Source organism: Pan troglodytes, chromosome 15, assembly GCF_028858775.2.
Source record: "Pan troglodytes isolate AG18354 chromosome 15, NHGRI_mPanTro3-v2.0_pri, whole genome shotgun sequence".
Lineage (NCBI taxonomy): Eukaryota > Metazoa > Chordata > Mammalia > Primates > Hominidae > Pan > Pan troglodytes.
Genome location: NC_072413.2, coordinates 50,247,358 through 50,391,536, shown reverse-complemented (window position 1 = coordinate 50,391,536; position 144,179 = coordinate 50,247,358). Strand labels below are relative to the sequence as shown.

General features: G+C 40.3%; 2 protein-coding genes, 1 long non-coding RNA gene and 1 pseudogene across 3 annotated transcripts; all 4 read right to left on the bottom strand.

The window, feature by feature from the left end:
- Positions 1–36,900: 36,900 nt before the first annotated feature.
- On the bottom strand, positions 36,901–37,622 carry LOC107968312 (uncharacterized). Its single transcript, XR_001709409.4, has 2 exons — positions 37,548–37,622; positions 36,901–37,122 (listed from the first exon to the last, which is right to left on the bottom strand). It is a non-coding gene; the product is annotated as an uncharacterized LOC107968312 (long non-coding RNA).
- Positions 37,623–60,345: 22,723 nt separating this feature from the next.
- PTGER2 (prostaglandin E receptor 2) lies at positions 60,346–74,980 on the bottom strand. Its single transcript, XM_016926089.4, has 2 exons — positions 73,552–74,980; positions 60,346–61,723 (listed from the first exon to the last, which is right to left on the bottom strand). The coding sequence occupies exons 1-2, from the start codon at positions 74,392–74,394 to the stop codon at positions 61,490–61,492; spliced, it is 1,077 nt and encodes a 358-aa protein (XP_016781578.1). The 5' UTR covers positions 74,395–74,980; the 3' UTR covers positions 60,346–61,489.
- Positions 74,981–99,113: 24,133 nt separating this feature from the next.
- LOC742991 (pumilio homolog 3-like) lies at positions 99,114–102,913 on the bottom strand (annotated as a pseudogene).
- An 8,929-nt stretch (positions 102,914–111,842) lies between these two features.
- PTGDR (prostaglandin D2 receptor) lies at positions 111,843–120,958 on the bottom strand. The gene is made up of 2 exons (XM_509948.8): positions 119,918–120,958; positions 111,843–113,836 (listed from the first exon to the last, which is right to left on the bottom strand). Exons 1-2 carry the CDS (start codon positions 120,761–120,763, stop codon positions 113,603–113,605), a joined length of 1,080 nt encoding a protein of 359 aa, XP_509948.4. The 5' UTR covers positions 120,764–120,958; the 3' UTR covers positions 111,843–113,602.
- Positions 120,959–144,179: the final 23,221 nt, after the last annotated feature.

The window sequence follows — 144,179 nt, the reverse complement described above, 5'->3', positions numbered from 1 at the left end:
CTCTTTTTTGGTTCCATATGAACTTTAAAGTAGTTTTTTCCAATTCTGTAGAGAAAGTCATTGGTAGCTTGATGGGGATGGTTTTGAATCTATAAATTACCTTGGGCAGTTTGGCCATTTTCACAATATTGATTCTTCCTACCCATGAGCATGGAATGTTCTTCCATTTGTTTGTATCCTCTTTTATTTCATTGAGTGGTGGTTTGTAGTTCTCCTTGAAGAGGTCCTTCACATCCCTTGTAAGTTGGATTCCTAGGTATTTTATTCTCTTTGAAGCAATTGTGAATGTGAGTTCACTCAAGATTTGGCTCTCTGTCTGTTCTTGGTGTATAAGAATGCTTTTGATTTTTGCACATTGATTTTGTATCCTGAGACTTTGCTGAAGTTGCTTATCAGCTTAAGGAGATTTTGGGCTGAGACAAGGGGGTTTTCTAGATATACAATCATGTCATCTGCAAACAGGGACAATTTGACTTCCTTTTTTCCTAATTGAATACCCTTTATTTCCTTCTCCTGCCTGATTGCCCTGGCCAGAACTTCCAACACTATGTTGAATAGGAGTGGTGAGAGAGGGCATCCCTGTCTTGTGCCAGTTTTCAAAGGGAATGCTTCCAGTTTTTGTCCATTCAGTATGATATTGGCTATGGGTTTGTCATAGATAGCTCTTATTATTTTGAGATACGTCCCATCAATACCTAATTTTTTGAGAGTTTTTAGCATGAAGGGTTGTTGAATTTTGTCAAAGGCCTTTTCTGCATCTATTGAGATAATCATGTGGTTTTTGTCTTTGGTTTTGTTTATATGCTGGATTACGTTTATTGATTTTCATATGTTGTACCAGCCTTGCATCCAAGGGATGAAGCCCACTTGATCATGGTGGATAAGCTTTTTGATGTGCTGCTGGATTCGGTTTGCCAGTATTTTATTGAGGATTTTTGCATCAATGTTCATCAAGGATATTGGTCTAAAATTCTCTTTTTTTGTTGTGTCTCTGCCAGGCTTTGGTGTCAGGATGATGCTGGCCTCATAAAATGAGTTAGGGAGGATTCCCTCTTTTCCTATTGATTGGAATAGTTTCAGAAGGAATGGTACCAACTCCTCCTTGTACCTCTGGTAGAATTGGACTGTTAATCTGTCTGGTCCTGGACTTTTTTTGGTTGGTAAGCTATTAATTATTGCCTCAATTTCAGAGCCTGTTATTGGTCTATTCAGAGATTCAACTTCTTCATGGTTTAGTCTTGGGACAGTGTATGTTTTGAGGAATTTATCCATTTCTTCTAGATTTTCTAGTTTATTTGCATAGAGGTGTTTATAGTATTCTCTGATGGTAGTTTGTGTTTCTGTGGGATCGGTGGTGATATCCCCTTTATCATTTTTTATTGCATCTATTTGATTCTTCTCTCTTTTCTTCTTTATTAGTCTTGCTAGTGGTCTATCAATTTTGTTGATCTTTTCAAAAAACCAGCTCCTGGATTCATTGATTTTTTGAAGGGTTTTTTGTGTCTCTATCTCCTTCAGTTCTGCTCTGATCTTAGTTATTTCTTGCCTTCTGCTAGCTTTTGGATGTGTTTGCTCTTGCTTCTCTAGCTCTTTTAATTGTGATGTTAGGGTGTCAATTTTAGATCTTTCCTGCTTTCTCTTGTGGCCATTTAGTGCTATAAATTTCCCTCTACACACTGCTTTGAATGTGTCCCAGAGATTCTGGTATGTCGTGTCTTTGTTCTCCTTGGTTTCACAGAACATCTTTATTTCTGCCTTCATTTCGTTGTGTACCCAGTAGTCATTCAGGAGCAGGTTGTTCACTTTCCATGTATTTGAGCGGTTTTGAGTGAGTTTCTGATTCCTGAGTTCTAGTTTGATTGCACTGTGGTCTGAGAGACAGTTTGTTATAATTTCTGTTCTTTTACATTTGCTGAGGAGTGCTTTACTTCCAACTATGTGGTCAATTTTGGAGTAGGTGTGGTGTGGTGCAGAAAAGAATGTATATTCTGTTGATTTGGGGTGGAGAGTTCTGTAGATGTCTATTAGGTCTGCTTGGTGCAGAGCTGAGTTCAATTCCTGGATATCCTTGTTAACTTTCTGTCTCGTTGATCTGTCTAATGTTGACAGTGGGGTGTTAAAGTCTTGCATTGTTATTGTGTGGGAGTCTAAATCTCTTTGTAGGTCACTAAGGACTTGCTTTATGAATCTGGATGCTCCTGTATTGGGTGTATATATATTTAGGATAGTTAGCTCTTCTTTTTGAATTGATCCCTTTACCATTATGTAATGGCCTTCTTTGTCTCTTTTGATCTTTGTTGGTTTAAAGTCTGTTTTATCTGAGACTAGGATTGCAACCCCTGCCTTTTTTTGTTTTCCATTTGCTTGGTAGATCTTCCTCCATCCCTTTATTTTGAGTCTATGTGTGTCTCTGCACGTGAGATGGGTTTCCTGAATACAGCACACTGATGGGTCTTGACTCTATCTAATTTGCCAGTCTGTGTGTTTTAATTGGAGCATTTAGCCCATTTACATTTAAGGCTAATATTGTTATGTGTGAATTTGATCCTGTCATTATGATGTTAGCTGGTTATTTTGCTCGTTAGTTCATGCAGTTTCTTCCTAGCCTTGAGGGTCTTTACAATTTGGAATGTTTTTGCAGTGGCTGGTACCGGTTGTTCCTTTCCATGTTTAGTGCTTCCTTCAGGAGTTCTTTTAGGGTAGGCCTGGTGGTGACAAAATCTCTCAGCATTTGTTTGTCTGTAAAGTATTTTATTTCTCCTTCACTTATGAAGCTTAGTTTGGCTGGATATGAAATTCTGGGTTGAAAATTCTTTTCTTTAAGAATGTTGAATATTGGCCCCCACTCTCTTCTGGCTTGTAGAGTTTCTGCTGAGAGATCAGCTGTTAGTCTGATGGGCTTCCCTTTGTGGGTAACCCGACCTTTCTCTCTGGCTGCCCTTAATATTTTTTCCTTCATTTCAACTTTGGTGAATCTGACAATTATGTGTCTTGGAGTTGCTCTTCTCGAGGAGTATCTTTGTGGTGTTCTCTGTATTTCCTGAATTTGAATGTTGGCCTGCCTTGCTAGATTGGGGAAGTTCTCCTGGATAATATCCTGCAGAGTGTTTTCCAACTTGGTTCCATTCTCCCCATCACTTTCAGGTACACCAATGAGACATAGATTTGGTCTTTTCACATAGTCCCATATTTCTTGGAGGCTTTGGTCGTTTCTTTTTATTCTTTTTTCTCTAAACTTCTCTTCTCTCTTCATTTCATTCTTTTCATCTTCCATCGCTGATACCCTTTCTTCCAGTTGATCGCATCGGCTACTGAGGCTTGTGCATTCATCACGTAGTTCTTCTGCCGTGGTTTTCAGCTCCATCAGGTCCTTTAAGGACTTCTCTGCATTGGTTATTCTAGTTAGCCATTCATCTAATTTTTTTTCCAGGTTTTTAACTTCTTTGCCGTTGGTTTGAACTTCCTCCTTTAGCTCGGAGTAGTTTGATCTTCTGAAGCCTTCTTCTCTCAACTCGTCAAAGTCATTCTCCACCCAGCTTTGTTCCATTGCTGGTGAGGAGCTGCGTTCCTTTGGAGGAGGAGAGGCGCTCTGATTTTCAGAGTTTCCGGTTTTTCTGCTCTGTTTTTTCCCCATCTTTGTGGTTTTATTTACCTTTGGTCTTTGATGATGGTGATGTACAGATGGGTTTTTGGTGTGGATGTCCTTTCTGTTTGTTAGTTTTCCTTCTAACAGTCAGGACCCTCAGCTGCAGGTCTGTTGGAGTTTGCTGGAGGTCCACTCCAGACCCTGTTTGCCTGGGTATCAGCAGCGGTAGCTGCAGAACAGCGGGTATTGGTGAACCACAAATGCTGCTGCCTGATTGTTCCTCTGAAAGTTTTGTCTCAGAGGAGTACCTGGCTGTGTGAGGTGTCAGTTCGCCCCTACTGGGGGGTGCCTCCCAGTTAGGCTACTTGGGGGTCAGGGACCCTCTTGAGAAGGCAGTCTGCCCGTTCTCAGATCTCAAACTGCGTGCTGGGAGAACCACTTCTCTCTTCAAAGCTGTCAGACAGGGACATTTAAGTCTGCAGAGGTTACTGCTGCCTTTTGTTTGTCTGTGCCCTGCCCCCAGAGGTGGAGTCTACAGAGGCAGGCAGGCCTCCTTGAGCTGTGGTGGGCTCCACCCAGTTCGAGCTTCCCGGCCGCTTTGTTTACCTACTCAAGCCTAGGCAATGGCGGGTGCCCCTCCCCAAGCCTCGCTGCCACCTTGCAGTTTGATCTCAGACTGCTGTGCTAGCAATGAGCAAGGCTGCGTGGGTGTAGGACCCTTGGAGCCATGTGCGGGATATAATCTCCTGGTGTGCCATTGTGAGGCATCGACTCACCCTGCTTCGGCTCATGCACGGTGCACTGCACCCACTGTCCTGCACCCACTGTCCAGCACTCCCCAGTGAGATGAACCTGGTACCTCAGTTGGAAATGCAGAAATCACCCTCTTCTGCATCGCTCACGCTGGGAGCTGTAGACTGGAGCTGTTCCTATTTGGCCATCTTGGCTCCTGAATTTGATCTTGTCATTATGTTGCTAGCTGGTTATTTTGCCCACTAGTTGATGCAGTTTCTTCATAATGTCGATGGTCTTTACAATTTGGTATGTTTTTGCAGTGGCTGGTACCAGTTTTTCCTTTCCACATTTAGTGCTTCCTTCAGGAGTTCTCGTAAGGCAGGCCTGGTGGTGACAAAATCTCTCAGAATTTGCTTGTCTGTAAAGGATTTTATTTCTCCTTTGCTTGTGAAGCTTAGTTTGGCTGGATATGAAATTCTGGGTTGAAAATTCTTTTCTTTAAGAATATTGAATATTGGCCCCCACTGTCTTCTGGCTTGTAGGGTTTCTGCAGAGAGATATGCTGTTAGTCTGATGGGCTTCCCTTTGTGGGTAACCTGCCCTTTCTCTCTGGCTGCCCTTAACATTTTTTCCCTTCATTTCTAACTTGGTGAATCTGACAGTTATGTGTCTTGGGGTTGCTCTTCTTGAGCAGTATCTTTGTGGTGTTCTCTATGTTTCCTGAATTTGAATGTTGGCCTGCCTTGCTAGGTTGGGGAAGTTCTCCTGGATAATATCCTGAAGAGTGTTTTCCAACTTTGTTCCATTCTCCCTGTCACTTTCAGGTACACCAGTCAAACGTAGGTTTGGTCTTTTCACACAGTCTCATATTTCTTAGAGGCTTTGTTCATTCCTTTTATTCTTTTTTTCTCTAATCTTGTCTTCATGGTTTATTTCATTAAGTTGATCTTCAATCTCTGATATCCTTTCTTCTTCTTGATCGATTCGACTATTGATACTTGTGTATGCTTCACGAAGTTCTTGTGCTGTGTTTTTCAGCTCCATCAGGTCATTTATGTTCTTCTCTAAACTGGCTATTCTAGCTAGCAATTCCTCTAACCTTTTATCAAGGTTCTTAGCTTCCTTGCATTGGATTAGAACATGCCCCTTTAGCTCGGAGGGGTTTGTTATTACCCACCTTCTGAAGCCTACTGTCAATTCATCAAAGTCATTCTCCATCCATTTTGATCCCTTGCTAGCGAGGGGTTGTGATCCTTTGGAGGAGAAGAGGGATTCTGGTTTTTGGAATTTTCAGCCTTTTTGTGCTGGTTTTTCCTCATCTTTGTGGATTAATCTACCGTTGGTTTTTGATGTTGGTGACCTTCAGATGGGGTTTCTGTGTGGATATCCTTTTAGTTGTATTGATGCTACCCTTTCTGTTTGTTAGTTTTCCTTCTAATAGTCAGGCCTCTCTGCTGCAGGTCTGCTGGAGTTTGCTGGAGGTCCACTCCAGACCCTGTTTGCTTGGGTATCACTAGCAGAGGCTGTAGAACAGCAAAGATTGCTGCCTGTTCCTTTCTCTGGAAGCTTCATCCCAGAGGAGCACCCACTGGATGCCAGTAGAAGCTCTCCTGTATGAGGTGTCTGTCAACCCCTGCTGGGAGGTGTCTCCCAGCCAGGAGGCATGTGGGTCAGGGACCCACTTGAGGAGGCAGTCTGTCCCTTAGCAGAGCTTAAGCACTGTGCTGAGAGATCCACTGCTCTCTTCAGAGCCGGCAGGCAGAACATTTAAGTCAGCTGAAGCTGTGCCCACAGCCACCCCTTCCCCCAGGTGCTCTGTCCCAGGGATATGGGAGTTTTCTCTATAAGCCCCTGACTGGGGCTGCTGCCTTTCTTTCAGAGATGCCCTGCCCAGAGAGGAGGATCTAGAGAGGCAATCTGGCTACAGTGTCTTTGTGGCACTGTGGTGGGCTCCGCCCAGTTCGAACTTCCCAGAGGCTTTGTTTATATGGTGAGGGGAAAACCACCTACTCAAGCTTCAGTAATGGCAGATGCCCCTCCCTCCACCAAGCTCGAGTGTCCCAGATTGACTTCAGACTGCTGTTCTGGGAGTGAGAATTTCAAGTTAGTGGATCTTAGCTTGCTGGGCTCCATGGGGGTGGGATCCACTGAGCTAGACCACTTGACTTCCCGGCTTCAGTCCCCTTTCCAGGGGAATGAATGGTTCTGTCTTGCTGTCATTCCAGGTGTCACTGGGTTATGAAAACAAAACAAAACAAAACAAAACCTCCTCCAGCTAGCTCGGTGTCTGCCCAAATGGCCACTCAGTTTTGTGCTTGAAACCCAGGGCCCTGGTGGTGTAGGCAGCCAAGGGAATCTCTTGGTCTGTGGGTTGCAAAGACTGTGGGAAAAGCATAGTACCTGGGCTGGAGTGCACTGTTCCTCATGGCACAGTCCCTCATGGCTTCCCTTGGGTAGGGGAGGGAGTTCCCTGACTCCTTGCACTTACTGGTGAGGTGATGCCCCATCCTGCTTCTGCTCACCCTCCATGGGCTGCACCCACTGTCTAACCAATCCCAGTGAGATGAGCCAGATACCCTAGTTGGAAATGCAGAAGTCACCCACCTTCTGCATTGATCTCGTTGGGAGCTGCAGACCGGAGCTGTTCCTATTCGGCCGTCTTACCAGCCACCCTTCTCATCTTTAAAGAGTTAATAATGATTAAATCAGTGAATTAATGTAAAGTACTTAGAACAATGATTAGCACATAGTAAGCAATCAGTGTGTGTTAACAATAATGTTAGTGATCCCTTTATCAGTGTTGAGGATCTATCTCAAAATTTAAACCAGTGACACATGGTGGACTATCTTAGTCCATTTATGTTACTATAAAGGAATACCTGAGGCTGGGTAATTTATAAATTACCTGAGGCTGGGTAATTTATAAAGAAAAGAGGTTTATGTGTTTCATGGTTCTGCAGGCTGTACAAGAAGCTGGTGCCAGAATCTGCTTCTGGTGAGGGCTTCAGGCAGCTTCCACTCATGGCAGAAGGTGAAGTGGAGCTGGCATATGCAGAGATCACATGGTGAGAGTGCAAGCAAGAGATAGAGAAGGAAGTGCCAGGCTCCTTTTAACAATCAATTTTCACAGAAACTAATAAAGCAGAAACTCATTCATTCCCCCTCCCCCCATACCCAGGGTGGGGATTAATCTGTTTATGAGAGATCCACCCCCATGGCCCAAACACCTCCCATTAGGCCCTACCTCCAACATTGGGAATAAAATTTAAACATGGGGTTTGAGGGAACAAACAAGCAAACTGTAGCAGTGAACCATCTTTAGAGGCACTAATAATAATCCAGTGTCTGAATAGATGAGGCTGAGAGTGAACATGGTAGCTTAACTGAATGTTACCTCTACCTAGTCTCTGCCAGTGCCAGCAAGACCTCTACACACTGGCACTGCTCTGAGCCCCCACTACCTCTGGAAACACTTCTACAGGTGGTGATAACTGGGAGTGGAGGGCTAGGGAGGTTGGTTTTGTTTATGGCGAAAGAAGAAATATGATTGGAAATGGGATAACATGAAAACATCTTCCAAAATAGTTTAAGAAACTGATTTTATACATAAAAGACTTGGAATTAGGGAGCCATGTCTATAAACATGGAATTTAAGGAATGAGAGGAGAATGAAGAATCAAAGAACAAGCAATCAAAGAGAAAGGAGACAAACCAGAGAAGGTGCCCTTATGGAAGCCATAAGAAAAACTGTAAGCAGACGAAGAGATTTGTGATCCAGCTGAATACCTGATCCCCAACATCAGAACTTGGGATCTTCCACCTATAGTTTATCAAACATTTCTCACAAACCCTAAGAGTCTGTGACTCAGCCAACTCTTTCAGAAGGTTCTTGTGGTCTTACTCATTATTAGTAAACTCTCCTGCCCACTCACCCCCCTTCAGAACTAGAAAGTTGACCATTAACCTCAGATAGCCCCAGTTCATGCAATACCCAGCACTACCCTTCTTCCTGCAACTAGTCTGTTTTCTGCTGCCTTCCCAAAGCAGAAGGAGGTCTCTAGCACAGTGGTTAGGAGCTGGGCCCTGGAGCTACACCAAAGCAGAAAGGCCAATTTAGTATATAGTCATGATGATTTCAAAATTACAGCCATGTATTTTGAACTCTTTGCATTTTGAAATGATGTCATCCTTGTTGCTTAATTGGTAGAATTTCAGTTTTCTCTCCTTTCTCAGCTCTGCTTTTCCAGTTGCATTTAATATGTGGTGAACTGATGTTTAGTTGCTGATTCATGATGGTCCCCTGACCAAGTCACTTGACTCTCTGTCCTAAGCTTTTTATCCAGGAAATTGCCAATTAATTTTTAATAAAATATCTCAGAATGATCCTGTAAAACAAACATATCCCAAGGACTTCTAAATCTATTTAAGACTCTCCTCCTTCCTCTCTGAGGCTGCCATATTTATCCTTTCCCTAACTCACCTTCTTGCATCTTCCTAAATGTGGCCACATCCCGGGGCTCAAGTTGTGGCTCTCAGCTCATCTCTCTTGTTATGGACTGAATGTTTGTTTCCTCCCTCTCCTCTCCTCCCCCAGAATTCATATGTTGAAGTCCTAATCTCCAATGTAATAGTATATGCGGGTGGGGTCTTTGGGCGTTAATTAGGTTTAGGTGAGGTCATGAGGGTGGATCCCCCATGATGAGATTATTCCTCTTATAAGAAGAGGAGGAGACGTCAGAGCTCTCTCTCCCTCCACATGAGCACACACAAAAAAGAGGTCATATGAGCACACAGTGAAATTGTAGGACAAGAAGGAGGCTCTTACCAAGAACAGAATCTGGTGTACTTTGATCTTGGACTTCCCAGCCTCCAAAACTGTGAAAAATGAATTTGTTATTTTATTTGTTATTTAAGCCACCCAATCTATGGTATCTTGTTATAGCAGCCTGTGCTAGGACATGTCTCATAGTATTCATTTACTTTGAGGCCTTTATCTATCTCCTCTATGCGGTTTTCTTCCAAATCTATATCTCTGCTCTTCTCACCTGAATTTTGTTCTAGATTTTTCATTGCCTCCATTCAAGTGTTGTGCTTTCAGTGCAAGCTGAACACATCCAGACACAACATGGTTCTGTCTACAAATCACTGAGACTCTTGTCTGACTTTTCCCTTTTCCTCACCCTTAGATACATTTAATTGACAAGCCCTAAAGATTTTGTTCACTCTTTTGGGAAGTATCATATTCTGCCTCTAAAATGGTCCTTATTAGACTATAATTCCCTTTTGGTTGTCAGCTTTTGAGGATAAGGACTACTATATCTTAACTTTAAATCCCTATTTAGCAGGCATGCAATAAATATTTGCATTTACTAGTTGCGTCACAAAGAGTGTTTCATGCTTAAATACATTTGTAAAGCCCTAAGTCAAAGGTAATTGCAGTTCCTTATTCCTTATTAGACCATTAGTGGTTATCATTAATTCCTAAAAGAGGCCTCATAGTATGCAAGTCTATTCAAAATTACTTGATCTTAGGATCCGTTTTTCACAGCACCAATCTGCATCTCCCTGAACAAAAAGTTCTTGAAACAAAGTTTGTGAAATGTTGTGTTAGGATAATTGATTAATTATTCACATACAAAAATACAAAATACAAAAGTAAAATCCACACGGATTAAAATGTTACATATAAAATATAAATACAGAGATAAGGCAAGATGGCAGATAGGAGGCAGGACTAGCTTGCGCTCCCGCTTGGACAGAGCAGTGTGTGAAGACTCACATTGTGAACTTTTGCTCCAAGAACCACCACAGGAACATACCAGAAAAGCCGAGAGAATCCAAAGACCCTTTGAAGGAACTGGGTCACTGCAGCAGGTTCCCTGAAATGCTGAAAAGCTGTTTGCTTGCTTTCTTAGTGGAGAGGCTTCATGGTCTGGGGAAAGTTCTCAGCCCTGGTCACCAGCTATCTGGAAATAGACTCGGTGCTGTTGATGGGGAGCACGGTAGTAGTGAGATCAGACTTTCAGACTGTGGGCTGTGTGTGAGTGGGGTGAGGCCTGTGACTGCTGGCTTTCCCCCACTTCCCTGGTGACTTGTATGACTCAGCAGAGGCGCCATATTCCCCCTGGGAATATAACTCCCATTGGACTGGGCACCACACCCCCATCCCCCACAGCAGCCACAGCAAGCCCTGCCCAAGGAAGGGCTGAGCTAAGACACACCTATCTCTGCGACTACCTGGTGGTCTTTCTCTGCCCACCCTGGTAGCTGAAGACAAAGGACATAATCTCTTGGGAGCTCTATTGCCCTACCCACTGCCCAAGAAATCTGAATACTTAACCAGGTGTCCCTAGGGCAAATTTGCATCCTACCTGTAGGCCCATAGCTGATGTGCTCTTGAAAGTGCCACCTCCTGGCTGGAGGCCAACCAACACAAAACCAGTGCACTAAACAAAAACACAACCAAGGACCCTCACAGAGTCCACTTCACCCCGCTGCTACCTCCACCAGAGCAAGTGCTGGTATCCACAGCTGCAAGACCTAAAGACAGATCACATCACAGGACTCTTTGCAGACATTCCCCAGTACCAGCTCATAGCTCTGCTGGGTGGCTAGACCCAGAACATCAAAAACGATCACTACAGTTTGGTTTATACCATTCCTAGGAGAAGGGGGAGAACACTACATCATGGGAGCACCCTATGGGACAAAAGAATCTGAACAGCAGCTCTTGAATCCCATATCTTCCCTCTAACATAGTCTACGCAAATGAGAAGGAACCAGAGAAACAATTCTGGTAGTATGACAAAACAAGGTTCTTTAATACCCCCAAAAGATCATACCAGCTCACCAGCAATGGATCCAAAGCAAGATGAAATATCTGAATTGCCAGAAAAAGAATTCAGAAGATTGATATTAAGCTAATCAAGGAGGCACCAGAGAAAGGTGAAGCCCAACTTAAAGAAATTTTAAAAAAAGATTATATAGTTCATGAAAGGAAAATTATTCAGTGAAATAGATAGCATAAATAAAAAACAATCACAACTTCTGGAAATCAAGGAGACACTTAGATAAGTGCAAAATACACTGGAAAGTCTCAGGAGTAGCATTGAGCAAGAAGAAAGAACTTCAGAGGTCAAAGACAAGGCTTTTGAGTTAATCCAATCCATTAAAGACAAAGAAAAAAGAATAATAAAAAAAGCCTCCAAGAAGTTTGGGACTATGTTAAACATCCAAACCTAAGAATAATTGGTATTCCTGAGGAAGAAGAGAAATTTAAAAGTTTGGAAAACATTTTTGAGTAAATAATCGAGGAAAACTTCCTTGGCCTTGCTAGAGACCTAGACATCCAAATACAAGAAACTCAAAGAACACCTGGGAAATTCATCACAAAAAGATCATCACCTAGGCACATAGTCATCAGGTTATCTAAAGTCAAGACGAAGGAAAGAATCTTGAGAGCCGTGAGGCAAAAGCATCAGGTAACGTATAAAAGAAAACCTATCAGATTAACAGCAGATTTCTCAGCAGAAACCTTACAAGCTAGAAGGGATCAGAGTCCTATTCTTTAGCCTCCCTAAACAAAACAATTGTTAGCCAAGGATTTTGTATCCAGCAAAACTAAGCTTCATAAATGAAGGAAAGATACAGTCTTTTCCAGGCAAACAAATGCTGAAAGAATTTGCCACTACCAAGTCAGCACTACAAGAACTGCTAAAGGGAGCTCTAGATCTTTAAACAAATCCTTGAAATACACCAAAGTAGAACCTCCTTAAAGCATAAATCTCACAGGACCTATATAACAATAACAAAATGAAAGAAAAAAAAACACAAGGTATTCAGGCAACAAATAGCATGATGAATAGAACAGTACCTCATATCTCAATACCAACATTGAATGTAAATGCCCTAAATGCCCCACTTAAAAGATACAATTGCAAAATGGATAAGAATTCACCAACAAGTTTCTGCTGTCTTCAGGAAACTCACCTAACGCATAAGGACTCACATAAACTTAAGATAAAGGGGTGGAAAAAGACATTCCATGTAAATGGACACCAAAAGGAAGCAGGAATAGCTATTCTTATGTCAGACAAAACAAACTTTAAAGCAACAGCAGTTTAAAAAAGACAGAGAGACATTATATAATGATAAAAGGACTAGTCCAAAAGGAAACTATCACAATTCTAAATATATATGCACCTAACACTAGAGCTCTGAAATTTGTAAAACAATTACTACTAGACCTAAGAAATGAGATAGATGGCAACACAATGAAAGTAGGGGACTTTATTACTCCACTGACAGCACTAGACAGGTCACCAAGACCAAGACAGAAAATCAACAAAGAAACAATTAACTTAAACTATACCCTAGAACAAATTGACCTAACAGATATTTACAGAAAATTCTACCCAACAACTGCAGAACATTCTTCTCATCAGCATGTGGAACATTCTCGAAGATAGACCATATGACGGGTCACAAAACAAGTCAGTAAATTTAAGAAAATCAAAATTATATCAAACACTGTCTCAGATCACAATGGAATAAAATTGGAAATCAATTCCAAAAGGAACCATCAAAACTATACAATATTGAAATTAAATAACCTGCTCCTGAGTGATCGTTAGGTCAACAATGAAATCAAGATGGAAATTTAAAAATTCTTTGAACTGAACGATAATATTGATACAACCTATCAAAACCTCTGGGACACAGCAAGAGCAGTGCTAAGAGGAAGGTTCACAGCATTAAATGCCTACATCGAAACGTCTGAAAGAGCACAAATAGACAATCTAAAGTCACACCTTATAGAACTGAAGAAACAAGAACAATCCAAACCCAAACCCAGCAGAAGAAAAGAAATTACGAAGATCAGAGCAGAACTAAATGAAATAGAAACAAACAAATAAACAAAACCCAAAAGATAAATGAAACAAAAAGCTGGCTCTTTGCAAAGATAAATAAAATTGATAGACCATTCATGAGATTAACCAAGAAAAGAAGTGAGAAGGTCCAACTAAACTCAATTAGAAATGAAATGGGAGATATTACAACTGATACTACAGAAATACAAAAGATTATTCAAGACCACTATGAACACCTTTACATGCATAAACTAGAAAATGTAGAGGACACAGATAAATTCCTGGAAATATACAACCCTCCTGGATTCAACCAGGAAGATATAGAAACTCTGAACAGAACAATAAAAAGCAGTGAGGTTGAAATGGTAATTAAAAAATTGCCAACAAATAAAAGTCCAAGACCAGACAGATTCACAGCTGAATTCTGTCAGACATTCAACGAAGAATTGGTACCAAACCTATTGACAATATTTCAAAATATGGAGAAAGAGGGAATCCTCTTAAATAATTCTATGAGCCAGTATCACCCTAATACCAAAACCAGGGAAGGACATAACAAAAAAAGAAAACTACAGGCCAATATCCCTGATGAACATAGATGCAAAAATCCTCAACAAAATACTAGTGAACTGAAACTAACAGCACATCAAAAAGATAATCCTCCATGATCAAGTGCATTTCATACCAGTGATGCAAGGGTGGTTTAACATATGCAAGTCAATAAATGTGATACACCACATAAACAGAATTAAAAACAAGAATCACATCATCATCTCAATAGACATAGAGAAAGCATCCCTTTATGATTAAAACCCTCAGCAAAATCAGCATAGAAGGGACATACCTCAAGGTAATAAAAGCCATCTATGACAAACACACAGCCAACATTATACTGAACAGGGAAAAGTTGAAAGCATTCCCCCTGAGAACTGGAACAAGATAAAGAGGCCCACTTTCACCACTTCTATTCAGCATAGTACTGGAAGTCCTAGTCAGAGCAATCAGACAAGAGAAAAAAAGGGGCATCCAAATCAGTAAAGAGAAAGTCAAACTGTTCCTGTTTGCTGATGATACGATCATATACTTAGAAAACCCTAAAGACTCATCCAAAAAGCTCCTAGAACTGGTAAATGAATTCAGCAAAGTGTCAGGATACAAAATGAATGTACATAAATCAGTAGCTCTGCTATACACCAGCAGTGACCAAGCTGAGAATCAAATCAGGAACTCAACCCCTTTCACAATAGCTGCCAAAAAATAAAGATACCTATGAATATACCTAATCAAGGAGGTGAATGACCTCTACGAGGAAAACTACAAAATACTGCTGAAAGAAATCATGGATGACACACACAAATGGAAACACCATCCCATGTTCTTGGATGGGTAGAATCAACGTTGTGAAAATGACCATGCTGCCAAAAGCAATCTACAAATGCAGTGCAATTCCCATCAAAATGCCACCATCATTCTTCACAGAACTAGAAAAAATAATCCTAAAATTCATATGGAACCAAAAAAAGAGCTCACATAGCTAAAGCAAGACTAAGCAAAAAGAACAGACCTGGATTCATCGCATTACCTGACTTCAAACTATACTATAAGGCCATAGTCACCAAAACAGCATGGTACTGGCATAAAAATAGGCACATAGACCAATGGAAAAGAATAGAGAACTCAGAAATAAAACCAAATACTTACAGCCAACTGATCTTCAACAAAGCAAACAAAAACGTAAAGTGGGGAGAGGACACCCTATTCAACAAATGGTGCTGGGATAATTAGCAAGCCACATATAGAAGACTAAAACTGGATCCTCATCTGTCTCCTTATATAAAAACTGACTCAAGATGGATCAAAGACTTAAATCTAAGACCTGAAACCATAAATATTATAGAAGATAACATTGGAAAAGCCCTTCTAGACATTGGCTTAGGCAAACACTTCATGACCAAGAACGCAAAAGCAAATGCAACAAAAACAAAGATAAAGAGATGGGACTTAATTAAAAAGCTTCTACACAGCAAAGTAAATAATCAGCAGAGTAAACAGACAACCTACAGAGAGGGAGAAAATCTTCACAATCTATACAGCCAACAAACGACTAATATCCAGAACCTACAAGGTACTCAAACAAATCATCAAGAAAAAAAACAAACAATCCCATCAAAAAGTGGGCTAAGGACAAAAATAAACAATTCTCAAAAGAAGATATATAAATGGCCAACAAACATATGAAAAAATGCTCAACATCCCTAATGATCAGGGAAATGCAAATCAAAACCACAATGTGATACCACTCCTGCAAGAATGGCCACAATAAAAAAATTAAAAAATAGTAGATGTTGGCATGAATGTGGTGAAAAGGGAACATTTTTACACTGTTGGTGGAAATGTAACTAGTACAACCATTATGGAAAACAGTATGGAGATTCCTTAAAGAACTAAAAGTAGGCCGGGCGTGGTGGCACATGCCTGTAATCCCAGCACTTTGGGAGGCCGAGGCGGGTGGATCATTTGAGGTCAGGAGTTCAAGACAAGTCTGGCCAACGTGGTGAAACTCCATCTCTACTAACAATACAAAAATTAGCCGGGCATGGTGACATGTGCCTGTAATTCCAGCAACTCAGGAGGCTGAGGCAGGAGAATTGCTTGAACTTGGGAGGCAGAGATTGCAGTGAGCTGAGATCGTGCCACTTCACTCCAGCCTAGGTGACAGAACGAGACTCCATCTCAAAAAAAAAAAAAAAAAATGTAGATCTACCATTTTATCCAGCAATCCCACTAATGGGTATCTACCCAGAGAAAAAGAAGTCATTATATGAAAAAGACACTTGCACACGATGCCTGTTTATAGCAGCACAATTGACAACTGCAAAAACATGGAACCATCCCAAATGCCCATCAATCAACGAGCGGATAAAGAAAATGTGGTATATATATACAATGGAATACTACTCAGCCTTAAAAAGGAACAAAATAATGGCATTCACAGCAACCTGGATGGAATTGGAGACTATTATTCTAAGTGAAATAACTGAAGAATGAAAAACTAAACATCACATGTTCTCATTAGTATGTGGGACATAAGCTATGAGGATGCAAAGGCTTAAGAATGATACAATGGACTTTGAAGACTCAGGGGAAAGGGTGGTGGGTGGCAAGGGATAAAAGACTACACACTGGGTATAGTGTACACTGCTCGGGTGATGGGTGCACAAAAATCTCATAAATCACCACTAAATAACTTATTCATGTAAACAAACACCACCTGTTCCCCAAAAACCTATTGAAAAAAAAATTTTTAAATACATACATACATATATGTGACTGCCAAAAAACTATAGGAAAATATAAGTGATTATTTCTCAGTTTTGTTGTGGGAAAGTTTTTCTAAGCATAACATGCATAGCAGAAACCATAAAAGGTTAACATATTTGACTATATTCAGTGAAAAAATTTAATGTTTCTGTACATTATAAAAACTATAAAATTAAGTCAAACACCAGAAGGTAGAAAATTGTGATTAAGACATTTGAAATGTATATGCAAATAAAGAAATTATATCATTATCCATGCAAGTAACTTAAAATATATGAAAAAAGATGAATATTCCAAAAAAATGGGCAAAAGACAGAACAAGCAATTCACAAGAGAAGAAATACCAGAGGTTAACATTTGGGAAAAAATTCGACCAGCTATGCACGTAGTGAAATACAAAGTAATATAAAAGATTTGATGAGAAGTAGGGGAAATAGACCCTGTTGCATTGCTGCTGGAGTACCAAATTTGTATAATCATTTGTGAGTAATTTGGCAATATTTATTGAAAGTTTTAAAAAGTGTGCTTCTCCTCTCACCCCACAATTCCATTTAAAGGAATTCATAGTAAGATAATATTCAGACAAGTATTAAAAAATGAATGCACAAGGATGTTCATTATAATATTGCTTAAAGTAGTAAAAGATTAGAAATAGCCTAACTGTCTAATTCCAAGGTAGAATTTTTCAGGCTAAGTTTATTTCTGGATTAGGAATTAGTGGTAACCTGATTTTTTTCTTTGCACTATTTTTTGTGTTTTCATACTTTCAAAGTCCAGCATGCATTATTTTTTAAATTAGAAGTGAGTGACTTTCAGTTCTTTTTAAAAGCAGGCAATTCACATATAATGTAACGCGCAAGTTTCTGGATGAGGGAATGGCATATACTAGCTTGAATATCTGAAAACATCACTGTTTTCATATCTTAGTTCCCCTTTTAATTTTCATTTCCAATTCTTTCCCTTTTCCTAGTAAAACACAGAGAGAAGGGTCTTCTAGATGTGGTTTTATAATTTCCCTACCACAAAATCATCCTTTTCCTTAAACAACCCACCCCTCCAATCTGCCTCTATGTGAACCTCCTTTTTTGAATCTAGGGCTTTCTTGGTTCCCTTACCTCGAAGTCCCAGTCCACCAGGTAGAGAAGGACTCCTGAAAAGGGTCCAGAAGGAAGCCCCAAAGCCATCCAGATCCTGCCAATCATAGTATTCTGTCTGTTACCTGTCTTGCTCTTGCTCTCCATTCACCCTCTAAGAGTAAATGTCCTCTAAAACTCTGCATTTGGCTTTGTTCTTTTTGGTCCATGTTCCTGAAGGTAAATTTCATTAAAGCAGGGCCCCTGTCACCATTGCATCCTTCATGCCTACAGAGTAAGTCAACAACTGCCCCCTTTGTGAGACAGGAATAGATTTACTCTAACTCATTTGGCAAATGCACTTCCAAACCAAAGCGCGAAATCTTGCTTAACTGGTAGCACAGCACGTCTCTACTCAGCCTAAAGATCTCCTCCTGTGAGTTGTGGAAGGATAAAGATGTGTTTTCCGTTTGCCACAAGGTAACTGTTTCTCTGACAACCGGTTCATCCACATGAAAGATTTGCTGGATCATGCCTTAGCTTTTGTCATGATCACATTTTCTCCCCTTTATTCTCTGATCTTTCCTCAGATTGTGGCTTTGACTCCTCCCTGTCCTGATTTCCTAAGGTTCTGACCTCAACTGCCCCCCTCCACACTTTCTGCCCAGGAATCTCTTCTGCTGCCACACCTTCAAAGCTCACCTGCCAGCTAATACTGCCCAAAGCTATGTCTCCAGTCCACACGGCTTTTCAGGTTCCAATTCCATATGCCCAACCCACTGCTGAAAATCTACTCCGATCTGTCCCTGTGACACCTCAGATTCACTAAGCTATATCCAAAACCAACTAGCCATACCTTCCCCAACCACCAGAGCTTCGTGTTTCTCTAGCCAAACTGCCTTTCACTCGGCTTCAAACCTCAGTCACTTTTTCCTTCTTCTCCAAAAGTCCTCTTTACCTTCCAGCCTTGGTCCAGCCAAACATTCCTCCCTCCATGCCTTTTTTTCCATCCATGCTTTCTTCTCTAGCGCTGCCATCTTCTCTCTTCTCTATGCTCATGCACAGAGCAGGTGTGGTGACCTCTTGACCTCTCCTCATCTCTCCACCTCAAATGCTTCCAACCCCTATATCCTATTACTTGTAATGCAAATTTAGAATATGGCTCAACTGATGTTTTGGCCATTCTACAATCCTACCTTGAACTTCCTGTCTCTATGCTTTGGCAAATCCTCTTCTCTTGTATCTTTCTCTCTATGTAAGTACAACCTTCTCCTTAAGACATCACAGTCAGGTTCCTAATGAGGACTTTATTTCAAATGACACTTAACCCACTCTCTTTTGTATTACTGTTTGTATTCATGTCTAATCTCTCCCACAGGATTAAAGGATTTGTCTTATACATCTGTATATACCCCACATCTCCTAGCACATATTAAGTACCTAAGATATACTTGCTTAACGAGGAAATGAATGAACACTTAGATCAAACAGCCAATTTATTATTCAGCCTTTCTGGACTCTGAGCAGAAATAACTTAGGAGTGGCCAATTGGCTGCATCATCAAAGTGAGCCTGTTTTGGCAAAAAGATGTCCACATACCACTACAGTTTCTCACTGTAATTTTTGTCTCTAATAAAACAAAATACAGATTGTTCTAAGGTTTTAGTGGAGAGGACACCAGAAAAAAAGTTGCCACATGGCAATTCCCACAGGCAAACTTCCCTGCCTGTTGCGGTTATTTTTCATTGTCTCTGTGGTATGTCTTTTACATTCTTTCTGAAAATGAACCCTGCATTCCTTCCCTGGGCCCCACTGCCCACCAGCTACTAGAATGGGAAGGTAACAGGTAAGATCCAGTCTTGGGAGTCCACTGGCATGGTGAATACCCCAGGGCTGGGCACTGGGCCCACGCCAAGCCAATCGAATCCTTCAGAGAGACTTTCTGTTGGAGCTGTCAGGGAAGTGGCTAAAAGGATATGATTCCGGAACTACCATGAGCCACACCTCTGCCTGGAAACCAGTGGCCTCCTTATTGCCAAAAAACCATTATTTTTATTTAGCAATCCAAATAATATTCACTTAGGCATCTTAAACCTTACATGTATAAGATGGACCTCTTTATCCCTTCAATGTTTTTTTCCCTCAGTCTTTCACATCCACATGAATGGTATCACCTCCTACCTGACTCAAGCAAAGAATCTCAGAGTTACCTTTGGTTCCCCATTTCCTTCATCTCCCATAGTTAATCTATCAAGAAATTCTATCAGTTCTACTTCATATCTGGCCCTTTCCTTATGTCTTCTGTCACCAACCAAGGCCCAGACATAGCCTCTCTCTGCTAAACCACTGGCAGTAGCGTTTTCCAGTCTCATTTCATACCAGTCTTCTACCTGCTCAGTAGGCTACAGCCACACTGGCCTTCCTTCTGTTGCTCTAATAACCTTTCATGACTTCTGTACTTTTGCACTTGTTCTTTCTTCCTGGAACACTCTTTCATTGCTCTGCAAGAGTTCACCATCCTCAGGTCTCAGTTCAATATATCTTCCTTAAGAGGGCTCACCTGGCAGTCCTAGAGAGAGAGGCCTTCCCCAGTCCTTAGCTTCTCATTGCTTCATTTTGTTTATTTACTTTTTATGTTATGACAATGTATAATTATGGTGTTTAATTTGTTTACCTTGGCTTCCTCCTGTTGGAATGTAAACTTCCCAATAATGAACTCTTTTCTTGGTCTTCTGCTGCATCTCCACATTCAGCAGATTCAAGGCATAAATGTTTATGGAATAATTATAACAAACTAATTCCCTCTGCAATATTTTTACCCTTTTCTATTGAAACATCTTCCCTTTGGCATTTAAGACATAGTATTTTGTTACCTGTCTTGCTCTTCCTCTCCATTCATCCTCTAAGAATAAATGTCCTCTAAAATTCTGCATTTTGCTTTGTTCTTTTCGGTCCATGTTCCTGAAGGTAAATTTCATGAAAGCAGGGCTCCTGTCACCATTGCATCCTTCATGCCTACAGAGTAAGAGTTCATTCAAATTCATTGATCAATGAATGATTTCTTTCCTTTGGTACTCTATGGCTTCAACTTTTCATGCGTGTGATACACCACCTATTTATTCAGTCATGACTGATCTCCTGATCGTCTATCCTACACTTCCAATTCCTGTCAGATGCTTGCCCTTGAACTTCTTGAGGACACTTCCAAGTTGGTATATTCAAAGTATCTTGAACTCATCACCTTCCCTTTAAACATTCTTCCTCCTCAGTTCCTTTCTGAGTTCCAGGATCCTTACCGATGATCATACCATCATCTTTCTAATCACCTGTGGGATCCCATTTACTTCTTTCCCCACTTATTCCCCACAGTTGTTTGTTTGCCAGCCCTATTTGCTCTCACCTCTCACCCATCCTCTTTCCTCTGGTCTCACTGCTCCTGCCCTCATCAGCTCTCTACCTCTTGGCCTGATTCTCAGCCTAGTTTCCAGCCTCCTTAATGTCCTCCCTCACTCAAGCTGATCCACTTCCCACCCTCAGAGCAGACCACTTTCAGACTTCTTCTATAGCATCCTCCTGCTGGAAAACATCACCTGTTCTCCAGAGCGAATATAACTAAATCAAGGCTGGAAATTTAGAATCCTTCATCTGCCCCAAACTACCATACTAACAGTACTTCCTCCTGCCTCCTTTTAACCTTTCTCATCTCTGGCAGTTCTGGATCATTCAGTGTTTCTTATGTCCATCTTGTGCTTTTCTTCTTTATTATGTGTACTTACACAATCACTCTGACTTCTGTCTTTAACCGCTATAGATGTTTCAATTTCTTATGGCACTCGATTCTCCTTTGTACTACACGAGTTTGACTAGACTCTTATTATCTTATTGAATCATGAACTACTCTTTGAGCACAGGAACTATGTCTAATTCATATTTTTAATTTCCAAAGCTCCAAAATGGTGCTTTTTCCAGAGTAGATAGCCAGCACATATCTATTGAATGTTGAGATGCACTGTCAGAGAGTGTTTAGGGGCATGGGAAACTTAGATCCAAATTCCAGCTAACTTGAGAAAGTAATAAACTTCTCTAAGCCTTGGTTTCCTGCAAAATCGGAAGAATGATGCTTACCTCATATAACTACTGTGAGAATTAAGTGTGATCATGCTTATCATGCACTTAGTGCCTAATAACTCCTAATAAGCATTATTGTAAAATGAATCATCAGACCACTTTGTCCCTTTCCTGATCACATGAAAATATGAAATTTAAAGTACCCACTAAGCATAAACAGCTGCTTTCCTCTCCCCTATATCCCATCTAATCCACAGGACAAGTAAGAATTACAGTTGCTCTTCTCTTATTACACTTGGTTTCAATCTCATCTTCAAGTCACAGGAATGTAGAAGTAGAAAGTGTTCTGATAATACTGCATGTCTACCCACCCACTGCCTTGTGTTCATGAAGACTGAGTAGATGGCCTAGGCCAACATAGCAGGCCCTTGCAGCCGCCTTGCTACCACCACGCTTTAGTCTCCCTGCTACTTTTGCTTGGCAGGACTAAGCATGAGGAGGGCACCTGGTGTTGTTCAGAGTTTCCTGATTTCCTGACTTTGCTCCTGCTGACCCTGCTATCATGTTTGACCCGTCGATATTGTTGGTGAATGCCTGGGCCAGTTCCTCTCTATTACTCCATTTGCTAGCCAAAAGCCTAGACTTTTCCATGCCTGTAGTGCAGGCAGCTCTCGACCAAAGACTTCAGGAAATTGAACTCCAAGACAGGCACCTGGGATCAGGAAACCACCTGATAGTCAATGCGGTGGCTGAGGGCTCAGGGGCTCTAAAATGTGATGGAAGAAGTCCAGCCCACATCTTCAGAAAAGGCTGTTTTCCTTAAAAGAGCTATCAGTAGTCAAGCCCCTTGAGACATGTACAGAAGGCTAAGAAAAAAGCAGAAGATTGAATTCCATGGTGTCCCAAGTTCCAGACAGGTCAAGATTAATGAGGACCAAGAGGAGGCTGTTTGGCTGGAATATTAGGAGGTTAGTGGATTCTGGGTGAGAAGTTTCAGTGGCATAGTGAAGACATAATTGTGCCTCTTCTTATGTCAGCTAGTCAACAAGTATTTATTGAGCACCAGTGATGGGCCAGCTACGGTGCTATGCCTGGAGGCTTAGTAGAGAACAGAACAGACTTAGTACAAGACACTCAACAAAGAGGTATGGGAAAAGGCAGTACCAGCCCTGCCCTTGAGGAGTCTACCATTCCTCTGAGGAGTTAAGGCAAACACACATGAACAGTTCAGTACAAATTATGTAATTCTACATCATGGAATATTTCAAATTTTATAACAGGCTATGATATATTCATAGAAATTCATAGTTTAAAAGAAGTTTAATGAGTTTCTTCTTCAATCCTCTTTTTATATGAGGAAACTGAAGCCATGGAAATACAGAAACCCAGTCAAGGCCACATAGCTATCCTCCCTTCCATTGTACAGTTTTTACTTGATATAATAACAGCTTTAGGTCATTATTGTCACAATCTAATGAGACGTTTTCATGTATTGATAATTCCACCTTAACAAACACAAAATGTCATTAATGATCTTCATGAGCACCATAGCAGCTATAAAAGTCAGTCCTAATTTCCACCTTCCCTAGCAAAAAAAGAATGATGTCCTAAGACAACAGCACTAGCCTGTGAACAGTTCTGTTCCAGTAAGATGAATGTCCTAATCAGTTTGCACTTTTAAAAAGCTCTGAGATCCTTGGTTGGATGGAACAGTAGATGATATATTTGTAGGCTGGCTACTGCTTGGTTTGGTGATCTTTGATAGACTGGGAATGAGATGCTGTGCTTGGTCACAGAGGAATTTAACCATTAGTTGCGTGACTTAACCAAAGAGCAATTCATTTTTGGCTTGCTTTGTAATTTCCAGGTTTCTCATTCCCTAAGAAACACTGAGTAGCATAGTGTGGGAATGAACTTAATTCAGTTTAGCTCCCCCTCTTTTGAAGAAAAAGCCATAAGGACAGCATGTGTCTGTTCTATTATTACCCAGTTGCTCCTGTCCATAATGGATGTTCGTGATTCATTGCTTATTGAGGAACCATTTATATGGAAGGTTGCCAAAGATCTGAAAATCCAAACAAAATGTCTTGCTTCCTGGTTTGGGGATCAGAACTGAATGGCTCATTTTCAAGTTGCTTAGGGCCACACACCAAGCTGTTGGATAGAAAAGTCCAGTGGGACTTAGGAGGCTGAGCCTAGGCCTGGGATTATGGAATGACAGTCTTAAAGCCCTCACCCTGCCAAATTTTTCAGAGGAGAAGGCCCTCCTGGTGCCAGGCCCAGGAAGCAGGGATACAGGGGCTGTTAACAGGTTTTGTGGAATGTTTTTAAGACATGGCAGACCAGAGAGCATCTATACCTTTCCACACCTGTCTTGAGATGCCACTGATCAACTTCATTCTGGAGCACTAGTCCCAGATGGTATTCCATGACATGTTAAGGGGTGCAAGTTTGGGACATGCTAGCTTAAACAACATTAAACATGTTTCTTTACTGCAGGATTTCTATAAGCCTTTAATAGATTCACATTAATTGTGATTCATTATGTATCTTCAATAGAATGTTGCTTTTTTCAAATTGACTTGACCAGGAGATCTCCCCTAACCTTAACAGTAGTGAAACTATTAACATTTGAAGAATAATTAGTGAATTTTATGAAATTATAGCCTGGAAAAAAACCCAGGAAGCCTGATCTGGCTCCAAACCAGCTTTGATTTTAAGAGTCTCCAAAGGCCAGACTTTTTGATGGCCACTTCAGAGTGAATGGCAGGTCCTGCTCTTGGTTTTATTTGTCTTTGCCTCTGGATTTTGAGTCTGGCAGTGGGGTCTCAAATCCTAGAATAATTCCCTAAGGGATCCAGTCACTGAGGGCTTTAGACCTTAGCCAACTTGTAGCTGACTGGCCCTCTTGGAGCTTTGCAAAATATGTGCTGTGGTCTAGCAAGCTTGTCCAACCCGCCTTATTTTGTTGCTATTCTGTTTTGTTTTGTTTTGTTTTAGGCTTTTAGCAGCCTGAAGCCATGGTTTTTAGTTTCTGTCTCTAGTCATAAGCGGTAAAATGGGATGAGGAAGGAGATTTATTGGCCTGACCAGAAACAGAAGCCAAGAACCCATGACTGTGTTCTCTCCACTGGACACTCCTACCCAGGTGCTTCAGAGCACAAGCTCTGGAGCTGTGTAACTTGGACAAGTTACTTAATCTCTCTGTGTCTCAACTTCCTCGTTTGTAAAATGAGGATATAATAGCATCTACCTCGGCTGGGTGCAGTGGCTTGCGCCTGTAATCCCAGCACTTTGGGAGGCCAAGGAGGGCGGATCACTTAAGGTCAGGAGTTCAAGACCAGCCTGGCCAACATGGTGAAACCCCGTCTTTACTAAAAACATAAAAATTAGCCTGGCATGGTGGTGCATACCTGTAATCCCAGCTACTGGGGAGGCTGGGGCAAGAGAATTGCTTGAACCCAGGAAGAGGAGGTTGCAGTGAGCTGAGATTGTGGTACTGCACTTCAGCCTGGGTGACAGAGTAAGACTCTGTCTCAAAAGAAAAAAAAAAAACCAAACCAAAAACAAACAAAAAAAACATAGCATCTACCTCATGAGGTTATGGAGGATTAGATGAATAAATACAAGTGAAAGGACATAGAACAGTGTCTGGCACACAGTAAGTGCTAAAAACCATTAGCTATTATTGGATCTGGACTTAGATCTCTGAGGCTGCCCTGTAAATGGAGATGGTGGATGAGTACCACAGCATTTGCCCAAGCCAGTGGCTCTTAACAGATGGGATTCAATTGAAGTGCAAATTGGCAATACAATATTCTCCCACCTACAGTCTTGCCCCTCAAAACCTACCACATATACATGTCATCTTTAGGGAGTGCCCCAAAATGTACACTATCTTCTGAGAAAAAGTGAATGTTTGTTTCCATCTGGTGAGATTAATAATATGAACATCTGGTTTACATGATTGTTTTTGGAGCTGTGCCTTTGTATTTTTGAAATGTTCAAGATGCACATATCTGCACAGGAATGAAAAGTTGCTATAAAGCTAAACAAGTTTATTTTATTTTATCACTATAGCCTCCAGAACTCAGTTCTTCAATTTAATAGCTATTGGTCCTGAAGTGCAAACTATGGGTTGCTTCCTTCTGATGCAGCTTAAACAGTACAATTCAGACTCAGAGAGAATCCAGGGTTTCTGGCCCATTCTGGAATGATACCAGGTCAGCTGAAGTTTACAGGATACCTATGAGTTCAGGGATGAAAAACAGACTCTATTGATTCCTACTGTGTTTGGCTAAAGTTTAGCTCTTTATTTATTTATTTGCCAGATAATACCATCTAATGGTGGTCTCAGTCAGGATAACCTGATTTGTTGTAACTAATTGAATTAAATCAACTCAATAAATTTGACATTTTAATGAGTTGACTAAAGCTACATACCAGCTTTCACATCTCCCCTAAGCAAATGTGAATGAAAGTCATTGCATATCTCCTTTGTGGATGGACAATAAGACACTGACAGAAAGGAAAAAAGGAAATCTAGCCATGAACAGTCATTAGAGAACTTCATCAATTCATAATTTGCACAAATCTTGGATTTACTTTGCTCCTTTTCTTTTCTCTCATGTCTTTCTAGAGGATGTGTGATTTACAAGTAGAAATATTTTAAAATATTTGAATATGTTAATAAAGTCATACTTATTGATTCAGAAGTTTAGACTTTACAGGTGAGCTGGGTGCTAGACTAGTGGTGCCATTTAAGTAGATATCCTTGAAGAGATCATAGGATAGCTAAAATATTAAGATTTTTGGTTTATAGCTAAAATTAGATATACAGTGTAGTAACACTGGTTATTTTCTAAAGATCCAAAACTTGGATTGAGCAGTTCTTATTAAGATGAGAAAAGTAATTAATGTATATACAGTTTGATAGAAAAATAGTCCTTGCATTATAAAAGATGGGAGGAAGGTATGATTCTAGGATTTCTCCAGAAGATATAAGACTTGCTTTACTAGATAGTCTAAGATAAGGAGAGTATATGCTAACAAAAAAGAAACTTATAATGCAAATTATTTGTGCTAGTAAATTATAATACTGTGAATATGGTCATTAACTGATTAACAAAATTATAATAAATAAATAAAGCAATGTAATTATATAAAGCAAAATACCCTACAGATAAATGTGTATTACTTATTCCATAAGGTGATATTGTCCATCAACAATCCTGCTGAATTTCTCCATCATCTCCAACTTCAAAGCAGTTTAAAGATATATTCTGCACTTCAGGAGGCCAGAGTCATATTTAGATAAAAAGGCAGGAACACAGGAATTCCCTTCCTGGTATAAATGTTAGAGAAACGCTTGCACATGTTCACCTACAGTAGCATACAAGGATGTTTACTGCCCCAGTATGACCTCTAACATTTCAAAGTTTACAATTTTAAAATGCCTGCCAGTAGGAAAAATGGATTAATAGATTGTAGTATATTCTCATAATGGAGTATAACAAATAATTAAAGTGAAATAAACTAGATCTACATTTATGAATCTTGAAAAAACAGTATTTAGTGGCAAAACAATTTGTAAATTGATACTTTATAGTAAGATAAGACTTGGGTAATTTATTGTAAAACTTGTTTAAAGATGCACAAAAACCATACTATATATGTAGTTTCAGTTCTGAGTGGTAGGCAAGGTATGTTTGCATATTACTCTCTGTACTTCTCAATGTACTTAAAATATTTCATATTTTTTAAAAAAAATTAGCAATAGGTATAGTCTCTTTTAGACTCACCACATTTGTTCCATCTGTAAAGGGTAAGGAAATAGAAAGTCATGTTTAACCTTGACTATTTCAGGAAGGATACCAAGCCAAACTCTAGAGACAATTCCGTATCTCCTTGGACAGAAGAGATAAAATGTGTTATTATTCCTCTGAGAGAAGTTTGCAATCTGGAGAGACTTCGAGTTAATACTCCTCCAGAGTATTACTTTGGGGAATTCAAGTAATGTACTGTTGTTTGTAAACAAACTGGAGTCTGACCTATCATCCAAGTTTCTGTGTGCTTGGGCGAGCCCTGCCTGATTTCCCCGGCTCAGCTCTTCACAGCTTTCCCCAGCTGGACTTCAGCTCTTTCCCTCTACAAATGGAGTTCAGCTGATTCCAGGCAGGAAGTCCCTAACCTGCTTCTCTCCCTGCCCCACCTCTTGTATCTGGTCGGGCTTGGTAAGGAGCCAGTGTTCTCACTAGATTAACACATGGCAGGTCCTCTGTGTAGGTCCCTACAGATTCTGTGCCCTGTTCTCACCTGACTGGCCCCTGGGGCCATCTGGAAGCTGGCTCCAGCCCCTAACCTTTAAGTCCTCTCTTGCTACCAATAATTCAGCCACTTCCTGTTCATGAGATCCTAACATTTCATTGCATTTGGGAGAACAATATATTTGTCTTGCATTTGGCTTGACCATCACTTCCCTGGCCAGGCCAGATCTCCTCTTATTAGATGCTCTCTTTACAGTCTGGACTTCTCCTTTAAGGTCTCATCACAACTGCAATTAAACAATTAATTTCATAACTAGTTTAATGTTTACTTCCTCTGCTCTGATGTGGGTTCATGAGGGCCTGGACTGTGTCTGCTCCTGTCATGAGAAGCAGCACCAGTCATAGCATGTACGTATTGATTAATGAATGAGTGAGTGAACGTAAAACTTCCTCTATACACAGACAAATCTCATATATCTATTTAAGAATAAAAGTGGAATATTTTAAAATATAGTTTTTAGAAGGCATTTTTTATTTTTTTTAAAGTTTTCAACATATATTCACAGGATGGACTATCGTAATGGGCTCTCTATGACAGTAACTATCCCCTAAACTTAATAGTGATTATTATTTGCCATATTTCATCTATTTTTCTCTGAAGCATTTAAAGCAATTCCTAGATATCATGACGTTTCATCCCCAAATACTTCAGTACACAGCTCCAAGAAGAAAAAAAGCTCATTTTTCTAACTGCGTCTGAAAAAATTGACAATAATTTCCCCACCTAATATCGAATCCATTTTCAGTTTCCTTTTCCATGATCAGTTGCCTTTTTAAAACTGTGGAAAGTACCCTTTTATAGTCGCTTAGATTTGGGATTAACTTTTTGGCAAGAATACTTCATAAGTGATCCCACGTTCTTCAGATTGTATCACCTGAGGAGGCACACAATATCTAATTGTCCCGTTGTTAGCGTGATCAGGATTATCAGTGTGTTCAGGGGTGACAGCCTGGTCTCTTCAATACAAAGTTTTCCTTTTCCCTTACAAACAACAAGTAATCAGTGCTTGGCATCCTGCAAATATCTAGTTCCCCTATTAACCTTTTTTCTAGGATTTTAGCATCTGTTGATGACTGTAGCCTGAATCAATTATTTCATCGGAGATCGTAAAATAGATGTTTCTGAATTTTATCATTTCTTCAGTACTTATCCTCTGAAAGGATTATGTAATGAGGCACTCTCTGACATCAATTAGGGCTATCTGTGTGGATGCTTTGAAATATAATTTAGATAGAAAAGTCACAATAAATGCCTAATTCTTTCCCTTTAATTACCATTATAGAAATAGAGAGCTTTTGCACAAGGTATTTCCAATGGACACAGAATTTTTTGGAGGGCTTTCCTTTTTTGAGTATCATCATAAACTCTTGGATTTTTAAATATTTAATATGATTTCACTTACAGTCTGAATTCCTTCCCGTTCTTGAGTTGATTGTGGAGAGCTAATTCAAGCTGCTCCTTTGTCCTTTATATGTACAACTCTGCTTTAAAGCATTCATTACTCTCTGGCACAAAAAGATTTCTGAAGCTCATATTGTACATTTTCTTTTATTTTTGCAAACCTAGAACTAGTCATTCCTCCAAGGAATCCTCTTTAGTGTCTTTTTTCCCTTCAGGTGTCTAGAGACTAAGTTCTGTGTGTTGCAGGTGCTCATTGTTATTGAACTATTTAGTGGTCAGATGAAAAAATAATTTTTTTTGAGATGGAGTCTCGCTGTGTCGCCAGGCTGGAGTGCAGTGGCGCGATCTTGGCCCACTGCAACCTTCACCTCCCGGGTTCAAGCGAATCTCTTGCCTAAGCCTCCGGAGTAGCTGGGACTACAGGCGCGTGCCACTACACCCAGCTAATTTTTGTATTTTTAGTAGAGACGGGGTTTCACCATGTTGGCCAGGATGGTCTTTATCTCTTGACCTCGTGATCTGCCCACCTCGACCTCCCAAAGTGTTGGGATTACAGGCATGAGCCACTGCATCTGGCTGCATAACCATTTTAATTAGTTTTTTATTTAACCTTTCAGTGTTTATATTTTGAAAATATAAGTATATATACATTCTGATAAATTCATTGTTAGGAGATGTCATCATAGTTTGAACATCATAGAGTGTATTCACACAAACAGAGATGATATAGCCTACTACACACTTCAGCAATATGGTATAGCCTATTGCTCCGAGGCTATAAACCTATAGTACATGTTACTGTACTCAATACTGTAGGCAATTGTAACACAATGACAAGTATTTGTGTATCTGAACATATCTAAATGGAAAAGGTACAGTAAAAATATGACAGCTGTTCAGGGCAGCTCCATTATAACTGTATGAGGCCACCATTGTATATGGGTTCATTGTTGACCACAATGTTGTCATGAGGAACATGTATTTGTATTCCTCTTTCTTACCTAAAAAACAAGCATACTATTCATATTATTCAACACTTTGCCTTAAAAGTAATTTAATAATGTATCCTGAAGATCATTCTATATCAATATATAGAGCACTACCTTAATATTTTTTATAGCTGCATAGATTCTACTATGTGGATGCATAAGAGTTTTTTTTAACCAGTATGCTATTGATGGATAGACTATAAATGAGTTGATTCCAATCTTTTGCTGTTATAAATATTGTCACAATAAATAGTCTTGTGTGTGTGTGGGGGTATATATATATACATATATATATATACACACATACATATTCCTTTGGGCTACATTTCTAAAAGTGGGATGACTAGGTCAAGGGGTAATATATATATATATAAATTTATGTATATATAAATTTATGTTTAATAAAGAAATAATTTATATACATTTATATATAAATATAATTTATGTATATATTTATATATAAAGGAATAATTTATGTATCTATATATACATATAATTTATGTATCTATGTATATATCCATATAATTTATGTGTATATGTATACAATTTATGCATATATATGTATATACATATAATTTATGTGTATATATGTATATATACATATAATTTATGTGTATATATGTATATACACATACAATTTATGTATATATGTATATACATACAATTTATGTGTATATATGTATCTATACATACAATTTATGTGTATATATGTATCTATACATACAATTTATGTGTATATATGTATCTATACATACAATTTATGTGTATATATGTATCTATACATACAATTTATGTGTATATATAAAAATATATAATTTATGTGTATATAAATAATTTATGTATATATTTATATATAAAATATGTAATTTATGTATATACTTATATAACATACATTTTTTGTGGAATTGATAAATTCCCCTCCATTGGGGTTTTACGATTATGCATTCCCACCAGCAATGCATAAGAGTGCTTGTTTCTCCACAGCCTGGGAACAGACGTAGATTTTGGATTTTTTTGTCATCTGTTGGTAGAGAAATAATAGCTCCTTAAATTTTCATTTTCATTTTTCTTAGTATGAATGAGGTTGAAGTTTTTCATATGTTAAAGACCATTTGCTTTTACTTTTCTATAAAGTATTTAGACATTTTTAAAGTTTTCTGTCAGATTGTTGGTCTTTTTCTTCACAATCTGTAGGAGCTCTTTATGTACCAGAGAGATTAGCTCCATGATAAACACTGCAAATATTTTTCCAATTTGTCTTTTGTCTTTGCTTATGAGACTTTTTGCCATGTGAAAGCTTTTTAACTTTATTGAGTCTGGGTATCGAGTTCTAGGTAGGGGGTTTCTCCACTCTCAGGTTTTAAATAAATTAATCCATGATTTATTTTAATACTAAAATGGTCTCATTTTGTACATTCAGATACCTGATTCACTTGGAATGTGTGAATCTGCTTGTATCTTTATTTAAATGTCTATTCATTTCAAATGTTTTTAATTAAAAATTTTGTTAATTAAAAAGAATGTGTTAAAACCCATCTTTTACCCACTGATTTAAAATGCCACCTATCTCTTTTATTATATTTCCCGATTTGGCTCTATTTTTATAATTTCTATTGTTCCATTGGTCCGCCTCTCATTCACGCCATAGTCTATTCAACCAGTACCACACAGCTGAACTACAGAGACTTCTATTACATATTTAAATAACAGATAGAGGCTAGCCTCTCCTCTTTACCCCAACTCCCACCCCCAGCAATTGTTCATTCTTTTCAGGTCTCTCCTGGCTATTCTTGCGTGTTTATTTATTTATTTTTAGCATGAAGTTTAGAATTAATTTGTCTAGCTCCAGAAAAGAAACTTGATGTTATTTTTTTAATTACTAAGATTGCATTGCATTTATGAAATAACTTGAAACCGACATCTTTATCATGTTGAGTCTTCCTGTCTAAAACACAGTATGGCTTTCTATATGTTCCGGTTTACTTTATATACAATTTTTTAAAACAAAAAAGACTATGTTTTGTAATTTACTTTTTCATTTTTAAAATATATCTTGGAGATATTCTACCTGAATACATATAGATTTATCTCATTTTTAAAAAGGCTATGAATTATTCCATTATATGAATGCACCACAATTTATTCAGTCTCCTTTTGGTGGAAATTGTTTTGTTATTTTAAATATGCTATGATGAAAATTCCTAGACATACATGTGCAAGTATTTTTACAGAATAAATTCCTAAAAGAGGAGTTTGGGGGCCAAAGTCTATACACACATTCAAAGTTTTGATAGATAGTGCCTTCAAAGAATTGTAACATTTCCCACTTCAATGAAGGTTGAGTGAGAATGCCTGTTTTCTCACACACTCGCCAATGCTGTGCAGAATCAATGTTTACATAATCTTCATAACTTGATGCTTTGGTTACATTGGCACCAGTCCACCTTTACCCATCCCAGTGAGCCTTCATGATGCCAGATGTGAGATGATTGAACAGAAGCACACCTGTTCTGCGCTACCTAGGGACTTGTTTCATGGTATTACATGGATTTGCCATGCCATTCATGTTTGGCTCAGTGGGACAAGGGTCAGCCAAGACCCTGTCTTAATTTGGGTCCCCTCAGAAACAAACTCTAAAGATTTGGGTATGAGTAATTTGGGGAGGGAAATGATCCCAGGAAATACCAATGGGGAACTGGAGAAGTGAGATGGGAGGGGAAGGCAGCCTTTAAACGGTGTGTTATGGGGTTACTACTGTGGGCAGGCAGAGCTCAATCTCCCTGGGGAACCCTGGCATCCAGTGTAGAACCGGCCTCAAAGTTATACCAACCGAGGAGTGAGGAAGTTAGAGTATTTATCTACCAACTACTCATCTTACATTGGACTGAGGATTACTCAGGGTCATGAACTCTGACACTTGTGACTTGACTTGTAGTGTGGCTAACTCCCTGACTAGGAAGAAAGCCATAAAGTGGAGAGACACAAGGGCTGGGAGTTTCCGATGAGGTGAATGTTGAGGGGATATGGATGGGATACCAACAAAAAAGAGAAAAGAGAACCCATCTGAAAAAATGACCACTCACAAATCTTTGACTTCTGCTGTCTTCCTCACAGTATTACTCTCAAACTGTAGTTTTTCTACAAAAAGCAGAAATCTAGAAATTATTCTAATTACTGGGAGTCTGTTGCTATTTTTTTGTTGTTGGATTTTTTTCTTGCTAGTTTATGTTTCAGACGTGAATAAACGTCCATGAAAAAAATCTGGTAGCATTCCATGTTGAGTCATAAACATGTAGTCAAATTCCAGTTTGTCCTGGGCTGTTAATCTGAGTTTCATTTCTCAATGACTTCCTCCCACAACTCCTTTGCTGTTCAAATAGTCAGCCCTATGGCTCTTTTCTCATCAAGTGTTTATATCTTCTGTTCCTGCAGTCTTGAGGGGCTTTGTCTTCCTTTTATTCAGCTGTTGGGGGTGGTTTGTGGATAAGACCTGAGCAGGCTGAGTCCCCCTGAGTTCCATGGCCTCCAAAGCCAGTAGTGTGGAGTAAGACATAACATTGTGTGTATGCAATGGCTGTTGTCCAGTTTAGGGATATCACACAGTTGGCTGTATACTTAGTGACTTGCCACTGAATCACAGCCTCCTCCGAAGGTGGACTGAACTTGTAACTTTTGGGCTAGAAAGAGGTGGATAATTCATTATTCTAATCACCATGTCCCCATTAATAAGTTGTGTTTCTTAGATGGGAAACTGGGCTTAAGTGCAGGCTTACAGGTGAAGGAAATTTAAAGAAAGGAAATAAAAGGAAAGGGTCAAATTTTGTGTCTAAGAACTATTTTCTAAGATTGGTTCTTATTAGTATAGATTCCAAGACTTCTCAGCTAACTTGGGAAATGCAGGGAACTGGAAAAGATGGGAGCTGGGTAAGGTGACTGCAAAGAATTACTGGTCCTTTAGGGTTAGAGGGAGATTATTTTAGGATCAGAAATATGTACTTTGGAAATGTGCCTGTTTTTAGAGTTTTGATTTTCCATAATTATTTCTTATGTTCTCTCTTATTTAGTTAAGTTTTAAGATATATCAAGCACAAACCACTACAAAATGAAAAGCAACACAAGTATATGCATTTGTAAGTCTAAAAGAAAATATTAAATGGGTCAAAGGGAACTAGGGAATGGGGCAGGGAGGGGATAGGGAAGAGTGTTCATTCTTGAGTCAGAGCTTCAGTGGGAATCAATATGAGGAAAACCTTAGCAGACTCCCATTCTGGAATGACTTCCTGGGGACTTTTCTTTTTTGCTAAAATCTTGGAAGATCTGTGTTTTACTCATAAGGGAGGCTCTTCTCTGTTACGATGTACTTTGTTTTACTTAGCACATGTAATCCTAAAATTACATTTATAAACTGCTTAGTAAAACTAGAAAAGTTAGATACTTAAATTTCACTACACACACACACACACACACACACACACACACACAGTGAGAGAGAGAGAGAAAGAGAAAGATGGGGTCTCTCCCTGTCACCCAAGCTGGAGTGCAGTGGCACAATCATGGCTCACTGCAGCCTCGACCTCCCAGCTTAATCGATCCTCCCACCTCAGCCTCCCAAGTAGCTAGGACTGTAGGCACACGGCACTATGCCTAGCTAATTTTTGTATTTTTTATAGAGACAGAGTTTCACCATGTTGCCTAGTCTGGTCTCGAACTCCTGGGCTGAAGCAATCCTTCTGCCTTGGCTTCCCAAAGAGCTGGCATTACAGGCATGAGCCACTGTGCGTGGCCTCACTTCATATATTATCAAGGCACTTCATAGGTTATTGTTTGTGTAAATCCAAGTTTTGATTTACTAAGTTTGCTAAAGAAGGTGGAAAATGGTTACTCTTAAGTGTCTTTATTATCTAAAAATCTTAGTGATAGATTTTGACTTGTTTGCATCTTACTTTTTTTTCCTGGAATAAATTTGACTTTCTTGGTTTATTAAAAGAAATTCTGGTTTGTATAACTACTTGTCAGGCCATGAAATGTGCAAAACCATGCATCTTATACCTTTTTATTTTTTTATGTGACAGTTGCACTTTTGTTGTCCAGGCTGAAGTGTAATGGCACGATCTTGGCTTACTGCAACCTCCGCCTCCCGGGTTCAAGTGATTCTCCTGCCTTAGCCTCCCGAGTAGCTGGGATTACAGCCATGCGCCACCACGCCCGGCTAATTTTTATATTTTTAGTACAGACAGGGTTTCTCCATGTTGGTCAGGCTGGTCTCGAACTCCTGACCTCAGGTGATCCACCCATCTCGGCCTCCCAAAGTGCTGGGATTACAGGCGTGAGCCACCACACCTGACCTTTATACTCTTTTATTTGTGGTTTTGTGGGAAAAGACCTTGACAATAATATTATTAATGTATTAAAAACATTTCCCCAGGATGTTTGATTTTTAAAAATAATTTATAATCTAAAATCTGTAGTGTCTAGCTTTTATATAAAATGTGAGCTACAATGTTAACAACATTGCCAAATGGCTTACTTTAGTCATTCTCTGAAGAGACTTCCTTCTTTGCTCTTTCTACTCTACCTCTCTGCTCAAAAAATCCCAAATAGTAACCTCATTATATGTTATTATGATGATTTATAGGAATAATTTATAATGTGGATTACTCTTTTTCAAAAGGATCTGGAGGGACGGCTTTTTTTGTAGAAGTTTTTGAAAAGAGCCACTTAATAAATAATAAGCAATGTTTGTGTTTTTTGCAAGTGTAGCAGTGGGGTGCAAGGAGAAAAAGAAGAGGACCATTAGAAGATGGGGATGGCTGTTTGTGTGAAGTTCTCATCTCTTGTGTTTTCAAGTCCTGAACGACAGGGATTATGTCTGATGCATGTTTGGTTTCCTTGTGCAATGCTTTGAAGTGTCTCCCTTCCAGGAACACACAATTCAAGAGAAAAGTAAGATAAGTACACAAACAACTATAGTTCTAAACAAATGAGCAATTGAGTTATTTGAAACGTTTTAGAGGCTATTTTAGAAAGAAACGCAGCTGTAGTATTGTCAAGTACACAGAGTAAATTGAATTCACTGCCAAGTATTATTAAATTTTAGTTACTGATGATGGCACAAGTTTTTGTTGAAATGTTAGACTTGTTTTGACCTTCAAATTGTGTTAAAAAGTTTTAACCAGTTTAAATTTGGGTGTATCAACATTTTAGTTTTCTGATAATTAGTTGGTTTGGGGCACACCGCACAGGAAAAGGAAGAACAGAGAGGTTTTACTCAGAATCAGACCACTGTGGTTGTTTTTCTCCCAGGGTGATACGTCTTTAGGGGCATAAAAGGGTTAAGGGAAAAATCGTAAAAGCACCACAGTGCTTGCAGTCCCTGAGTTGCTTCACTGAATATAAAACTAAGAAATCTCCTGTTAGCCAATCATTAATCTAAGTGTTGACAGCCCATTCAGTTTACTGACATTTATATAAAGCCCAGAGAGCTGAAGAAAATCAAATCAGGTTTTAAAGCACTGGAAAGAATGACATAGTTAAAATATAAATGTCTTTCTTAAAAGTTGATCATTACTGGAGGGGAAAATATCACATCCCTGAGAGATGAAATGTTTCAGGTCAGTAATTGTACTCTGTGGGTTGTACCTATCTGGAGCTGCATAGAAATGTACTGATGTGGCCCTGAGTATCTCATGGGCCCTCCAGGGCGGAGGATGATGTCTTCCTGGGCCAGACGGCATCAGAGGAGAAAATCCACCCTGGGGGAAGATAAATGTTTTGTAATAAGTGTGAGCAACTGGCTGAAGGGAACAATTACTTTTATCTTTGCTACTGAGCCTCTGGATTCTGCCAAGTATATTTATGCTCCTTGGCAAAGACTGGATTTTAATTTCTTGGCAAAACACACACACAGACATCTCTTTTACAATATCTAGTAAAAGATTCTACTTTGTAAACACTCATTCTACAGGGTTTAGAAGCTAGTGTGGGGGATTAGATCACATGTGCCTCCTTAAATCTTCAGAGAGGAAAGAATTCTTCAGGAAGGGAAAACTTCAAGGCAGTTAAACGGAGGAGGTCTGCCTGGTGAGTTATTTAGTCTGGCTCCTCTCCTTTTAAGTGCTCTCACTGATTCTGAGAGACAGGTTGAATTCTTGATGCCGTTTAAAAAACGTAGCCGTACCCTCCAGCTCACCCTTCGGCTCCTCCTGAATTCTGTGCCATCTTGGGCTTATCTTTGTTTCTAGCTGGTGTGAATGTGACGATGTAATTTCAGCACTATGAAGTCACTGAGAACACTGGAGCTAGCGGTTACTGAGGTTATTAAGTGTCACTCAGGGCAGAATTCCCTATTAAATTGAGCCAAGGATACAGGCATAAGTGAGCTCCTGGCACAGGGCACTAAACAAAACTGACAGAAAGAAAACTTTGGGTTGCTGAAACCAATGGCCTTCTCTTGTGAGCAAATGCTCTGACATGGAAAAATGCTTTGCCTAGTGAGACAGATTGCCTCCTGCCTGTGGCCATGCTACTTAGGAGGAGCTGTATGATGCGATCCTAAGGTCCGTGATCCGTGATTCTGAACAGCAACTGTTTTGTTCAAAGGTTTGTGATCTGGGACCCCAAACAGCAACTGTTTTGTTCAAAGGGAGAGGTGTTACGTAGCAAAATCATCAAGTTGATTTTTTTCCTAAGTGCTATGCATCTAGTGCATGGTAACATGTGGCCTACCTACTCTCAGCTCCTGAGATTACAGACAGGCTCCTGAGGCAAATAGCCCTTAATTAAGGTTCTGGTACTATTAACAAGGATTTAAATGTTCATAGTTTAAGCCCCCTTTTTATAATGAACAAAATGATTCTTTACACCCAGCCATACTAATTCTACAACTTCTAATCCTGAGCAAGGATGGCGAATTGTGACACATATGAGATAGCTCTTCTTGTTTGGTGCCCTGGCAGACATTCATTCACTCATCATGACATTCCAATAAGTCTTCAGAATTCATGTCAACAGAGCACTCAGGCAGCTGTTGCCCAAAAGGCTTCTTAAATATAAGAGTGTGTCATGGCATCCAAGAGCAGAAATGCAGGAATGGCTTGCTACTGGAACTTTTCATTTTATTGGAATCTGTCATCACTGTTCCTCCTTGAGCTTTTATGGTAGGCAAATAATGACCCCCCGTCCCCCACCACACATAAGGTGTCCTAATTCCTGGAACTTGTAAAATGCTACTTTATATAGCAAAAGGAACCTTGCAATTAAATTAAATATCTTGAGATGGAGAATTTATTTTGGATTATCCAGGTGAGCTCCGTGTAATCACAAGAGTCCTTAGAAGCAGGTAAGAAGGTCAGAGTCAGAGAAGATGTGACCAATGGAAGCAGAGTGGAGTGATGTAGCCATAAGCCAAGGAATTCAGGCAGCCTCAGATGGAAAAAACAAGGAAATAGAATTTCTCCTATCGCCTCTGAAAGAATGCAAACGGCCAGCCAATTTTAGACTTCTGACTTCCAGCACTGTAAGATCACACATCTGTATGTCTTAAGCCATTAAGTTTGTGGTAATTTGTTACAGCAGCAACAGGAGATTATACAGCATTCATCTCCTTTGTTTCTCTTTACTGAATGGCTTTTTCTGCCCTTTAGTTCACAGAGCAAAACATGGCCTCCCCAGAATGCCCAAGCTTACACATGGCAGGGACTGTCACACACGTAGATTCTGACTCAGCTTTCTCGTCTCCATTTCCAAATACCAAAAAGAGAATGTGCCCAGGACAGCTTGGGTCAGGGGTTTTCCCCTTGGTTGGCCAGCCAAACCCAAGGTGCAAGGCCATACCACATCATGTTTCTTGTTTTGTGTGTGTGTGTGTGTGTGTACCCATAAATATTAATATCTTGGTTCTTGTCCTTCAGTATAAGGAATTGCTTTCTAGAGATTTATAGGTAATTGTCCATGTGCTGTTTACATTACTGTTCTTAGTGTGAGATTATATATTTTTCCAAAATCACAATGACCACACTTATTTCTTCATGTGCAAAAACACAGTTTTCTTGATTGGGGAGTTATTAGAATCCTAATATTTTACTTCCATTTTTTTTGTTTGTTTTTTTCATGCCATCTTTTAAGAGCAAAAGATAGGGCATGCATCTTGATTCTTGATTAGATAATGCAGTCCATAATCCATGTAATTATCTGGCGTTGGCACTATTCACAATAGCTGCTAACTAGATACGACCTGTATGCCAAATAAATAGGATAAATTTCCTGCCCACAAGGTTATATTCTAACAAAGGAGGCTGTGTTCTAGAAAATTTTGAATAATGAGATTTGGGAAAGGATTATACATTTTATTGTGTACTCTGCTTAAAAAATAAGTATGCTCTTCTTATGTCAGAACATGCTGTGAAAATAACAGTCACTAATCTTACCAAACAGAAATTCCATCTTAATGCCATATTTACTGACATACAATATTTATAAATTTGCAGTGATTCTTAGGAAAAGAATTCCCTGCTTTATCTCCTGTGATATGGTTCAAAAAACCCAAGAATACTAAGTTAGGCTTCTGCAAGTTAGCCCTGCATTAGAAAGAAGTGTTTATTAGTTAAAAAAGTACCATGTAAATTAAGCATTCCTGTGTGCTGAGCAAGCAGGCAACGTGGACTCATACTTAGAGATCTGAACTGTGGAACCATGGAACTTCTTAGCCAACTTTGTCAGTAAGTTGTCATTTCCGTGTGGCTGTTTAAATGTTTAACACAGAATCTGCAGCCCAGAAAATCAACAGCAGATCATTTGTTAAATGAGTGAGTGGTGGTAACATTTTCCTTTTGGTATTCTTCAGAAAACATGAACTGGTGTCAGGCAAGAGCCTCAGAAGCAAATGGGCTAGGGATCACTTTTCACCAGTTGTGATTAGAATAGCAAACGTAGTCTAAAAAACATTGATCCAACCTATAATATTATGGCTTATATTTTAGGTTTAAAATATACCTAAACCATTATTTAAGTTTAGGTTTATTTTAAACTTTATAATTTTATTTATTTAAATAAATAAATTTAAGCCAATAAGCACGTAACATGAACCTATGGACTATAAAAAATATTGGATGAATCAGAAGTGGGTAACAGTTTTTGTTCTGAATTTTGTTGCTTGGCTGGCTTCTACAGAGAAGCAACAGAAAGCAGCCTTAGTCGATTGCAGCGTGCACTGTCCTGAGCAAATGTCCAAGTCTCTGGGCCCTGCCCTATCCAGAGATCCCTGACTAGGGAGTGTCACCAAAGTTGTCATTATGAGGTCTCTTCAAATAAACCCAACTTGGCAACTTTCAATGCAGGAAATATCTGCCATTCTCTCTCTTTTTCTCTCTCTCACACATAAACGTTTTGTCAATTTCCTCACCGTAGCAAAATTTACACATTTATATACTTCATCTTTGCAGACTTGTGTCTTATTTCTCCACATTAATAGACTATTAGTTTTTTAATTTTAAAAAATTTCAGACTCACAGAAAGCATGGAAAGTATACAATAAAGGCATAAGTGCCCGCTATTCAGAATTAACAAATATCAACAATGTGTTTTATTTGCTTCAGTTTTTTTTTCTTTTTTTCTTAAAATAGATGGGGTCTTGCTCTGTCACCCAGGCTAGAGTGCAGTGACGTGATCACAGCTCACTGCAGCCTCAACCTCCTGGGCTCAAGTGATCCTCCCACCTTGGCCTCCCAAAGTGCTGGGATTCCAGATGTTTGTTTGTTTGTTTGTTTTACTTTGTTTTTAATAAATGAAAATAAGGGACAACTCCTCTTCTGTGCCACCCTTACTCTATTCCTGTCCCTCCGTCCCCAGAGACAGCTGTCATCAGGAAGTTACTGGGTATCTGTCCTTCTGAGTTTTTGTACCTTTACTACAGATGTCTGTATTCATAAAAATATTTGCTTCAGTTTATGTGTTTTTAAACTTTACACAAATGTCTGTTTATTCTATAAGTGAGCTGAAACTTAACTTTTTAAACTCAACATTGTTTTTGAGTGTATATGTAATGTATATGTAGCACATTTTATTTATGCATTCATCAGTTAATGAACATTTGGGTTGTTTCCACCTTTCTTATCCATAAGAAAGTATTTAGATCTAGTTTACCCATTCATTTTTAACTGATGTGTGATTCTTGTCTAATAGGGTGCAAAATATGTTTTCATTTGCATTTTCTTAATTACTAATGAGGTTGAACACATCCTCATATTTGTTTTTTCTTGGACATTTAGGTTCTTTCTTCTATAAATTGTCTGATCTTATCCTTGGCTTGTTTTTTCATTGTGTTGTTTGTATTTTCTTAAAGAGCTATAGACGTTCACTTTATAATCTTGTATGCTTTTTTGGCTACATGGGTGGCAGTGGTCTTTAAGAAGTTGTGGTTTATCTTTTTTACATCATTTATGGTGTCTTTTAATGTGTAGGAGTATTACATTTTGACGTATGCAGTTTATCACCTGTGCTTTTTTATTGTGTTAAAATATGTATAGCATAAAATTTACCATTGGTGATATTTAGCGGTGCAACCATCATCACTCAAACTTCTCATCACTCAAAAAGGGAACCCATATCCATTAAGCAGTTACTCCCCATTTTCCTCCCACCTCTGATCCTGGAAGCCACTAAGCTGTTAGCGCTATAAATTTGCTGACTCATGATATTTCATATAAATGGATCCATACACTATATGGTCATTTTTGCCTGGCTTCTTTCGTTTAGTATAATGTTTTCAAGGTTCATCCATATTGTAGTGTGTATCAGTACTTCATTCCTTTTTATGGCTGAATAATATTGGGGTGTATGTGTATGTATATAATATGCATAATATGTGTATATAGATAATATTTACACATAATGTATTATGTGTATATGTAATATATATGTAGCACATTTTATTTATCCGTTCATCAGTTAATGAACATTTGGGTTGTTTCCACCTTTCATAGTAGTCTGATAAACGTTGGTTTAAAAGTATCTGTTTGAGTCCCTGTTCAATTTTGGGGGGTATGGAATTGCTGGGTCATGTGGTAATTCTGTGTTTAGTTTTTAGAGAAACACCCAAAATGTCTTCTACAGCAGCTACACTATTTTGCATTTCTATCAGCAATTTATGAAAGTTCCAATATCTCCACAACTTTGCCAACACTAATTTTCCATTTAAAAGAGTGTTATCACAATTGCAGTGAATGTGAAGTGGTATCTCATTATGGTTTTGATTTACACTTCCCTAATGGCTTATGATATTGATCATCTTCTCATGTACCTGTTAGCCATTTGTATATCTTCTTTAGGGAAACGTCTGTTCAAGTCCTTGCTATTTTTAAATGAGTTGTTCATTTTTCCATTGATGAGTTTTAAGCGCCCTTTATATATTCTGGATAGTAGACCCTTATCAAATATATAATTTGCAAATATTTCTTCCATTCTATAGGTTGTCATTTTACTTTCTTGATAGTGTCCTCTCATGCACAAAAGTTTTTAATTTCTATGAAGTCCAACTTATCTATTTTTTCTTTTGGTGCTTGTACTTTTGATGTCGTATCTAAGAAACCACTGGCAAATCCAAGGTCATGAAGATTTACCCCTATTTTATACCTAAGATTTTTTATGGTTTTAGCTCTTAGATTTAGGACTCTGATCTATTTTAATTTTTATATAACTGGACTTTCTTATAGATTTATAGACATTCTTTCTGTATTTTCAATATTAATGGTTTGGTTTTGGCTACATGGATGGCAAACATCTTTTAGAGTTTCTGGCTTGTCTTTTTATTTTATGCATGGTGTCTTTTATTGTGGAATAGTATTACATTTTTATGTATACAATTTATCATTTGTGCTTTGGGGGTCTTTATAGGAAATTTTTCTCTACTTAAGGTCATAAAATTATTTGCCAGTATTTTAATATTTTCCTCACCTTTATGTCTACACAATTTATCTGGAACTGATTTATATATACGATGAGTTAGGGAGCTAATTCTTTTTTCCTACATGGACAACTAATGGTCTCAACAGTGTTTATTGGCTTTCCCTCCTAATTTGTAAAACTACCTGTGTCATATACCAAGTTCCCATATATGATAGCCCTTTTCTGGGTTCTGGTTACTTATGCCTCTTCCAATACAACCTGATTTTAATTACGGGAGATTTATCATAAATCTTAGTATCTAGTATGGCAAGGACCCTCTCCTGGTTCTTCTTCAAAATTGTCTTCATGTGGCAGACAGAGTAATGAACCTCTTTCAAAGAGGTCCCATCCTAATCCCTAGAACCTTTCTTTTTTGCATGGCAAAAAGGACTTTTCAGATATAATTAAGTTAAAGATCTTGAGATAGAGAAATAATCCTGGATTATCCAGGCAGACCCAATGTAATCAGAAGGGTCTTTATGAGAAAAAGGGAAAAGTGTCAGAATCAGAGAAGAAGATATGATGATGGAATCAGAGGTCAGAGTGACGTGGCCATGAGCCAAGGAATGCAAGCAGCCTCTAAAAGCTGGAAAAGACTCCAGCTTTGTTCTTTTTGCTTAGGATTGCTTTGGCTATTTGGCCTCTTTTTTGGTTCCATATGAATATTAGGAGTTTTTTTTTTCTAATTCTATAAAAAATGATATTGGTATTTTGATAGGAATTGGCAGTATGGTTATTTTTACAATATTGATTCTTCCAGTCCATGAGCATGGGATATATTTCCATTTATTTGTGTCATCTGTGATTTCTTTCAACAGTGTTTTGTAGTTCTCCTTGTAGAGATCTTTCACCTCCTTGGTTAAGTATATTTCCAGGTATTTTACTTTTTTTGCAGCTTTGTAAAAGGGATTGAGTTCTTGATTTGATTCTCAGCTTGGTCATTGTGTATAGCACTGCTACTGATTTGTGTACATTGATTGTGTAACCTGTGACTTCACTGAATTCATTTATCAAATCTAGGAGATTTTTTGGAGGAGTCTTTAGGATTTTCTATGTACATTATCATATAATTGCGAAACAGTAATAGTTTGATTTCCTCTTTTCCAATTTGCATGCCCTTTATTTCTTTCTCTTGCCTGATTGCTCTGGCTAGGACTTCCAGTACTATGTTGAATGGAAGTAGTGAAAGTGAGCATCCTTGTCTTGTTCCACTTCTCAGGGGGAATGCTTTTAACTCTTCTCCATTCAGTGTGACGTTGGCTGTGAGTCTGTCACAGATGGCTTTCATTGTTTTGAGGTATGCTCCTTCTATGCCTAGTTTCTTGAGGGTTTTTGTCATAAAGGGATGCTGCATACTATTGAATGCTTTTTCTACATCTATTGAGATAATCGTACAATGTTAGTTTTTAATTCTGCTCTGGAAAAGGTAAAGGGAAAGTCTCACCTTAAGCCTCTGGGAAGAATACAGTTTGGGCCAACACCTTGATGTCAGCCCTGCAGGTCTTATTGTGAACTCCTGCCCTTCGAAACACTGAGGTGATAAACGTTAAGTCACTAAGTTTGTGGAAATTTGTTGCAGGAGCAATAGGAAACGATTGCTTGGATGTTGTAGATAAATTTGGTTGGAACTGATATCTGTACATTATTGGGTCTTCCATTCATGAAAGTAATATAACTGTACATTTGGTCAGTCTTCTATGCCTTTCAATAAAGTAGTGTAATTTTCTCCGTAAAGATCTTTCACATCTTTTGATATATTTATTCCAAGCTACTTTGTAATTTTTGCTGTTCATGGTATAAATTTTTAAAAATTATATTTTCTCATTTGTCATTGTGTGTAGGAACACTATAGGTTTTTCCAAGTTGATCTTTCCAGCAAACCTACTGAACTTAAAAAAAAAATTATTCCGATCATTTGCTTGAAGTGCCCAGTGGATTTTCCATGCAGACAATCATTATTTACAAACAATGTGTCTTCCTTTCTAACTCTCATATGTGTTTCTGTTTCTTGTCTCACTTCATTGGTTAGGTTTCCAGGCCAATAGAATAAGGCATTTTCTAAGGTATTTCCTTCTTGTTCTGGTCAACTGGCTTTGTAGGTATGTATGTGTAGGCATTTTTTTTTTCTATTGTGAATAAAGAAACAATGTGTACTGTTCCAGGGATAGCCTGTCCAAATTGTGAAAACTAGCCACTTCTTTTACTCTGTCAGTTCTATAGAGATCTTTCTAGAATGATCCCCCACCTTTTTACCATTTGTTTTCCTTGGCCTAAAAGACAGCCCTCTTGGGAAAGTGGGTAGACTCACCCTTACATGCCCTGTTTATGGTATGAAGCTAAAAATATCTTTGAAGGAAGCCAGAAGCCAGATAAATCTCAACGATAGGGTAATCTTTTTCTAGGATCTCTTTTATCAGCCTTGGATATCTAGGATAGTTATTTAGGATATCTTTTATTGGGCTCCCACCACCCCCTTGATGATGTGAGTGACCTTCAGAAGACCTGGTGCACTCACTTGGCACAGCACATGAACCTGGTGCAGGATTCAAAAAAGCTGAAGAAAGCAATCTAGCTCCTGTTGGAGATGCAGTGGGCCAGGCTGCTGTCCCATGGAGATCTGGGAGGAGATGGGTTGCTGGGGGCCCAGCCATTGCCTTCCCATGCCAACAAGATGAGTCAGCAAATGTAACAATGTGCATGAGCCACAGTGTTACCTGACCTAACGTCGCCCTTCAGAGCTTAAACATGGCTGAGGCTTTATTACTGCCTTCTAATTCTGGCAAACATTTTTCTTGTGGCCAACCTGAACCCAAAACCATGAAAAGAAGGGAGCTCTGGAAAACAGTTGTAGCTTAACTACATTGACACAATAAAAAGCCACCATGATTGTTGTCTTGCTAGATAGTCGGAAAGTATCTTATTATATATATCATATTGTCTTGTCTGTGTATACAGAATACCTGAACTGGGCCAAGTTTAAAAATTTTAATAAAGGTCTGTTAATTAAGGCTACATTTGAAGAGTATTTCTTTTGTTCCAATATTGGACATTGTCCATTACATTTTCTAGAATGCCTCACAGTTAGCAGTTGAGTTTTTTTTCTCTTCTTATTGGGATTAGATAACAAATACCTGTCATCATCAACACAAAAGACAGGCAATGTGGTATTAAGGAAAGAGTAGTTTATTTTCATTTAGTTCATATATATAACTGGAAATACATAATTGTACATGATTATTGTGTTGCATAGGTGACTTACCATTGTAACTTTCCTGAAATCCTTTCCGGAAGTACATAGGATACAAAAAATACAACTGGGCCAGGCGCAGTGGCTCACGCCTGTAATCCCAGCACTTTGGGAGGCTGAGGCGGGCAGAGCACTTGAGGCCAGGAGTTCAAGACCAGCCTGGCCAACATGGAGAAACCCCATCTCTACTAAAAATACAAAAATTAGCTGGGTGTGGTGGTGCACGCCTGTAATCCCAGCTACTCCAGAGGCTGAGGCACAAGAATCACTTGAACCTGGGAGGCGGAGGTTGCAGTGAGCCGAGGTCATGCCACTGCACTCCAGCCTGGGCAACAGGGTGAGGCTCCATCTCAGAAAAAAAGAAAAAAAATTGTATTTACGCATGTGTACTTGATTTTCAAAGGACTTTCCAAAGATAAGTCTGAAGAAGAAGGCTTTCAATCAACACTTTCATTTCTGGAGAAGAATCCTCTCAGTGAACACTGTTATTTACTGATGTTTGGAAACGCAATATACAGTCATAATGACCACTTCACAGTCAAAGCACAAGTTCTCTTATGTGTGTATTTGCTGATTTTTCTTTTGTTTAATTTTCAGCCAAAGCTAGATGCCCACGTTGGTCATTATTCTTAGTTCAAAATTCTTCACTCGAAATAAATATCTGAATGTAAAATAAGACTTTGGGATCAACATTTAAAGTGGAAGCCTACTAAAAAGTTTTTTAATCTAACATATCTGGCTGAGTTTATTATTTATGTCACTATTTGAGATTTTATCTTGTATTCTTAGGAAACTCAAACTATAGCTTCTAGTTTTAGCCCCTGGGGTATTGTTTTTTGGCATAAGAAATGCAAATGCTTATCAGATATCCATTTTATTTTGTTTTGCCTTGAGAAAATTTCATGTAAAATGATGTATTTAGATATAACACCATTATTTCTGAGATATCACTTATACTCTGAAAATCTTCATGAAATAATATACAGTTTTGTGACTGACCAAACTGGGCTTCCTTGTTTAGAGTTCTTGCTGAGTTAAAAGTTGATAGAATGAGTTGACAGAGATATGCCTGACTAAATCAGTGTTAAGTTTTGTTTTGCTTTGTTTTTTTGCCATTTCTTAAAAGCTGGGTGCTGTTTGTAAGATTATCTGCAGAGGGAAAAATAATTAGTCTAAGGCTTATTTTTCTACCGTATTTAATTTCTTTTACAGGCTTGGATCATGGTATACTTCCACAGGTATTCAGAGAGATGCATATTATATTATCATAATTAGAATCTTAGGATCTATAGTGGATATGGAATAGGGTGAATTTTTTCAGAATATTATGAAGAAAACATTTCAGAGATATGTCTTCGGAGAATACACAGCTTCAGAGAAAAAGCAGGGCCATTATATTAGTTTTACTTGCTCTGAACAGTTTTAGCAAAGGGTTGCAAACGTATTATTGATTACAATGTTGAATTCGTTTGATTTTCATTATGGTCATGGTAGGAAGTGCAAGTCAGGAATACCTTCCTCAGAGACTTAAGAGTGGTTAAGTGCGTAGCAGCACAGGGAAATGGAGGTGCTGCAGTCTGAGGGGCAGCAGGAACCCAGGCATGGAGAGGGGAAACTGGAAGTATCTCAGCACTGAGGGGAGGAAGCAGGTGTTGCCTGAAATGAGATGGGGAAGTGAGTGGACCTAGCCCACCCTTGTTTGACCACCAAGGGGCTTGGATCTTAACTCTGGGGATGATGGAAATCCAATGATGTGGGGAAACTGATGACTTTGGAATGAATTGGTTCCTAGACAACAGTCACAGGTTGGACTGTGAAGTCCTATAGTTGCAGTGTTACAGAGTGGGGTTCTGTTCCTAAAAACCTATTTCATGAGAAAAAACTCAGTCATGAAAATAAACAGGAAAGAAATAACACAGAAATATATGCTTTTATAAGTGTGTGTTAAGAGCTTTGTAGTGAAGGCTGCTTTGGGGATTTTTTTTTGTGTGTGTGTGTGTGAACTGTATTGAAGTTGTCTTCTTTTCTTTGTAAATTTCCCTGTAGCAAACATGGGAATATTTCATTTTTCCAAGGACCTTTGGCCTCAACTAAAAGTTAGGGTTATTTGCCCTAAAGTGCTGGCTGACAGTTTGATTGATTGGTTGATTGATTCATGTATTTGTTTACTCAAACATATTTATCGAACACCCACTATATGAGGTATTGTTCTAATAGTAAAAAAAAAAAAAAAAAAAAAAAAAAGACAAAGGCCTTGCCATGATAGGAGACTTTTTTCTATGTGTAAAGAAAGATAATAGATACACACACACATAAATACACACACACACACACACACACACACACACAAAATGATGACACAGATGCTATATTGCCGGCTAGTGAGAAGGTGATAGAAAGAAAAATAAACAGACTGAGGGGAAGGGGAAGGAGAGTAATGAAAATATTTTATCGAGTGATTTATATTTTTTATATTTATATAGACCAGGGAAGACTTATCTGTGGAGGTGACATTGAGCAGAGACCTGAACAAAATGAGAGAGCCAGCAGTGAGACTACCTGGGGGAAAATACATACATGAATGCCTACAAATGTCTTTGGATGGATGGAGACAGGTAGGGCAGTCACTCCAGTCACTACTTCTTTGGGGATTTCTTGCTGTGAACACAACATAGGTTCAATCAGCTGCAACACCTCTGGCTTCAGTGGGCTCCTCAGGCTCTCCAGTCAACTTCAGACTTGTTGCTAACATCTGTCACAGTCATCAGGCAAACACAAATATGGTGATGATGTTGGGAGGGGTGGTGGGTGGGTGAGGGTGTTGGTATTGTTGTTGGTATTTGTAGTGCTGTTGGTGGTGGTGGTAGTTTTGTTGGTGGTGTTGGTGTTGGTATTGGTGTTAGTGTTAGTGTTGTTGGTATTGGTAGTTTTTTGTTGTTAGCATTGGTAGTGCGTTGGTGGTACTGTTAGTATTAGTAGTGTTGGTGAGTGTTGTTAGTATTGGTAGTGTTGTTGTTAGTATTGGTGGTGTTGCTGTTGTGGTTAGTATTGGTAGTGTTATATTGGTAGTGCTGATGGTGCTCTTGTTTGTACTGGTAGTGTTGGTGATGGTGTTAGTGTTAGTATTGTTGTTGTTAGTATTGGTTAGGTTGCTATTGGTAGTATTGGTAGTGTTGTTATATTGGTAGTAAGTCTAGTGTTGTCGTTGGTGCTGTTGTTAGTACTGGTAGTGTTGTTATATTGGTTGTGTTGTTGGTGCTGTTGTTAGTATTGGTAGTGTTGTTGGTGTTAGTGGTACTGTTGTTAGTATTGGTAGTGTTGTTATATTGGTTGTGTTGTTGGTGGTGCTGTTGTTAGTATTGGTAGTGTTGTTGGTGGTGGTGGTATGTGTGTGTGTAGGTCCCACGTGATGAGAAAGGTTTGAGTAGCAGAGGATTGGAAATCAGTACACTATAAGTATGGGATCCTAAAAACATGATCAGATTCTCATTTTAAAATATCAATAATGATAATAATAACTGGCATTTTTAAAGCTCATACCATGTACCAGACATTGTTTTAAGTATTTCATATGCCTCATGTGATTTTTTTGGTATGATTTTATCATTTGACTTTTTGCCGAAATCCTATGAGGTGGGCAGCTACTACCCTCATGATGAAGGTGAAAAAACAGGCTTAGAAAGTCTAAGTAACTTATTCAAGGTTACACAACAGTGGCAGAGTTAGGATTTGAAATGAGGTCTGTCCAACTTCAAAGTTCAAATTTTATACCAAGCACTGTGCTATTCTGTTTCCAAGGGCAATGCCCCTACACCAGGGTGGAGGATGGGCTGGGGAGGAGATTAGTACTAAGTAGATGAGGCAGTACTTCTGACTAATTTCCTGACAATCTGCTCCCTCCCCTGGGTATCCTGGTGCACAGTCTGCAGAGTAAACACAATCCTTCCATGCTTTTGAGCATAGATTTATGATTGACAGGAGAAGTGAGCAAAGAGATTTCCTTATTGCTCTTATGGAAATGCATGGAAAGTTAAATGGAAATTTCATTATGTGAAAGGACTTATGGAAATTCATCTTTAAGAATAATAAATCTCCATTTGTGAGATTCAAAACCTTGTTGCATCTGTGCAGGTTGAAGTGAGTAACAAGAAGGTTGAAGTGCAGCTATTCTGTAGTTAAGAATGAACTCATTATTCTGAGGAAGCTGCAAAAGCCCACAAATTCAAATAATCACAATGTGGGCTAGACCTCTGGTGGGTAGACTACTGTTTTCTTTTGCACAGAATCATTTTTTCATATGATAGCTAAAATTATCACTAACTTAATGCTGAAATAACTGCATTATTTTTCCAAAATAAGTCATGTAAATTTAAATAACAGTTCACAGTTGTCAATGTATTCAGTTTATTTCTCTCTAATGGGAACAGAGTGATAAATATATAAATTCCTTTCATGTCATATAAATGCTTAGCCTGACTTGTTGGTAAACAAGTTGGTAAGACAACCGCTCTTATAAAGAGCAGCTTTGGCTGGGCACAGTGGCTCATGATTGTAATCCCAGCACTTTGGGAGGCTGAGGTGGGCAGATCAAGAGGTCAAGAGATCGAGACCATCCTGGCCAACACTGTGAAACCCCATCTCTACTAAAAATACAAAAATTAGCTGGGCGTGGTGGTGCGCACCTGTAGTCCCAGCTACTCGGGAAGCTGAGGCAAGAGAATCACTTGAACCCAGGAGGCGGAGGTTGCAGTGAGCCGAGATTGCACCACTGCACTCCAGCCTGGGCAACAGAGTGAGACTTTGTCTCTAGATAGATAGATAGATAGATAGATAGATAGATAGATAGCAGTTTTGTGGACCACCTAATTCTCCAACCAGTAAGATAGCTATCACTGGCATTTAGTTTTGATATTCGTTTCATATATGCATCTTCATTCACAACTCAAAAACAAAATATATGAGGAAAAATTAGAGTGATAGAAATTAGATTGATTTTAGTTTACATTGTTAATGTATCTTTATGTGCAAACAGTATGGACCTTTTTTGGTTTGCTTTCTTTTGAAGGGAGTATGCCTACTGTTTTATTTTTTAATTGTTTTGAGTATCAAAACAATCATAAACTCACAGAAACATTAGGAGCACAGTACACATAACTTTTTTCCCCTGAATTATTTGAGAGTAGGTTGTGGACATGGTGCATCATCATTCCTCAGTACCTCATTGTGTGTTTCCAAGGATATTTTCCTATATAACCACAATTTAATAACCACAATCGGGTAGTTTACACTGATGCATTACTACCATCTATTCCTCAAGACCTATTAAGTGTTGCCAGTTGTCGCAATAATGCTCTTTATAGCAACAGAATCTGGTTCTGATGCCCCTGTTGCAGTTGATTGTCCTGTCCCATTAGTTTTCTTCAGTCTGGAATAGTTCATCACTCTTGTCTTGACTTTCATGACTTTGACTCTTCTGAAGATTACAAACCAGTCATTTTGTAGAAATCCTTCAATTTGGGTTTGTCTGGTATTTCTCCATGATTAGGGTTAGGCTACTTCTTTCAGGTACTTCTTCGATAAGAAGAAATATCCCAGAAGTGACACTGTATTCTTAGTGCAGTTTGTCTTCTGGCTTACAATTTAATTGGTTCTGTCACTGATGATAGTTTACTTTGGTCTCCCGATTACATTAGGGTCTGTCAGGATTTCTTACTGTAAAGTGATTCTTTCCCTTTGGTTATTTTATGGTCAGGTACTTTGAAACTTTGTAAGTCGCTTGTTTCTCATTAAACTTTCATTTTTAAATTTGTTTTTATCTGTGTGGAATCACTGTTTCCTATTTTTTTCAAGGGATCATAATCTATTATTATCATTATATATGTTGATGCTCAAATTGTCCCCAGTTTGGTCAGTGGGAATCCCCTTTCAAACCGGCTTCTGTGTTCTTGTGAGGTGGCTCTCTCATTCCTCGAGCACTTCCTTATAATTAAGATGTTCCAGGCTTGCTTTATACTTTCCCTGCCCCAGTTTTGAAGTCAGCCATTTCTCAGAGGAGCCCTGGTTCCTTTCAGGGGAAAATGGTATTTAGAAATCAAGACCTATGAGCTAGGTGTGCTCATTGCTATTGGATGGGGAAGAGGTTGCTAATCCCAGCTATTCTCAGTGGAGAGAGCTAGAGGATACACACACACACACACACACACTCACACACATTTACATATGAATTTATTTCCATATTTATCTCTATATATTGAAAAATATGAGCTAACACAATATCCCAATTCCAATCCAACACCACAGCATTCATTCCAGTTTTTTCCCTTTCATTTTTCTGTAACAGTGACTAAACTGTTTTTTGTTATTTTTAATATATTTGTTTATTTGATAAATCCTTCTGTATGTAGCCAATCTCCCATCTCCAACATCTTCCTCTCCCCACACCTCCCTCTTCCTGCTCAAGCTGTCAGTCCCCAGTCTGAGTCCCCAACTCACCCCACGTGGAGGCCATGCTCACCCTGCTTGGGTCCTGACAGCTCATGCTAGGCCATCCCACAAGTGCATGCCCATCTCACCCTGCTCAGGTTCCTAAACCCCATCACTGGGCCATCCCCTTGCAAGGATGCCCCATCGTCTCAGTCAGGCTCTGCCTTCCTAGAGCAGTTCACCCCATGTGGACAGCCTCCCCAGGCCCCTGGGCTCTGATTGTCCATGCAAGGCTGCTCCTGTGAATGGACACCCTCCTCTGCTTCAATCTGTTCAGGCCCCACAACCCAATACCAGGGCACCCACTCCCTCCCTGTTTGGGTTCCAGTGCCCCACACCATGTCACACCCCCTGTGTGAATAACCTTCTTATCTGCTTTGGACTCTGATGCCCACTGTAGGCTGCCTTTCTGTGTGAACACTCTCCCCAGTCCACTAGGGCTCCACACTCTGCACAGCAGCACCCCCATCCTCGCCCAACCTGAGCTTGAACAATCCGCTCCAGGCCCCTGCGTGGGCTCTCACACCCCCAGCTGCAGAAGCCTGCCTTAGTCTGCCCCACCCAAAGGGCTTCACATTGAGTTGTTCAGAGAGGAGGGGAAGAAAACAGGAGGAAGATGAAATCTTTCAGAGATCGACAGAGATTGTATCCTTGACACTAGCCATTCGTTCATTCAACAAATATTTATCAACACCTAGTACATACCAGACATGATCCTAGATACTGCAAATATGGTGGTGATAGGCCAGGGCCATGCCAATGGGGTTTTCCTTCCGGGGGAATAGAGTCGGAAATAGAGGGCCATTATAGATCTCCATTATGTAGGGTCAGTAGAATGATCCCTGGCTTGAAATCAGAAAACAGTTTAATTGTTCTTTTTTGTTGTTTTGTTTGTTTGTTTGTTTGTTTGAGATGGAGTCTTGCTCTGTTGCCCAGGCTGGAGTACAGTGGCACGATCTCAGCTCACTGCAACCTCCACCTCCCGGGTTCAAGTGATTCTACTGCCTCAGCCTCATGAGTAGCTGGGATCACAGGCGTGTGCCACCAGGCCCAGCTAATTTTTTGTATTTTTAGTTGAGACGGGTTTTCACCATGTTAGCCAGGATGGTCTTAATCTCCTGATCTCGCAATCCGCCCACCTCAGCCTCCCAAAGTGCTGGGATTACAGGCATGAGCCACTGTGCCTGGCCAGAAAATAGTTTAATTTTTTAACTTTCCCTTAAAAGCTGTGTGATCTTGAGCTATTTGCTTAATTTTGAATATGTTTTGTCATCTGTAGAATGGGGACAGTGCCTACCTTACAGTGTTGTTTTGAAGACTAAATGAGATTTACCACATTCAAAACATGGTATGGGATCATTTTCAAAATATCTTTCGAAGAATATACTTGTTAGAGTAGGTAGCTAGGCAGACATGAGCTGGACAGGAGAGTCCCCGACCCCAGGAATGTCAGGCAGCCATTAGGTGATAGTCAGCTGGTTGTTAAACTGTCTCTTTAAAATAATAATTGGTTGCAGCTGGTGCCAGGGAAAGGCTGTGTCTCAATAGATAGAAAACACCTGAAAGTGATGATCAGCACCTTCCCAGTAAGATCTTGGGAGCTGGGTGAGCAGGCTTAAGCATGTGCACTAAGAGGCAAAATGGCAGAGTTTAACTGGTATATGACCCTCTTTTTGGAACACATGACTGATAAGGGAAAGTGCCTCAGATGAGCATGCGCACAACTTCAGTAACCACCTTGCATGTGGCCCACCTTGCATGTGGCAGGCCACTGTGCAAGCAGACAGCCTGCCCCAAGGGAAAAATCAAGGGAGGAGAAACAGAAACCCTGGAACTATGTCAATGTATAAAACCCCAAGTCAAGGGCCGAACAGCATGCTTGGATCTCTCAAGTCACCCATTTGGCCCTCTTCCAAGTGTGCTTGACTTCCTTTTGTTCCTGCTTTATAACTTTTTAATAAACTTTCACTCCTGCTCTAAAACTGCCTCAGTCTCTCCCTCTGCCTTATGCCCCTCAGCCGAATTCTTTCCTCCTGAGGCAAAAATCGAGTTGCTGCAGACCCATATGCCCTCACTACTGTTAACACACTGAGTAAATAAAAAATAGAAAAAGGCCTTGAAATGTATAAGATACACTTCTACGTGTATAGGACACTTGGCAAGTGTGAGATACCATAACATTAGACATCAAAACGGGCAGCAATCTCTGTCCTTGGGACTTCCATTCTACTCGGGGGCGACAGACCATGAGTATTATATATAAGTCAATCTTGAGGTATGTTTAAGGTCACTCATAGATAGAGGAGGGCAAAGGGAATGGGGAGGGCAGGGGCGTGTAGTTTTAGAAAGAGGGTTCAGTAATGGCCTTACTGAGGAGGCATCTCTGGGGCAAAATGTTGAAGAAAGTGAGGAAGTGAGCCAGGGCTGCCTGGAGGAAGAGCATTTGTTGCAGCCAGGGCAATGACCCTGAGATGGGAGCTTGCTGGGTGTACTCCTGGCCCAGCACGGTGGCCGGTGTGGTTGGAGTCGATGAGCAGGGGGAGAGACAGGAGGCCTGGGTAATGGAAAGTTCACCTAGATGGAAGATCTCCCTGATTAGACGTCTGCATTCCAATCCCAGTGTCACGATTCTCACTTAACCTTTCAGTGGTTAGTTTAAAAATAAAGTTATCAGGCTTTTTTCCCCATGTGATTTGTCTCTTAATCCAAAATTCCTGCTGTGAAGGATTCCAGTTAGTAGCATTTTAATGTGCTCAAATAGAGAAATAAAGGAAAGTCCTTATTATTTGAAAAAGCCTTTAACACTGATAGCAGGATGATTTTGTTTCCCCACTTAATATTTCTTTGCAGCCATTGTAGTTCACTATAACTTCATTGAAAACACAGAAGAGGCCGGGCGCAGTGGCTCACGCCTGTAATCCCAGCACTTTGGGAGGCCGAGGCAGGTGGATCACAAGGTCAGGAGATTGAGACCATCCTGGCTAACACGGTGAAACCCCGTCTCTACTAAAAACCAAAAAATTAGCCAGGCATGGCGGCGGGTGCCTGTAGTCCCAGCTACTTGGGAGGTTGAGGCAGGAGAATGGCGTGAACCCGGGAAGCAGAGCTTGCAGTGAGCCGAGATCGGGCCACTGCACTCCAGCCTGGGCGACAGAGCGAGACTGTGTCTCAAAAAACAAAACCAAACAAAATAAACAAACACAAAAAACACACACAGAAGAAATTTGTAGAAGACAGGAATCTGACTCTTCACCTTCCTTAGTTTTCCAGACTGGCATGTCATGGAAAGATGTGAACATCTGAAAGTGTTTCCTCTTGGAGTGGGTGTCCAGCTCCCCCATCACCATAATAGGTAGTCAAGAGAATAAAGTCTCTAGTTTACAATTAGGCTTGCTCTTCTTTTATCGGAACGCCTACTCACACCAGAAAAATTTATTTTTACAGGTCAGAGAGTAGTACACCACAACATGCAGCCCACAGTGTTTTGGTTATCATACCTTTCATCCTGCGGGGAACATGAGGACATTTATTTTTAAAAACATAAAAAGTTAACATTGGGTTTTCAAAACTCTAGGGCTTTTTGGCTTGTTCTCTGAACACTTCACAATGTGGACACACTGAGAAGCTCTGTAAGAGCTGAAAAAGGCTCCACTATGTCTTCAAAGGTTTGCTTGTGCGCTGTTGAATTGTTAAACATTTTATTTATCATGATCTATCAGGCACACTCTTAGGACTGAGATGAGTATTGCCAATTAACTCTAGTAAAAATGTTGTTTGATAACTAAAAGCAGTGAGTTCCACTTCAAGAGAACTGTTCTCTGGGGTAGGGCACTGGCATCTAGTTGCATATAATCTCAGGGGCAAAATTATTAACCCAAAAGACCAGGTTCAACTGACAAGCCCAAAGCTCCCTATCCCTAGTGTACACAGCCAATCCAAAAGCAAGAGATAAGAGACAAGAGAGAAACGATGGCTGTGTGGTTTCAGGGCGGCAAGATCAGCACCATAATCATAAGGGTATCTTATGAGGATGTCCCTAGTGACCAACTCACTTCACCCATGCACACCCAGTTTTCCTCTATGTAAACTGGAATGCTGTTGCTTCTTCCATCTGTTGGAGGTTTTAAAGACACGACCTGGTTTCTAGATAGCTTTGTAATGCCAGGTTGCATTAATAGAAACATAATATCCAGATTAAGCCAGGAACTGACATATCAGCATTCAGTATTGGTAAGACTGGTTTAGAATTACTGGTGTTTGGTTCTGGCCCACTGTTTTTAGATGGGCACTGATAACTTGGATAAGATCTGGAGGAGGGCACCAAAATGGTGAGGTGTCATATGCCCTGTTGTCTTTCTGTCTCTCTTGTTCCTCTCTTTTTTTTTTTTTTTTTTTCTGAGACGGAGTCTTGCTCTGTTGCCCAGGCTGGAGTGCAGTGGCGTGATCTCGGCTCACTGCAAGATCCGCCTCCCAGGTTCATGCCATTCTCCTTCCTCAGCCTCCCGAGTAGCTGGGACTACAGGCGCCCACCACCACACCCGGCTAATTTTTTGTATTTTTAGTAGAGACGGGGTTTCACCGTGTTAGCCAGGATGGTCTTGATCTCCTGGCCTTGTGATCCACCTGCCTCGGCCTCCCAAAGTGCTGGGATTACAGGCGTGAGCCACCGCGCCCGGCCTCCTCTCTCTTTTATACTTACTCATTCCTCTACATTCTCCCATGTGTACCAATCTTCATTGCATTCTATGAAATGCAAATTTGTCCCATTTGTGTATTATCATTTTTCTTGACAGTTACTCAGAGTTAATTAATATATAGCATCACCCCTAGCACCCACCACCGCCATTGAGAATCAGAAATAAGAGCCAGGTGTGTGTAAAGAGGTCAGAGGGGCCACTAAATGGGTATCTAAGATGATACTAATCCCTAACCTTATTAGGATTTATCATGTGCCATGAAATACATGGATCACAGAATTAAACCACTAAAATTGACCTTAAATAGTACATACATTTCATAAGAAATAAAAATATATCATTCAAGAGAATATACTTAATTTTTTTTTGTATAGTAACACAAAAGCTGCCAGGAAAAAAAAAGTAATTTTCTGAAATAAGTAATGCCCAATACATGGCCTTGGCCCATGTATAAATTAAAATGTAGCTTTTGTGAATTGCTAAAATAATACTTCTTTCCATAGTGTGTATTTTAGGTCATCAAAATGACTTGTAAATTTAAAAATCAATTATAGTGCTGTTAGGTGATTGAGAGGAAAGCCAGTGGAGTGAGTGTTTGATGAAGGCAGAAGAGAGGCATCAAATATTCAGGTTGTAACAGAGCAAGTAAGAGCAGGCATTGCAAGTCGACATGAATGAAATACTCATTTATAGAGAGGAATGCATCTCTCTCTATAACTGGCTCAAGTAGTGGCTCTTCCCAAGTTCCAAAAACCATTAGATTTGGCTTAAGCTAAGTGAAATAAACAAAACTCTGCTAAGTGGGAGCTAATTGTCTCCCCTTGCCTTTCAAAGTCATCAAATTCTAAACTGGAATGTGTTGTTATTTCTTGGTGCAGATCAGAGCTGACCTGCCATTAGCATTAGGACAATCCCTCTCTCAAAGTGCACTGATGCTGAGGAGACAGAGATGCCAAAGTGTAACTGAATTACATGAGCGTGTAGTGATGTGAATCAGTTTTGCCCTCCCTCCTCAGGGTTCGAGACCTCTGCAAGCATCATGATTTGGAGTTGGAGTGGTTTCTAGAGTTTCGATCTTGCTCTGGGTTGTCATGGGTCCAACCCACTTTGTGATGCAGGTCTTCTAGAGTCATCTTATACCTTCTAAACAAACTCAGATCCCGATCAGATTTTTGGAGATTCAAGGCCACAATTTAGCACCAGAATTTTTCAGTTCTTTCTTGGAAAAGATGACCAGGGCCACACTGAACCATTTAGGAACGATTCAGCTCAGAGCAGAGAGCTTGGTCCATCCCATATCCAAACACCTAAACTTAGGGCTGGCATGCTGCAGGGAATCCCAACTATGGTTTCTTTCTCCCTTTTCATTCTGACTACTAGGGGCAAAGAATAAAGTCTAGATCTTCTTTTATCACAATTCAGTCTTTAATATATCAGGCTAAGTAAATTCTGTTCTTTTATTTAACTTGATGATGAAACAGTAACTTAAACAGGTATGTCTGATGTGATAGGATTTTAGAAAGGGAATATTTACATATCTAGTTTTAGTAATTTTTTTCTAAGCTACCTTTAAATTGCCATTAATAGGAGGTAATGACTATTACGGAGGATTTTTACTTTCAACTCCTTCTACATATATATTGGTATAAATGAAATACCAGGATTTAGTCGTTCAGCACAGTACATGGAACAGGAGTACATGAGGAAACAGAGTTCTAGAAATATACCAGTGCTTAAATAAGTGGCTTAAATTCTTATACTTTGGGCTCCAGAGCAAATCATTTTGTTCTTGCTAGTGATATTATGTCCAATTTTGTGTTTTTGTTTTCAGTTCTCAGGCATTATTCTGGGATTTTAGGGGGGCAGTAAGGTGGGGTGAAAAATTGTAGTTGACATTTTCATCTGGAGAAAAACAAGTCATCTGATAAAAGGAATTAATCTTCTAGTTCAAAGCAACTTCAGAATTTTATGTTTAGGAATTACCCATGGGCCTAATTAGTCCCATTTAGAATAATTTCTTAACTTTAGAATGCCTGGTGGACAGGGAAGATTTATTTACATGTCTAGATTTTAGTTAAGTTAAATTTTGCCTGGCTTGTGTAAATTTGTAGAAAAGCAAACCACTTATGTATTCTTCTTAAGAGCTGATTTGACGTAGATTGTTTGTATCAAAATACACTGATGCCTAGATTGGTTTGAAATCATTCTAAGTGATCAGCTAGTTTGATAACTGCTTAAAGGAAATAGCTTTGGATAAACAACTCAATGAGACTTTGGAGAAAACAAGCATCTCTTTTTTTTTTTTTTTTTTTTAAGGAGTGGCTATCCAATAATATCACTATGAAAAAAATAAGATGGTTCTACTATTTTAAAGATCATACTGGACGGGTAAAAACTGGAGGAAAAAAATATCTTCTAATACCAAGTATTATAATGAATATTTTAAACTCTAATTTGCAACCTCACTTTAAAACCTGGCAACCACACTTTACGAATCTGCCAAATTAAATATAATTTTTCCACTTTGATCTAATTTAAAAGATACTATGTTTATATTAATCACAAAATGTTATTTGAGGGAGTTCATAAAATACTATTCCATTTTCAAATTTTTGTTTTATAGTTTATTTTTGTAACATTTCAGATGAGTTTACACAGTAACTATGATTAAACAGTGCAAATTCACTGAAATATTTTGATGCTGAGTTTACATTTACATGCCAAACATTTAGAAATATATTAAGATATGACTCACTGCTACATGGTTTCCCATATAAGATGAGTCAAACCATGTTCCCTAAATAAAATATAGACAGATGAATTTTGGTACAACACAGTCATCTTATAAAATCTATTTTACTCATGGCCCCAATATCAACTTTAAAAGGGTTCCAGTATATCTGAAGAATGAACCAGATTTTTCAGTTTTTAAGCCTAATATTTGGCTTCATACATGGCCACGTACATCCTCCCCCAGAAATAGAATAAATAAAGAGTATTAATGAGAATTAACTGCCTTGAGACATTTCTATTATTTCTTGTTGAGAGAACCATTCCTAAAGTCTTCTTGATCACTATTAGCATATGGACATTATAAAATAAATAACCTGACAACTTGACCTGCAGTTCCTGGAGGATGAGTAAACAAAACTGATGTTAACCGACTGAGTCCACTCTTGTAAGAGTAATACTGTAGTGATGAGAGTACTCCCACATACACAAACATCACAGTAAAAAGTGCCTATGATTTTCAACTTCATTGTTCAAATAAAGGGTTCGCTAAGTGATCACAAGACAGCAGGCTTGGTTGCTTCCACATATTGACTTCCTAGAGATTACATATGAAGTTTAATCTGGTCTGGCTGTACACTATATGTTTATAACGGTAGTAGCAAGATTAAAATAGAAAGTACAGTCACTGTTTGGGGTTTCAAACAAATTACAAAACCACATACTTTGTCCTTCAACAGGAAAGCTTAAATCAATAGGCAGCTGGATCTTCAATGCAGCCGATTGTTCCTCCAAAGGCCAAGTACCATGCTCATTGAGGGTAGGTTTTGTAGCTCCTTCTGACACTTTACATGAAGTGCCTTGTCAGCATGTCTGTAGCCTTGACCACAGCTTAAATGTTTGCATACTCCTTTTTATTAGGGCAGCTTCATTCTGTTTACACACTGTTTTCATTTCTCCAAGGAACAATTTCAAAATGATCTTCCAGATGCTATATAACTAAGAACTTTTAAACTACTGACCTCAAAGGTCAGCCTGTTTACTGGCATCTGACTGTGTAGAACAGGAAGTTTGTGTTGCATCTTGTGTTCTTAATGAAATCCGACAACAGAGGACTGAACGCATTAGTCTCAGAACAGGAGGCCTAAGGATGGCAAAGACCCAAGGGTCAATTATTGAATTAATTGATAAAAACCTAAGAGCTTGGAGGTCCCATTTTTCCTTTCGGGAAGAGGTTTCATTCATATATGCAAAAATCTGTAAGAAGCAAAGGGGAAAAATGATGTTAGTTTTACATCGTAGCAGTAGACAGGCTTAGACCCTATGTTATGTCTTGAGATTTAAAAGCAAAACCATGTTTTGTCTGTGGTAGTGGTGGGGAACGAAAGGTGGGGGGTGGGAATCTTACCTTTCTTCCTTATGTAAACTGTAACATAATGAATGTATTTTTTCCCCTTGAACTCAATGAAAGCATGTTTTCTGTGGAATGCAATTAACATTAACACCATGCACAATGTCCTGGTGTCATTGGGAGTGGAGAGAAACAAACTTTTCTTGTCATCTAGAATAGAATCTTTTAACAATATAAATAATAATGATAATATTAGTAGCTCCAGTGTATCAATAACCTAATATATGTGTCATGAATTGTTCTGGGTACTAACCCCGCTTTATCTCTACTCCTTATAGAAACTCTGAAACTTAGAGATTGTCTCTTTTTAACAGATAGGGAAGTGAACTTCAGGAAAACTAATAACATGTTACATTTACTTCCAAATACCAAATCTAATGATCACAATTCAGCGAGACAGGGTCTGCAATGGAACACCCTGAGTGGGAGTATGAGTTCTGGCCATTGGACTGGGTTTGAATCCTACCTCTGTATATAGTTTGGGACCAATGGCAAGATATTAATAATGAACCTTTGTGCCTCAGTTTTGACATCTTTAAAACGGGTGATAATAATAACATACCCATTTCATAGAGTTGCTGAAAGGATGATAGGAAGTGATGTGTGTAAGCTACTTAGATCAGTGCTCACATCCTAAGTGCTCCACAGTGTTCATTGTTATTATCTCCGTTTTACAAATGCAGACACTGGGGTCTAGAAAATTAGATAATTTGCTCAAGTACCCAGAGCTGGTTAGTGGCCAAATCAGGATGCAAATTCCAACTCTCCTGATGCCAGTGCAGTGCTCACTGTGTGCTACATGCAGGCCTGTATTAGAGCAAAGGCCTCAGAACAATGTCCTGAACACTGGAAAGCTGACACATCTTTACATATGGACCAAACTGCTCTACCAGCCCTCAAACGATTTCTTAGATATTTAGGGAGCAACATAAATGTTTGGGCAGGTTGGAAGGAATGGAATAATGCATCTTGATAAAGATCACACTTCTACAAAATTCACAGAAAAGAGGAAAACAAAGGTAGATCACACCTAGTCATTTAAAACCAGTGCTTTATAAGGCTCCAGGGTCTTTCTTACCAATGGCTTTAGACACCTAGCCCCTCTTTTCTTCACTCGCCTTCTGCAGAAGAAGGAGCAGCTTGTTTCCCTTCTCCGAGTACTTACTCTGCAGGCATCTGGCAACTGGATATACAAAGCAAATTGCAGAGAGCGCAAAGGGTAGTCATCTTCAGTTTGCTTATGTTGGGACAAGAGCAGGAAGGTTTGGCAGCCATAGGTGTTTATGCCAGAGAATCTTGGCATAGGGAATGGAGAAAAGATTTGGCAGATGAGTAAGGAAAAAGAAGAATTGATGGTGGGTTTCCCAGAGAGTAGAGGAAAGCTAGGTGAGGAGGTGCAATGGAGCAATAGCTTTCTTGTCAGTTAAACTATTTTGGATGAAAACTATACAGGCTGGTGTGTTAAAAGAGTGATTTGGAGGTAAGAAATTCAGGATAATGATGCACATAGGTCTACAGATTAAAACACATTAGTGATTACATATGCACACACACGTGTGCACATGATGCATAACTGAGCACTCCTGTAGAAAGGGCCTGCAGCTGAGTTGATGATCTAGTTTAACCAGAGAACATATTCACACTGAATTGGCCAGCCAAGAATTGCAGAAAAGGCATAGCCTCTGGTGTTGCAGCTTCACACATTAAGATGAGTCAGGTTTTCAGGGGAGAATAACCCACATCAGAGTTCCTGAATGTCTTTAGAGCGTGACAGAATAATGAGAAGTGAAAATTGGTTGTAGAGGATGAAGCAATTCTGTACTGTTTCCTTTCCTTTTCATCTACTATGCTGGGTAATTTTGAGAATTGCTGAAAATTTGCACTTTGGAGGTGACCAATATTTTGTAGAAGATGGCTTTTTTTTTGAGATGGAGTCTCACTCTGTCGCCCAGGATAGGGTGCAGTGGCGTGATCTCCGCTCACTGCAACCTCTGCCTCCTGGGTTCAAGTGATTCTCCTGCTGCAGCCTCCTGAGTAGCTGGGATTACAGGCACCCGCCACCACGCCTGGCTAATTTTTGTATTTTTAGTAGAGATGGGGTTTCACCATGTTGGACAGGCTGGTCTTGAACTCCTGACCTCAAGCGATCTGCCTGCCTTGGCCTCCCAAAGTGCTGGGATTACAGGTGTGAGCCACTGCGCCCAGCCAGTTCCTTCTTTTATACTTGGAGAAGAGACATACTTCAGTGACCCTCGAAATTCTTGATGTAAGTTTTGTCTTCTACCTCCCCATTTTTTTCTTTTGGTTCTTGTCTTTTGCCTAGATTACTATATTTTTGATCTTATGGATACTGGGATTTTAAAAAATTGTGGTAAAATAAATATAACATAAAATTTACCATTTTGCCATTTTCAGCTATACATTAAATACATTTACATTGTGGGACAATCATATTGTTTATATTTTCACTTTTCTGCATATTATGTTTTGACATCTTAAATTCTTCTTGGCTGGGAGAAAATGCCCCTCCGGGGCTAGCTAATTTGTAGAGATAGCAAAGAGTTAGGCTGGGAGCATGTCTTTGATATACAGACTCACCTATCCAGGGCCAGAACTCTTCTATCAAGGAAATCTTTATTCCTCTGCTTTTATCATTCCAATGCCAGGTACCAGGCAACTAGGGACCACCCCTATAGCTTAGAGCCTGCTGAAATTATTCAACCTAACCAATCCTAAACTGTTTACCCTGCTCTGCCTTTCTTGTGGAAACTCCAATAAAGGCTTGGCCCACGTCCTCCCCACCCTCCTGCCTCTCTGCCTCCTGACTGAAACCGATGCTTTTTCATGTGGCCCTGAGTGGTCCACCATGTCTGTGTTTTCCTGAACATCTCCTGTGTCTCTTCTTGTGGATGCATTTGACTGCATCCACGTAAAAGAACAAAGAACAGCAACCATCACTACCATCTCCAGAATTATTTTCATCATCCCAAATTGAAACTCTGTACCCATTAAACAATAACTGCCCATTCTCCTCTCCCTCCGGCCAGTCCTGAGTTTTTAGTTAAAGGATGTCACAAAGGATATAAGACAATTAATTAATAATATGTCAGTGATATTCGGCAATTCAGTTTCAGAGGTTGGTAGAAGTTATCCATCTTTTTGTGTGCACTACCAATGTATTTGTTATGAGAAAAATACCAAGTGCTAATCCCAATGAGTCAAGTGAATTTTAATTCCTCAGGGCAGGCTGTCTCTACAGGGCTTTGTTAAGAAGGTAAAGCCTTGTTGTGACATTTACAAAGTGGCACAGATGAGAATTAGTGCTATTTTAGCATTGTCATGTATAGAAGCAGCCTCCCATAGAAAACTTCATTTTGGCACTGACCAGGTACTATTCTTTTGTGCTACTTTTCTATCTTTAATGCAATTACAAAGTGGGTTCAGAATTTTAGAGCAAATGAGGGCTTTATTTGGCCGATCATTGAAATAAACTGAGGAGCTTTAAAAATAGGTTGGGTGTGGTGGCTCACGCCTGTAATCCTAGCACTTTGGGAGGCCGAGGCAGGCAGGTCACCTGAGGTGAGAAGTTTGAGACCAGCCTGGCCAACATGGTGAAACTACATCTCTACTAAAAAATACAAAAATTACCCAGGCGTGTTGGTGGGCACCTGTAATCCCAGCTACTTGGAAGGCTGAGGGGAAGGATTGCTTGAACCTAGGAGGCAGAGGTTGTAGTGAGCTGAGGTCACACCACTGCACTTCAGCCTGGGTGACAGAGTGAGTCTCTGTCTCAAAATAAATACATACATACATACACACATACATACATACATACATACATGCATAAAAATATTCTGAGACATTTCTCCCTTCCCCAGATGTTGCAGGAAGTCAGGGACCCCAAATGGAAGGACTGGCTGGAGCCGCGGCAGAGGAATATAAATTGTGAAGATTTCATGGACATTTATCCGTTCCCAAATAATACTCTTATAATTTCTTACGCCTGTCTTACTTTAATCTCTTAATCCTGTTATCTTCGTAAGCTGAGGATGTACGTCACCTCAGGACCACTATGATATTTGTGTTAACTGTACAAATTGATTGTAAAACATATGTGTTTGAACAATATGAAATCAGTGCACCTTGAAAAAGAACAGAATAACAGCGATTTTCAGGGAACAAGGGAAGAAAACCACAAGGTCTGACTGGCTGTGGGGTCGGGCAAAATAGAGCCATATTTTACTTCTTGCAGAGAGCCTATAAACTGACATGCATGTAGGGAAGATATTGTTAAATTCTTTTCCTAGCAAAGAATATTAATAATACCCTGGAGAAGGAATGCATTCCTGGGGGGAGGTCTATAAACGGCCGCTCTGGGAGTGTCTGTCTTATGCGGTTGAGATAAGGACTGAAATACGCCCTGGTCTCCTGCAGTACCCTCAGGCTTACTAGGGTGGGGAAAAAAACCCACCCTGGTTAATTTGAGGTCAGACTGGTTCTCTGCTCTCGAACCCTGTTTTCTGTTGTTTAAGATGTTTATCAAGACAATACGTGCATCGCTGAACATAGACCCTTATCAGTAATTCTGCTTTTGCCCTTTGCCTTGTGATCTTTGCTTTTGCCCTTTGCCTTGTGATCTTTGTTGGACTCTTATCAGGAGTTTCTGATTTTGCCCTTGTCCTGTTTCCTCAGAAGTATGTGATCTTTGTTCTCCTTTTTCCCCTTTGAAGCATGTGATCTTTGTGACCTACTCCCTGCTTACACCCCCTCCCCTTTTGAAATCCTTAATAAAAACGTGCTGATTTTGTAGCTCAGGTGGGCATCATGGTCCTACAGATATGTGATGTCACCCCCAGCGGCCCAGCTGTATAATTCCTCTCTTCGTACTCTTTCTCTTTCTCAGCCGGCCAACACTTATGGAAAATAGAAAGAACCTAAGTTGAAATATTGGGGGTGAGTTCCCCCGATACCCAGAGACTCCGACTTAATTAGTCTAGGTTGAGCCATGGGCATCAAGGTTTGCAAAGTGCTCCAAGTAATTTTAATATGCAGCCAGGGTGTGAGACATCCCTTTAGAACCGTATCTAAAACCTGGAATAGTTTAAAATTATTCATTTATCACACTTAAAAACAAAAGGCCACTTAGGTCAATCAAACAAATGACTTTGAGCTTTCAGAATTCATTTCCTGATCATTAATATACAATCTGATTTTCCCTTGAAATGGAATCCCCTAGAGATAGCAGCTAACATTTATTAAACACCTACTGTGTGTTAGGCATGGTGCCAAGCAATTTATAAGGCATATTTTGTTTAATATTTACATAAACCTACGAAGTATTATTATTCCTATGTTAGAAGGAAATGAAGGTTTAGAAGATCAGTTACTTTGCATAGAATTACAGTCTGGGTAAGTAGAGAAAATGTGGAGTCAAACTGAATCCATGGGACACCAAACTTGGCTTTTAGCCACTAGACACTCTGCTGCCATCTATATAAAAAGCCTGTAATGTAAAGCTTAGCATGAAATTCACAAATGTCTGACCACATTATGGGTTTGGAGGAGATTTCTCTTCAAAGATGTCACAAAAGTTTATGGATATCATGGTTCCTGTTTATGGACTGAAAAACCATGGCTATTTCTAAGTAGCTACTTAGCTTTCTCTGGGACTTGTTTTTCCTCCACACTTTTCCACAGCTAAATTGCAAGCATAGATTGTTATATGTTTACCTGCCTTCTGAAAGACACTAAGGTGTCCTGACTATAGACTTTGCCTAATTCATTCTTTAAAAAAAAACATTTTTGGGGGAGATTATTTTTCAGGTACATGATGCTTTAAAGAAATCCCTTTGCCTGAATCACAGGTGCTTTGTGGTAGAAGGAAACAGAAGCCTATTTTCCTGCAGTAGGAAAAACTGGATCCATGTGGCTCCAGGACTAGTGTCCTTTGTCTTGTGCTTCTCAGAACTGGAAACAAAAAAAGAGCAAATGCTAAGGTTTAGACCTCTGGGCCTATTTATTCCAAGATGGTGGCTCTTAACTCTTTGACAAACTGATGGACACTATGAACCATCTACCCACAACTCATACAAACATATAAACATAAACTCATATAAACGTTTTTGCAAATGAATTCAGGCAGAAAATCCAGGCACTTTCCATGAAGCACAGGTTATGGACCCTGCTCTAGAGGAACTTTGAGCCTTTTCTAAATGTGCTTATCCGATCCCTGGCCTTTTCCATCACATGTATGTCCCAGCTGCAAGGTTCTTAGGTTTAGTTTTCTGTTAGGGGCAGTTTTAGGCAGCAAAATATTCTCAGAAAAATGGAGCTTGGTACACCTTGATAATATAAACTGAGGTACAATGGACTTGAGCTCAAGATAAGGACAGGGAGTAGAGGGTCAGAAACTTCAAAACAGGACAGGAGAAGCCAACTGAGCAGAATGAGTTGCAGATGAACTGGGTCTTAAGCCTCTAGCTGGAAAGAGACCTGTTCATTGCCTTCCTGAAACACGGTCTCACCATTTCTATTCTTTTTTTAAACTTAATACTGTGATTGGTTTTTGATATGCCAAAGAAGAAATATACCATCTCCAGAAGGTGTTTCTCTTTAAGCTGAGGACCTGGTCTAAACCATCTGAGATAGCAGTGAGGACCCACTTGACCAAAGGTGTGGACATAATGCACAAATTCTCTTTTGGGAAAAGAACTAAGGTTCTTTCTGTTTACATTTTTAAAACCAGTGTAATTGTGTCTTTATTCAAATCAGCATTCATAATATCAAATGGCAAAGGAGAAAAGACGTCAAGTGAAAACACTCAAATAGAGGAACTTTCTCTTAAAACATCATGTGTATTAAAACGGTCTCATCGATCCGCAAACACATGGTTAATGATGCTTAAATGATAAAGGGCCTTCCAGTTGTTTATGGACATTAACTTAAACTATCACCAGGCAAAGTTCATTGTGGTTATATGTAGAGATGTCTGGAGTTCTTTTTCATTCCTACCAGAATTGTTATATTTGGCATGTATATAATCTACCAATGTCATATCAGCTTTTCAACCCCCATTCATGTTATATTTTACATAATGAGTACCAGGAATGAAAAGGAAACTCTAGTACTGTTTACTGGAGTTTGTTTTGTATTGCCAAGATCAGATTTCCACTAATCAGATTTACCTAGAAGTTATAACCCTAAAGAATTTCTAAAGATGGAGAACTTTTTAGTATGAGTCAATGGTTTACTCTTGAAATTTTAGAACTGAATAAAAATACATAAGCACTTTATCCTCATGGCATGTGGAAAACAGTTTAAAATGGCCAGAAGCTATCCACAATTAGAAAAGTGGCGAGAAAGGGGCTTGATATGAGTTGGATATGAAGACACAAACAGTATCTGAGGCAAGAATAGAGGTCTCATATATTTCCTGTGTTCTGTTCCATTTCAGGAAGAAAGTTTCTATTTATCTCTGTAAAACGATGGCAAAGCTGATTAACATAAGGAGGAATTTATTAATTTATACAATATCCCTTTAGTGAATAAACAGTTTGGAATATGTTGTTGGTTCCATGCAGAATTTCATACTGGGCAGCCAAAATAATGTCATTTCCCAAACACCACATGGTTTTTGGTCACTTAAGAGATGTTTTATTTGTTCTGATGAAAGATTTTATGTGAGGGATAATCTGATTATTTCTTAATTTAGACCAGCATTTACATTAGCCAATCTCCTAGAATCTGAGTCTCAGCCTTTTATTTCATAGGTCTGTGGAGAAAAGAAAGGGAACCACATAGTTGGCTCTGGCTCAGCTCCCTTGAGCTGACATGAAGAAAAAGGTCTTTGCCATTTTATTTTTAAAGCTAACTAGTTGGAATTAAGAGGCAAAGTGGTCCAGATATTTATAACATTCTCACAGCTCTTTTAAGAAATCTTAGATTAATCTTCTCATCTGTTACCCCTGAAATAAGTACTTTCTCTTGGATAGTGTTGTGGTTAGGTTAATTGGCTCAGTGCTTAAATTGCCTAGCTTTGAGTCCCAGTTCCACCACCCATTAGCTGTGGGACACAGGGTGAGTCATTTGCCTCGTCTGTACGATAGAAATCATCATACTATTTCCTACGGTGTTGTGAAGATAATGGGTTAATGCAAAAGTTAGCATTCAAAAGTCTGATTTTGTGGTCGATAATAATGACATATGAGGTTGAATTGGACTTCACTTGAAGGGACTGGGCCTTTAAAAAAAAACTACAGTTTTACTTCCAAAATTTTGGAAGCCCTAGACTGGCATCTTTGGAGGAAGCAGTAATTCCAACCTGCCCAAACCTTGGGACAATGCCTGACATTAGTAGTTCTAGGTTTCTGAATTCCCCCATTTCCCTCCTCTGTCCACTACTGGAGTGCTGTGGAATAGACTGGTGTCCCACTGGGTACAGCTGTCCTCCTTGTTGCCAGTGGTTTGGTCCACTTTTGAGGGACAAAGAAAGCAGCTTGTTATCCTGAGGAAGGAGTGGGAAGAGATAGAGTAGATTGCTACTATTTTCTGGGATACAAGGAAGAAACTTACTTGGAATAGCTTATTAATAATTATTTTACATAACTAATATTTTGAATTGATAATATTTTAGATATATTGGGTTAAATAAAATATGTAATTCAATTAATTTTCTCTGTTTCTTTTTACTTTTTGTTATATGACTACTAGAACATTTAAAATTCCATTTGTGGCTTGCATTTGTGGTTCACACTGTATTTCTATCAGATCATGTGCCCTCCGTTAGAGAAACAGAAACATTTCTGAAGGCAACCATAAACCTTTGCTTCTAGAGCCCCCTGTTAGGACATGTGGAAATGATTCCTGCTTCAGGTGGGAGATTGGTATAGGCCACTTCTGACCACAATTTTAGTGTGGGCCAAGTAGAATAAAAGGACTTGGAGGAAAAAGCAACCTCCCCTGGAGGCACATGCCAAGGATTCTGAACAACAGGATGTATAAACCAAACAGTAGCCATGAGCTTGAATTTTCAGATAAGCCCTTCAAGAAATAACTTAAATCAAGATAGTACAGCATTTCATAAAGCTTAAAGTGCTATGTAAGTGAAAGATACTAGCAATTATTCCCAATAATCTATTGACAAAATAAAATCCATCAGTGGTCAATATAAATTTTCTTATTAAGAGGTGACAATGCTTCCAATTTCCATTTTGTGTATAGTTCATCTGAATATGGTGTCATGGTAGCTCCAACAATGGAAGTCAGGGAGGCTGGCTTTCTGATTATGTTCACACTAGGATTTTCTCCAGCTCTTTGGGAATCTTTGCCAGAAGCAAAAGCAATTTGCTGATAGTGTCAATGCTTAGAGGTGGTTTGGGGGAGCTAAAGCCCCTTCATAGTCTCCGTCTGGCCCCCCCTAAGCCATAAACAGGAAATTGAAATAAAAACACAGCTTCAAAGCAAAGCTCCTACTCCCTCTACACCTTTTAGCCAGATTTCTGTGGCTAAGCCCCTTCTATCTGGCAACTCTGGAGCAGCCCTTGGCCTAATATTAACTGACGGAGGGAAAACAATATCTATATCTATATCCACACACATATATTTGAATTTACAAAAACATAAGGCAACGATGGAATTCTCATGGTAAAAGGCCAATTTACATGAAAACAGGGCAACCTGTTGGAAACCACTACCTTTATTTAAAAAAAATACAGTTTATGCAATGGGTCAGTCATGATCAAAGAGGAGAACTTTTTCCTCTTGCTCGTGTAGGAAAGAGACTAAAAATCGTTTCACAAGTGTGTTATCACCCCAAACCCATTCCCAGGCTATTTAAGTAGCTGATAGTGGGGGATATTTTTATAAATATACTCACAAATGACAGATAAAACCCTAAGAACTGATTATCTTAATTCCCAACACCCTAAGACAGTCTTTCAGGAATAGTTTCTGATCCCCAAGCTGAATGCAAAGCTGTTTGGTGGAATTTGAAATGCTTTCTTTCATAGATATATGTTCTGCATCCTAGTGCTGACCTTCAAAAGCTGATTTAGCTCCTAACATAATCAAAAGCTCCTACCAGTAAAATAAATCAAAAGCATATAAGCCATGTGGGTTTCTACATCACAGCGTTTCTGTTGCATAAACTCCCCTGCTCAGAGTGGTATGGGAGATGCAGCCTCCCACAGTCCGACTTCATTTTATAAGAGGGCGTCTTTGAATATTCCATCTCATTCCCTCAAAGTGTAACCAATTCAGAACAGTTTCTGCCCTGACAGAGGATGGGGTAGAAGGGTGAGGACAGTGGGGACCAGGGAGAAGAGAACGTAGCTAAGAAAGGGAGTTAACTGGGCTGGGGAGGTGAGAATCTTATTCAGACCTTTGGGACCCTGTGTCCCTTCCCATCCCTGAGGATGAGCACATGAAGATGTAAGAAGCAGTAATGGAGGCAGGAGATAGGATAAAGTTACTTCTCCTCCAGCTTTTACAGGTCAGACCTGTTAATAGTAGGCACTGCCCATCTCTTTTCTCCAAGATTGTGGCAGGTGGAAGTCACTATTAACTGCTTTGATGCTGCAGCATCAGTCTTGCTCTTCTGAAGATTAGGAAGTGGAGTTGCCACAACTCCCAATTCCTAGCCCCCGTAAGAGGCCAGCACATTCTCGGACATATTCCAGGCTCAGCTAAAACGTTACACTTGAGGAGACTTGAACTCACAGCCTCATATCATTTAGCAGTTAGTTAGCATCAAATAACTGCTAAAGTTGCCCCAAATCAAGGCAGCACGATGCCAGGACTTGGTCTCTTGTCGTTCAGTTCCCCAGGTAGACCCACTCTTCCCTTCCTGAGAGGGACCAGCCATTCCTGCCTGTGGCTTTGTGCTCATCAAGTGCATAACTGTAAGCTGAAGGACACCTGTGTGTATTTCTGACAGTGACATTAAGAGCGTGTTTTGCAAGATATTACAAATGCTTAGCAAGGTGTTCCTCCAAGTATTTCCTCTAGTTATCATTATGGTTTTATAAACTTTCATGGCCACAAAGAGTTACATTCAAATATATAAATTGGGAAACCTATAAACTAGATGTTTGTTGGACTTTTAGGACAAATAACAAATGCTCTAAACTTCTGCATCAGGGACCCTTCTCATCTGGGACCATTTTCAATGGCAGCTGGAATGCTATGGGTTGGGTACTACATTTTGCCCTGGCAGGAACAGAAGGCAAGCATGGAGAACCAGCATCAGTGGATGAGAGGTACAGGGCAGCAAACTGCAGCTCCAGGTCGTCAGGCTGGAACAGTGACAGCCATCCTAAGGTGGAAGGGGCTGCCTCTTTCTCAATTACTAAGCCAAGATAGGCAACAGCGAGAAAGGGACACTGCCCAGGGCTAGGATGAGGAGATTGGCTAGCTTAGCTGAGGCCCAGGACTCCCTTTCGGACGGTCTGTATTATTGTATAAGAAACTCTAGCCTAGCAACGCCCATAAGCCAGGATAAGGAAGTGGGCTAAAGAGGAGGGGAAACTAGTGGGGAAGGCTACAGATCTTTACAAATTAGGACATATTTTTACAAGTTGCAAAAAGTTTGTAGGGCGGTGGAAAGGGTGGAGGCGTCAGGGGAGAGCATGAGAAGGCTGAGCAGAGCCGGGCTGTGGAAACGTAGGGAGTGACTTACCGTGAAAGGCAAGGAGCAGACGGCGAAGGTGATGGTCATGATAGCCAGGAGAATGAGGTGGTCCGTCTCCTCCGCCATGGACACCCTTTCCCCTCTCCTGCGGGCCCCGGGGCCGCCCCGGCCACTGCCCAGGGAAGGTCCGCAGCGGCTTCTCCGGCTTCGGCGGTGCATGCGGATGAGGTTGAGAATGACGCTGAAGTTGCAGGCGAGCACCGAGACGATGAGAAGCAGCAGCAGGGTGGCGTACAGCTGCAGGTAAGCGGTCCGCCCGTGCCGGATGAAGCACCAGGTCCCGGGGCAGTACTGGACGTACTGCCCATAGTCCAGCAGCGGCAGCGAGCAGAAGAGCAGGGAGACTGCATAGATGACAGGCAGCACGGCCAGGCCCCCGGAGCGCGAGACGCGGCGCTGGTAGAAGTAGGGGTGCCCGATCGAGAGGTAGCGCTCCAGGGCCATGGCGAAGAGCATGAGCATCGTGGCCAGGCTGAAGAAGGTCATGGCGAAAGCGAAGTAGGTGCACGCGCGGCTCTCGGGCGCCAGTGCCACCAGGGTCTGGTTCCGCGCGTACGAAGCCAGTACCACTGGGCTGATGAGGCAGGTCCCGAGCAGGTCGGTGAACACCAGCTCGGTCACCAGCACGTGGAACAAGGAGAGGGAGCTCCTGCGGCCGGCGCTGCACCCCACGTCCCCCCGCCAGCGGCGCGCCAGCAGCGCCAGTGCTATGAGGTTCCCCAGCACCCCGGCCGAGAACATGACGGAGCTGATGGCTGGGCTTTCGCCTGGGGGAAGCCACTGTCGCGTCTCGCAGTCCTCAGACCGGGAGTCATTGGAGGCATTGCCCATGGTGGGGTGCCTGGAAAAGAGATGCGCCCTCCTCTCCCGGCCTTTACCTGGGAGGAAGAGGGTCTGAGAGCCGGAGCGTTCCGAGACTCAGAGGAAAAAGGGGAGGGACCGAAATCCAGAGCCCCCTTCCCGCACCCAGCGCGCCGACGGCGGCTTGCCCTGGGTCTCCCGCCGCGCGCCGAGTGGCAGCTCGGCTGCTGCATCCGAGCGGCGCTCGGGGCTCCCGCGCCTACCCGCGCGGGCCAAGGCCGGGAGCCAGAGCCTAGGGGAGCCGTCGTCTCCGCCCCCGCACTGTCGGGGGGCGGGCCCAAGAGTGCTGGCCAGGCCTTGCAAGTGCGAGTGTCCGCGAGCTGCAGGGGAGGCAGGACGCGTCACACTCGCGGGGGCGTTCCGAGTCCCTGGGGCGCGCCGGCGGGGAGGGAGAGAAGGAGTCTGAGCACCCGCTGGGCGCGGCACTGGGCAGAGGCGCGCGTGTTGCCGGTGTACTGAAGCTGCCCGCGACCGGCGGGAGCGGCGTTTCTCGCTTCCTCGGGGTCCGGTACTCGAAGCGCACGGCAGTCTGACCTCGGCTGGGAAGCGTTAAGCCCCAGCAGAGGGCTGGGAGGGAGTGCAGGAGCACTTGCGGGGTCTGCGCAGAATACACAGAAGATCGGGGCAACGAGCAAAGCAAAGCAACTCACCAAACAATGAAGTTAGGAGAACCCAATCCCGTGAAATGAGCGGAACAAGGGAATAACAGTGCAAAGGCAGCTTGAAGTAAGACCAGAATGTTTTGCTTTGTTTTTACTATTCCCAGGAAGATACACTAAGAGGTTGGGACAAAAATTGGGATGAAGCGTAAAGCAAGTGTGTCCATCCAAGGAACCAAACCACACAATGCGCACCACCGAGCGGCCTGTTGCACTGCCGCTTTGATTCGGTTACTAGCATTTCACCGTTTCCTATGTCAACAGCATAACGGATAACCACTTGTTTAAGCAACCATTAAAAAAAAAGGAGTGTTTCTTGTACAGAATTGTGTTTGTGGATACAACATGAAAACCATTGCACATCACTGTTCTGTCCTTAAGCTGAGCCTTGTAAGAAAATGTTGATATTTTGTTTAGCCGTTTATCTTTACATGTTGTTAACCACGTAGTATCCATCCAGAAAGACTTGTTCCTGGCAAAGTGTATTGGTAAGTGGCCAGTTTCAGACTGGAGCTGACAGTAATGGTTTCCTACCACATATTGTCATAATTGCAGAGTCGTGAAAATGGGCTGATATTTAACACAAAACAAAACAAAATCCAGTTTGGCAGACAACATAGGTAATTGTGTTCTGTAAGAAGTCACATTCACTTGGGGAAGGGAGGCCAACTGGGAAGTGAAGGGTCTGATCTGCCTAGGGAACTGGCAAGAAAGACAGTCACAACGTGGGAGGAAGCAAAGATTGCCTGCTGAAGAGCCTATCTTGCTACAGCCTGCTTACTCTCCATGAATATTTTTTGCTAACTTTGATGATTCTGGCCTGGGGATTGGAATGCGGAGTTGGGGGGGTGGTCCCACTAGGAGAAGCATAATTTACTGGATCGCTTGCAAAGTTTACAGGCCTGTTTTCACATGTCAGCAGGCACTACTTCAATCCCTAAACTTCTCATGGCATGGATTCCTAGGAAAGAGGATCTTAACTCCTACAGTTTTTCTTTCAAGCTGTAAACTCTGCAGGTCAGTAACAACTTATTACCAATCTTTGCCATCCATCTCTGACTATTCCCCTACTCCAACATTCCCCCATCTCACCCCAAGCAATGGGGAAACATCAAACTTAAATCAGAAGTATTTCTTAATAGGAAAACACTATGATTTATAGCATAATTCTGCACTGCAGTTTTACTATTAAATAAGGGATTTTAGATTCACTGAATTTGCACAGTGCTTATTTTCCAAATATTTTTATACCTTTTTAATTTTCATAAGGCCCCTCACAACAAAAACCTACTATTTAACCTTTCCTATATATTTGTCTCTAGTTTTTCTTTGGATGGGTACCTGGTGGCAGGCCGGTCCCTGGTTTTTGTGAATACGAGAGCAAGAGTGCAGTTGAAGATCCTCCCCCAGGCCCCTGCCCCCTTGTCTTCCTAACCCCTGACTCAGTCTTGCACCACAAGGAGTCTTGCACAGAAATATGTGGAGAGTATAGTTCAATATGTGGACAGTATAGTTCAATATGTGGACACTATAGTTGTTGATAACCAAGCTCTCTCCCCAAAGCCACCTTGGTCCTGGGAATATGCATCTCAAACATGCAAATGACCCTTGATTGGATGGACCTAGGGAAGATGCCTGATCAAGCCCTGGAAGCGAGTTATGGGACCAACATTTGAGCAGGAAATTTCGTGATCTCAGGTACCTGGAAGGTGGTCTAGAATGGAGGGGTAATGGGGTCTGGGTGAATAGTGCCCTGAGGGTGTCTCACCTGTGGTAAGGTATGTGACAAGAGGAAGACTAGAGTGGGCCCTATAAATCTTGGGAGGCCAGTATCCTATTAATTACTGTGCTGCTCAGCATTGCTTGTTCAAATTACTCCTTTTAATTGCTTCCAGCATTTGGACAGAATACATACATATGTGTGTGTGTGTGTGTGTGTGTGTGTGTGTTTGGTTTAGCAGTTTGCTGTGTTCCCTGTTGCTAGATTGCTGAGTAGGAGAGTTAAGTTTGCTGTCGCTATGTAGCAACTGGACCATCACGTTTGTTCCTTTAAGTGCAAGTCTAATCTTGCTTGTCAGTTACCCCCAGTTAATTTTGTGATTTAAAAGCTACTTCTTCCCATTTCTAATTTTAGTGTCAGCATTTTGATACAGTTTCAGTTTACATAGAGCCTAGAGTTTCTTAACAGAAAACAGATTAACACCCTCAATTCTAGAATTGAGCCATAGAGCTTTGCTAATTGTTTAGTTCCTGTTTGTGGGACCATTGTATGTGGGGAACACTATGTGATGGTTAATTTTATGTGTCGACTTGACTAGGCCATGGGATGCCCAGGTAGCTGGTTAAACATGATGGCGGGGTATGTCTGTGAAAGTGTTTCTGGAGGAGATTAGTGTTTGAGTTGATGGACTGAGTAAAGCACATGCCCTCCTCAGTGTTGGTGGGCTTCATGCAATCCATTAGGGCTTGAATAGACTAAAAAAGTAGGGGAAGGTGAAATTCACTCTCTGCCTCACTGCATGAGTGGGGACATTGATCTCCTGCCGCTGACACTTATGGTTTTCAGGCCTTCAGACCAGGACTGGAATCTACACCACTGGCTCTTCAGCTCTCAGACTTTCAAACTTTGTCACCAGCTTTACTGGGTCTCCAGCTTGTACATGACAGATTGTGGGACTTCTCAGCCTCCACAATTGCATGAGTTGATACTTTATAATAAATATCTTTATATATATCCATCCTACTGGCTGTTTCTCTGGCAAACCCTGACTAATATACACTTCTTAAAGTCTAAAGTTCATAGTGTTCATTTATGTATCCATGAATTCAAAGGACTGTGGAAGGTGGGTTACTTCCTTTAGGTCATTCTTCAAGAGAAAGCAAAGATAAACATGAAGGAAAGGAGAATTGCTTGGGCAAAAAGCTAACATTAATTCTTGTTCATAGTTCTATTGATGTTACTTTCCTCGTTCAAAAGACGAGTTTAAATTTATATGTTATGATTCCTATGCATGCATAAATACATTTTTTTTTTCAAATTGAGTCCTAAGAACACCATCTGTGTCCTGTGGTATTTGAGACAAGGTCTACACTTCACGGCAGGAAGCAGAAGCCACCAAGAAAAGAGACAGGATTTATTGGAAATACACAGTGATAGTTCACTGCCCACTGGGGGTCTATTTTTTTTCTCACTAAGAAGTTCAAAGGTTGTAGGCTGGTTGAACTTCCAGGAGCCAGGCTGCTTCTTCCTCTAGCCCTGTGATTCCTAGTTATGCTGGCTTTGTGTCTCCATGCTCTCCCCATGTAGCTAGCAGCTGCTGCCTGTATCAGTCAGGATTCAACCAGAGAAACAGAGCCACTATGAGTGATTAAGAAAACATGGAATTTATTATTAGGCACTAGGCCTCCCTTGACCAATATTGTAGCCATTAGCCACATCTGGCTATTTAAATTTAAATTAATTAACATTAAATGAGAGTAACAACTTAGCTCCTCTACAGCACTGGGTACATTTCAAATGCTCAATAGCCACGTGTGACTTGTGGGTATCATATTGGGCAGCTCAGGTGCCCAATAAAACACTTCCATCATCACAGAAAGTTCTACTGGACAGTGCTGCCCTAGACCTTGCAGGATGTGAGACCTGGTGGAGGAGTCCTGGCATGGCTGTTTGTTGTCTTCGGTTCTAGTGTTGAGTCTGAAGTCACTATAGGTCAGTCAGGATTTCAGTCAGGGCAGAAAGTTGGATGTGGATGATAGCAAGAACAGACTGGAATCTGTGAGAACAAACTGGAATTCATGAATGACTGAAGTCCTTTAGGAGAGACCGGATCTGCCTGTGTCTCTCACTATCTCCAGCCTCAATAATACAGGTGTCCTGCAAAACATGCTGGCACCCTTTACCGAGCTACAGATGCACTTGGCTTAGGACTTGAAGAAGCCATAGGAGGAGATCTGGTGGGAGCAGGAGGAACTGTGAGTCTTGCTGCCCCATGCCAGCAAGGTGAGGCAGCAGGTCAGCGACAATGCGTGAGAACTGCCAATGTTCCTCACACCTTGTGTTGTCCTTCACAGCATAAAAACCATGGCTGCTGCTTGGTTGCTGCCTCCTAGATCTCATGCAATATTTCCCTTGTGGCCAATGCTAACCTGGAACTATGGGAGGATTCTGCGTAACAGATGCTGCTTAGCTGGACCAACACAATACGAAGCCAGCATACTGTCCCACGGGTCTAGGCATCAAGTCTACATGGAAGCCAGGGGCAAAGGAGAGACAGTGCTGGTGAGCTTGCTCTCTCTTGTGCCTGTTTCTTCCATCAGGAAAGCAAAAGGCTTTCTAGAAGCATCCAGATAGACTTCCCTCTGTCTTTTTAGCCAGAATTTGGTCATATTGTCATCCCTTAACTCCAAAAAAGGCCTACAGAGGGGATGTTGGGTTTTTCCAGCCTCTTCTAGAATAGAAGCAGGGAAGGGAGAGGGGCTGGGAATGGCTATTGAGTTAGTCACCCAAAGATGCCTACTGCAGATCTGCATGGTGCATTCCCCATCACTCCCCTACTGATAGCTAGAGAAGAAGCTCAAGAACGCCTATTCCAAATCCTTCATTTGCATGTGAAGAAATGGAGGCATTGAAAGGTTAAGTGGCTTACTCAAGGACACACAGAGTTAGTGCAATATATCTGGGAGTATGGTAGCAAACCATCTTATTTATTCTCCAGGCCACTATATATTGCACATACTGTCCATTAAAAGCCAGAAAGAAGTACATGGCAAAATGCTCATCCTCAGCACTAGAACCAAATCACTCAACAAAATTTGAGTCTTACTTTTTGTCTGATGGTAAAGATTGGTAAAGTTTGGAAAGATTACGCACACCCAGTATAATCAGACATAGAGAAATGGGTCCGTTGTTGGTGACAGTATGAGTGCAATATTTATATGCATAAGGATTTGCATAGAACAGCATCTATAAGGATGTTCAACAAAATATTAATAGTAATTAAGTAGTACTTTCTTCTTTATACCTGTCTGTTTTGGTTGATTTTTCTGTAAGTATGTATTACCTTTATATTAGAATGCAAGGAAGCTGATTTTTGATTAGAAAAAACATTATCATCATTGGAGGACATAGTCTTCCTACTTAGTAGAAGGCGGGGACTTAGATGTTAATGATTTAAATTCTCTTCCAGTTCTACTCTTTAATGAGTGGGCAGGTCATGCCAGCTGTTTGAAGCCAATCAAGAGGATTGGAGATACTATTCTTATGCTTTTCACAAGGGTTTTACAACTGTCATGCTTACTTGAAGATTGGAAACCATTACACATGATGTGTCGTTTCTATCAAAATAATACCCTCCTTCACCTCAAGCAACTACTTCGACATTAGATTATTGTCATCCCTGAATGTCATTGCTTAATCCAGTTCTGACACTAGCATTGCCAGGAAGTTCCTTTTTCCTAAAGGTGGTAACTAGTCCACCAAAATGTAAAAAAAAAAAAAAAAAAAAAAGTAGTCAATAGAAACCGACTTCCAGATAGCCCAGATTTTGAATTTAATAAATATGTTCAAAGAATTAGAGAAATTGTCAATGGACAAGTAGGGAATCTCAGTAGAGAAATGGAAACTCTAAAAAGAACCCAACGGAAATTCCAGAATTAAAATTTACAGCAGGTTGGAATTGGCAGAAGAGTGAACTTGATGACTAGTCATTTCTTTCCATGTCCTCATTACTTCTGCGTTCATGGGAGATATTCTCACTCTTTCCATACCGTGTAAGGCTTAGAGAACTATTGTTTTCTCCTGCTCACCCTGTTTATACCCAAGTGAGGCATAGGTTTTCTGTGATGTCAGATCCCTACTTCTCTGAGATTTGGGAGTACAGGACCACTTTTTAAAGAAATCTCTGTGTTAACATCTAAGCTCTTCTTCTTCTCTTGAGCTTTACCCTCTCTCCTTCACAGGCTGAGGAACTAGATGGGGGAGAAGTGGTGAAACTTTGCTATTCTTCATTTTCTGTCATCTGGGCCTCCTCTAAGCCTAGGCTTTTGAAAGTCAAGAATTGATACCTGTGTTCTTCATGGTCTGTTATATTGTTCTTTCTCTGAGGGAGTAAGCAGAGAACACCCTAGCTGCTGCTAAAACTGAGGAAAGCTCTGGAGTATCAGGAAGTACTGGGCAAAAAGTACAGAGGTTGATATGTCAAATTATTATCCGGCTACATTTGCTTTCATGTAGGTGTGTATGTGTATCCAAGGTTCAGTGGAACTCACTACAACCTCACAGGATTGTTTTGTGAAACAATTTGATAAAGTCTTTGCAAAACCCTGAGTCAATAAAAAGCGCTTTGCAAATGGATGCAAGAGCACAACAGTTCTCTTGTCCTCAGTCAGGAAATATCAGACAGGTAAATCTACAATACTCCTTATTAGCGCCAGGAGTTAGATCAAACAAGTTACCACGCTCGTTTTAGGAAGGCAGATTACCTGTGACCCTAATTTCCTTTCTAAGATTGATAGAGGATAAAGAGTGCCATTTAATCATGAAAATTCTTTTTCTTAGGTTTGCTTTCAAGAACAGAACCAACTGTGAGGTAGAACAACACATATAACACCAAAAGCAAAGCTATGGTTATTTAATTTGTTCTTATAAAGTAACAACTCATTATAGAAAATTTAAAAAAAATAGAAGGAAAAAAGTCACCCATGAATTGTCCTTCAGAAATGGTAACTCTTAACATTTTGATGAGTTTCCTTCCATTTTCTTCTGTGCATTGTTTTTCATAGTTATGATAACATTGCATATAAAATTTTATTTACTGCTTTTCAAAAACTTAACATTATAATAACTTACCTTACATATGTGTATTAAAAGCCTTAAAATATGTATGTCCTGAGACCCAGAAATTGCATTTCTAGAAATCTATCATATTGATTTCTGTATTTACTGGGGATATATTTACTGAGGCAGCATGGTATAGTTTTAAGAGCGTGGGCTTTGGAGTCAGATTGCTGTGAAATCAAACTTTAGCTCTGTTCTTAAGCAAGTTACCTCACTTCTATGTGCCTCAATTTCCTCATCTGTAATATGGGGATAATAGCAGTACCTGTAATATTTCATAAGTTCCAGTTGAACCCAGGGCCTGGCCCATAGAAAGCATTCAGCGGGTGTCAGCTATTTTAATGTTGAGCACTTATAATGTGCCAGGCCCTGAGGGACCATGCTGACATGGTCTGTGCCCTAATGAAGTTTATAATAATAGTGATGACAAAACCAGTTTATTAAGGGCTCGTTATATTCCTAAAACCGCTAAGGGCTTCATACGCATTATTTCATTCATCTTATTTCTTTTTTTAGAGATAGAGGCTCATTTTGTCACCCAGGCGGGAGTGAAGTGGCACAATCCTAGCTCACTGTAGCCTTGAACTTCTGGGCTCCAGCCATCCTCCCGCCTCAACCACCTGAGTAGCTGGGACTACAGATGTGCACTATCATGCCTCGCTAATTTTTTAGTTTTGTAGAGACAGGGTCTCACTATGTTGCCCAGGCTAGTCTCAAACTCCTGGCCTCAAGCAGTCCTCCTGCTTCAGCCTCCCACAGTGTCATTAATCTTTATAACAATTCTATAGGAGGGGTCAGATATATCTCCATTTTACAGATGAGAAAACTGAGGCTGAAACAGTAAGTATTCAAAGTTGTAAGTATAAAGAAGTTCCTTTCAGTATTATCTATAGTACATTAATATTGGGAACTAGCCCAGCTGTCAGTCAAAAGGGAGTCGTACAAATATGTGTATCTGTTCAATGGAATATTATGCAACTACTTAAAAATATACCTCTTCATGTATTGACATGGGTAGTTATCTACAATGTCGAGTGGATGAAGTGAGTCATGAAACACTATGTATAATGTGGTTAATTTTTATAAAAATAAACACTTATACCAAGATATAGGGCTAGTGGATTTTTTTTTTTTTTTTTTTTTTGAGACGGAGTCTTGCTCTGTCACCCAGGCTGGAGTGCAGTGGTGTGATCTCTGCTCACTGCAAGCTCCGCCTCCCGGGTTCACGCCATTCTCCTGCCTCAGCCTCCCGAGTAGCTGGGACTACAGGGGCATGCCACCACGCCCGGCTGATTTTTTGTATTTTTTAGTAGAGATGGGGTTTCACCGCGTTAGCCAGAATGGTCTCGATCCCTTGACCTCATGAGCCACCCGCCTCGGCCTCCCAAAGTGCTGGGATTACAGGCATGAGCCACTGGGCCCGGCCGCTAGTGGACTTTTTATTGAAAAAAAGGTTCCAGTATATACTCCTCACTGTTATCTCTTTTCATAAACATTAAATTTATTTATTCAAATTCTACTTATTAAAGGAACAAAGCTCAATGTTAAAACAATTATCATTTTAATAAATAATAAATATTTAATACCTAGTATATTAGCTACCTATTTCTGTATAACAGGCCACTTCAAAATGAATTGGTTTGAAACCAAGTTATTTTATTGTTTTATGTTTAGTGGGTCAATTATGTTGGTCTGGACTCAGCTAGGAGGTTCTCGTGCTGGTCTTGTATGGACTCATTCTTGCGGCTATAGTCTCCTGGTGGCTTGACTGCGGATTGGTTTGTCTGGGAGTCCTCAGCTGGCAGCGCTTGTCTCATTTCCCAGCAGCTTAGCTTGGGCTGGCTCCTATGGTGGCATAATGTTCCAAAAGGGTGAAAGTGGATGCTGTAAGGCCCAGATGCGGAAGTTTCACACCATCACTTCCACCACATTCTGCTAATCAACGTAAGTCCCAAGGCCCGACTGGATAAAAGGAGGCGGAAACAGACAGTACCTCTTGATGGGAGCAGTGTGCATACAGCGATGAAGGAATGATTTTAGTCATTTTTGCAAACAATCTGCCATTCCTAGTATAAAATCAATGCTTACCATAATTATTATATTTACACAATAGCTTTATTTTCTTTCACATGAAAACAAAAAGTATTAACCCACAGAGAATTTCACTTCTGGACCATTTATCATACTTTGAATTTCTGACTCACTCTCTACTGTGAGAAAGTAGCTATCACTTGACATAATTGGAAAAAGGGCAAAAAAGGAGTCAGCTTATACCCTGGACGTTTGCCACTTCCATTACTGTTACTTGCCCCCAGGATCCAATACATAGTATCGCAATGGGAAATACCAAATCCCCACTCTCCCTTCTCGAGTTTCAACTGTTCCTTCTGTGTTTTCTCCAGTGTCCTCACATCAAATCCAGGAGAATTAGGAGAGAGGAGAGCACTGACTTCAGAAAGATAGCAGATGAAAATGTGATTCATTTTTATTATGTGAGGATGTAGAGATGTATTCTGTAATCTGACTTGATATCAAATATTGTCACAGAGGGTGTGTTTCGTTATAGGGATAATTATGTGCTGAAAGGGAAACTCTTCAAGGCTATTGCTGAGTTCTATGTTTTCTCCTTCCCATAGCCCTTATTGCCTTCTAACATACCATGTAATCTAGTTATTTATTGTTTTTTGTTTGTTAACTGTTTCCCCCTGCTGGGATATAAGTCTCCAGAGGGCAGGAATCTTTGTCATTTTAAATGATTGTTGTACCACAAGGATTAAAACAGTGCCTGGCATAGAGTAAGTGCTCAATACAGATGTGTTGAATGAATGAAGGACGGAGTGGGAGACTTGGCCAGTGCTGCTGGAAGGTCTAATAAGATGAGTGCAGATAACTGGCCTTGACTTTTGTAGAATGTACCTACACTGGGACCCTGCTGAGAGCTCTTTTTGTGGAATGGTGGGAATAAAAACCTGAATAGAGAGGAGCTAAGGAAGAGAATGGGGGAGAAATAAAAGGTGAGAAAGTAAAGCTAGGGATGAAGACAAAAATATGAATGAGTTTGAAGGGTTTTGAGGGTGTTGAAAAATTTAGTGGTAGCTGGAAGGGCCATGAGGTCAAGAGAAGTTTGCTTTTTAAAATGGATAATAGCATATAGATGGAAATCATCCTAAAGGGAGGGAGAAAAAGATGATACAGAAGAGAAAAAGTGTACTTGCCAGTGCAGACACCTTGAGAACATGAGAGGGATTTTGGGCACAAGTAGAGGAGTGCCATGGAGAGCAGCAGGTGCCTTTCTTCCACTGAAGCAGGATGGAAGCCAGTGTATGTGGGCACAGGTGCGGTAGTGTGCTGGAGCTGGTAGCGCAGGATGAGGAGGTTGTGGAAGAAAAAAAGAGGGAATGTTGGTGATTTCAAGTAGAAAAGATCTGTATTACTTCCTGAAATAGAAAAGTGCATTCACTGGGAAAATGTGGTCATTAATATCCTAATGAGGATAAAACATAGTGGAACTTGGCATTTTTAAAGGCAGGATGCCACACTTCCTTGTGAAGCTGGTTTCACATCCATTGTTCTAGATCTCAGTGGATGGCATCATTGCCCATGCAGTTGCCCAAGCTAGAAACCTGGAGTCATCCTTGACTCTTTCCTCTTCCTTGGCCTGTACATCTAAATAATCACCAAATCCCGTCGGTGATTATTTCTTATGTGTTTGTTTATTTATTCAGGGCCTCTCTGTCACTCAGGCTGGAGTACAGTGGCACGTTAGCTTACTGCAGCCTCGACCTCCTGGGCTTGAGCAATCCTCCTGCCTTGGCCTCCGATAGTGCTGGGATTGTGGGCATGAGCCATGGCATCTTGCCCTTGTGACTACTTCTAAACACACTGAGAGCTGTTCACTTCTCTGTATACCCACTGCTACTTTCTTAGGGCTGGTTACTTAAATCACTGCAGGTTAGGTCCCTCACTGGATTTCCAGCCTCTAGTCCTATTCACGTCTGTGAAATACTCTATGTTGTAGCCTGATCACCTGATCATTCCAAAAAGGAGATCTGATCATGATACTCCTCTGCAATGCCTGTTCAATGTCACTTGATCGCCTTCCGGTGAAAGTCTAAATTCTCCAACTTGGCGTATAAGACTCTTCATGCCCTGGCTCCTGCCTACCTCTCCACGAGACCATGTTGTTGTCGGAGAAGAGACAACAACAATAAAATTTTGAAAACGGATAAGAAAATGGACAACAAATCACTGAGTTGGCAAATAAGGATAGTTTTTATGACATGAATTGTAAACCTGAAAATTAAAAAGTGAAACTTTTTTATAGTAGACAAAACATACACAGATATATGGTATAAGAGTATTTCTAAATCAATGACAGAGAAGAACATTAACAGAAAATATTAAGCATAAATTGGGGACTGAGATAATGCCCAGAGGAAGGAATATTATCTGTAAAATCTAAGTTAAAAAGTATGTCCAATGCAAAGGCCTATGATACAATGGACTTTGGGGACTGGGGGAAAGGGTGGGAGTGGGGTGAGAGATAAAAGACTACAACTGGATACAGTGTACACTGCTTGGGTGATGGGTGCACCAAAATCTCAGAAATCACCACTAAAGAACTTATTCATGTACAAAAATAAATAGGTAGAAAAATACAAAAGAAATGCTAAAAATATTTTTTAATGGAAAATAAAAATAAAAAGTATGTCCAAATTGGGAGCCCACCCTTACCCAAATTTGCAACAATTTGAACATCAAAAAGAATATTGATTTAATGAATTGAATCACACTAAATTTTAAAAATCCATGTTTCTATAGGGACACTAAAAAAAGAGAAAGCCAGAAAGAGAACTCGTAAGCCATCATTTGAGATGGCTTGACAATTGACTTCATACTTTGACAATTGGTAATGAAAGAAAGAATTAAGCATTTATCTAACCTTTATGTAAGAAATGTATCTTAGAGTAACCAAATAGCTCCAACTGAAAGAGAAAGTTCTATTTTCAGAAGAATGCTTGCCAAGAATGTAGAAGAATGACAGAATTAGAAAATCAGCATTCTGTCACTCAATAAAAGGCTTAGACTATTACCCTAACCTAGGGATGAATCTTAGCAAGCAATTACTATTTATGTTCTCTAATATGATGAAGATGCAATGTGAAGTATACCACCATCTATGATAGATTTAAAAATTAACTTGAATTCATCGTATTTAGTTTTAACTTCAGATGTAAACTTCAGCAGTTGAGGAACAAGTTGAATGCCATGGTAAATGGCAAGCAGACAAAGTCAGGAATTAGGAAAACTGGCCTGGTTGGCTCTTCAACAAGTCAGAGTCATTAAAAAGAAGAAAGATAGGGCCGGGTGCAGCGGCTCATGCCTGTAAGCCCAGTACTTTGGGAGGCTGAGGTGGGTCGATTGCTTGAGCCCAGGAGTTTGAGACCACCCTGGGCAACATGGCAAAATCCTATCTCTATTTAAAAACACAAAAAATAGCTGGGCATGGTGGTGCCCACCTGTAGTCCCAGCTACTTGGGAAGCTGAATCAGGAGGATCAATTGAATCCAGGAGGTCGAGGTTGCAGTGAGCTGTGATTACACCACAACACTGCAGCCTGGGTGATAGAGCAAGACTTTGTCGCAAAACAAAAAAAAAGGAGGAAGAAGAAGAGAAATCGGGCTCGATCAAGAGACTCAAAGGACATTTCAGCCAGAAGCAATGCATGGTTCTGGATTGGGCTGTGGGTTGAACAAATGAACTATACGGGACACTTTGGGAATAAATTGTGGAAACTTGAATATGGACTAGATATTAGATAAGATAAAAATGTATTGATATGGAAAGCTGGAGAACCTTAAGTTAAATTAGCAGGGGTTTTGGGTTTTTGGAGGGTAACTTTCTACAATGCTCACATCCTTTTAAATAATAAAAAGTGATTACAATACTAAGTAGTAGTAGTAGTTTGAAAGTGCAAAGAAGATGGATGTAGATGTTCCAACAGGCAGGGAGTGAAGCTCACCACCTCCGTTTTGGGCAAGGGCTCCACAGCGGGGATGGTCCTGCAGGATCCTGGCCTCTTATCTCATCTGTTAGACTACACCCAATAGATGAAATGAGATTCCTGAGCAAGCCTTCCCCAAATAGAAAAGTTTTATGGGGCAATTCTACCTCTAGATTCCATGAGAAATAATTCATCTGCTGTTCTCTTACGACTTGTTATTTGAAAAGATGTTCATTGTTCAGGTCAGAAGAAAAAAGAGTTCTCAGGTTCCTATCATCCCCATCTTCTATTGCCTTTTTTGTTGTCTGGGTGTATAAAGATGGAAGGAGGAATAAGTACTTGTGAAGAAGCTATGGTTGTTCATGTTGCTCTTGATTCCAAGTAGCTTTGTGGCAAAACTGGGTTACAGAAGGAAATTATGCACCTTATTAGGGTTTTTGAAATTCAAATCGAACAAACTTGAGAACATTTAGAGTGGACTCAGAGCTAGAAAGTGGCTGACCCTGAGGACCGTCCAAAGCGAAACCCCATCTCCTTTTGCAATTGGCATAGCAAGAGACACATTGGATTGTTGATCAGATTTGCCCTGCCTGGGTAGGCACCTAGTCAAAATAACTAATACATCAAAGATACAAATTCTTTCCTTTCCTTTTCTTGGTGCTCTGCGGAACTCAACATTAATAGGATACCAACAACAAACAACAACAACCAAAAAAAAAAAAAAAAAAAAAAAATTAAATGGGCTGATAGCACTTTTCTTTGGAAGTTTAAGGAAAAGTTATTAAACTATAATTCCATGTCAGTAACATTAGGACTTTGAGAGTAGCTTGCATCCTTGATTTTCTTTTCCTTTTCATCATTTTCCTGTCTACTGGGAACTTCAACTCAAAAAGATGATATATTCAATGCAAGAAAATTGATGTCACTTAAAAGCAGCTCTAATAATAGAAAATAAATTGTTTATAGCTAGAGGGTGTCTTCTGTATCTAAGACTAGATTATCTACACCAGACTACACTACTGATAAACTGCAGTAGATTACTGTGTTTTCTTGCCCTTCTAAAATTCTTGACTATTGTGAAACATTGTCATGGTTATGAAGTATTTTAAGCACTTGTGCTCCCTCTAGAGGAGCAATATAAAAAAACTCAGGGCTGTCAGTGTTTGCCAAGATTTTGAGGTTAAATTTTGGTGTCATTTAAAGAAGAAAGAACTCATGTGGAAATAATTATCAAAATCTAATTTTAATTAACTATAATTTATAAATTATAAAAGTAGTAATTCTCCATAATCATACATTTTAATATTACTGTTTCTAAATTGAAATATGTCTTTCCACTTTTGTCTGCTATACAATACACATACAATGCTGCTTCCTGTTTTATTTTCTCATATTGTATTTTCTTTTTAATTTTTTAACTGTTTTTCGAGACAGGGTCTCATTCTGTCGCCCAGGATGGAGTACAGTGGTTCAGTCTCCGCTCACTGCAACCTCTGCCTCCTGGGCTCAACCGATCCTCCCACCTCAGCCTCATGAGTAGCTGAGACCACAGGTGCTTGCCACCACGCCCGGTTAATTTTTTGTATTTTTGATAGTGACGGGGTTTTTGCTATTGTTACCCAGGCTGGTCTTGACTCCTGGCCTCCAACAATCTGCCCACCTCGGCCTCCCAAAGTGCTGGGATTATAGGCGTGAGCCACCACGCCTGGACTACTTCTTGTTTGTTTGTTTGTTTTTGAGACGGAGTCTCGCTCTGTTGCCCAGGCTGGAGTGCAGTGGCGCGATCTCGGCTCACTGCAACCTCTGCCTCCCGGGTTCAAGCGATTCTCCCACCTCAGCCTCCCAAGTAGCTGAGATCACAGGCGCCCACACGTAAAAAATTAGCCATGCATGGCTAATTTTTTATATTTTAGTAGAGACAGGGTTTCACCATTTTGCCCAGCCTGGTCTCGAACTCCTGAGCTCAAGCAATCTGCCCACCTCGGCCTACCAAAGTGCTAGGATTACAGGTGTGAACCGCCGCGCCCGGCCTTACTTCTTATATTTTCCGAGTAACAGTCTAATTATCATATCTACTGAGTAAATTGTAGTAATTTCTCCCACTGCTGGACAGCTAGATTGTTTTTAATTATTCAAGAACAACTACATTGAACATTCATTTGCATGTAGCATTTTCACGTTTGGGGTCTGTTCCAAGGAGTGAATCTCAGCCTTGAAATTACTAAATCAGAGAATATGATCTTTTGGGGAAATGACAGTACATATTTACACATTACTTCCTAACACAGTTGTGCTAATTTATAAATCATCAGCAATGTATGAAAATATCGATTTCAACACACCCTCCCAGCACTGGGTACTACTTTTTAAAAAATGTTTGGATAATTTAGTGGGTGAAAAAATGCCATTTCATGGCTTTAATTTGAACTTTTCTGACTTTTGGTGAGGTCAAACATTTTTCCAAGTTCGTGAGTTCTATTTTCTCCTTTGAGAATTCTCTGTTCATGTTTTTTACGCATTTATCTTTGGGGACAATGCTTTCTTAGTTATGTGAGCTTTTACGATCATTACAAGTATAATTACCACTACCACCACTACTAATTAGCTATCATTTGTTGGTCAACCATAATGAGTAGAATATTATGCCAAGAGCTTTATGTATATTTATGCCTTGCCACAACCTGCAAGAAGGAAGGAAATTGAGGTTTAGAGAAGCTAAATGACTTATCCAAGACCACATGGCCATGGACGAAATACTTTCTACTATCGCCTCTGCTTCATATAAAGATATAATAGAACCATGTCCTGATGAAGCCATTTCTGTCAACAATGGACTGCGTATATGGTGGTCATACAGTAAGCCAAAGTTAATTTACTATCAAAGAAAAAACCCTATTTTTAAATAAAAATAAATGTAATGTAAGTGTACAATGTTTATAAAGTCCACAGTAGTGTATAGTAATGTCCTAGGCCTTCACCTTCACTCACCACCCACTCACTGTCTCATCCAGAGCAACTTCCAGTCCTACAAGTTCCATTCATGGTAAGTGCCCCACACAGGTGAACCATTTTTTCCTTTCATACCATATTTTTACTGCACCTTTTCTATGTTTAGATATGTTAGATACACAAATACTTAGCACTGTGTTACAATTGCCTACAGTTTTCAATATAGTAACATGCTGTACTGGTTTGTAGCCTAGGAGCAATAGGCCATACCATATAGCCTAGGTGTGCAAACCTGTACCATCTAGGTTTGTGTAAATACAGGGTATGATGTTCTCACTACAAACTGCCTAATCACACATTTCTCAGAATGTATCTCTTCATTAAGCAATATGTGACTGTATATTTTTATTAATATATAAAATATATTAACTCTTTGCAATATTTTTCCCTGGCCTGTCTGCCCTTTTATTTTACCTACTTTTTTTGACATAAAGAAGTAGCAAATACTAATGTAACTGTAACCTTTTCAAAGCCAAACACATCTTGGTTTTCATTATATTTCATAATGGCTATTTGCAGTAATAAAAAGATCAGACATGATTGGCTTTCTTTAAAAAAAAAAATTAGGGTTTAGATGAATGTGCTCCAAATTGTCAAACAGTTATTCCTAAATCATATATTGACAACTTTTGTCTTCCTCATCGATTTGTGAAGCATTCTTTGTTATTCATATACTAAGACCGTATTTGGACTTAACTGTTTCATTGATCTAGGCTATTCTTTGTACACTTACCACATTGTTTTAATTATCATATCATTGTAAGATGATTAAAACAGAATAAGACTCACCCTCTAACAACTATTTTTTTTCTGAATTTTCTCCCCTTTTTATTCTCTGAGTGAACTTTGAGATCATTTTGTCAAAGTAGGCAAAAACCCCCCAAAACCTATGTTTTTCTTTTAAAGAAAGTACTCAAAGCAGCAGAGATTTTGATTGTGGTTACATTAGACCTATAAATTAATTTTGAACATTATTTTTATATCCAGTCTTCCTAATCAGGAATAATCATCTGGTTACTTTTTCAAGTTTTATTTTATATTTCTTAATATAATTTGTATTTTTACTTCATGTTGTCACTACATGTCTTGTTAAGATTATTTCCAGGCATTACATATGTTTTAGTTGCTATTGCATATAGGACCTTTTGTTCGTTGGTTTGTATATGTTTCTGCTAGTATATAAACATATTATTAATTCCATATTGTCATATTTATAAGCTCTTATTTATTTTAATAGTTTATCAGATAATTCCTTTATATTTTATAGACATACAATATCATTTTTAAATGATATATTTCTTCTTGTGTGTGTAGTAAAGAGTCGCCACAACAGACCTGAGACTGCTATTTTTAGAAAGACCTGCTTGCAAGGTTGTCCATGGTTGACATCTGGTAACCTGGATTTTTGGAGGGTTCCCACCATTTCTTACATGATAAGGGTGGTTTATTTTGTTGGGATTGCTTTCTGCACACAATATAGTTTATGCCGAACACCTGCTATTTGTCTAGGAATTTGAAATTTTGGTATGTGCCAGGCATAGGCTGCCTACGCCACCAACTCTCCCCAAACCTTGGGTACTGAGTCTCTAGTGAGTATCCCTGATGGGTAACACTTCATTCGTATTGTTACCTTGTTGCTGGAGAAGGAAGCACATCTGTGTGCCTCTGACGGGAGAAGCCTCTAGGAAGTCTGCATCTGGCTTCCTCCTGACTTCATTCCATGTGATTCTTCCCTTTGTTTTTTTTGCTTTGTATCCTTTCCGTGTAATCAACCATAGCCATGAGTGCAACTGTGTGCTGAGTCCTGCGAGTCCGTCTAGAGAAGCCTCGAAACCAGGGGTGGTCTTGGGACCCTTGACGCAATTTGTAATGCTTATCTGTTCTGTGTGGTATTTTTGGTCAAGTCTAGGTATCAATATAGATGGAGCTGCTCTGGGTGACCAGATGGCAAAAGGTTGGACCCCTCCCGATGTGATGCTCTGCCATCTCCTCTCATGTGCCCTACTCTTGCGAGGCTCTGGGAAGCTGACTTTGAAAATTACTTGTCCCAGCCGGGCACAGTGGTTCATGCCTGTAATCCCAGCACTTTGGGAGCGCTAGGCTGGTGGACTGCTTGAGCCCAGGAGTATGAGACCAGCCTGGGCAACATGGTGAAACCTTGTCTTTATAAGAAATATAAAAAATTAGCTGGGCATGGTGGCATGTGCCTGTAGTCCCAGCTACTCAGGAGACTGAGGTAGGAGGATCGTGTGAGGCCAGAAGTTTGAGGCTGTAGTGAGCTATGATCATGCCACTGCACTCCAGCCTGGGTGACAGAGAGAGACCCTGTTTCCAAAGAAGCAAACAAAAACAAGAACAAGAAAAGTATTTATTGTTATGATTTACCTCTAAATTATAGGACTGACTATATCTTGTACAGTTTTATGTGAACTGATCGATCTTGTTTCAACTTTTTACTAAATAATTTTAGTCATTTCATTTAAGAGATTCCCTGCCCATTTCCATAATTAATGACAGTCTGCAAACTTAAAGGAATTATATTTTGGGTAACGTAGTCAGTAAACTATTCAGACTAATCCACCAGTTGAAAACAACTGAAAAATGCTGCAAAAATTGGAAAAGTCTGAAAAGCATGAGAAAGGTGATAAGATAGGATTTACCATGATAACATCTAAATGGCAGCGAGAATCTAGAGGGAAAAGCAGGATGCAGAAGTTGCAGCTGGGTGGTGGTTCATGCCTGTAATCCCAGCACTTTGGGAGGCTGAGGCAGGCAGATCACTTGGGATCAGGAGTTCGAGACCAGCCTGGGCAACATGGTGAAACCCCATATCTACAAAAAATTAACTGGGTGTGGTGGCATGCGCCTGTAGTCCTAGCTACTCAGGAGGCTGAGGTAGGAGGATAGCTTGAGCCCAGGAGGCGGAGGTCACAGTAGGCCAAGATCCTGCCACCGCATTCCAGCTTGGCAGACAGAGCCAGACCCTGTCTCAGAACACAGAAGTTGCTTTTGCCTCCGAGGACATATGCCAATGAAGGAAAGGTGGATTTTATTGTTTTTATTCTTTCAGGGTCTGCAAGTTCAGAAATTAAAGTTTATGTTCTGGCAAAGGTGGGGAGTCTAATAGGAAACCTTCCTCTATAAGGTTAGGACCCAAAAGGACTACTTCCTTAGGTCAGGAATTATCTAGAAGTAAACCTAAACCCACTTTTACGCTCTAACCTTCCAACACTCTCCCAGGAGATCTTAAGGGAAAAAAAAATTCTTTTGTGTTGAACACTGCAGAGGAAGGAAAGTAAAGAAAAACCTGATCTCTGCGAAGTGACAAGCACGTGCTGGCAGTCTCTGTGAGTTTGTAACTCCAAATCACCTTACCTGGATGGTCCAAAAAACCCTGTGCCCCGAACTGGTTTAAAGAAGTCCTGGACTGACCCTAGGGGCCTGGAGAGTGCACATCACCTCTGGAGGAAGGCACCATCATTTTAGGCATCAGAGAATCTCCAGAATACATGTTCTCATAATACCCAAACTCACCAGAAAATAAGGTAACATCAGTCCGAATCAGCAGGAATAGACCTACAGTGACTTCAGGTATCCTTCATTATCTACATTTTCATTTTGAACTCCAGGAACCAAATAGATTTGGATGCATTAGGATTTCCACACTAGGCAACATTTTGCCATGTAGTGTCACAAAGTCAAGAACCTAATAGATTCAGATAATGAAACTCTTGAAATTCAATAAGCAAAAGACAGATAACTGAATAGAAAAGTGGAGAAAAGACCTGGACAGATCCTTCACAGACAGGGATATGCAAAGGACAATAAACATAGGAAAAGGTGTGGATCAGGGATATGCACATTAAAGCCACAATGTGATACCACTCGATACCCCCAGAATGGCTAAACTGAACTAGAAAGACAATAGGAAGTATTGATGAGCATGTGGATCAACTCGGCCTTTATACATTGCTGTGGAAGTATGAACTGACACAATCCACTTTGAATCCACTTTGGAAGACCCCTTGGCAGTATTTACTAAGGGCAAAACTTATGACCTAGCAATTACATTCAGTTATATCCTTAATAGAAATGCATATGTATGTTCCCAGAAGATGTGTGAAAGGATGCTTATTACTTTTTTTTTTTCTTTGAGACAGAGTTTCACTCTTGTTGCCCAGGCTGGAGTTCAGTAGCGTGATCTTAGCTCACTGCAACCTCCGCTTCCCGAGTTCAAGCGATTCTCCTGCCTCAGCCTCCTGAGTAGCTGGGATTACAGGTGCCTGCCACCACACCTGGCTAACTTTAGTTTTTTTGTATTTTTAGTAGAGACGGGTTTTCACCATGTTGGCCAGGCTGTTCTCAAACTCCTAACCTCAGGTGATCTACCCACCTTGGCCTCCCAAAGTGCTGGGATTACAGGCATGGGCCAGTGCGCCCAGCTGCTTATTACTATTTGTAATAGGTTCAATTAGAAATAACTCAAATGTCCATCTGCAATAGATAGATTAATATATTGTGGTAAATTCATACGGTGGAATTCATACAGTAGAACACTACAGCAAAGAGAATAAACAAAATATAACTCTGAACAACACGGACGGATTTCACAAGCATACTGCTGAGTGAAAGAAAACAAGTACATACTGAATGATTCCATTTATATAAAGTTCAAAAGTGGACAAAATTCATGTATTAGAACTCAAGGTGGTTTCCTCTTGTGGGTGAAGTTGGTAGCTAAAAAAGGGATTTTGGAGGGGTTTGGGATTCTGTGTTTTTTGTTTTTTGTTTTTGTTAATCTGGATATTAGTAACTTAGGTGTATTGCTTTGTGAAAATTCATTTCACTGTCTACTTATAATTCGTATATTTCTCTGTATGCATGTTATACTTCAGTAAAATTTTGAAACTTTTATAAAGAGACATTGAAAAGGACATAAATAAATTGAAAAGTATACAAAATTAATCAATAGATTCAGTGCAATTCCAGTGAAAATCCCAGCAGGTTTTGGTGGAACTAAAGCACTAAGATTAAAAGGGCCCCCTTCAAAGAGAGCTAGGTGGAAGCATTAATGTACCTAAGACAACAGGCCAATGGAATAGAAACAAACATACAAATATGGAAACTTCATATGTGACAGATATGATATTTAAGATCAATGGGGAAAAGATAAACTTTTTGATAAATTATACTTGGACAAGTGGTTATTTATATGGTGAAAGTACAAAACTGGATATTTATATCACACCATACACCAAATAAATCATAGGTGGATTAAAATTCAAGAGTGAAAGGCAAAACTATAAAGCTTTTATAAAGTAGTATAGAAAAATATTTCATGATTTTAGGTTTAGAAAACATTTCTCAAATAAAACATGGAAAGCTTAGCCATAAAAGAAAAGTTTAAGAAATTAGATTCTAATAAAATAAAAATTTCTATTAATTAAAAGTCATCAAAAAGAGAGTGAAAAGACAGATTAAAGAATGGGAAAAGATTTTTCCAACACATAAAACTGACAAAGTAACAGTAATTAGGACATCTATAAATCAATATGAAAAACAAACATTATATTTTTTAAAAAGGCAAAAGACTTGAACAGAAGCTTTATAAACTAGAATTTCTGAACAGCCAATAAATGTATGAGAAGGTGTGCAATATCATCATTATTAATATGAAAAATACATTAAAACCTCAATGAAATACCATTACAAACTTACCAAAATGGCTAAAACTAAAAATCTAACAATACAAGTGTTAGCAAAGATGTAGAGCAATGAAAACAATGCTGGTGTTCGTGTAAATTGGAAAACAATTTTTATAATATAATAAAAGGTGCACATATCCTATAACCCTGCAATCCCACTCCTAGATGTATGCCTTAGAGATACTCGTACACATATCCAACACAAGACATAATAAGAACAGTTAAAACAGCATTGTTTATTTTTCTTTTCTTTTTTTGCCCCTTGAATCATAAAACAGCATTATTTCTAGTAGGCAAATCTAGAAATACCCCAAATGTCCATTGACAGCATGCGATATATTCATACCATGGAATACTATTTGGCCATGAAAATATAGGAACTCAGCTACACGTACAAAAAGTATGAATCTCACAAACATACTATATGGTGAATATCATCCAGATCTCCTTTTCCAAGCCATTGCCCCCAGCCCCTGTGAGTTATGGTTGCTAATGGCTCAGAGCTGGCCCCTTTTCTGGAAAATTGCCCTTGGCTCAAAGGGTACCCCCGGGAACACGTGGGCCAAAAACTTAGTAACAGGCTATCACAAGTGTCTTGGTGGGACCAACAGTGTGGTGCTATTCAAGCTCCAGAGCCCCCCCTTGAGATCAGGCAGAGCTGAGACCTCATCCTTGCCTTGATTCTGTCCCTGCCCTGTCCTGCTGCTTTCACCGCTTTTCTCCTGAAAGCAGGAGCTCCACAGGTCACATGCACCTGACTCTTTGTCCTAGACTGCACGTGAGGAATCCAAGCTAAGACACATTACTAAGCTTGAGAAAAAGACACTGAATACATATATTATGATGCACACATGGGGGTAAGATAAAGAAAAGCAAAGGCATGCTTTCTTAAAAGTCGGGACAGGGTTTACCTCGGCGAGAGGGAGGGACTGTGATCAGGGAAGGCACACAGGAGGCTTCTGGTACTGGCAGTATTCTGTTTCTTGACCTGCACAATGTCTACATGGATATTTACTTTATAATTACTATTTAACTGCATATGCATGTTGTATACACAATTTAGTATGTATAATGCATACAAAAAGAAGAAAAATTTCCATGTAATCAGAGAGACTTTTTGGTTTTAACTTAAATAAAAATTTCCTAATCGAAGAAAATAAACTGTGAATTTCTGCTTTCTTATATTTATTGAGATTTTTCTTGTAGCCTAGTATATAATCAGAGCTTATAAATATTTCATGTATCATATTTGTCAACAAAATATGCTATGGATTCATATATAATGGGATGCCCATTAATTTAATTATAATTCAATGAATTACATTAGTTATCTATGCCTGCTGAAAAAAATCACCCCAAGATGTAGCAGCATGAAACAACATTTTCTCACCTCACGATTTCTGTGGGTGAGGAATCTGGGTGCGGCTTAGCTGGGTCCCCTAGCTCAGGTCTCTCATAAGGCTGCAGTCAAGACATTGGCTGGGGTTGCAGTTGGCTCAAAGCTGTACTTGGAAGGAAGGATCCACTTCCAAGAACATTCATGTTGTTGTTGGAGGATTTGGTTCCTCCTGGGTTGTTGGACTAAGAGCTTCTATTCCTTGCTGGCTGTTGGCCCAGTGGCCTCCCTCCATTTTCTGCCATATGAGCCTCTCCACAATACAGCTCACAGCACAGCAGCTGGTTTCCATCGGAGCGAGCAAGCAACCAAGGCTTATTTGGAAAGGTGTAACTTTCCAGATGTTTTTCTGCTGTATTCCACACCTTAGAAGCAAGTCTGTAGGTCCAGATCATGCTTGCAGGGAAAGAATTACCCAGGGGCATGAATACCTGGAGACCTGAAGACCGGGATCATTGGTAGCTCTTTTAGAAGCTGCCTACTACAGTGATACAACTCACTATCTGGCTTCTCTTGTGTTGTTTTGGAGAATCGTTCATCTTTATCAAAGAAATAGAATCCTGATGGTACTCATCCTGAATGGCAGTATACAGAGTCTTGCATGCATAAAGCAGCGTGATCACAAATCTACATTTAACAGTCAGAGATTCTGTCCTTATGATTTCCAGCCTGGGGCTTGGGTTTGAAACACTGTTCATTTTCTCTGCCCACAGTACCGTTTTACATATGGCAGGTATCTTCCACTCAAGCCTCTTGTTGAACCTGTTTGAGCTGCTTTGAAGGATCATTCCTTGTCTTTCTTGAGTTGCCTTTAGCATCACCAAAGAATTGTAGGTCTGTATCACAGCCTGTGCTGAAACACAGTCCAGCATAAACATATTCTGCTTATTTTATAAAAATCCGTCTGAGTTTTGCGTGATATAGAAACAAAAATATGAATATATTTAAACCAATGTCTTTTTGTCTATTTGATCTACCTTGATTGATGGTAGGGCATGAAAATCATCCACGACAATAGTGACATTTTGATTTCTCATGTTTCTAATGCTTTTTCTTTTGTACTTTCATTGCCATGTTATTTGGTCAAAGTAACTCCATGCTGTAAATTCACTATTGATTGTATCTTATAGCTATATATTGACTTTCATTTTAAAAACAATTTCATAAATAGATTCTTATACAAAGAAGAAACATATATACAGAGCACCCAAATTACCAGTAAGGTGAACCCTAGCCCTTCTTTTCTGCATTGGGAAACAGAATGGGGAACAGGAAAAATGATTCCATCTTGCTCTTAACTCTTTCCACCCATGAGCCCAATTTTTCAAGTAGAGTTTCTATTCCTTTGTCGGTGCCTTTGTTTTTTTCCCAATGTAGCAATCAAGCTTTTCAGTCCATCTTTGAGTTTGTTTGCAACTTCTTGATCACAACCTGGAGGAGGCTAGAAAGAATAATGGCACCTCGATTTACACTAGCCCAGGACTTCAGGTTCCTCATACCAACATGCTGTACAAATGATTTTGCAAAACAACCTTCTCTCCCATTTTATTTCATCTTTTTATCTTGCTCTATTAACTAGATGTCCTGGAGAATGTTCTGCAATGTGAAGCTCTCGGTCCTTGCCACTAGGTTGCAGTTCCACTGCTGCCAAGCTGGCAATGGCATTCATGGCAGGCTGAACGTCTCCAGTGGCAGATCCCAGAATGTCAGATACCAACACACGCGGACTTATCTAGCACCACCTCTTGGGCATGTCCTTGCAGGAAGCTTAACAAAGCTAGAGAAATGGATTCTAGGAGCTCATATCTGCAGATTTCTGTACCTTTATTACTGTGTGCATTTCCATCTCCTTTTTGCAGAACTTCAATGATTTCTCATAGTAGATATACAGGATCTCTGGGGCTTAGTGAATACAACAGGACCTTCCTTTCATGTTTGTCATTTCCTGTGCTAGGCAATGAACTGATAATTCCTGATATGATTATTACCTGCTTCACAAGCTTAGTATCATCAATACAATCAAATGCTGCCAGGAAAGCCAAATGAGAGTATTGGCCATCAGTCACTTTTTCAACCTAAGTCTTCATTATTTTCACAGTCACTTTCCTGTCCTTGGGCATGCCATGCCACAGGCTCATGGCCAGCCATGCCCTCGTGTGTGTGTGTGCCAGGTATACCACTGCTTTGTGGATGACTTCAATCATTTCTGATCTGAGTTTGGGGGGTGCATAGGTGAAAAAAAAAAGAAAAAAAACGTCCAAGAATACGCACCAATGAATGCTTAATCACAGCTTCCTTTTGGGCCACTGGAGTTAGAATCTGTTTCATTTCATCCATAATAAGCTCTTAATTTTTCTGGCTGTACCTCTAATACTTTGTCTGGAGTTGGTGATCGACTGACTTGTAAAGGTGAAATGTGTTCCCATAGAACTCTTTCGTCAGCATGTTCCTCTGCTCCAAAGTGGCTTTGTCATTATATGTGTCCTACATGATGGCTGATGTTTCTGCCTGCCACAGCATCTTCCTCACGGGGCCTTTTAAACTTCTCATTATCTCTGCAATCTGTGGTTGACTTCCATACATGTGACATTTCTTTTTTTTTTTTTTTTTTTTTTTTGCTTAACATTTTATTCATTCAGCAAATGAATATATTTAGAAACAAACATTTATTGAATAAATGAGTTATATTTTCATGTTGCCTCATAACCTTTACATCTATCATCTTTAACAGCTGCATAATGCTTCATTAAGAGGATGACATCATTTACTCAAGCAAGTGCCTTCTCAGTTTAGTAGTAGTAGTTGAAAGCTCAGGCATGAAGCCACAACTGAATTCAGATCCCAACTATGTAACTTACCAGCTACGTGAGCTTGTGCAAGATACTTTCCTTTTTTTTTTTTTATTATACTTTAAGTTCTAGGGTACATGTTCACAACGTGAGACATTTCTTTAAAATATTTCTGGAGTATTTGGCTTTACTTAATTCAACCAAATTATCTCCCAATTCTTCAAAAGCCTGTTTTGACTGTTCTTCATTACCACACTGAATGTAACACTGGATCACGAGTTGAATCATGTGCAAATGCAATTGTTTGTTTGTTTGAGACAGAGTCTTGCTCTGTCCCCTAGGCTGGAATGCAGTGGCACCATCTCAGCTCACTGCAACCTCTGCCTCCCAGGCTCAAGGAGTCTCATGCCTCAGCCTCCTGAGTAGCTGGGATTACAGGAATGTGCCAACATGTCCAGCTAATAAATGCAATAGTTTTAATTTTCCCTTGAATCAACTTCTGCAAGTCATTCATTAACTTTACTCTTTTTTCTTTGTCAGTCTTTTCTTCTTAAAGTCTTCCAAATCTGCTTTGCCCACACAACAGTGTCATAGTTACTTTTATCACTGAGTTGCCCGCTTTGCTTCAGTTCTTTCTTTTTCTTTTTGAAGTCATCCCATTTGGGTTTCTTGGCGGCTGATTCACCACTTTTGCCATCTGGCTGGAGTTTTCTCTTCTTGTTGAATTTATTTGCTGGCTGGAATTTGTTCCTTGGTGCTTTGTCCCATTGTTGCTTATTCTTCAACTGCTTTGCACCCTTTCCTCTGGTTTTGTGACACTTTTCTCAAAGTTCTTAGATGTGGTTTTAGATTCACCTTCCTTAGCAACTTTTCTTGGAAATGTCTTTGAAGAACCAGAATCACTGTGTTTATGAAATCAGTTTTATTTTTTTGTGATGCCTTTGTACTCTTTCCTGTGAATTGTTGTTTCCCCTTTGACTTCCACTGTAGCAACTTGCACACATGGGGCCGACCACATATTGACTTTTTAACCATAAAACTTACTGCCTTAAGTTCTGCTTAGCCTAATATTACTTTATGTTCACATTTGAAGTATAAATCTTTGTTCCATTTTTATCTTTAGCTCTTTTAGCAGGGGGCTGTCATTTTTCTTTTGGATGTGCCAGTTGTCAATCAAGGAAAATGACCAGGGCAAGTCCCATTCATTTTTGGAGGTTTATTTGCCAAAGTTAAGGACACACAACCGGGAAACAGGTCTATGCCTTTCTCTGAAGATGATTTTGAGGGCTTCAATATTTAAAGGGGAAAGGGCAGGATATTGAGAAATACCCAATGTTCATGTGAGAGGGGTAGGAGAAAATAGCCATTCCTGCCTTGGTCTGGCTCAGTGAATCTGCATTTTTACATAAGATTAATGTAGACAATAGGGCAGAGGAAACAATGTGTGCAGAGGGATGACTTTGAGTTCTGTCCTATGTTCCCCGCACCTGTGAAGAAAAGCTATCAATTCACATTGGCATGATGCACTTTAACAGAAATGCTTTAGGGTGAAGATCTTGGGGACCACAAGGAATTTCCTTGTGAGGGAGGTATGTAGCTTTTCATCTTGTAGCCATCTTATTTAGGAACCAAAATGAGAGGCAGGCTTGCATGACCCAGTTCCCAGCTTGACTTTTCCTTTTGGCTTAGTGAGTTTGGGGTCCCAAGATTTATTTTCACATTTCCCCCATTTTTTCTTTAAAATCATTTGGAGAAAGCATTTTAGAAGGAAAATGTGTCTCTGGTCTCAGCTTGCTTTTTTCTTTTTCTTTTTTTTTTTTGAGCTGGTCCTTCATTGCTAGGATGGTTTATTCCCAGAAATTCAGGTCCCACCTTGCTAGGAAGGCTCATTCTTAGCAGGTCGTGTCCCATGAAGATTAAAATAGGGGGAGGAAAGAAGGTAAAAGGAAATTAAAAATATAGGGATCTAGACCAGATATACAGCAAAAGGAAGGCAAACCTGGAAGCTGGGTCAGGCTATGCTACTGCCTCCTCAATTAGAGCAACTCTTTGGGCAATCATTATTCTAGCCCTTTCAGTTGATGACTGATCTGGACATACCATAATAACATTGTAAGCAAAAACAGGACATGACACAAATTATTATTATTATTATTATTGGAAGCAATAGCTTCTGCCACCAATTTCTCCAGGTCACAATACAATTTCTCCAGGTATCCACCCCATATCTTTTGTAGTGTTTGGCCATTGGTCCTTGGAGTTGTTTCTTCGTTCCAAGCATAAAGGAGCATTTTGGCTGAGTTGGCCAAATGAAGGGATGAACCAGATAAACCCATTCCAAATTTGCATTATCCCATTTTGAAAATGGGCTGTTGTTTGGGGCATGGTTGCCAACTTCTCTTTTAGTTGGGGGGATGCTAAAGTGAGAGCTGGTGAGCTGGTCCTTTCCCTTGAAAATCTTTTCCCATGTCCTTGCTCTTGAGTGTTTTTAATGGGGAAATTATATATATTTAGTCTTTTGTTATGCCAGCACTAAGGATATGAAACCATTTCTGTGATGTAATAAATTTTGGTATTCTAGCTAGTCTTGACCTTGGAAGGGAAATACCCACCATGGCAGGCTGGAGCCACTGGAAAGAGGCATGAGTCTGCATATCCAGCAGGCATCCTTTTATAATCTGTCTGCATAATCCTGAGCCCATTATAGAAACAGGTTTGTCTTATGGGCAACAATGGGTGACAGTGGCAAGAGGTTTTAGAGACATAGGGTAAATAGGAGCAAGGTTGTGAAATTCATTTTAACTACTAAAAGGACATTAAATCAGACAAGGCAAATGCCCTGTTCTGCACAAGATAGCAGTTGCCAGTATCTCTAGGACAATAATTGTAATAGCTATCATACAATACACATAGGTGTTCTTTTGTATACAGGCCTGGTCCTGTGTCTTGGGTTTAAGCAGTCCACAACAGCTATGGTCTACTCCTAGTCCTGGATTGAAGTTCAATGTTAATGAGCTGCAGGTGAAGATCCTTGGTAGGAGTTACAGTCTACTCAGGAGGTTGTGCCTTTTTAAGATGAGAGGTGTAAATCCATGAGTTTATACCATCTAGTTTTTGCAGCACATGGATTAGTTAATAGTATTTGGTATGGCTCCTTCCACTGGGGTTGAAGGGAGTCCTTTATTAAATGTCTTTTCCAATAGACAAAGTCTTCAGGCTGCAGATCATAACCAGGAACCTTGTCTTCAGGGAGTGGACTATGAAAGGAATTCTTTACCAAATCTTGGCTTTTGTAAAGATGACAAATGAGTCCCTTATAATATTGCAATATATCTCCCTTGAGAAAAGTTGGGTTGGTTATTTTGGTTCCCATACACATGGGCCTTCCTGTTATAATTTCATAAGGGGATAGTTGATGTTTTCCAAGGTGGACCAGAGGGTAAGAAGCACCAGGGGAGTGCTTTAGGCCAATGGAGGTGAAGTCCATTTATGAACTTAGCCAATTGTGTTTTAATTATTCCATTGGTCCTTTCCGCCAGCTCTGAGGACTGGGGATGGTAGGCACAATGGAAATGTTGAAATATGGGCCAAATTTCACAAATATTTTGAATAACTTGACCAGGAAAATGAGTTCTTCTATCACGTAAAGTTCACAGTGGACTCCCCACAGTGGAATAATTTTTTCTAATAAAGTTTTCCAACTGCCATCGCTGTTGCTTGCCTGCAGGGAAAAGCTTCAACCCAATGGGAAAACATGCAGACCATTACTAAGACATGTAACCTTGAGAGGATGGCGGCTGGATAAAATCAAGCTGCCATACCTCAAAAGGTCCAGCTGGAAGGGGAAAATGACCCTGGGCCTCATGGAGGAGCTTCCGTGGATTATCCTTAGGACAAATAGCACACTGGGAATAAACCTTTTGTGCCACTGTGGAGGATCGTTTCCAGTAACATTGTTTACACTAGGATATACTTTTATCTGGATTCCATTGTGTCAGATTATTAACACATTCCTTAAGGGGCACCTGACATCCCATTGGAATAATGGTTTATTATTAAGTCCATACAATATTTTAGTTTCAGGAGACAGGTATTCCCCTGTCTGTTTCCAGGTGGATTTCTCTTTTGTTGGGGCTATACTCTAGGTTTCCTTCAACATGTTTTTAAGTGTTTCAGGCTTTATGATCATTTTTTTTGGATTGGGTCTGGTGGCTTGAATGCTGCTTTTTTAGCTGTAGCAATAGCAAATTTGTTATCTCCACTTTTAGTGGTGTCCAATGTAGAGTGACCTGGGATTTTTACAACTGTCAAAAGTTTTGGTTGAGAATAGTTTCTAACAGCTCTGACAGTTGGTTGTCCATTTTTTATGGGTTGCCCTGAGGAGGTTAAATATCCTCTCTCCTTTCACATTCCAAAGTCATGAGCAACTCCAAATGCTTAGCAGGTGTCAGTGTATGTTTGCAGCCTTGTCTTTTGCTAATTGACAAGCTTGAGTCAGGGCAATCAATTTGGCCCCTTAAGCTGATTTGGCTTGAGGAAGAGGACCAGCTTCAATTACCTCTAGTAAAGAGACCACAGCATATCCTGCTCTAAAATTTCCATCCCCATCCTCTTAAATAAGACCCATCTGTATACCATTCTATCTCAGCATTATCCAGTGGCATCTCTTGTAAGTCTGTCCCAGAAGTGAGAAGTTGGTCAGTCATCAGAACATAGTCATGAGGGGTTTCGTCAGAAGGACCAGGCAAGAGAGTGTAAGTTAATTATTTGGAGCATATTATCTCAGTCAAAATGTATAAAATAATCTAAAATTGATTCATTTCGGTTCTGGTGGCATTGCTGGATTTTATCCCAATCCACAACCCTTTGGAATATTGAAGAAATGATATTTAACAGAGCAGTTGCTCATTCCCACACATCTTTGTGTCTGTGTTCTCGACTTCTGGGGGCTGGTTATTGTAGCTCTATTGGGCCTTCAAGGGTTAAGTCTGCTACAGGGTCTGACCACTGTACTTTCTCCAGCTATTCCTTAGCTTTATCTTCCGAGACCAACATGTGTGCCAGCTGTTAGAGGTCTGAATGGCCTGGGTCATAGGTTCTGATAATGAATTCAAATTCTTAGGCAAACTCAATTGGATCTTATGGGGGCCCAGAAATTCTTTATGCCCTGCAACTCAGCCTTTGACCAGCGTTGGTAGACAATCACCGGGGTTCCCCTATGTGTTACCGGTTGTTCCCAAAACAGGGTGATCATGAGAGATGGCCGTGCAGGGTCCCCCTTTTCCACATCTTCCAGATGAGAGGCTGCCACTGGCACTGTCAGGGAATTGTCAGGAGGTAGGGTCTTGGAAGTTAGACTCCCTACTGCCTTCTGTTGAGTGAGTGGTATACAAGGAGAGGAAGATGTTAAATTAGAACATGCAGGAGAAGGAGGGAACAGATCTGGTCTGGGAAGTTCAGAGAGGTCAGGGGTAAAGTGGGGGTGTAAGTGGAGGTGGGGAGGTGCCACAGGGAAGTAAGGGATTCTGGGGATTTCTTTAAGAGAGATAGAACTTTAGAGAGTCCTTGGTTAGCATTTCTAAGTTGTTTGTTGGCTTATTGTAAGGACATGAGGCGATCTTCCCCCCATTTGCTACTCTCTAGGTACCATTGAAAGTAGCTCTCCCATTCTGGTTGTTTAGTTTTGTGCCTGCGTTTTGCATCCTAGTTCACAGGTACACTAATTTGGGCATCTCAGAAGATCCCTATCTAGGCCTCTGTAGGTTAGAATCTGCCTGGGTTATAGTGGTCCACTTGATTAAATATTTGCATGACAATTCACCATAAGTGTTTTTGCATATACCTGGCCAGAGTTTCTAAGGGTGGAACTTTGTGTTCCACAGCTGTGGGGGTTTCAGCCAACTTAAAGGGCTCCTTCCACATAATTTAGAGTTTTCCTTCAGATTTGACCAAGTCGGAGGGTTTGTTGGATCCAAAGTGTGCTGCTTGGGGACCTAGCTTTTCAGGGCCGTTACTCGCTGAACTGGTATCGTGGCTACCTGGCACAGTGTGTCAGGGGCTCGAGGCGTGGGAGATCAGCTCCTTATTTGCACCTGCTAGCTGAGATTACACCCTAAGTACGTTCTTCTGAGGGGAAATCCTACTCAGAGCCGTTGCACATCTTAGGGAGTGTTTCTTCCAGACACCCTCATGTAATTCTCAGTTGCCTAAGAAAGGCTGAGAGGGGCGAGCTCTTATTTCTTTGGAGAGGAAAATTCCATACTTATAAGCTAGAGGGTTTAGAGTTGGCCAAATCCAATAGAAGAAGGACTGAAGCATACAAAAAACACCTAACAAGACAGAAACAAATAAATAAGACATCTAAGCAAAACGAACAGCAATCACACAAATTATACAATTTGAGTGCTCTAAATGTAAGGAGAAATTAAGACCAGCTGGTTGTTAACAGTACCTTTAGTTATTAAAGAGAATTTGCAAGACAGATTCCCAACTCAGCTCCTTACCTAGTGATGAGACTCAAGCCGAAGACTGTTCTCCACTGATAAAGAAGCAGACAAGCTTGCCTTCCTCGATGGAAGCAAGCAAAAACTCCCAGAAAAAAAAGAGGTTTTTTTTTTTTTTTTTTAAAAACATCAAATTAAACCTCAGAGCCCCAACTTCCTGCAGGGAGGAGGTCCCAGACCTCAACAAATTGTCTTATTGGTTTGGGCTATAAAGAGCCCAATCTGGTACCAATAGGAGAGCTGCTGCAGGCCAGGGCCACCTTCACTCAGGATCCCTCCGTGGTCAATCAAGGAAAATGACCCAGGAAAATCTCCATCATTTTTTGAGGTTTATTTGCCAAAGTTAAGGATACACACCTGGGAGATAGGTCTATTCCTTTCCCCATAGATGATTTTGAGGGTTTCAATATCTAAAGGGGAAAGGGAAGGATATTGAGAAATACATAATTTTCATGTGAGAAGAGGGTAGGGGAAAACAGTCATTCATGCCTTTGTCTGGCTCAGTGAATCTGCATTTTTACATATGTAGATAATGTAGACGATAGAGCAGAGGAAACAATCAGATATGCATTTGTCTCAGGTGGACAGAGGGATGACTGAGTTCTCTCCTATGTCCCCACACCTGTGGAGAAAAGCTATCCATTCACATTGCCATGATGCACTCTAACAGAAACACTTTAGGAAAAAGGTCTTGGGGCCCCCAAGGAATTTCCGTGTGGACAAAATGTGAAGGAGGTATGTAGCTTTTCGTATTTTAGCCATCTTATTTAGGAACCAAAATGAGATGCAGGTTGGCGTGACCCAGTTCCCAGCTTGACGTTTCCGTTTGGTTTAGTGAGTTTGGGGTCCCAAGATTTATTTTACTTTCACACAATGATAATCAGTAAATCATTGTACTTTATCTTTTTCATCTAATTGGGAACTCTGGGTGTTTTTTAATTTGGGGGGAATAAAAAGTATTTTCTAAATTCATTATGAATTGTGTGTCATGACAGTTATTGTTTCCATATTCTATTTTGTAGTGATAAGAAATTGATGCTGGCAAGCTACCAACTTTGTTTGCCCAGGTGTTTATACAACGCACCGCTAGACTAATCTTAAACATCAATTATCGCTGATTTGGGGCTTTATTGTTTTAAAATCTATAACTCATACTTTAGTACTTTGTAACATTTGCACTACACTGTATGATTTTTACCTTCTAGTTTGTCTTGTGTTTCCAATTAGATTCCAAGTGCTTACTCAGTTTAAGATCATCATAGGACCCTATGCTTTGCTTAAAATATACTTTCATTTGAGCTTTGACTTGACTGTATTTTTATTGCCTTCCCCGGTTGAGGCATTTTAGTAGGAAAAAAAAAAAGCTTATATCTTCTCCCTGTATTTTTAACCAGAGCATGATCGGTTCTAAACACATTCATTGCAATTTTTTTTTAAATTTTATTATTATTATACTTTAAGTTTTAGGGTACATGTGCACAACATGCAGGTTTGTTATGATTGGACTTACTCCTGAGTTCGTGCAGTTTGTATAAAAATATCTGGAAGACTAGAATGTTCACCTCACTATTATCAGGTGAGATCTGCTGATTCATTCCACTGAATTTGGCTATTGTGAAACGGTAGAGAGAGGAAGCCTAATTATAGTACCACCCATCCTATGTGTTCAGCTTTCCTCCACCTAGAGTCTGGGAACACCCAGAGCAGCAATCCTAGCCTCACTGAAGGAAATAATTAAAGAGCAGGCCAGTCAACACTGTTCTAATAAGACAAAGTTGTTTTTACAATGTTAACATTGCCTAATTAACAAACTTTTTATGTTGTTAATTTCATCATGTATGAGTTGCTATTTCCTGGATAAAAATTGAAACATACATGTTAACTTACATAATGTCGATAACAGTGGGAAATAATATAGAGCAAAAATATTTTCTCCTACGTGTACTATTTTCACCTTTGGTTGGCCTAAGAGAAAAATCTTTATATGGTGATATGAGAACATTCTTCATCAGATACAGAGGAATCTTTAACCAAGCATACAGCAGCCTCTTATTGAATAGACGTACATTTTAGGACTATCATGAGAGAGAACGCATTTTATTCAATATATTTATAGTATATTTATAGCTCTTCTACAGTATATATGTGAATTACTAGGAGAAACGAGAAAAAAATAGGTGACTATCTAGTCCTCACGATTTTAATGCCTGGAAAGAAAGATTAAATGTATAATATTTTCCTGAAAATATACAAAAAAGTCAAATTATGAAAGTTTAAAAATAGCTTTACGTATTTCAATGGAAATTTCTATCCTATAGTTAGAAAATATTCAATCCCTAATGAAAGCTCACTTTAAATGTAATCTTTGATAATATTTTCATAAACGAAGACTCTTTAGTTTATCTTCTTTCACAACAGCATCAGGCTTAGTGCCCAGTTAAATGTCTGCAGGAGTCCAAAGGAATATCATTGCTGAGGGTAGTATGTTTACCTCCAAGTGAGCAAGACAGGTCTCATCACTGCTATCAGTGATGAACCTGGGAATCAGTAATGGCTGCCAGTATTGAAAGATATATTATTTTTTTCTTTTTAAAAAAATTTTATTATTATTATACTTCAAGTTTTAGGGTACATGTGCACAACGTGCAGGTTTGTTACATATGTATACATGTGCCATGTTGGTGCGCTGCACCCATTAACTCGTCATTTACATTAGGTATATCTCCTAATGCTATCTCTCCCCGCTCCCTCCACCCCACAACAGTCCCCAGTGTGTGATGTTCCCCTTCCTGTGTCCATGTGTTCTCATTGTTCAATTCCCACCTATGAGTGAGAACATGTGGTGTTTGGATTTTTGTCCTTGTGATAGTTTGCTGAGAATGATGGTTTCCAGTTTCATCCATGTCCCTACAAAGGACATGAACTCATCATTCTTTATGGCTGCATAGTATTCCATGGTGTATATGTGCCACATTTTCTTAATCCAGTCTATCATTGTTGGACATTTAGGTTGGTTCCAAGTCTTTGCTATTGTGAATAGTGCCACTATAAACATACGTGTGCATGTGTCTTTATAGCAGCATGATTTATAATCCTTTGGGTATATACCCAGTAATGGGATGGCTGGGTCAAATGGTATTTCTAGTTCTAGATCCCTGAGGAATTGCCACACTGACTTCCACAATGGTTGACTAGTTTACAAAGCTGTAACTTTGCTGAGAACATTACAGATAAAAAACACTGTGGAAGTTCAGGTGTGAGGGATTATCTGCAACTGAAAGGATCTGAGAATCAGAGGTCAGAGAAACATAGTCTATCACATATTTCCTTGTCTTTTTTTGGTATTTTTCTTTTCTTTTCTTTTTTTGTTTTGTTTTGTGTAGAGCAGTGGTTCTCAAATATTAGCATGCATGAGAATCACCTGGAGGGCATGTTAAAGCCCAGATTGCTGGCCCCACCCAAGAGATTCTGATTCAACAGGTCTGACATGGAGCTGGAGAATTTGCATTTGTAGTAAGTTTCAGGTGTTGCTACTGCTGCTTGTCCAGGACTACTGATTATTCTCTGCAAGAGAATGCTAGAGTGGAATTACTGGAACAACAGAAAAGAACGCTTTAGGTTCTTGATACACTGTTGGGTTGCTATTAAGAAAGGGTATACACATTTACGAACTCGCCAGGGAAACATGAATGTTCTTCTCTGAATAACCTCTGTTATTGAGAGTCATAGGTTTTTTGTTGTTGTTGTTGTTGTTTGTTGTTGATATACAATTTGGTTTTATTTTTGCATTTCCTTGATTAGGCTGAATATTTTTCTACATTTATTAACCATATGTATTTTCTCTCATGTAAACTTTCTCTTTGTGTTCTTTTCAGTTTTCAATCAGAGTCAAAATTCCTACTTGTTTTCAATACTTGACTTTCAATGCATCTTCTTCCTGTGAAGTTCTCCTGACAACCCTACACGTGGTCCCTAGTTTGGGCCTCCTCTTCTAATAGTAAATGCGTACTCGCAATACTATGGAGAATTTCTATGCTGTATCCTAACTGTTTACATTCCTCTCTACCCCAGTGGACAATGAGCAACTCATGAACCATGATTGAGTCTTATTTTTATTCTTTTCCTCAGCACCTAATCAACTGCTTGGCACAAGGTCTCTGTAAATTATTTAATGAATTAATGAATAAATCTATACAGATTACTGAAGAGTTGGTTTTAACTCAACACGGACTTCATCCAGATGGTATATCTACATTTTGTATAAAACAAAAAGGAGCACTAAGTCCTTAGGTAAGTCTAAGGACTTACCTAAGCTTGTTTAAAGTAATGTAAAGTAATGAAATGTAAGTAAAGTAAAGTAATGAAAGCTTGTTTAAAGTAATGTGTTAATTGGACAGTATATAAAAATTCACACTAGGAAACTGCTAGACAATGAAATATTGCTGGCAACTGTCTGCTAAAAAGAAAACCAAGCCCTTTTCTTTCATTTAAAGAAAAGTAATTTCCTCTGCAAAATATTATAAAATTATATTTATTGATTCATCTGGGGCCTTTTCAAATTAACTGGACAATTATCATAACACACCTCTCCAAAAAAGAATACAAAAAACATGTTCTTCCTCTGACAATAAAACACACATGTACTTACACATTGAAGATACAAACAAAAGTTAAATTTCAAAAACAACTGTATTTTTTTCATCATGTTATACTGTTAAATCATACTTCTTGTATTCCTAATTTGGCTTTTTCACAGTTTTGCTATACCAAAAAATTACATTAAAAATTACCCAGCTTTATATTATCTCAGATACTGGAAAAAACATAAGTGAAACAAAGGAGGTTGCTGCTAAGTTGGAAATAAATAAACATGAGTACTCTTATATTTGGAAGGGACTTCTGGCTGGAGGTTTTGAGATCACGCAAATGTAGCAGGCTTTGCACCTTGGAGTCCTGAGATTGTCGGATACAAAGGAACTCCAGAGATGCTGAAACCCCTTGAACCTCCCCAGCTGTTCTTTTACCAAAGGTGAAAGCTCTTACCTGCAAGCTGGGTTTAGAGTCTCCGCTTCAGTTGCAGCTGCGTTTCCTCCACTTTTCCCTTTCAGTCATCATATTGCTGACCCTTGAAAACTTTTAAATTACTATTAAAGTGCTCAGTTGTGCTCCTTTTCGGCTATATCCTGCTCCAGTTTTGAAGGTGTAATTTGAAGTAACATCTTGGAACCTAAGATCTTACTGTCTCCACAGACAGCAGAATACGGCTGTAATAGGTAGCTGTTAAGGTAGATGTTAAGGCCATTGTTACTATCATCAACTGAGGCTAAGTCCTGGGTGGGCTTTTTGCTGTGCCAAATGCCCCACTGTGCCACACAGTCAAACAGTAAACATGGCTCTACAGTGAGTCACACACTGGTTTTCAAAGAAGCATAAATCCTTCCACTAAAGAATCCATTGATAGGATAACTCTTTTATAAAATGGAGGTTCTAAAAACTGAAAGAACATTTTGCAACCCACCCCCAACTTTTGATTCCTACTGACACCCTTGACCCAATACAAAAGAAACTGGACTTCAAAAGATAAAAATGAATTTTTGCTTCTTTGGGTTGTGGGCTATAGTCATATCTTGCTCTGTGTCTAGTTACAGCTTCAGTTCTCCACCTGAGGCAGCAAGTACTCCCCGATGGTGGCTGGGGAAGCCCCTCCAACTGCCTGACCTGGTCATATTTCCCACCTCACTTCTCTGAGGAACATCATAATTCAGGCTATGCTTAGATCAGTTGGCAAAGAAATGAACTAAACATCGGCAATGATATAAAATCAATGAATCGGGTTTCACCAAAAAATGAATAGGGTAAGAAATTATGCTTTTTATGAATGTCCATCACATAATCGTAAACAGTGGTGTTTCTACTGTATTTTAAAAGACCTATATGTCTCAAGGCCTCTCTAAAAAAAAAAAATAGGGCCACCAAGCACAAATGTAGGGACAATTAATACCATTGCTTTTTAAGACTTTTAACATTGGTTATAATATATAAAATTTTAGTTGCTGTTAATAAAAAAATGAAAATGCACTGAAGGGGTTCATGACTATAGAATGGTAACACATTGTTAAGATATCAAATACTTTTGAAAATACATATACATGCTTTTGTTATGGGAGGTAACTTTTAAGGATTTAAATTGTAAGTTGTCTGTTTTTTTTTTAATCATGGTTCTTTGACTGAAAATGTGACATATTCCTCAGCTTACCACAGAGTGAAAAACACTGTCACAGACTGGATTCCATGTTAGTGGAATTGCTGCACCGGCTCCTGTACCTAAGAGGTCTAATGAAAATCTTGTGAAAAAATATCCGAAATACTGGAGATCTGAAAATGATAAAAATCCAAGGGTCCACAATTGAAATCACAGATAGAAATCGCAAGGCTCGGAGGTCTTCTGCTTCTTCAGAGGTCCTGTTTTTCTCCTTGACATCCTTAAATGCTCCATAGTAAGCGCGATACTGTTTTGAAGAAAAACATTCCATTATGATGTGGAAAGGTTAATGGCAGCAACGGATTCACTTACTTCACCTAAGTTACTGTAAGAACATGACAGCTTAGCTTGGAACACCCATTTTTGGTACATTTACAAGTAGCTAAGGCCACAGCAGCTGATGGGTGCAAGTGGGGAGCTGGGAAGGTGGGGTGTGGCCAGACCTGGGAGGTGGGAAGGAAGCTGAGTACTTGTCGGAGACCCAGTCTGATTAAGTTCCTGAAGGCTATTCTACCTGCCGGGCTCAAGTTTCTAGGTCCCTGCCAGGCCATGAAGATCTGCTGAATCATTTAGAAACAGGGTCAGCATGCTTTCATAAATACAGAATCTCTTTCTAGCTAGTGTCCTTGCACTTACTTTCTTCAGTTCTCCTTTCTTTCTTCTCCCTGCTTCCTATCTTCTCCTATTAGTTCTCTCAGAAATAAGTCACACCTGTGAAATGTCACATGTATGGAGACACCAATAGAATGGAAGCTTTTAATCAATGTGAAGAGATTGGAAATATGACAATGAAAAGACCTGAGATGACTTGGAAAAAAATACTGTTCAACTCATGTAAATTGCTATACTTATTTTTAGCACAAATTGTTACCTTTTCATGGTTGACATCCTTTTTTTTTTTTCTTGTTCAATCTAGAAGGCAAAAACATGCACAAAAATATAAGGCTGCCTTACCTAGGTCCAACCAACTCCTCTTGTCTTGATCTTCCCTGAGGTCTCTGTAGCCTCCTTGGAGCCCTGCAAAATGCCTCAAACAACAGCTTTTCCTCCCATTCAGCCAACACTGATCTCTAGACCAGCACAACCATTGCTTTCCACTCTGCCTAAGGCTGGCCACTTTTTTCTTTTTTCCATTACATTCTCTATGCCTACAATTCTAAATACATATTAGGATAAATGGACTCTAATGGAACAGGAAGCGTGCAAACTCAACATTAGTAAGAAGGGATATGGATAAGAGACTGGACCCATTCGAGGCAATCAGAGAGCATCTCCTGGAGAAGATGCATTTTTCCCATAATCATTTCCTTACTGTTCTACTTTCTTCTCTATAGAGCATTTCAGCAGGCTCAGCCACTCCAATCTAGTGCATTTAGGAAGACACCTTACATTGGACTCAGCTGTTTAATCTGGATGCCCTCGCCCATCTGAAGTCGGGCGGGGGCGGAGGGAATCTTAACAACAACTTCTCCATAACATAAATATTGTATTTGATTAATCTTGATGAAAAGTTTGTTGGAGTATGATTTTTAAAATTCAGTTTAATGCTGAACACTTAACTAGATTGAATTTTCAAATCTCCAGTTTGATACAATCGAAAGAAAGTGCAAGTGTAGAGAATATGGCATGAGCTTCAGAGGCATTCTCTAAGGCATATAACATATTTTCAGGCCGGGCACGGTGGCTCACGCCTGTAATCCCAGCACTCTGGGAGGCTGAGGTGGGTGGATCATTTGAGGTCAGGAGTTCGAGACCAGCCTGGCCAAAATGGTGAAACACCGTCTCTACTAAAAATACAAAAATCAGTCGGGCGTGGTGGTGGGCGCCTGTAATCCCAGCTACTCGGGAGGCTGAGGCAGGAGAATTGCTTGAACCTGGGAGGCCGAGGTTGTAGTGAGCCTAGATTGTGCCATTGAACTCCAGCCTGGGTGACAAGAGTGAAACACTGTCTCAAAAAACAAACAAAAAAACGTATTTTCACCCAAATTATTTTTACCTTAGTAAACCACAATGTCCTGGAGGTTGGTGGGGGAGCAGGGATGGATGAGAGAGGGTGTGCGTGTATATACTAGGTGTTACGAGAGAGAGGTCTGTAAGCCAGGTAAAGATAAGTACAAGCTATTTAATCACTTGTCAGAATCCATGAAGTCAGAGATGAGAGAGCTCTCCTGTGTATGCCATTTTGAGGAGCAGAAAGAATAGGTGCGATGCTCCTTTCAAAGGAGGCTGTTGGAGCCCCATAAGGGACAACAGGCAAGTGATGGGCCCAGGGAAAGGGTCTGAGGTAGATTTAAAGGGATAGAGCAGGGGGCAAGGTCTGTTGTGTTACAGTGCGTGGACTGGATAGAAGAGGGCATCAGAAGCCAGAGAGGGCTGCCTGGCAGGGATGTCCAGGAGCTGGCAACAACATTATTTCAGTGACTCCCAAGTCCATCAGAGGGCGTTCTTCTCACACCAATTCTTTCTGGATATTGAGCACTTTTAAAAATGCCCGTGTATTTTTTTTTTTTTTTTTAAGACAGAGTCTCACTCTGTCACCCAGGCTGGGGTGCAGTGGCACAATCAAGGCTCAATGCAGCCTTGACCTTCTGGGCCCAAGCAATCCTCCCACCTCAGCCAAGTAGCTGGGACTACAGGCATGTGTCACCACGCCTGGCTAATTATTTTTATTTTTTTTGTAGAGGCAGGGTCTCACTGTGTTGCCCAGGCTGGTCTCAAACTCCTGGGCTCAAACAGTCCTCCTGATTTGGCCTCCCAAAATGCTACAATTACAAGTGTGAGCCACCAGCCCCAGTGAACAATACATTTCTAATACAAATCTAGTGACTTGAATGTCAACCTAATGGATTTGACATGGATAAATGCCGCCTAGAAAATAAAATAATTTGTTTTAATTATGCTAGTATCATTCAGTTGTCTAGATCCCAACTAATCAAGCATTCTCAAATAGTTGGAACTATATTTTGCCACACTCCACTTTGAGGAGAAAGGGGCAAATAGAAAAAAAACTCATGTAAAATGTTTTCTTTTTAAGTCAACTTAACCATATAGCTTATTGTCACCCATGTCTCCCCCTTCAGATAAAGATACAATTGCTAGGTCCATTACTTAGAAGAGTGTAAAATCTCCAATACTTATTCAATGTGTCCAGTAGGTCAAAGCTACTGTCATTACAAACATGTGATTTGCCTTTTTCCCCTTCATTCTCTCACAAGTGTACAGTGAATTTTACGGAGGCTAGATAACAAATGATGACATCACTTTCACAAAGAATAGAATATGTGGTTGTGTATCCTTGTGTTTTCTAGACCTTTTAAGGTGGCAGGTTGAGGGTACACACGTGAATTTTCAGAGACTGTTTTCAGTACTTTTGTGCTCTTAACAGGATTTTTCCACTTTACTTGCTATAATCTCTGTAACCTTATTGTCATCAAATCATTGTGAAATCCCCACATTTTCCTTGTACATATGGAAAACACAAGAGGTACATTTTATCTTGTTTTGCAATCATATTTTTAGAATTTCTTAGTTTTATTTTCTAATACGAGAAATACTGATGATTTAATCCACATAAAAGCCGTCTGGGTCATTAATAATTTTAAGAGTATAAAAGGGTCCTTAGACCAAAAAAAAGTTTCAGAGCCACTGCCTTAGTATATAGCACTATCTCCTGGGAAGATAATAGTTCTTGATTTTTTTTTTATGTCCAGCGGGCAACAATAATACATGGAAGTTATAAATAGTAATAATAATGATGCTAATTATTGAGGCAAGACACTGGGCTAGGTGATGAATGTATACATTATGTATGTAATTTCAAATCTTCATTACTATCTTACAAAACAAGTATGGTTATAATCATTTTACAGATGAGGAAACTGAGGTCAGAAAGGGTAAATTAGCTGCTACCATAGCTAGTAAGTGATGAAGCCTGATTCAAACCCATGTCTGATGCTAAAGCCCTTATCCTCTCTAGAAAATAGTGGTTCTTGTGAAGAATGCTGTCAACATTAAATATATTTGGAACTTGCTAGTTTTTTTGGAAAATCTTTTTCAACTCCATTGATTTTCTTCAATCCTCACAATACCCTAGGAGTTATCCAAGTCTCCGTAGAGACATGTCCAAATGCAATGTTCTTTCCACTGTATGATGCTGCTTTCTGCATTGGTCTGACTAAAACATTCAAACTCAGGTCAAAATTTCCATGCATTTGGCTACTGTCTACTTTGTCACAGCATAGATAAGTGAGGCCCCAACTTTACAGTAGGAGCTCCTAAAGATTGTATAAAGGACCAGATAGTAACTATTTTAGGTTTTATGGCCAAGAGACAAAATCATAAATATTTGATAGGTACTAATATGACATGGGAGAAAACACATTTCCACAATTTTTTGATGGAATTCAAAATGTATTAATAATTGAGTACAATTTTTTTTTTTAGATGGAGTCTTGCTCTGTCGCCCAGGCTGGAGTGCAGTGACACAGTCTTGGCTCACTGCAACCTCTGCCTCCCAGGTTCAAGTGATTCTCCTGCCTCAGCCTCCTGAGAAGCTGGGACTACAAGTGCATGCCACCACGCCCAGCTAATTTTTGTATTTTTAGAGACGGGGGTTTCACCATGTTGGCCAGGATGGTCTCGATCTCTTGACCTCATGATCTGCCCGCCTCGGCCTCCCAAAGTGCTGCGATTACAGGCGTGAGTCACCGCGCCCGGCTGAGTACAATTTTTTTGTAATATGTATCTACTAAGGAGAAGAATAAAATGTTTTCTTGGAACAGTATTTTTCTTGAAATAGTATTTGGCTCAATTGAAGCTCAAAACTCTTGGGTCTCATCAAATTGATTGCAGAGATTCATTTGTAAGAATTATTCTTAACTCCAGGGAGATGTAAAACAGTGGCCAGGAAAGATTTGGCCTGTGAGCTGTGGTTTGCTAACTCCTGTTTTAGAGTGTGATTCTACAAATGTGAACCCTGAATCTGAGCTTGCATATCACCTGGGAACTTGTTCAGAACGAAAATTCTTTAAAAATGTCTGAATTAGAAACTCTGGGGAATGGGGTCCAGCCATCTTTTTTTCTAGAAGCCTTGCTGGTGATTCTGAGCTGGTGATTCTGAAAACCACTGCTATATGTCATCTGCGCCTATATCTACATTTAGATAGATATAGATTTATGTATTTGTTTATTTATTTTGGGGGCATACTGTTCCCACCCCTGCATGCTGATGCCCCAGACTTCTTTTTCCGCAAGCAGTAAGGCCTTCATTTAAAGGAAAATCGCTTTGTATTTCCCTGTCATTCACCATTGAAAGTAATATCCAAAATTGCTACACTCTGAGAAGAAATTTAACAACTTTCCTATTCACAGAAGTCTCAGGATTTCGAGAACGTGGGATTGGCAATGGAATTTCTGTAAGTATTGTTTTTGTTGAACAGGTACCTTGGGGGTGGGAGAAAGGAGAGGAGCAGCACTGAAAATGTTTCCTCAAGCCTCACCTACTCCCAGGTGTGTTGGCGGGGACTCCAGGAACAAATGCCTTCAAAATGAGGAGATAATTTCATTTCCATCGCTATCCTCATTACCAAATTGAAACCGGAGATAATGGCTTTCATGTCACCTCACTTGCCAAGATACACTCAAAACCCGTCAAGTCAGGTTGTCAAAACGACACCAGCAGCTAAAACATACAAAGAGCCTCGGCCTCCATCGCCACAATCCCTGGCGGATGCAGCACCAGAAACAGCAGCCGTGGCGTCTCAAAGTTTACGCACGCGTTTTTCAAAATTAAAACTATGCATCTGCAAATCACTCTGGCTGGCTTAAACCTCTTTTTCCCTTTCTATGCCAACACCGGGGAGAAGATCGTCCCAGACGCCATTCGCCCATTTCTGATACCACTGAAGTCATGAGCAGGTCTAACAAAATAAAACATCACCCAGCCGTCGGGAAGTAGAAGACTCCTGTTGCCAAGGAGAAACTAAGTTCTGCTCCTCCTAAGGCGCAAAAATGACCTCGAGATCTCCCCAGAAGGAAGCAGAGAGGAGGGAGTTCTGCCACATGGAGAGGGTTTTGCTGGGTTGGGAGACACCGCCGGGCTCAGTCTTTCCCTTCCTTTCTCTAACTTTCCCTCATTTCGCTCCGCAAACTGAGTTATATCTCGGGGCTGTGGAAGGAATCCAATTTGGGGAACTCAGCAGCAAACCTTCCTGGCCCAGGGCGCAGCTCGCCTGGCGCCGCGTCCATCCCGATCCGCTCCACCCTTCCCGCCCCGCATCCGCGGCCGGACAGTCCCAGTGCCCTGCTGCCTCGGGGCCCGGGGACTCACAATTACGGGCAGAGAACACATAGTGAAGAGCACGGTCATCAGCGCCAGCAGCAGGAGGTGATCCAGCTCCTCCAGGGGCTGAGGGGACGCTTCTTTCCCGTCCGCGCGCAGCTCGGCACGGTCCCTGGTGCAGGAGCGCGGGTGCCGCTGCAGCCGCCGGTGCATCGCATAGAGGTTGCGCATGGCGCCGAGGTTGCACAGCACGGTGGCGAGGACCAGCAGCGCCATGAGGCTGGAGTAGAGCACAGAGTACCCCAGCACCGACAGCGAGCCCTCCTCGTGGACCAGCTGGATAAAGCACCAGGTGCCGGGGCAGTACTGCACGAACTTCCCGAAGCCCATGAAAGGTAGCGCGCAGAAAGCCAGGGAGAAGGCGCTCACCACCGGGGCCACCAGTGCGCCCAGGCGCAGGGTGATGTGCCGTCGGTAGAAGAAAGGGTGCCCTAGGGAGAGCCAGCACTCCAGTGCCATGGCCAGGAGTTGCAGTGTCGAGGAGAGCCCAAAGAAGGACATGAAGAAGGCGAAGGCTTGGCACAACGAGTTGTCCAATGAGGGCGCAAGCACCCGCAGACTCCGGTTCTGAGCGTAGGCAGCCAGCACCACCGGGCTTAGGAGGCACTTGCCCAGCAAGTCGGTGACCGTCAGGCCACACACCAGCATGTAGAAGACCGAGGGCAGCGGGCGCAGTGGACGCCGCGAGCACCACCCCAGCCCCGAGCGCGCCAGCAGCCCCAGGGCCAGCAGGTTGCCCAGGAGGCCGGTGCTGAAGAGCACCCCGCCCATCACCGCCGAGTTGCCTTTTTCCACAGAGGTGGTGTTCTGGCAGCGGTAGAAGGGCGACTTCATGGCGTGCGGGAGCAGAGGGCTGGAGTGAAGGCTGCGGAAGGGCGAGGGCCCCGGCGCCCGGGTGCTAAGGAGCCCCCGGCAGCTCCGCGCGCGGCTCGGGCGGAGAAGCTGCGCCACAGAAAAAGCTCCGAGGGCGGCGGGGTGCTCCCCACGGCAGGAACCTCCTATCTAAACTCGCGGGTCACACCCCTCTTTGAGAGGCGGGACGCTCTGCAGGGTGAGCGCCTGGCGCTGGCATTGAAGAGCGCGGAGCAGGCCAATGAAGAGCTCGGCCCTGACGCGCTGCGTTCTCAGTAGAGGCAGACTCTGGTGCCGAGTCGGAACGGCAGGAGGAAAATAGCCAGAATTCCAAGCACCCAACACCAGTCCTTCTAGCGAGGCAAGAGAACTACTAAAGTGGAAGGGAAATTAAGCAGCAGCCACCTGGGAGGAGGGCAGTGGTGCTGGTGTTTGAACTGGGGTGGCCAAGAACTCGAAAGATGAGCCAAGAGGGGAGGCTGAGAAAGGGCTTCTACCTAGTTGTCTTGAATTAGCTAGTTAAGGAAGGGTAAAGATAACTCACGTCTGGAAAGCCCCTGAGCCTTAGCTCCTCTTCTCTACTAGATCAGCGCAATTTGGGGCATTCACGGTCATCTCCATTGCATAGGCGAGGAAACTGAGGCCTTGGAAAGTTAAGTGATCTGCCCGTGGTGACAGAGCTACAGAAGTAGCAGAGCCGGACCTCTCACCCGATCTTCTATTTTGGAGTTCATCTGTCCTGTTCCCATGACTCCCCCTCCCAGGAGGTTGTCCAGATTTCAGGGAAGTGGTTTGTGGGAAAGCCAAGAGCCCGTGTTGGTCCTGGGTTCCATGAATCACATTGACTGTAGAGAGCTGGTGGGAAGGGCATGGTTAGCAGCACTGTGCTGTCATCAGATAGGCCTGGGTTTGAGTCCAGGTTCTGCTCCTCACTGTGTGTGTGACCCTATGGGACTTGCTTAGCCTCTCAAGCAGTAACATCTATCTGGCTTGCTTGGCTCTTCTGAGGCATAGAAATAACACGTAAAGAGCAAGTACATAGAAAGTGCTCAATTCATGCAATCACCATGATTCTTATTTGATAGAAGGGTGTTTTGGTAGCTGATGTTTAACTGCAGTTTTTAGCATGGATTTTGAAATCAGAAAATGGTAGATTTGGCATAGAGCTTTCTCACTCCTCTGATTTGTGGCTACTAGAAAAAATTTATTCCTGTTTGGGCTTTGACTTGGCTGCATCATAAAGGCAAGGGAGTTAATTGTGATAAGCGTGATTTTATATCTTTAACTAGCATTCGATGCCCTGTGAGAGAAATTGGCTTTGAGTGTGGAATCTCAGTGGGATGACTAAGGTTTTGTTATGTAAGTGAGTAGATTATGCCTGGGCTTGAAACGGCTCATTTTTAGGCCTCATGCCAGTTCTGATGGACAGACTCAGGGAAAGAGCAAGACCCTTGGGATTTAGATGTGAAAGCCTGAAGGGTAGACAGAGAGGCTGCCTCCAGACTGAAAGTCTGGCCAGTAATTCAGGCCACAGGGTGGAAAAGAAGAATCTAAGCTTGGAATTAGATAGTTCTGAACTCCACCACTGGCTGTGTGACCCTGGGTTAGTTGTTCAACCTAATGGAATATGGGACTTATGCTGAACTTGTGGGGTTGTTGTGAGGTTGAGAAAACTTGAAGTGCTTTGGCATAGTGTAATAATAATAATAAGAGCTAATATTTATTGGTCCTGATGCAGGTTGGACACTCTCTAAGGCTTTCACTTATATTGACTCAATAGAAGGCCTTGTATAGAGTTAGTTCCCTTGTTTTCTACCTACTCTCTCTCATTCCCATCTCTAGCCCCTAGCACATAAGAATGGGTTTAGAAGAGCCCCACTCGACTTAATGAAGTGAAAGGAAGAGCAGGCCCCATAACCAAAAGACATGAGAATTTGATGAAAGCTGTGGTCTCCTCCAAAGACAGACAGACAGACACACACACAGGCACACAGACACACACACACACACACACACACACTTTACATCAATCTCAGGCTGTTCACCATTTCCTGAAGTCCCTCTATGGTACCCAGAGGAGACCCAATGGACACTAGCTTAAGAATCCTTCCTCTAAGAATATTGCATGGGGTGTTCTTCTGAAGCATACCTACTTCAATTCTTTGCAGCTTTATTTTCATGCTACAGTGGCTTACAACTCCGTATTTATCCTAGGAACCCTAAGATTACAAATAACTTTTAAAGGAAACAACCCCAAAGTGTGACTGTTGGGCCAGCTGTGGGTCCTTGATAAGGTTTACATACATCATGCTTTAAGGTTGAAGGTTTTGAACAAGTGCAATTCAGGAAACCACACATTTCCTCTCAGCCACTGTAGCTGGCCTTTACGATGGGGTTTCCGGTTGCCTTTCCTGATTGCTTTGCTGGTGTCCACCCTACCCTGTTCTCAGGCCTAACTTTGGAGTCTTCTGTCCCAGTTCCTGAGAAATTCTATTTTGTAATTTCACCATACAACCAAGAAAAGTATCATTTGTTCATGTGTCAAATATTTTTTGAGCTCCTACTCTGTGCCAAACATGGGGGTGAGGGGGATGAAGCATGTGGACACTGAGGGGCATACAACAGATAAGGAAAGGCAAACATTATGTCGTGTGACCTCTACAGGCTTATACATTTTTATATCAGCTTTCAGAGTAACCAGGCTAAGTACATTTTTTCCTTAAAAAGGAAACCTTTAATGAAAATATCTTAGGCTAAGTTAGTGGTAAAATTACCTCCATTATCTACAGAGCTGTACCAGGCTGCTTAATTGGGTTATAGGACAAATCTTCTGAAAATATATGACATCATGTGGATGACTATTTTAAATATATAATTATATTATGGCAATATAAATATAAAAATCATAGACTCTCATGGACAAGGCTCAGAAGCTGACATAGGCAAATGAAAACATTCACTTACACTTGAGAAGGGATGGCAGAAAAATATCTCCTTGGTTTCTGATATTTTCAATGTTGTATATGTAATAATTATTTTAAAAGACTTTAAATGTAAAACAAGTGATATGGTTTGGTTCTGTCCCCACCCAAATCTCATCTTGAATTGTAGCTCCTATAATTCCCATGTGGTCATGGGAGGGAACTGATGAAATGTAATTAATCATGGGGGCAGGTCTTTCCCGTGCTGTTCTGTGATAGTGAATAAGTCTCACAACATCTGATGGTTTTATAAAGGAGAGTTCCCCTACACAAGTTCTCTCTTGCCTGCTGCCATGTAAGACGTGACTGCTCCTCATCCACCTTCTGCCGTTATTGTGAGGCCTCCCCAGCCATGTGGAACTGTGAGTCAATTAGACCTCTTTCCTTTATAAATTACCCAGTCTCAGGTATGTCTTTATTAGCAGCATGAGAACAGACTAATACAACAAATGTATGCTTATGGTGGGGATTTAGGAAGGGGAAAAGAAGGAAAAAGGAGCATTAATTTTTTTCTGGATCCATTCTAACTATGCTTCTAAATCTTATCCATTGCTCACTTCTACTGAACTCCAGGTGATATTTTGGGCTGGGGCTTGTGAAGAGCAAGGAATGGAGAGGAGGGATGCTAACAAATGATAAACAAACTTAGCTCTCAAATTTGGAGCATGTTCTGCATGCTAGAGACCATGCTAGATGTTCGTTCACATCCAGGACCTGGAGTGGTAGCATAGCAGTGTGGCCATGATGTGTTAGGTCCTGGGAGTCATACTGTGTGAACTTAAATCTCAGCTTTGCCCCTTGCTAGCTGTGTACCCTTGCATAATCTTCTAACCTTTCTAAACCTCAATCCGCTTGTCTGTAGAAAGGAGGGAAGGAGGGTGAAGGGGGATAATTGGACTGAACTCTTAGGGTAGTATCTGGCTTAAATAAAATAATCTGCATAGAACAATAGTTATCAATCTTGGCTGCACTTTGGAATCACCTGGAGAGCTTTAAACCTTTGTGATGCTTCAGCACCCCAAATTGATGATATCAGACTCTTTGGGGTTGCCCTCCAGGCTTCAGTATTTTTTTTGAAGCTCCCCAGTTAATTCCTGTGTGCAGCTCAGGTGAGAATGTTAAGCACTGTGCTGTGGCATGCTCTGCGTGGCTCCGTAAGTGATGTTCATTAATGTTTTTATTCCTGCCAACTGCACTGCAGAAGTTTTCTTTATCTCTCTTTTCTTGGATAAGGAAAATGAGACTCAGAGAGGTTAATAACTGGTTTAAGTTCACACAACTGGTATGTGATGAGTCTAGAATGGCATCCAGGTCTTTTGGATTCCCCAAGCCTCTGCCTTGGAGAAAGAGAATTGCAGAGAAGACCAGAGAGTGAGAGAGAAAGGAGAGACCCTGCCACTTCCTCTATCTGCTCAGAAGTCAAGAGGCAGAACTACCACCAGGGACAGACCATGTGTCAGTGCCCTGTGTTTTTGGGGTCACACAATGTCTTGTGGTGGTCTGCCCAAATATTTTGGCATCTGTTTGCTATTTGCAGGTAGTTTAATAAAATCTTCATTTTTGTTTGATTCTTATTCCTGCTTTTCAGGCTTCCCCAACCTTTTGCCTAGCAAGAATTTCCATTTTGATCTTTGGCTTCTGTCCATGTGTAAATCAGGATCAGGATCTCTGTATGTGTAGGAATTTGAGAAAATACGCTTTCAAAAGATCAGCATGAATTTTTTGAAAACGTCTTTGGGTGATAACCTGAGAGTAAATAAATGGTGGTATAATCCATTTGTAACCTGATGACAGGTTGTGAGGGTTCACTGATTACTGAGCTTTTCTAGCAGCTTGCATAAGCTTCCAAGGGAAGTTGTTGGCAGGTATGGCTGGTTTGGTTGCCTGACAAAAGCAGACTCTGAGATGGAGATGAGGATAGGATATGTAGCGTATTTATTAGGAAGTGCTTTTTAGATTGACACCTGTGAAAAAGAAGGAACAGAAACAGGATTGAGTAGAGAAATCGGGTTGTGATAATTCCAATGACAGACCTTAACCAACCTGACTGGAAACTCAGAAGCTGACAAGGCCCCTCAAAGTTGTCTCACTTGAAGGTAAGGATACTAGGCTTTTGTATCCCTGAATGGGCCAGTGACTGGGGGCAGGTTGCCCTGGGGAAGGGCATAGAGCCTTGGGTGCTGCAGCTCTCTCAGCCAAGGCAATACATGGAGGGGGCTGATGGCTGAGGACTGTGCCACAGCGCGGGGAATAAGCCTTTCAGTCCTGAATGGGATCTGGGTGGCACATTACAGTGTCCAGTACTGATAGTAGTGCTGCTGGGCATCTCACCTGAGACTCAGAGGCTGTGGGCCCTTAAGGCCCACTATACCTACCTCAGGTTTAAAGGACCCTCCCTGAACACCTTTTTGGTGAGCCAGGGAAGTGAAGCCACTGCCCAGGCCACAGCATTCCAATACTAATTTGTGTTTTACTCATACTGTTTGTGTTAGTTTGTTCTTATGTTGCTATAAAGAAATAACTTTCACCGTGACAGACAACATTAAACACTTTTTAAAAAGAAAAAAAACACCTGAGTCTGAGTAATTTATAAGTAACAGAGGTTTTTTTTTTTTTTTTTAATACTTTAAGTTTTAGGGAACATGTGCACAACGTGCAGGTTTGTTACATATGTATACATGTGCCATGTTATTGTGCCGCACCCATTAACTCGTCATTTGACATTAGGTATATCTCCTAATGCTATCCCTCCCCCCTCCCCCCACCCCACAACAGGCCCCGGTGTGTGATGTTCCCCTTCTTGTGTCCATGTGTTCTCATTGTTTAATTCCCACCTATGAGTGAGAACATGCGGTGTTTGGTTTTTTGTCCTTGTGATAGTGTGCTGAGAATGATGGTTTCCAGCTTCATCCATGTCCCTACAAAGGACGTGAACTCATCATTTCTTATGGCTGCATAGTATTCCATGGTGTATATGTGCCACAATTTCTTAATCCAGTCTATCATTGTTGGACATTTGGGTTGGTTCCAAGTCTTTGCTATTGTGAATAGTGCCACTATAAACATACATGTGCATGTGTCTTTATAGCAGCATGATTTATAATCCTTTGGGTATATACCCAGTAATGGGATGGCTGGATCAAATGGTATTTCTAGTTCTAGATCCCTGAGGAATCGCCACACCAACTTCCACAATGGTTGAACTAGTTTACAATCCCACCAACAGTGTAAAAGTGTTCCTATTTCTCCACATCCTCTCCAGTGCCTGTTGTTTCCTGAGTTTTTAATGATTGCCATTCTAACTGGTGTGAGATGGTATCTCATTGTGGTTTTGATTTGCATTTCTCTGATGGCCAGTGATGATGAGCATTTTTTCAATTGGCTCATAGTTCTGCAGGCTATACAGGAAGCATGATGCTGACATCTGCTTGGCTTCTGGGGAGTCCTCAAGGAGCTTTCACTCATGGAGGAAGGTGAAGGGTGAGCAGGCATGTCACAGGGTAAGAGTGGGAGCAAGAGAGAGAGGGGGGAGGGTATCACACATGTTTCAACAACCAGACCTCATGAGAAGTTATTCACTATCTTGAGGACAACACCAAGCAGATGGTGCCAAACCATTCATGAGGGATCCGCCCCCATGATCCATTCACCTCCCACCAGGCCCCACCTCCAACATTGGGGATTAAATTCCAACATGAGGTTTGGTGCATACAAATATTCAAACAATATCACTGTTTTTGATTTACCTTTTTCCCAGCATAGTCTTCAATTTTTATTTCATCTCTCTGATCACTCAGAAATCTTCTTCAGATTCTTCCCAGAAATTCCTCACCCTCATTCCAAACCTACATTACCCAGTCCCTTGGATTCCCTCATATGCCCCAGGCATTTGCGGTATGACATTGTGTGTTTGTTTGCATGTTGGGCGTGAGTCTCTCAAGGGCAGGGGCGAAGCCTTATTCAACTTTGTGCCCCTGTGTCCCAGCACACACTGCTAGACACACAATAGATTCTCAGTAAATGTTTACTGAATGAATGAATAACGATAATACCTTCTACTATTTGTCCATGTCCTGAAAGACTATTTTTGAGTCTTAAACAATTTGGTATCTTATCTAAGAAGCAAAGGTATTCTTCTGTTCAACCACCAAGCAGAGAGCCCAGGTTAAATAAACACAAATCGTATGCAAATACAAGTCTGGGACTCAAAATTATTTTATATACCTGAATGTGGCTCTGGAGGAAGACATAAAGTAAACAATTGAAATTGACTTTTGAAATTGATTGTTTCTCTCTATGACATCAACTGGTGCAAATTTTTTGAAAGATAAATTATTTAAAAAACACACTTTTTTAAAAAAAGCAAGAAAGCTTTGAGAATAAACAATTGGAAGAGTTGGACACTTCCAACTTTGAGAATGATTATCATTACTGTTAATAAAACTGGAGAGACAGGAGGAGAAAATTACCTGGTACAAATGTTTCTATGATCAGCTTGAATTTAAATACAGATAAAATGTCTTCCTACTAGACAGAAATCTGAGCTGGATGAAGGATAATCTACAGGTATGACACTTCTAACCAATGGATCAAGAGTAGACAACAAACTTCATCTAAGGCTGTAAACATGGTAAGCAAATGCTGGGGAGAACTTTGATTTAGATTCTACAGAGTGATTTAAACTAACAAGAGAGTTGTTGATGTGGGCAGTGAGACAACTGTGATCTCTGCATTTTATCAACATCATCTGTACTTTTTTGTACTTGGTAAAAAACATTGTGGACAATAACCAGCATCAGTCAAATTATGTAATTTTCCTTCTCTTTGGGAATTTTAAATTACAAATTTATGGACAACTTATTAATTTATGTCTTTATCTTGGTATTTACTTCTCAAACTTCACTTTTCATAGCTGTAAAAGCTCATGAGTGATTGTGATTGGGAACAGTTCTTATTAAGGAAAAGTGAAAATTAACTTGTGGGTTAACACAGCAATAAGAAGAAGAGAAGATGTTAAGAATAATACACTTCTTATGGTGGAGAGTGAAGAGGAAACACTGATCTTTGGCTTTAGGGACTGATCGAGTGAGGTTTTCTGCCCTAGGATACACCCAGTCAGGAAGCAGTGACTGTGGTCTGTTCCAATCACGCCTGCAGATCTGGCCGGGCTAGAATCCGTTAGTTGAACGACTTAGCCATCTAGCAGAGACCAGCTGGTTTCTCACAAAATCCATTTCCTGTTCTTGAGCAGTCCCATAAGCTACATTTTTCTGCCTCCCTTGCAGTAATGTATCACCATATAGCTGAGTTCTTTTCTCCCACATGCTGCTGTTCATCCCCTTTCCCCATCTGCAAGCTGGATGTGGAGCACTCTGAGGTCTTAGAAAATGATGAAGAAATATATGAAAGGACCGTGGACCCCAGAATGACCATGTGGAATGTTTACTGGTGACCAGGAATACACATTTTGAACATAGGTGAGCAAAAATATACTATTGTGTTATGCTGGTGAGAATTTAGAATTTGTTACAGCAGTGGGCATTAACCTAATGAATATAATAAGCATGTCAGCTTACATTTCATAAGACCATCTCTACTGCAAGAGAGGTTGGGGAATGTTGTCCTTCAGTTGGACAGATTACCATCTTGAATAAAATTGGAATTGTGTTGATAAGGAAGAAAGGGGGACTGGGATATTTTGTGGTCAACCAGCAGTCTCTGCTACAGTATACAATAGTTCAGATTTTGCAGTGATCAAGGAAAATGAGAACTGAGAAAAGATCATTGAATTTGGCAATGAGGAGTCACTGATGACCTTTATGAGCACAGAGTAGGGTAATTATCAGATCACAGAAGATGGAGTGCATGGGTTATGTGTCACTGGAGGGAGCAATGTAATTTTGGTGTAAAAGAAATTAAAAGCTTGAGAAGCAGAGGGATAAAATGAATCTTTTAAAAATTGGTCAAAAGCTTCATATTTTGAGGGCTAACAAAGAAAAAAACAGTAGCGCTCCCATGGGACATCCAACATTGGAACTCTTGGTTCTTGGACCTTTGAATTCCAGAACTTTCTCCAATTGCCCCCCACCCCCACCTACCCATTATCCCTGGTTCTCAGGCCTTGGAACTTGGATTGAAATACACCAGTGGCTTTCCTCATTCTCCAGTGTGTCAGTATATTGGACTTCTCAGACTCCATGATTACAAAGGCAGAAGAAGCTCTCCAGATGTCTTCCAGTAACATTGAAGTTTTTATCAGAATGTTGCAAGGAAACACCAATTGGGTCACCTGGGATGACCTTCAATGACCTGAAGACATTTACTGAAGGAGTTGTGTTAAGTTTTTATAACATCTTCTATTGAGTAAAAGTGAAGAGCAGCTTTTTACTTGGTTGAAACCAGTTGAGAAAGAAATTCTATCAAATATCAAGTATGTGCACGAACTTTTAAAAAGAAAATTTTATTGATCTATATTGAACTTCATAAGTTTTGCCTATTAACAATAAAGCTACTGTGAGCATTTTTGTACAAGTCTTTACAGAAATATACAGACATGTGCTTTCATTTCTTTTGGCTAAGCTAGGAGTGAAATGGTTGTATCACATGTTAGGTGTATGTTTAACTCTCAAAAGAACTGCCAAACTGTTTTTAAAAGAAGTGGCTGTACCATGTGCATCAACTTTTGTTTGAGAAACTAAACAATTAATGTGTCATTTAGTTTTTCTTGGGTGAGTCTTGTGATTTGGTAGAGAGACTTGACTGTATATAAATGACTGCTTTTTGATTATGGGGATATAGTTGTAATCTCTGAGCTTCAGTTTTCTAATCTGTGAAATGAAAGACCTAGTGATGTGCTTTCTGAGCCAGGCACTTTTTTAGATACTTGTGCACTTTATGTCCTTTGTGTTCTAGAAGCAAAAAGGCTGAAGTGACAGTATATTGTGAAAGTACTTTGCTTTTCAAACAGACTTGTTTTAGATGAAAAGAAAAAAAAGAAAAGAAAAACCAGTGAAAAAGGAGAGCATAAAGAGAAAGAGGAGATGACTGAGGGAGGAAGGCTCAAAGATATTAGGATGGGACATGATATTAAAGAGATAAGGCTGGGCGCAGTGGTTCACGCCTATAATCCCAGAACTTTGGGAGGCCGAGGCGGGCAGATCACCTGAGGTCAGGAGTTCGAGACCAGCCTGGGCAACATGGTGAAACCCCATCTCTACTAAAAATACGAAAAATTAGCTGGGTGTAGTGGCAGGCACCTGTAATCCCAGCTACTCAGGAGGCTGAGACAGGAGAATTGCTTGAACCTGGGAGGCGGAGGTTGCAGTGAGCCGAGATTGCACCATTGCACTCCAGCCTGAGTGACAAGAGCGAAATTCCATCTAAAAAAAAAAAAAAAAAAGATAAGCCATAGAAAGAAAGTAAAGATCATTTCCATATCTCCATGACAGGAGTTATGAATGTGAAAATGGTATATATAGAGACAGATGTTTTGAGGTGAAAAGAGAGGTACAAAAGTGAGGTACATCATGTACCTCACTGTTTGGCTGATCCCAAATAGCCTCATTTGTTAATCCACCAGATATTACTGGAGATAGAGCTGTGAACATGGAAACATATGGTCCCTACCTTCATAAAAAGAGGAGAGATGGTCACTGAACAGAAATGGCAAAGAAGAAGAGATGAGTTTGCCTTAAAAGTAAGGAATGTCAGGGGTATGAAGAATTAGGAGAAGAATGGAGCAGCCAATGTGAGGAAGGCCCTTAGGCATCGTTAGGCGGTGTCCGAGTGGTGGTGATGGTGGTGGTGATGGCAGTTGGCCAAGAACAGCTGACAGTACAACTGCAGTGAGTATGAGTGTCCCTTAGCACAGTTCCTTTAACTTCTCGTGACCTCAAGGTGGGAATGGAAAAATAACCCTTGGGACAGACCAGGGGTTCTGCTGCTCCTAATGCTACATGTAGTAGATTTTGGAATAATGATCCACACTAGTGAAAATTCTACAGTCTATCATGGAATATTTAAAAGCCATTAGTTTTATTATTTTTATGAACGTTAAGGAGAAAAAAAGCACCACTAACAGGAATAAATTACACTTTAGTGTTTATGTTAATTTTTATCATATCTGAGTTATTTTGAGCACAAATTAAGTGTACATTAAATAATTATTCTTGAGCTGGGTTGGAAAAAGTTAATGATTTTAAATTGAATTCTTATTAATTACTATGATAGAGACTAACTCCTTGCCAGACCAGTTTCTTCCTTTTCCTGGGCACATAGTTTGATGACATTTGCTGGCGTCTCTTAAAGTTGGGTGTGGCCATGGACTGAGTCCTGGCCCGTGCATGTGGGTGAGACTGATGTACACTGCTTAGACGCTCTGCCTGTGAAAAGCAGCCTTGCATAAGCCTCCAATTACTCTCTTCTTTCTCCTGCTGGCTAAATGCAGAGGAGGCCTCAGAGGTACAGGGATTAAAGAAGGCAGCATTCCTGATTTCCACATGGAAGGCTGCCCGCTGGAAACCCAGATGAACTCTCTAAGAGTACAAAATAAAATTCTATTGAGCTAGGATTCTGAGATAAATAGTTTGTTTGTTTTAGCAGCTAGCTAGCATTTCTTCCCCTGACAAATCAAGTTAGTAATCAGATGGAAAGTCAGATTACTTAATACTCATAGAGTTATCTAGTCTGAAATATAGCAAGCCCTTCTTAACCTTGAATTTCTTTTCACAAAAATTAAGTACATACCCATTTACTTCTCAAAACCTTTCCAACAATTAGAAACTGTTGAATAATGTATATGTGGATTGCAAGTCACCAGTACTGAAGATTAATGGGAAAGTAGTGAAGAGAAGAGGGAGGTGAAGTATATGAAAGCCTGGGAAGAGCCTTTGGGATGGAGCCAGGGGAAAGTCAGAGAACCTGAAGCAAAGTCTTCCTGGGTCTTGCACCTGTATTTCTGCCACCATAGCGGGGAAATAGACAGCAGAGCTGCCTGAGCAGTAGTGTGCCGATGTCTGCTGGAAAGAAATTTGCCAGCGAATGCAAGTTCTTTAAATCCTGGGAGTGAGGACAGGGGTTTGAGAAATACCCCCGGGTGCCAACCTGGAGTTCTTTTTTTTTTTTTTTTTGAGGCAGAGTTTCGCTCTTGCTGCCCAGGCTGGAGTGCAATGGTGCAATCTCGGTTCACTGCAACCTCTGCCTCCCGGGTTCAAACAATTCTTCTGCCTCAGCCTCCTGAGTAGCTGGGATTACAAGCATGTGCCACCATGCCAGGCTAATTTTTGTATTTTTAGTAGAGATGAGGTTTCACCATGTTGGCTGGGCTGGCCTCGAACTCCTGACCTCAGGTGATCCACCTGCCTTGGCCTCCCAAAGTGGTGGGATTACAGGCGTGAGCCACCACGCCCAGCCTGGAGTTCTATACCTAGTGAAAATGTTCTTCCAGTAAAAGAAAACACAAGAACATTTTCCAGCAAATAAAAGCTAAAATAATTCTGTACCAGAAGATTCACACTGAAAGGAATACTAGCAGGAATTCCTTAGGCATAATGAAAATGATCCCAGATGGAAAAACAGAGATGCAGGAAAGAAAGAGTAAACGTGGATAAATCCAAATGAATGTACACTCTACACAATGATAGTAATCATGTCTCGTGTAGTTTAAAAATATGTTAAACTAAAATGCATAACAACAGTAACACAAAAGGCTCTGGGTGGGGATAGGTAGTGAATGGAGTTAAGATGTTTTAAGGTTTTAGCATTGCCTGGGAGGTGATTAAAATATTAATATATGCAATGTAGTAATAAAGAATGCATGTTGTAATCTGTTGAGTAACTGCTAAGTAATAGTAAAAGAATACATAATAATAAAGTAGAAAATGCAGTAACATATTTAGTAAATTCAAAAGAAGGAAAAACAAAAAACAAGTGGGATCAATTAAAATAGTAAGATGGTAGATATATATACAAAGATATCATGAATACCATTAAATGTAAATGAACTAAAGTCATTACAGATTTGAAAAAAATTAAGCTGCTTCTCACTGGATAGAAGCACATACCAATCATGTACTAGGTACAGTGAAACTAAGAAAATTAGGAATCTATTTATGTGCATTTACAATGAGATTAAAAGCAAAGTATTTGCAAACCACAAGTAAGTGAAGGCTCCCTCCTGCTCTTTTGTCTTTCCAAATGAGGTTTCCCCAGGTTTGAAACATCAGTCAGCAGTGAGGAGATGGGGGAATGGGAGGGAAAAAAAACAAAAAAAGGAAAAGAATTACAACTCTTTAAAAAATTGAATTCTAGAGCCTTTGTGAAAGGCTTGTACTTAAAAATTTGCGTAGTAGATAGGTAGTTAATATTTTCAAGATACTGAGAAAAGAAAGTTATGAGTTAGCGTATCAATTCAATTTTTTTTTTCTGCAGGAAAAATGCTGATAAAAAAAAAATCCCATAAAGTCAACTGCAAACATCTAAAAACAGAACTGGATCTGGTAGCATTTCACATGGGTATATAAAAAATATTTTTTTCTTCTAAAGAATGCAAACTACTCTAAAACTGGGAAGGCTTTTGAGTGTAGGCTCTGAGACTCATGGCTAGAGACCATTTAGGGGCAATCTTTACTGCAAGTTTCTCAAACTTGGACCCCCATATCCCCAAAGATGAAAAAGTTCCATAAGAAGTTTTAATGTTATTCATTTAAATAATTTTAAACATGTACATAAATCTCTTCTGGCTCATGTAGTCAATGTGACCTACTACTGTTCCTATGGGCTTCTCTTCACAATCACATTGGTGCCAAGGTCCTATGATGTCATGGCACAGTATAAGAAGAAATGTTTGACCCTTGTTCCAACAAAGAAAAGCTGTAGGAGAATTGTTTTACCACATGGCACATTGTAGTGATGTAGACCCACAGAATCCAATAGAACCATTAAGGCAATAGTTAATTCCATACTCATATTCTGAGTAGATGTATTTTGCAGATCTTATGTTTGTGTGTACCGACTTCACCACATCTATCAGTGGTAAATGTAATAATGAAAGCTCAGTGAAGAATTCTTTGTTAAATGTGTACTTTGGGGTCCACAATGAAAAAGATTGAGCCATTGAAATAATGGATCTGTGGTTTAAAATGAGTTCATTGTAAAATGGAAACAACAACAACAATAATGACAATGATGGTTCATCATTTTCAAAACCAAGTTGTAGCTGGGCTCCCTTCTCTATGGTCCAAACGAGAGCTTGAAGACAACAGTAGGAGAACCTTGAGTAAGGAACCATGAGTGTTTATGGCTGGGATTGTTTGGCTTAAGGAATCCTTGACCCTTGAGGGAAGAGCAACTTCAGCTGTGGGAAACATCACCAGACTCTTTGGGTCCTTAGGAAATGAAGAAGCATGAGACCTTGCTAACATGGGAGAGCAAGAGAAAACCAGGGAGCAGAGAATAAGTTCCTCCTGGAAGCGCCTGCTATAAAACATCACAGATTGCTAGGCAATATACGTAAAGTGAGTCCCTATGAGCAGCACCAAGAGAAATAACAAACCCAAAGAGCCAAGCATCAGTGGAGAGGAAGAACTACTAAAACAGGCTCTAACACACCAGAGCCATGGAATGGGACTGGTTGTAATTTGAACTAACAAAAATAATAAAGGCCCTTAAGGCAATTCAAGTGTAGCTCAAAAAGATTTTCTGAAATTAAAAACATGAGTTTCAAACAAGCACAACTTAGTAAATGAATTGAAGGAGAAGTTGATTGCTTTGAGACTGACATGCTTTGCCTGTGTCTGGTTGTTTATTCAAAGTATCAGTTCCCTTTGAGTGTTATGGTTGGAATTGTTCATAGTTTCTTCCTGAACCCCATTATAACCTGAGGAATTTTGTTTTGGACCCTTTAGAGTCTGAGCTGACTAGAGGCTGGCTTGTAATCTCTACAAAGCTATCGTGGTCTGAGGGAGTGAGTGGGGGCTGAAATCACGCCAATAACTCTGCTCCCTAAGCCATGATCCCCATGGTGAGCTGCATCTTCCCATAGAAAAGGGTGTGCTTTCACCTCACATAAGGTTGTATGTATGGACTAGCAGATGCCTGGTTTTCACCTCTTCCCATTACTGTTGTTTTCAGGGAAAATGGAAATGGAAATGGGTAGCTCTCTTATGGTAACCTCAAGCATTGCCTATGGCTTCCCAAAACTTATAGTTTTGAAATTCCAAGAAGCTTATAAGGCAAAGTAATTGAAAAGAGAAGCATCAGTTCATCAAAAAGACATGGGAGAGGCGTCATGATGAATAAAGTCTACTTTAATAATTTTGTAAAAAAAAATCACTGTCCCAAGATGTTTAGATGTCTAAATAATTCAGAACAGGACTGAATGGCAAGTGTCAAGACAAAGAAGCCAGGATAGGGAGTAGGGGCTATCCAAAGAGTGACTTAGCCAAGTTTTCTCCAAAATTCCACATATATGTTCAGTAAACATTTATAAAGTTTCTTGGTTTCAAGATGATGAAAACAAAGAGAGTAGAAGATTTAGCAAATCATTAGAACCTCTGCTAAAGCTAAAAATAAAAATAAGACTAAGACTAAGTCATCTAATGTGATCCTTTAAGCTGGACCCCACAATAGACATAAACCTGTTTAAAATGCTTTTTAACTTATTTAAATCACATTTTTAATAGGTACTTAGGCCCCAAATTAACAGCAAAAAAATTAAAAATAAGTCTTGCAGTAAGTTTTGACTAAAAGAGGCACAACTTGATTTAACCCCAAACAACTTTGCAATTACATAATATTTTCCATGAATTAGCACATTAGGTTAAATGATATGAAACAAAAAGAGAAAGGTGCTAATGCCTATATTGCATTTTTCAACTGTTTATTTTCAGGAGACATTTATAGGTAGCTTCCAGCATGTGTACTTGCACATTTGTTAAAGTTCATATCCTTTTAGAGTAATTAGGAATTTTCAATTAGACATACTTAAATATCACATATACTTTAAATATTCAATACGAATACTTAATTATGCTTTTTCTTCTTTTTAGACCGAGTCTCACTCTTACTCAGGCTGGAGTGCAGTGGTGTGATCTCAGCTCTCTGCAACCTCCACTTCCCAGGTTCAAGCTATTCTTGTGCCTCAGCCTCCTGAGTAGGTGGGACTACAGGTGTGTGGCACCATGCCCAGCTAATTTTTTTGTATTTTTAGTAGAGACTCGGTTTCACCGTATTGTCTGGGCTGGTCTCAAACTCCTGATCTCAAGTGATCCACCTGCCTTGGCCTCCCAAAGTGCTGGGATTATAGGCATGAGCCACCATGCCTGGGTCTTAATTATGCATTTTTAATTAGACATACTGAAATATGAAATACAGATTTTCATATAAATGAGAAAGGGCATCTAACTGTGAAAACTGTCTCTCTCATAATGTTTTGTTCTTCCTTAATGGATGTGCTGTATCTTGTTGAGATTTCTTGTTCTCTGCCCTGCTCCATCTCACCTGGGTGTTCATTTCCCTTGTCTGTGGTGCAGGTGGCTGGTTCTGGAAAGCAGCACACACAAGGTGAGTGTGTTGCTTGGTGTGCTCTCCAGGGACTGGCATCACAGCTGAATAAAGAGGTGTGAGCCTGCTCCATTGGTTATACCAGGCAAGACCCAACACAACTTTTGTTGACTTTCTGCAGGTTTTTGTGAATGACTACTACAATCCTTAAATCTCCACCTCCAGCTGAACCTACTACTTTCAGCACTGGCAATGGCTTCCTTCTTTATGGGAGATTTTGGTCATCAAAAGTAGACTTCTTCAGCCTGTGCCTCACGACCTCACAATACATCTTCACAGGCCCTCCCTTCCCTTCCCCTTGACTTCCTTCCTCTCTGTGGTGCTCTGAGACTTTCTCACATCTTTGATAACTTTACCTCCCACCTCAAAAAGGACTTTGTCACTTCAGCTATCTTTTTTCTCTAACAATTTACACTAACTTATCCTCTACGTATAAATGAGCCCAAGTATCATTAGCCTGAAAAAAGAATTATAAGTTTATCCCTCTTTTCTCACTACTGTCCTCTTTCTTCTCGATAAGGTGGTTTTCTGGTCACCACACCCCATTCTCCCACCCTCTCCCTGTTTAACCCTCTGGGGTTGGGCTTCTTCACCACTGCTTTGCTGAAAGTGCTCTCCAGAAGGTCTCCAGTAGCCAACTACTCATCCCTCAAAGGTTTTTCTATGTCCTGGGCCGTGGATTCTTGGAGAGATTTATGACTATAAACAACCTCTGCCTTCTTGAAACTCTTTCCTCTCTTCGTATCCATGACTACTCAGTGCTTCCCTGGATCTGGGCCCCATGTTCACTCAATCCCCTGCCTTCTCTGGCCACACTGCACAGTGTACAACAGCTCTGAAATCACTTACCGTGTCCAAATCCTGGCTCAGCCACTTCCTATCTGGGCCATGTTAGACCAGTCACTTTATCCTGCTGTACCTTGGTTTCCTCACCTGTTAAATGGAAATGGAATGATATCTGCCCTTTGGGTTTTGTGAGGATTCAATGGCATGATGAATGAACACAAAGCACTTTGTGGGTTGCCAGGCTTATAATAAGAGCTCAGAGTTGGCTACAAGTATTTTCTCCCTCTTCTTGTCTCTGATATATTGTCTTCCACCACACCTACACATAGCTTCCTGGACTTTCTCTGTGCTTTCCTGCCTTGCTGCTCTTGCTCACACCATTGCCCCTCCATCACTCTTCCATCCTTCCATCTTCACCTACACCTCACCTATCGTAATCCCTCTGCATCTTCTTCTCCTTCTTTTTTTTTTTTTTTGTTGTTGTTGAGACAGGGTCTTGCCCTGTTACCCTGGCTGGAGTACAGTGGTGTGATCACTGCTCACTGTGGCCTTGAAATACTGGACTCAAGCAATCCTCCCACCTCAGTCTCCCAAGTAGCTGGGACCATAGGCACGTGCCACTAAGTCTAGCTAATTTTTAAAATTCCTTTTGCAGAGATGGGGTCTCACTAATGATGCCTAGGCTGGTCTCAAACCCCTGGGCTCAAACAATCCTCCTGCCTTGGCCTCCAAAAGTGCTGGGATTGCTGGCATGAGCCACTGCACTCGGCCTCTCCACTTAAGACCACACTTAAATGCCACCTTTTCCATGAAGCCCTCTCAGGTCACTCAAGCCAAAGGTGATTTTTTTCTCCAGTAAAGTCTCAGTCTTTTTGCTCATTCTTCTGGCATATTCTGCATTGTGTTATAATTGTTTAATTTGATGATTTATCTTTCTTACAAGATTTAAGTTCCTTGATGGAAAAAAGAACAACTAGTAGGTGTTTAATAGTAGGTGGCCATTAATGCAGGAATATAGTGAAGGAACTTTGGGACCATGTGTGCTAATCCAGGGAGGAAAGCATTAGATTAGATTCAGTGGAAATGTCTTTACAAAGTATATAGATGATCCCAAGACAGTACCGAACAGAGTTGACATAGAGAATTGTGAAACAAGATTATATGGGAAAAGCAAAAGAATGAGCACATGGATTTTTAATATGTTTTTAATGATTACAAAACACTGAGGATAATATACAGGAAACTGAAGGTTATAATCTGAGAAAAACTATTTGACTTTAACGTACACAGTAATGGAATGGGAAGCCCAGGGGATTTAGGAATTAACCAAGTACAAAAGATAAGTTTATGTGTCGAGTCCATGCTTGTTTCTGGAAGCTCAGGAAACAACCAAGAGAAAGTTTGGATTTGTCTCAATAGGAGAAGAGAAGGGAAGAGAGATGCTGGGAGAGGTCCTGCACACAGTCAGTCTTCACTGAATATGAATGTATTAGTCCATTTGTGTTGCTATAAAGGAATACCTGGGGCTGGGTAATTTGTAAACAAAAGTTTATTTGGCTCATGGTTCTGCAGGCTGTGTAAGAAGCATGGCGCCAGCATCTGCTTCTTGTGAGGGTCTCAGACCACTTCTATTCATGGTGGAAGACAAAAGGGAGCCCCTGTATCACAAAGGGAGAGAGGGAGCAAGACAGAAGGCAAGGAGGTGCCAAGCTGTTTTCAACAATCAGCTCTCATGAAAGCTAATAGAGAACTCACTAATTACATCAAACCATACATGAGGACTCTGACTCTATGACCCAAACACCTCCCATTAGGCCCCACCTGCAATATTGGGGATCACATTTCAACACAAGATTTGGAGGAGACAAATGTCCATACTATATCAATGAGTGTACAAACAAGAAATGGATTTGTCAGGGTAAAATCTTACTGACTTGAAGTTACCATATGCAACAAGAATAGATTGATCTTGATTATTTGCCTATATGGCTTTAACAGAGAGGATTTCACTTTGCTGATATTTGTCACTGTTGCTGTTTTTTTCTTTTTTTTTCGAGATGGAGTCTCACTCTGTCGCCCAGGCTGGAGTGCAGTGGCGCAATCTCGGCTCACTGCAAGCTCCACCTCCGGGTTCAGACCATTCTCCTGCCTCAGCCTCCTGAGTAGCTGGGACCACAGGCACCCGCCACCATGCCTGGCTAATTTTTTATATTTTTAGTAGAGACAGGGTTTCATTGTGTTAGCCAGGATGGTCTCGATCTCCTGACTTTGTGATCCACCCGCCCCGGCCTCCCAAAGTGCTGGGATTACAGGCGTGAGCCACCGCGCCCGGCCGCAAGTTTACTTCTTAATATTCTCTCATCTCCTGGATTCTGTCAAGATACCGCCATAGCTTTTTTCCTACTTCTCTGGCCACCCTTTCTCAGCTTCTCTTCTTCAGTATTCCATTCTAGCAACTTGTCTTTTCTCATTTTGCTGTCGGTATCCTTCCTATGTGACCCATCTGTACCCATGGTTTCAACCCTCCTCCAGATACTGATACCTCTGAAATATGCTTATGTGTTCCAGACACACACACATTCAGCCTTCTACCTGAAACTTTCAAGTTTCACTTGACATATGCCGACCAGATCTCAGTGTCAAGGTCATGAAAGACAAGTAAATACTAAAGAACTGTCACACATTGGAGAAGAGTAAGAAAAAATAACAAGTAAATGCAATATGAGACCTGGATAAAGTTCTGGAACAGAAAAAGAAAATGAATGGAACAATGGGTGAGATGTCAATAAGGTCTGCAGTTTAGCCAATAGTATTGTGAAGCTCACTGGTAAACTTGACAATAGACAGAAATTGGAGGTGCTAAGTATAGGCAACTTTTCGAGGAGTTTTATTGCAAAGAAGAGCTGACTAATGGGGTGTTAGCTGGCAGGGGAACTGAGATCAAAGAAAGGATTCTTGAGACGGGAAAGATAACAGCTTATTGGCGTGCTGTCAGGAATGATCCAGGAGGAGAAACAAATTGATGATGTAAGCATGAGACGGAAGCATCTCTGGAGTGACATCCTGAAGGAGCTGAGAAGGAATGAGATACTGAAGGGGTCACTCTTCAGAGTCTTTGCTTTAACTCCCTGCTCCTCCGAGGCCCAAGCTTCATTGAGTGTCAGTTAAGTTTAAGTTCTTGAAGGAGGACAAAACTTTCCACTCTTATTCAGAGAGTGTCACATCTGCTCAGGCACTTACCATTCTGATTTTCAGTTCCCTCTATGTTTGGTATCTCAGGATTTCATTTCTTTTTCTGCGGTATCAATTATGGTCTTGAACTAATTTTTAAAGCTTGTACCCATTTCATGTTTTTTTATGTGAAACCTTTTCTGGCTCTCTCAGTATATGGTCTTACTGGAAATGGGATCTCCTAGGGTGATTTTTTTTTCAAATGCAAATCTGATTTGGTCATTTTCCTACTTAAATTTCTGTGGTGGTTTACGTTTACTGTAAGAATAACATCCAAGCTTCTTAAGATGACATATAAAACCTTTCTTTCCTGTCTGGGCTCTTAGCTGTCCACCTCTCCAGCCTTGGTGAACCCAGTAGCTCCTAGGACTCCCCATGCCCTCCAGGGGCTCCCCTTTGCACATGGTGCTGCCTGTGGAGAATCTTTCTGACACTCCTTATCACCAAACCTGGATTAAATGCCTGTCTCATGTGCCCCCACAGCCTGTGCTTAGCTCTGGTCTAGATGTTCACACGGTGTTGTCACTGTCTGTTGAATTCCTGGTTTCCTCTGTAGAGTCAATTCCTGGTTGACTCTTGATATGGTTAGGCTTTGTGTCCCCACTCAAATCTCATCTTGAATTATAACCCCCTGTAATCCCCATGTGTCAAGGGAGAGACCAGGTGGAGGTAATTGGATCATGAGGGCAATTTCCCCCATGCTGTTTTTGTGATAGTGAGTTCTCACAAAATTTGATGGTTTTCTTTTCTTTTTCTTTTTTCTTTTTTCTTTTTTTTTTTGAGATGGAGTTTCGCTCTTGTTGCCCAGGCTGGAGTGCGATGGCATGATCTCAGGTCACCGCAACCTCCGCCTCCTGGGCTCATGCAATTCCCAGCCTCAGCCTCCCGAGTAGCTGGGATCACAGGCATGTGCCGCCATGCCTGGCTAATTTTGTATTTTTAGTAGAGTCTGGGTTTCTCTACGTTGGTCAGGCTGGTCTCGAACTCCTGACCTCAGGTGATCTGCCTGCCTCGGCCTCCCAACGTGCTGGGATTACAGGCATGAGCCACCACCCCTGACCCAAAATTTGATGGTTTTCTAAGTGTTTGGTAGTTCCTCCTGTATTCAGACACCCTGTGAAGAAGGTGCCTGCCTTCTCTTCACCTTCCACCACGATCGTAAGTTTCCTGTGGCCTCCCCAGCCATACAGAACTGTGAGTCGATTAAATCTCTGTCCTTTATAAATTACCCAGTCTCAGGAAGTTCTTTATAGCAGTGTGAGAACAGACTAAAACAACTCTAAAACCCCAAGTGCTTCCATATGCTTGCCTTGGTACATATTTGTGTTGAGCGCAATAAGGTTTATGATATAAATCATATAAATTCTCAAAATAGATGTAAATCACTGGAGAGGAAAACATATCTTATTTCTACAAAAACATATTTTATTGATTGCTACATCCTTTAATACATCATTGACACAACTCAGAGAAATATAGATCCTTAGAAGTTTAGATCTTGAAAGAATCTTAGAGATTACTTAATCTACCTTCTTTATTTCATGGATAAAGAAATGTATCTTTTTTGTATCAATTTATGCATCTACCAGCAGTGTACAAAAATGCCTATTCCTGCACACACTTTCTCACTAGCTCTGGGTATTTTCTGTGTTTTATAACACTAATAAGTGAAAGTGGACATATTTTTATATATTTCTTGGCAATTTATTTTCATTCTTTGTGAAATGTCTATTCATATCTTTTCCCCAGTTTTGATTGAAATGTTGATATTTTTCATATTTATTTGTGAGTGCATTTTCTGAGGATATTAACTCTTTGTTTTTCACATATGTTGGAAATGTTTCTCTAGGTTTGTATAACTTTCTTTATAGTGTCTTCCTTCATCTAAGTTGTCATACAGGTCAGTTTTCCTCTATGGTGTCTGACCTTGATATCATTCTAAGAATGGCCTTATTTACTTTGATTATAAAACTCTTCTATATTTAATACAGTACTTAATTTTTTTTTACATTTCAGATTTTAGTTCACCTAAAAAAGGTTTAATGATACAAGAGAGTAATCTAATTTTACTTTTCCTCACATTTTTAGCTGACTGTTCCAATACGCCTTCTGTAATTGTTTTAAATAGTGCTGATACAAAATGAAGGCTGTAGCATATTTTTATAAAGAGTGTAGATTTGGGGGTCTGAGAGGTCTGGGTTTGAGTAACTCTGCCTCTGCCTGCCTTGGTGAGGGTTCATGGAGACAGTTTAAGTACGGCATTGGCACCCAGGGGCATTGACTAGTTTCATGGTGTTGGGCACCATTATGATTTATTAGTATAAATCATAGTATAAATGGATGTTTTTGGACTCTATTCTATTCTGTTGATCTATTCATCTATAGCTGTGTCAGGACTATACTGCTTTAACTTCTTGCAGTTTGAGAGAATATTTTAATATGTAATGAAAGTTAAACAAGGAAGTTAAACAAACAGAGAAAAACACTTGCAATATATATGAAAAACAAAGGGTTAACATCTTTAGTTGGAAAATATACTTACAAATGCAAAATCCCCTCTGTGGACTTTAACATTTTGTAAATAATTTTTAATCGTGTATGCTGTAATGCTTTTCCTTACTCTTCTTTCCCAAGTCATTAGTTATACAAACATTTAAATATGTTTTGGTATTTTATGATTTAGATAGGATTCAGAATGTAACCTTAATTCAGAAATTTGCAAAAGGGTTACAGAAAATGGATTCAATAAAGAAAAGATGAATGGTTTAATTGTAATTTGGATTAGCTTGAATTTCCTCATGAAGAAGAAATTAACTTATTATTTTCCGTTGCTACTGAGA

Coding starts and splice junctions, on each gene's coding strand:
- PTGER2 (XM_016926089.4), bottom strand. CDS start 74,394: ATGGGCAATGCCTCCAATGACTCCCGGTCTGAGGACTGCGAGACGCGA. Junction 61,724..73,551: donor TCTGCTCCTTGCCTTTCACG/GTAAGTCACTCC, acceptor TGCTTCTTACAG/ATTTTTGCATATATGAATGA.
- PTGDR (XM_509948.8), bottom strand. CDS start 120,763: ATGAAGTCGCCCTTCTACCGCTGCCAGAACACCACCTCTGTGGAAAAA. Junction 113,837..119,917: donor TGTGTTCTCTGCCCGTAATT/GTGAGTCCCCGG, acceptor TCTTCAAAACAG/TATCGCGCTTACTATGGAGC.